The 144,179-nt window shown below is 43.7% G+C and overlaps 1 protein-coding gene across 3 annotated transcripts; it reads left to right on the plus strand.

Moving 5' to 3' along the window:
• The first annotated feature begins 18,325 nt into the window (after nt 1–18,325).
• LOC136576960 (uncharacterized) lies at nt 18,326–98,793 on the plus strand. Of its 3 annotated transcripts, XM_066576629.1 has the most exons (48): nt 18,326–18,446; nt 20,574–20,678; nt 22,974–23,008; nt 27,477–28,034; nt 29,758–30,110; nt 30,206–30,309; nt 31,390–31,505; nt 35,981–36,154; nt 36,266–36,477; nt 37,756–37,853; nt 39,236–39,333; nt 42,336–42,518; nt 42,887–42,940; nt 46,153–46,343; nt 47,088–47,176; nt 47,295–47,407; nt 49,149–49,316; nt 49,967–50,169; nt 52,542–52,642; nt 52,849–52,961; nt 56,107–56,286; nt 56,376–56,575; nt 57,680–57,786; nt 57,867–57,979; nt 58,169–58,333; nt 58,858–59,051; nt 59,471–59,574; nt 59,952–60,070; nt 60,257–60,415; nt 60,844–61,046; nt 61,505–61,608; nt 61,693–61,811; nt 61,904–62,062; nt 62,198–62,403; nt 64,795–64,898; nt 65,146–65,267; nt 70,188–70,355; nt 71,746–71,951; nt 73,665–73,768; nt 73,868–73,986; nt 75,077–75,235; nt 75,393–75,583; nt 75,665–75,756; nt 79,959–80,077; nt 80,733–80,900; nt 84,427–84,626; nt 91,747–91,850; nt 96,496–98,793. In XM_066576629.1, the coding sequence occupies exons 2-48, from the start codon at nt 20,621–20,623 to the stop codon at nt 96,687–96,689; spliced, it is 7,203 nt and encodes a 2,400-aa protein (XP_066432726.1). In that variant the 5' UTR covers nt 18,326–18,446; nt 20,574–20,620; the 3' UTR covers nt 96,690–98,793. The 3 variants fall into 3 exon arrangements, with proteins under 3 accessions (XP_066432726.1, XP_066432727.1, XP_066432728.1); XM_066576630.1 differs by lacking the exon at nt 42,887–42,940; XM_066576631.1 differs by lacking the exon at nt 27,477–28,034.
• The last annotated feature ends 45,386 nt before the right edge of the window (nt 98,794–144,179 follow it).

The following is a 144,179-nucleotide window of genomic DNA, read 5'->3' on the forward strand; positions in this document are numbered from 1 at the left end:
AAACTGCTACCAGCAGCCACAACAGTAATGCACACAGTCAGATGTGGCCCTAAGAAGGACCGTTGGGGTTCTTGTACACAGGATCCTACACTACCACTGTCCCTATCTCAGCAGGACTTTCCCTATACTCTGTATTACAGACTGCAGCCTGAGAACGCTAAAGCTGTAATGGCCTGCAGAGCCCGATATAAAAAAAAAATTGTGCAAAACTGCCACCAGCAGCCACAACAGTAATGCACACGGTTAGATGTGGCCCTAAGAAGGACCGCTGGGGTTCTTGTACACAGGATCCTACACTACCACTGTCCCTGTCTCAGCAGCATTGTCCCCATACTATGCAGTACAGACTGCAGCCTGAGAATGCTACAGCTGTAATGGCCTGCACGCCCGATATAAAAAAAAAAAAAAAATGTGCAAAACTGCCACCAGCAGCCACAACAGTAATGCACACGGTCAGATGTGGCCCTAAGAAGGACCGCTGGGGTTCTTGTACACAGGATCCTACACTACCACTGTTCCTATCTCAGCAGGACTTTCCCTATACTCTGCATTACAGACTGCAGCCTGAGAACGCTATAGCTGTAATGGCCTGCAGAGCCCGATATAAAAAAAAAAAAATTGTGCAAAACTGCTACCAGCAGCCACAACAGTAATGCACACGGTTAGATGTGGCCCTAAGAAGGACCGTTGGGGTTCTTGTACACAGGATCCTACACTACCACTGTCCCTGTATCAGCAGCACTGTCCCCATACTATGTAGTACAGACTGCAGCCTGAGAATGCTATAGCTGTAATGGCCTGCACGCCCGATATAAAAAAAAAAAATGGCAAAACTGCCACCAGCAGCCACAACAGTAATGCACACGGTCAGATGTGGCCCTAAGAAGGACCGTTGGGGTTCTTGTACACAGGATCCTACACTAACACGATCCCTTAATAAGCAGCAGCACTGTCCCTGATCTCTACCCAGTGTGTGTCTGTGGCGAGCCGCGGGCGGCCCCACTTCAAATACTCGACGGTCACTTGATCTCGCCAGCCACTCACTGCAGGGGGGTGGGATAGGGCTGGAACATCACAGGAGGAAGTTGTAATGCCTTCTCTGCATGTCTATTGGCCAGAAAATGACGCAAAACATTCAGGGAAGGAAATGGAATTGACTCGGATATCGCGTGGTGCTCGCCTCGAGTAAAGAGCATCTCAAGTACCCTAATACTCGAACGAGCATCAAGCTCAGACGAGTACGTTCGCTCATCTCTAGTATCAAGCCATACTAGAATCATCCTGCCAAAATTAGCTAGATAGACAAACAGATTGACAGATAGAGAGAGAGATAGATAGATAAACTATATATGAGATATATATTAGATGGGTAGATTACATTTGACATAGATAAATAGATAGATATAATACATTATAAATATATATATATATTTGATATAGATAGATAAATGAATGGATATGAGATAGATAAATAGTAAGGATGAGCGAGTATACTCGCTAAAGCACTACTCATCCGAGTAATGTGCTTTAGCTGAGTATCTCCCTGCTCGTCCTTAAAGATTCAGGGACCGCTGCGGCTGACAGGTGAGTCGCGGCGGGGAGCAGGGGAGAGCGGGAGGGAGAGAGGGAGAGAGAGATCTCCCCTCCGTTCCTCCCCGCAGCTCCCCGCTCCGCGGCGGCCCCCGAATCTTTAAGGACGAGCAGGGAGATACTCGTCTAAAGCACATTACTCGGACGAGTAGTGCTTTAGCGAGTATACTCGCTCATCCTTAATAAATAGATAGATAGATAGACATTGCAGAAACTTATTATTGAGGACTTCCGTTCTCTGTTGGCACAAAGATTAAGTAATCTGAGTCATGTTTCAATTTGTGCTTGATATTGCCGCCACGTCACCCATAATGCTGTGCATTTTAATATAAGATATGACAGATTGATCTTATGAATACACAATTGATTGTATATGATTAACGTTAAATCTCTGTTTGAAATGCAGAATGTAAAGTATTTGCTTCACTCACAAGAACTCTTATCAGCTCGTACTAAGCCCCACCTGCTGGGTCCCCCAATTTAATACTGAGGTGTCTGTATATGCAATGATAGATATTACAATTGAAAATGATGATTTCCAATTATTATGCACATTACTAAAATGTTTGCGTACAGTCATGGGTTAAAATGATGGTTAGTCTCAATTTTTGTTAAAGCACAACATGAGATTTTTAGATTTTTTTCACTGAGGACAATAGACCCAATGTCTATTATTAAATCAATTGAAAAGCAGCCATAAGAGCATTATTCTGTTCAGATTCTCCTAGGGTATGTTCACACTGTGGACTCTAATGCAGAATCTTACACTAAATACCTACACCCGCAGATCCTGCCATGTGAACAGACCCTTAAAGGGATACTACAGCTCCCGTCCAGCTTTGAAGGGTTGCTAACAGAGAACAAAAGTTTGCAGTCACCTACAGAGTAGATGGAGATAACGGCCTGTTCATATCACAATTCAGACTTTCTTAAATGGACACTAGTTCCCTTTTATACGAGGCAATTATTGGGCAGAGGAGCAAATGACAGTTGTCCCAGCAATAATCACTCCTGTGCTTTTACACAGTAGCGATCATTGCTCAGTGAATGCAGGCGGAGCGGACCAGAGATCGTTCCGGCCACCCAACTACATTCCAAGTAAATAGGCAGTCGTTCATAGATGTGTAGTGTCCCAGTACATACTTTCCTGGCCCCCTCCATAATGTCATACATGTCATGTCTTGTGTTGATGCACTGTTCAAATCTGTCTAGTCATTCTGTTATATGTATTGCACAGCTGCAGCGTTTTATGGGTTAAGTGTTTGCAAAATCCTGAAGCTTGCCTGTAAATGTATCAATTTATGTCCTGTCATGTGGTATGAGTGAGGCTATAAATAGGAGTCTGTGAGAGCGGAGAGTTGGTCAGGCAATTCTAGAGGTGGTCGATTCTACAGAGTCGATTCTTCAAAGTGCCCGCCAACCCTCATGGGGTGAAGATGGAAGAGGAAGACAGGTTCCCTAGAGTGCATCAACCAGTGATGAGACAAGAGTGAGCTCCAAGTGAGTGAGCCAGAAGTAAGTGCAATTTCCAAGGCCTAGTGCAGAGGTACTTTCTGACCTCTTTCCCTACACGGCAGTTCGTAGTAATTGGATCACCGCGTAGAGGTACTCTACTTAATTCGTTACACCAGGCTGTCCTGAAGTCTGTGATCACCGGGTGGAAGTACTCCTAAGTCTGTTGTTCACATACGGCTGTCCTGAAGTCTGGCATCACCGTGTGGAGGTACTCTTACTCACGTCTGTTTAATACCTGTACTTCAAGAACTGTCAATTGTGCCTTGTGTTATTCTGAAGTTATTCAAGTAAATTTCCTCCAGACCCTGACCGTTCCCAGGGACCCGAGGTACACTAATTCTGTCTGCAGCTCTATTTGTTTAATGGAATGGTGGCATCACCAGTGACAACCTCCTATCCCTGTTCGCATCTTATTGGGCATTCCTCTCCGAGGGGTGTCCAGAATAGGCCCAGCGTTGCTCCATAACAAGCCAGCATCTTATCCTCCCTGCTCCTTAATGAACACCCTGCAGATGAATTTCTGCCTGTTTACACGGGCTGATCGCCATTCAGCTTTATGCCTGAAGTAACTGAATGGCGAACAAAAAGCAAACAAATTATTGTCATTCGGTCGTTACAAGTATTTACACTGAATAATTATTGTCCCATGTAAAAGGGTCATTAACTTAATACAGGTCATACATTTTAGGAAGCTGTTGGGCAAATACTCATTTTGTTTGCTGGGAGCTATCTTTTCAGAAATGCCCCCCCCCCCCCTTCCCTTTTACACATGCACACTTGGCTCGATTTATTATTGCACTGATAAACAGAAAACGATGCAAGATGAAGTAAGACCCAATGTCCACTTGCACGCACGGATTCCACTGCTGAATCCCGCAGTGGAATTCAGCTGTGCCCGCAGGCATGGGAAGGAAAAACCATTTTCTTACCTCTCCACCTGCAGCCTGTATCTCCTTTGTGCCGACCGGATCTTTTATTTTCAGCACGGCGAATGCGTACAGACGTGCAGGTGACATGCCAGTGCTATTTTTTTTTTTTAAATCTCTTGCTTTCCCACAGATCTGTGGTACCTCCACAGTGACAGCTGTGGCTGTGCCGCGGATAGAACGGCTTCCACTGACTTCAATGGAAGCCGTCCCTGCCGAATCCGCAGAAAAATGGAGCATGTTGCGATTTCTTCCCATGTGTGCGATCTGTGCGCCGGGAAAAAAATCTCCTCCACATGTTTTAAATTGCCTTGCGGATGCTAATGCATATCTATGGGCGGCTAGAGCTGTGGATCTCCTGCGCATGAGACACGTGCGGATTTTATAATTAAAATCCGTCTGTGGACATTGGGCCTTAGTGAATCCTCTGATTGACATGGATTTCTGCATTGATTTATTTACTAACACATAGTTGAACTGTTCATGTATTTTATTTTGCACATTGCGTAACATTTACAGTGCAGGGAGAAAAAGTAAGTGAACCTTAGAATTTAATCACCTGTAAATCTCTCTTTAGCAGCAATCCCCTCCAAGAAATGTTTTCTTCAGTTGCAAATAAAATATGTGCAACGTTAAAGAGGAATTTTCCTACATTTCTCCTTGCAAATATATTTCAGGTCATCAATATTGCTGGGATGTCTTACATGCACAGCCATCTTCAGGACATGCCACGGTATCTCCATAGGCCATTTCAAAGTACACTGTTCTTCTTTTTCAACCATGCTTTAGTCGATTTATTTGTGTGTTTTTGGCCATTGTCTTGTTCGATCACCGAACAGCTGGAGATCATGGACAGCGGCCCTTACATTCTCCTGTAAACTGTTTGGCCAACCTTAGAATTCATTGTTTCATTGATCAGAAGATATCCAGGTCCTGAGGAGAAAAGCAGTCTCTAACCATGATGTCCCTCCAATCCCTTGACAGAACAGACTTCCCAGTTGGATGACGTTTTGGTGTTGGTGAGTACTGTTTTTTGTCTCTACAGATAGAATTATTCTTTTGTGCTTAAAAACATCCACTATCTATAGTGCATTTTCACAGAAGCATTGTGGAACATCAGGTGGTCTCAGGAAAACTTGAGATGGGTGGAAATTATTTAGGAATAGCATCAGCTTCCTACGTGGTAAGCTTTCATGATCACCATTTGTGGTCAGTGTTCCCCTGAAAGTGGACACATGAACAGAGGTTTCTGCAGTTTTTAGAGACTTCTGCAGACTGTTCCCCGGGAGAGTTTCTTTCACCTCTTTCAAGATTGCCCATTGTTCTCTTGGAGTGATCTTAGCAGAGCACCAACTTTTAGAGATAGTAGAACAGTCCTGCACCACAAAGCTCTGCTACATGCATATCACACACAGCTCTGCTACATGTACATCACACATAGCTATGGTACATGATGCACATCACACACACAGCTCTGGTACATGCACATCACCCACGCAGCTCTGCAACATGTTCATCACAACAGAGTCCTTCACACATAGTACCAGTGTCTCTGGTGGTGCAATGATGCAGTGCACCACACAGCTGTACTACATGCACATCACACGCACACAGCTGTTACATGCATGTCAAGCACACAAAGCTCTGCTATATGTACATCACATACAGCTCTACTACATACATTCTTCATCCCATACAACAGGGATCACAAGCAGCACAGTAGAGTCCAGCACACAGGGATCCCCCTGGTCATGTGACCCCAGACTTCTCCCACACAGGTGACTGATCACATGATGGTGACATCATCACAGATCCTGTAAGCACATGGCTGCTGTCCGGCTAGGTGGTCATTAGTATTCCATAGCAACTTAGGCCATGGGGATTTGTAGGGGATGTAGTCCGCTCATAAACTGTACAGGGATGAAGGACCTGTAATGATGTCACCGTCATGTGATCAGGGGTGGAGCATGTAACTCACTCACAGACAGGTGGTGGTTAGTATCTGTACAGGGATGAAGGACCTGTGATGATGTCACCGTCATGTGATATGGGGCGGAGCATGTAACTCACGTACATACGGACAGGTGGTCGTTAGTATTTTGATGTGTTGCCTCTCAGTTTCTGATGCCAAACTTCATCTGTCTGTCTTTGCCCACTATAGACACCTCAGATAGTTTTGCCTGACCCAGAAAGTAGGTAATAAACAAGCTGGGTTTGTCATAAACAGGAATCAATCTGGAAGGGGGGTCAAAGGTAAATGGTGTGAAATATTACAGACACCTGCACTCAATGCTATGCATAGAAAATATTTTACTCATCTTAGTGATAGTGCATGTCAAAGAATTTTCTGTAAGATGTCAAATACGAAACACTACAAATGTGTCACAAGAAATGTCTAAGAAAAATATTACTTTATGAATCCAATGTTTAGCAAAAGGCATTAATGTTTTGTATATGTTTTCACTTTAGACAGAATCACTGGAAACGACGGCGCAAGGAGGAACACTTTGGGGCATATCTATGTTTTGTACACCAGTTTTCCTTTCTGGGTGAAGTGCCTTTTTCAAAAAGTGGGTTAGGCCTGGTTTTAGGATGTGTGACAATCATATTTACTATGATTTATGCCAGCAAATCATAGTAAAATAGTAAATAAACTAACATTGATACCATCAGTAGTACATACCAAAATATCTCCAAGTATGGAGGGATGACAATCACCACTGCTGCAGTAAGACGGGTTGGGTGATTAGTAGAGAGGATTTCTGTTTCCTATTCATCTAATGGTAAATAATTTTTTGGAACCATCTTCAATCCACACTTCCAAAAAGTTTGAATTATAGCATTAATTAAAACTGTGCAGTCAAATACAGAAACCCAAAGGTTGGCATGTCCTGGTATGAATAATATGGATCTGCCAAAGGAACTTGTTCCCAATGCCAGTGCCAGGGTAAATTGTCACACACAATGACTACTGTCGTCAGAAGAAAATTTTCTTTCAATACCATCTATAAATCACAGAAAGAAACAGAAGAAAGCCAACAGGAAGAAGATCAGGTAAACGTAGTGCACGTACTCAACGGGTCCTGAGAATTGAGGCATTGTCATATGTTGTCCACTGTGATAAGTTGTAGACCCCAAGGTCAAAAAAACTAAAGAAAAACTCCCAACTGTGCTGAATATTGGCAATATAGTCAGTAAATGAAGACTTTAAATGAAGAAAATCATATTGCTGACTGGAAATGGTCAACAAGTGAAAGATGGTGGAGATTGTATTTGTATCATGTGGCTGGATAGTTAGCAAATGTTTTTGTGATATGCAGTACTTTCTGTATTTTTGCTGATTTTCCTTTAGGTCTAAGAGACAAATATTCTTTGATACTTCAAAAAGCTTTTGTCGATTGAAGGTTTATCTTTATCACATCAATTATATTCAATGAGCCTGTGGAGAGCTCAGTTGTCACATGAATATCCATTGCAAGGTATGCATATATTAGGCTATTCTGTCTTGTATTAATGAGGTGTTAAGGTGGAGATGAATTAGGAAGCTATAGATTTAGAAGACTTGTTAGAATAATTAGAAACCTGAGATCAGTCGGAGGCCTGTTTCACACAACTGTATGCGTTTTTACGTTCGCTCGTATGCGCTGTAAAATCTCATGAATGAATAATTGCTGCAATCAAGTCCACAACTTTAGCTGCGTATTTTGTACCGCTCACACGGACGGTTGCTGCGTATCGGCAAAAAAATACATTGCAGCACGGCAATCCATCGATTGCCAGAAATCCTCAGAATGACTGCCAAGGCTTAAATAGAGCCAGCTGACTTCTTTTCCCAGGGTTGGGCGCAGGTAAACTCCCTCCCCCTCCCTTTTTTCCCTTCCATTGAAGTTAATGGGAGCTTTTAGCATTTCTTGACAAAGATAAGGCAAGACCTATCTTTTGAGGCCACATATAAAATGCAAATTTTATATATTAAATTTTTCCCGGTACGATTTTTTTAAGCGCCCAAAAATCGTTCATCTGAATGAATACATTGGAATCCAATGCTTCAGATGGTCACGATTTTTTGGGCAATTTTTTGATGCCGCTTAATAGCTGCATATATATGGTCATATGAATAAGGCCCAATAGAGTAAGAAAAAGTAGTCCAGAGAAAAAGGGGTCATCTCAAGGGAAGTCTTTTAGTAGGACTTTAGCCCATACATGGAGGTAGATAACAGGGAAGAACAATACTAGGTAGAGATGTCTACATCTGTATATATTGTCTTCTCCAATTATTTTTAAAACTGTAAATAAGAGGATTACAGTCTTGGGTTCCAATTGAATCCCTGAAAATGGGATTCAGACAGAGCCCCTGAACAGAACCCTTCACTTTTGTGCCAGAAAGAAAAATTTGTTTGACCAAATGTTGGAAATGACTGGAAAGCACATGAAAGACAGATCTTTGGTCTCCATTTCAGCACCAGAAATTGATGGTCCTGTCTAGGACCCCAGGACATAATCTAAGATCTCATTTGAATGCCCCCTGACTTGTAAATAGTGACTAGAGATGAGCGAGCATGCTTGGATAAAGCAGTTACTTGAGCGAGCATCGCTCTTTTCGAGTAACTGCTTACTGGTCCGAGCAGGCTCGGGGGGAGGGGGTAAGCAGGGGGTCGCGGGGGTGTAGAGTGAGAGATCTCTTTCTCTCTCTACCCCCCGCCAACACCCGCTGCCCCCCGCTCACCCCCGTCTTCCCCCCCTACCAGCCTGCTTGGACTAGTAAGAGGTTACTCTAGAACAGTGATGCTCGCTCGAGTAACTGCTGTATCCGAGCGTGCTCGCTCATCTTTATTACTGACTCAATTCTACAATTTCTAGTAGTCAGTTAGAGGAAGATCAAGGAGCTCAGTTACTATTTACATTAATCAGTGGGTAAATCTACCTGAAATCAAAATTCTTAAGGTACTATTTAATTTACTTGATAAAAGTAAGTGTTATATGAAAATGTAATAAACAATATCATTAAAAGTATCACAAAGGCATAAATACGTGTAAATCATATAATTAATAAGCGATTTACTGCATTTGTCAATGACAACACCATAAAATAAAATGTTTTTAAGGATTGGGTCACAGCTTAAGTCATAAAAAACTTTGTAGCCAATAGCTGTATTACACCACAGTAAAACAATGCGCTTAGTGGCCCAGATTGATCTTATGATTTTGGTTTTATTTAAAAAAAACTTGTAAAGCTAATACAAAAATAATACAAAAACGAATTAAAGCTTTTTTAAATCCATATATAAATAAATCTGATTATTTGGATGCCTCTCTGCCAGGAAGAGAGAGGTTTCTTAAGTTGGATGAAAACTTTCCCCAAAGGCCTGGGAGTGGTTTCCACAACTTAATTTGGAAAATTCAATACTACACCTGTGCAAGAGGCACGTTCTGACTGGCGTAGACATCTACTAATGAACATAAGCTTTCTCAAGAGAGTTGTTTGCTTTTTGACAATTGCTTTTTGGTAGAGGTAAAGGTAAAGTCCTCTGGTGCAAATACCAAGTCATGACTGACTCCTAGGGTGACATCACATCATGATGTTTTCTTGGCAGACTGAGGAGACACTCACCCCTGGAGACTTAGCAGATTATTTTTGCGGGGTGGTTTGCCATTGCCTTCCCCCATTTTACCAACCTCGGAAGGATGGAAGGCTGAGTCAACCTTGAGCTGGCTACATGAACCAAACGGGTATTGAACCCACAACCTTCAGGTCGTGAGCGAGAGCTTAGGACTGCATCTGCTGCCTTAAGGCCCAATGTCCACGGGCAGATCTGATTTGTGGAATCAGCGCGAGTCACCCATGCAGAAGATCCGCAAATAAAGCCACCCATAGAAATACATGGTCATCTGCACCCATAGAAATAAATGCTCTATTTTGCTGCGGATCCTGCACGGACGGCTTCCATTGAAATTAATGTAAGCTGTCCGATCCGTAGTTCACCTGTAGCTGACACTGCAGACGGGCCACAGATACCACGGGAAAGCATGAGTTCATAAAGAAAAGTACTGTTCATTGGGATGTCCATGTAACAAATGAACATGCTGGGTCTTCCAGAGATAGAGACGCTCTGTGAATTAACTGACTGATGGCTGTCCTGAAAGAGGAATAGTTTTGAGGGATGAATGTTTCTAAACCAAATAATGCCTTGAAAAGGGGTTACCCAATTAGTAAATATTAACTGGAAAATAGAGATGAGCGAACACGTTCGGCTCCGCCCCTTTTTCGCCCGAACACCGAACTTTGCGAACACTTCAGTGTTCGGGCGAAAAAGTTCGGGGGCCGCCGTGGCAGCGCGGGGGGGTGCGGCGGGGAGTGGGGGGGAGAGGGAGAGAGAGAGGGCTCCCCCCTGTTCCCCGCTACTGCCGCCCGCGCCGCCGCGCATCTCCCCGCCCCCCGGCGGCACCCGGACACTTACGCGCGAACACTGCAGTGTTCGGCAAAGCCGGTGTCCGGGTGCGGATGTGTCCGTAACGGACACGTTCGCTCATCCCTACTGGAAAACAAAAAAAGTATTCCATTGGAATAAAAAAAATTTCTCCTGTGTTTAGATATTACTGTCCTATACTTGTTATAGTGCCCCCTGCTGTTTTTTTAATTTCCTCTCAGAATGACGACCTATTGTGTCCAATGTAGTGGGGTTTGAATACAGAAATCCCTAAGGGTGGTTCAACAACCTGCCCCAAAGGTTCCGCTTTCATACACCATTCAGGGACCTGGAAAGGGAAAGCCCCATGTTTGAGCGGCTCCGTCTCAGGGCGGAAAACAACAGCCTTGAATGGACCCTATTGACTATAATGGGGTCCGTTCAGTTTCCACTCAGCTGCTCGTCTTTTAGACCGAAGAAAAGAAGGTGCATGGTGGGCTTTTTCTTCTGGTATTTTGAGCCACATCTGCAGCAGAACCTTCGACCAGTGGTTCCAATGCAGATGTGAAACCACCCTAAAACTGTACCCCCTTGGTGTGATAATAGGCTGGGCTGTTAATGAGGCTTATTGAAACTGCAATTCTTACTAATTTAGTGATAACAATTAGAGATGAGCGAGCACCAAAATGCTCGGGTGCTCGTTACTCGGGACGAAAATTTCACGATGCTCGAGGGTTCGTTTCGAATAACGAACCCCATTGAAGTCAATGGGCGACCCGAGCATTTTTGTATATCGCCGATGCTCGCTAAGGTTTCCATTTGTGAAAATCTGGGCAATTCAAGAAAGTGATGGGAACGACACAGCAACGGATAGGGCAGGCGAGGGGCTACATTTTGGGCTGCATCTCAAGTTCCCAGGTCCCACTATTAAGCCACAATAGCGGCAAGAGTGGGCCCCCCCCCCTCCCAACAATTTTTACTTCTAAAAAACCCTCATTAGCAATGCATACCTTAGCTAAGCACCACACTACCTCCAACAAAGCACAATCACTGCCTGCATGACACTCCGCTGCCACTTCTCCTGGGTTACATGCTGCCCAACCCCCCCCCCCCCCCCCCCGCACGACCCAGTGTCCACAGCACACACCAAAGTGTCCCTGCGCAGCCTTCAGCTGCCCTCATGCCACACCACCCTCATGTCTATTTATAAGTGCGTCTGCCATGAGGAGGAACCGCAGGCACACACTGCAGAGGGTTGGCACGGCTAGGCAGCGACCCTCTTTAAAAGGGGCGGGGCGATAGCCCACAATGCTGTACAGAAGCAATGAGAAATCCAATCCTGTGCCACCTCCATCAGGAGCTGCACACGTGGGCATAGCAACCTATGTGCCACACACTATTCATTCTGTCAAGGTGTCTGCATGCCCCAGTCAGACCGTGGTTTTTTATAGATAGTCACAGGCAGGTACAACTCCGCAATGGGAATTCCGTGTGCACCCACAGCATGGGTGGCTCCCTGGAACCCACCGGCGGTACATAAATATATCCCATTGCATTGCCCATCACAGCTGAGGTAATGTCATGTTTAATGCAGGTGGGCTTCGGCCCACACTGCATGCCCCAGTCAGACTGGGGTTCTTTAGAAGTGGACACATGGAGTTACAACTCCGTGTGGACCGACAGCATGGGTGGGTGCCAGGAAGCCACCGGAGGTACATAAATATATCCTATTGCATTGCCCTGCACAGCTGAGGTAACGCCAGATAAAATACAGGTGGGCTTCGGCCCACACTGCATGCCCCAGTCAGACTACGGTTCTTTAGAAGTGGACACATGCAGTTACAACTCCGTGTGGACCGACAGCATGGGTGGGTGCCAGGAAGCCACCGGCGGTACATAAATATATCCCATTGCATTGCCCTGCACAGCTGAGGTAACGTCAGATAAAATACAGGTGGGCTTCGGCCCACACTGCATGCCCCAGTCAAACCAGGGTTTTTAATACATAGACACAGGCAGGTACAACTCCCTAATGTGAGGTCCGTGTGGACCGACAGCATGGGTGGCTCTCTGGAACCCACTGGCGGTACAAAAATATATCCCATTGCAGTGCCTTGGACAGCAGAGCTAACGTCTGATTAAATACAGGTGGGCTTCGGCCCAAACTGCATGCCCCAGTCAGGCTCGAGTTTTTTATAAGTATACACAGGCACGTACATCTCCCCAATGGGAAGTCCATGTGGACCGACAGCATGGGTAGGTCCCAGTAAGCCACCGGCGGTACATAAATATATCCCACTGCAGTGCCCAGCACAGCTGATGTAACGTCAGGTTTAATGCAGGTGGGCAAAAAATTAATTGGATTACACTGTAGGCGAGGGCCCCAAAAAATTGGTGTACCAACAGTACTAATGTACCTCAGAAAAATTGCCCATGCCCAACCAAGAGGGCAGGTGAAACCCATTAATCGCTTTGGTTAATGTGGCTTAATTTGTAACTAGGCCTGGAGGCAGCCCAGTTAAAATAAAAATTGGTTCAGGTGCAAGTTTCAACGCTTTAATGAGCATTGAAACGTATAAAAATTGTTTACAAAAATTATATGACTGAGCCTTGTGGGCCTAAGAAAAATTGCCCGTTCGGCGTGATTACGTGAGGTTTCAGGAGGAGGAGCAGGATGAATATAATACACAGATTGATGAAGCTAAAAGGTCCCCTTGTTTGATGGTGATAGAGAACGATGCTTCCATCCACGGGTGCAGCCTACGTATTGTTTAGGTATCGCTGCTGTCCACTGGTGGAGAAGAGAAGTCTGGGGAAATCCAGGCTTTGTTCATCTTTATGAGTGTAAGCCTGTCGGCACTGTTGGTTGACAGGCGGGTACGCTTATCCGTGATGATTCCCCCAGCCGCACTAAACACCCTCTTTGACAAGACGCTAGCCGCAGGACAAGCAAGCACCTCCAGGGCATACAGCGCGAGTTCAGGCCACGTGTCCAGCTTTGACACCCAGTAGTTGTAAGGGGCAGAGGCGTCACGGAGGACGGTCATGCGATCGGCTACGTACTCCCTCACCATCCTTTTACAGTGCTCCCGCCGACTCAGCCTTGACTGGGGAGCGGTGACACAGTCTTGCTGGGGAGCCAGAAAGCTGTCAAAGACCTTAGCGAGTATTCCCCTGCCTGTGCTGTACATGCTGCCTGATCTCCGCGCCTCCCCTGCTACCTGGCCCTCGGAACTGCGCCTTCGGCCACTAGCGCTGTCGGATGGGAATTTTACCATCAGTTTGTCCGCCAGGGTCCTGTGGTATAGCATCACTCTCGAACCCCTTTCCTCTTCGGGTATGAGAGTGGAAAGGTTCTCCTTATACCGTGGGTTGAGCAGTGTGTACACCGAGTAATCCGTATTGGCCAGAATGCGTGTAACGCGAGGGTCACGAGAAAGGCATCCTAACATGAAGTCAGCCATGTGTGCCAGGGTACCTGTACGCAACACATGGCTGTCCTCACTAGGAAGATCACTTTCAGGATCCTCCTCCTCCTGCTCCTCCTCCTCCTCAGGCCATACACGCTGAAAGGATGACAGGCAAGCAGCATGGGTACCCTCAGCAGTGGGCCAAGCTGTCTCTTCCCCCTCCTCCTCCTCCTCCTCAACGCGCTGAGATATAGACAGGAGGGTGCTCTGACTATCCAGCGACATACTGTCTTCCCCCGCCTCCGTTTCCGAGCGCAAAGCATCTGCCTTTATGCTTTGCAGGGAACTTCTCAAGAGGCATAGCAGAGGAATGGTGACGCTAATGATTGCAGCATCGCCGCTCACCATCTGGGTAGACTCCTCAAAGTTTCCAAGGACCTGGAAGATGTCTGCCAACCAGGCCCACTCTTCTGTAAAGAATTGAGGAGGCTGACTCCCACTGCGCCGCCCATGTTGGAGTTGGTATTCCACTATAGCTCTACGCTGCTCATAGAGCCTGGCCAACATGTGGAGCGTAGAGTTCCACCGTGTGGGCACGTCGCACAGCAGTCGGTGCACTGGCAGATTAAACCGATGTTGCAGGGTGCGCAGGGTGGCAGCGTCCGTGTGGGACTTGCGGAAATGTGCGCAGAGCCGGCGCACCTTTCCGAGCAGGTCTGACAAGCGTGGGTAGCTTTTCAGAAACCGCTGAACCACCAAATTAAAGACGTGGGCCAGGCATGGCACGTGCGTGAGGCTGCCGAGCTGCAGAGCCGCCACCAGCTTACGGCCGTTGTCACACACGACCATGCCCGGTTGAAGGCTCAGCGGCGCAAGCCAGCGGTCGGTCTGCTCTGTCAGACCCTGCAGCAGTTCGTGGGCCGTGTGCCTCTTCTCTCCTAAGCTGAGTAGTTTCAGCACGGCCTGCTGACACTGGCCCACCGCTGTGCTGCCGTGCCGCGCGACACCGACTGCTGGCGACGTGCTGCTGCTGACACATCTTGATTGCGAGACAGAGGTTGCGTAGGAGGAGGAGGGTGGTTTAGTGGAGGAAGCATACACCGCCGCAGATACCACCACCGAGCTGGGGCCCGCAATTCTGGGGGTGGGTAGGACGTGAGCGGTCCCAGGCTCTGACTCTGTCCCAGCCTCCACTAAATTCACCCAATGTGCCGTCAGGCAGGTATAGTGGCCCTGCCCGCCTGTGCTTGTCCACGTGTCCGTTGTTAAGTGGACCTTGGCAGTAACCGCGTTGGTGAGGGCGCGTACAATGTTGCGGGAGACGTGGTCGTGCAGGGCTGGGACGGCACATCAGGAAAAGTAGTGGCGACTGGGAACTGAGTAGCGCGGGGCCACCGCCGCCATCATATCTTTGAAAGCCTCCGTTTCCACAACCCTATACTGCAGCATCTCTAGGCAGATAAATTTAGGTATGTGCACGTTTAACGCTTGAGCGTGCGGGTGCGTGGCGGCGTACTTGCGCTTGCGCTAGCGACGGCTGGACGGTGCGCTGAGAGACATTGGTGGATGGGGCCGAGGACAGCGGAGGTGAGAGTGTGGGTGCAGGCTAGGAGACGGTAGTGCCTGTGTCCTGAGAGGGGGGTTGGATCTCAGTGGCAGGTTGGGGCACAGGGGGAGAGGCAGCGGTGCAAACCGGAGGCGGTGAACGGCCTTCGTCCTACCTTGTGGGGTGCTTGGCCATCATATGTCTGAGCATGCTGGTGGTGGTGGCTCCCCGGTTGATCTTGTCGCGACAAAGGTTGCACACCACTGTTCGTCAGTCGTCTGCACTCTCAGTGAAAAACTGCCAGACCTTTGAGCACCTCGGCCTCTGCAGGGTGGCATGGCGCGAGGGGGCGCTTTGGGAAACAGTTGGTGGATTATTCGGTCTGGCCCTGCCTCTACCCCTGGCCACCGCACTGCCTCTTCCAACCTGCCCTGCTGCTGCACTTGCCTCCCCCTCTGAAGATCTGTCCAGGTGGGTTCAGTCACCTCATCGTCCTGCTGCTCTTCCTCCGAATCCTCTGTGCGCTCCTCCCTCGGACTTACTCCAATTACTATTACCTGAGTGATAGACAACTGTGTCTCATCGTCATCGTCCTCCTCACCCACTGAAAGCTCTTGAGATAGTTGCCGGAAGTCCCCAGCCTCATCCCCCGGACCCCGGGAACTTTCCAAAGGTTGGGCATCGGTCACGACAAACTCCTCCAGTGGGAGAGGATTCGGAACCATTGCTGCCCATTCTGGGCAGGGGCCCGAGAACAGTTCCTGGGAGTCTGCCTGCTCCTCAGAATGTGTCATTGTAATGGAGTGAGGAGGCTGGGAGGAAGGAGGAGCAGCAGCCAGAGGATTCAGAGTTGCAGCAGTGGACGGCGCAGAACTCTGGGTGGTCGATAGATTGCTGGATGCACTTTCTGCCATCCACGACAGGACCTGCTCACACTGTTCATTTTCTAATAAAGGTCTACCGCGTGGACCCATTAATTGTGAGATGAATGTGGGGACGCCAGAAACGTGCCTCTCTCCTAATCCCGCAGCAGTCGGCTGCGATACACCTGGATCAGGAGCTCGGCCTGTGCCCACACCCTGACTTGGGCCTCCGCGTCCTCGCCCGCGTCCACGTCCACGTCCTCTAGGCCTACCCCTACCCCTCAGCATGGTGTATTATCAGTAGTGCAGAAACAGAACGCTGTAATTAAATGTGCCGCTTATTGGCCTGTGGTTGGAGGCTGACTTCGCTTACGGAACGCACAGCAGAGCCAGGAAAGAATTTTGCGCAAGCCTGCTGTAACACTTAGCTGGCTGCGTATTAATTAGGACTACTACCCCCAGCACAGACGCAGTACACTGAGGACTGTCACAGGCAGCCCAAATGGAATGATTTTTCCCAAATTTTTTTGGAAAAGCCCACTGCCTATATAGACAGTATATCTCTTTCACTGTCCCTGCCTCACCACTACTGGCCCTGGACTATGTAAAATTACTGCAGACTGTTTCCTTCTGGACAGGATGACAGCGGTGATGTAACGGCCAACGCAGAGCCACGAAATAATTTTGCGCAAGCCTGCTGTAACACTTAGCTGGCGGCGTATTAATTAGGACAACTACCCCCAGCAGAGACGCAGTACACTCAGGACGGTCACAGGCAGCCCAAATAGAATGTTTTTTCCCAAATTTTTTTGGAAAAGCCCACTGCCTATATAGACAGTATATGTCTTTCACCTATTTCACTGTCCCTGCCTCAGCACTACTGGCCCTATACTATGTAAAATTACTGCAGACTGAGGACGCAATGCTCTGCACGGCTGATATACAAAAAAAAAAAAAAAATGTGCAACACTGCAAAAAGCAGCCTCAACAGCACTGCACACGGTCAGATGTGGCCCTAAGAAGGACCGTTGGGGTTCTTGAAGCCTAAAATAACTCCTAACACTCTCCCTATAGCAGCTCCAGCAAGACAGCACTTTCCCTGAACTATGTCAGAATGCATCTGTGGCGAGCCGCGGGAGGGGCCGATTTATATACTCGGGTGACACCTGATCTCGCCAGCCACTCACTGCAGGGGGGTGGTATAGGGCTTGAACGTCGCAGGGGGAAGTTGTAATGCCTTCCCTGTCTTTCTATTGGCCAGAAAAGCGCGCTAACGTCTCAGAGATGAAAGTGAAAGTAACTCGAACATCACGTGGTGCTCGCCTCTAGTAACGAGCATCTCGAACACGCTAATACTCGAACGAGTATCAAGCTCGGACGAGTACGTTCGCTCATCTCTAATAACAATGTTTCATTGTGTAATATTTGTACGTAAAATATTTCTATTCAAATGACAACACAGGTGCCTGGAAATTCACCCTCTCTATCCAGATTTAGTCCTCATGTGTGCGGCTGTATTATGATCTGTATGTACTGAAATGTAATGACCATTTACTTCTATGGGAGTTACGTAAATTGCGTAGGATAGCCTGCTCAACTGTTTCCGTAACTTTCAATTATCCTCGGCCACAGCTTACAGATTGAGGTTAGAGAGGTCGGAACTAGAGATAGATTGGGCCCCAGAGATGGGACATCTATCACATGTTTATCCTCTGTGCAGATGTGAAGATGCCTTTAATAATAATGGATATGAATGAATTAATAAATAGATATTAATAATCTTAATAAAACACAAATTTTAATTATACAGTATATTTTACACATGGTTCAAAATATTATAGCAAACAATATAACTAAAAATTGTTTCCTTTTGTTCAAAATGCAATGCTCCACTTTCATCAAGTGACCTTTCATTTTAACCCCCCAGGTACTGGGTAGGGATAGAGAAATGTACCTTAGGCCAGAGAATGTCTTCTGATGTGTCTTATGGACACATGCATGGAATGCAGTGACACATAGAACAGCCTCCATATGGGTTGGGTACTTTGACTGCTGTCCAAATAGCTGGCAGCATAACTCACCTGTAAATCTGACACCTATGACAGCCTATAAGTACTGCTTACCTCCAAGCCTTTCACCAGTGACCAACTTATGGTTCCAAGAACAGGTGCATAGAAGTAACACCAACTGTAAGTGATCTGGAATTGATTGTTTGCTTTCATGTATTTGCGCCTCTGCCTAAATACATAGTCAGATGGATCCTATAAGAGACAGATGTGTTTGGATATCATGAGGCAATTGTATTTACAATTGAAATCTAAAAAGGATAGATTTGAAATTTGTAATGAATACATTTAAATTGTGATAATATTTAAAGAATAATCCATTTGCTGCTCTCTGCAATTAGATAATGAAACATTATTTTGTCATTTCTATTAATAGGCCTTGTATGCAAAGTGATGCTTTATTGTAATCATAAGATGTATTCATTGGAGAAGCTTTAAATGTAATTAATGTGCTATATTTTGAGATATAGAGCCTGCGCAGTAGAGGATCTTAGTCTTACAGTATCTTAATAAGACATGATGGTATTTTTGAAAGAGGTCATTAACAGTATTACTTTTCATATTATTTGGTCACCATTATGGATTAGTTTATCACCTTATCCAAATTCTTACTAGGAATTACCATAGGCCCAGTCTGAAATCTGAAAGTTCAAACCAAGAGTGGCAACTACTGCCCAGAATATGTTTTTTTAAGGTCTCCTAATTTTCATATAAATATTATATTTGCTTGGATTTATAGTTAACGGCCTTGGAAACTTCTGCCCCTTCCTTAAAGGAGTTGTCTGAGATATATCTCTCTATATGTTGCTGTACTCTCTATCTATCAATAGAGCATAGATAGATAGATAGATAGATAGATAGATAGATAGATATTTTTTTACAAAAATAGTAACAGATTGCATATTCATGTCTACCAAGTTCTCACAGCTCTAACACTGCGGCTCCGATCTCCCTTGTAGTGCTGTGTTTGCAGGATGTAACAGGCTTCTGCAGGCAATCACAGGGCTCACCGATTGGCTCTGTGATTGGCTACAGCAGCCTGTGACGTCCCGTACACAGAGTGCTTGCAGATTGTAAAAATAGTGGAGATCCGCGCTATGGCACTGGAGCAGCAGGGACCCAGGAGAGGTGAGTATACAATCCTTTGATATTTTTGGACATGGGTTGTCTATTAAAAAAAAACATATATATATGCGACAACCCCTTAAGATTGAAAAAAAACTTTTATGAACTTATACATAATGTTCTAAAGCAATTGCTTTATGGAAATAATCCATTGGGATTAGGAGAATTGACGCTGGTTGATTCCTTAAAGGTCTGTTACTTACAGTCGTAATTTTAAATTTTTCTGAATTTCTTTTTCACTAATTAAAATAATGGCAAAAACATCAACTTTAAAAAAGTAGCTATTTTTTGTTTTCAGATGCCACCTTTGAAAGGCGAAAATGTAAATGTATCTGCTGGGTTTACTGTAGTTCCTTGGTCAGATTCGCTTTACATGATAATTTCTGCATATCTTTCCCAGAGTCAGGCTTCTTTCACACGAGCGCATAACGGCCGGCCGATAGACGCTACATTGGGGGTGAAAAAACTGGTGAGCGGGCGCACAAATCAAACGTTTGTGCACTCGTTCATATGGCCTGGTGAGGCCGGCGCAAATGCACCAACCTCACCAGGCCATCGCCCTTTACCCTCGCTCCCCATCGCAGGCTTACCTATCTTCCTCCCAGCTCTGTCTGTGCAGTGGGAGGGGTGGGGGGCAGAGCTATGTGCTGGTCAGTCGCGCCTCTTCCCATTGATGGCTATGAACAAGGGGCGTGGACAAGGCGGGCACTTAGCTCTACCCATGCCCCTTATCCATGGCCATCAATGGGTGGATTGGCATTTAGCTACGCCCCCGCCCCCTACCATTGCAGAGACCGAGTGAGGAGGAGAGGTAAGCCTGCACGGGGAAGGGGAGGAGAACAGAGGGATGTAGTTAAGCAGCCATGCTGCTAAACTCCCTCCCACCTACAGCCGCTGCCATGGGCTCCCAGAACTATGTTTTGGGCTTTACGTAAAAACGCACGGCGCTATATTGGCCGTCCGGGAGTTTTTACGTCTCGCAAATACGCCCATGTGATCTGATGCATTGGAATCCAATGCATCAGATCACAGCGCATATCGGCCGGCCTAAATGCGCTCATGTGATAGAAGCCTCATTGAGTTAATTATAAAGATTAATGGATTATGATTATATTTAATCTACAGGAGGAAGGGAACCAGAGCTGTCACCGGACAGTCAGTTGTCTGGAATCATGGGGAGGAAAGGGGTGATATTCATCTGGGCATTAATAGCAGCCCTCCTGCTTTCGGGTAAGTATTCACAATTTTTTGTTAGAAAAAATATATTTGGTCTTTGGGAATTTTAAATGGAGAATACCATAGATAACGTGTTAGAGAAAGTGAAAAAAGTGTTAGAGACACAGCAGATATCAAGTTGTTAGTCCGGTTCTGCTCAGATGCGTCCCGGCATATCCTCTGTTATTGATTCCACTTTGATTTTAGGTCATCTAGTGTCACCAACGGCGCCCACATCGAACATCTGTAAGGTGCATTAACCCTTTGCAATCCAATTTTGGATTCAGGGTTTCCTAGGGGCTTTCCTCTTTCTGCCATTATACAATAGCACCACCTGCTGGCTAGAGCCAGTACTGTAGTATTGGACATGCTGGAGAGGCCCCCGACAACATAGCGGCCAGTAATATACAGTAAGAATACCTTGCCGGATGTCTTCCGACATTGGAGCTGTACAGACTTCAATCAGAATGTCTTTAGACGTCAGACAGTGGATTGAAAAGGGTTAAACACTTGAAGATTTACTTTATCTTGTCATGTCATTCTGACTATTGTATGTGAATTTACGTATAAAAAATTTGACTTTACTTTTACCACTCTATTTGAATAATTATAAGACATAGAGTGTATAATGGCTCTTTAACCCCTTGATGAAGCAGCCCCCTTTTTTTTTTGCCTTTCTGTTTTTTTCTCCTCCCCCCTTAAAAAAAATCATAACTCCTTTATTTATCCATCGACGTCGCTGTCTGAGGGCTTGTTTTTTGCGGGACGAGTTGTAGTTTTCAAAGGAGCTATTTAATGAACCATATAATGTACTGAAAATTGTAAGTGGAGTAAATAAAAAAAACTGACATTTCGCCATCTTTCAGTGCGTATTATTTCTATGGTGCACAAACTGCAACAAAAACGGCATGATAACTTTATTTTATGGCTCGGTACGATTACTGCGATACCAAACTTGTATAGCCTTTTTTTAACTGTACTACTCAAGTTTTTCTGACATTTAATTTTTTTACGTTTTTTTCTCCCGCCATTTTGTGTGCGCAATAACTTTTTTACTTTTCCGTTGACATAGTTGTGCGAGGGCTCTTTTTTTGCGGGATACCCTGTAGTTTACGTTAGTATCAATTCAGAATACATACGACTTTTTGATTGCTTTTTATTGCGTTTTTTCTGGGAGACAGGGTGACTGAAAATGCATTTCTGGTGTTCTTTTTTTTTTTGGACAACGTTCACCATGCGGCGTAAATAATGTACTACTTTAATAGTTTGGACTTTTACGTACTTGGCGATACCAAATATGTATTTTTCTTTTAGGATTTAGATTTTTTAATTATAGATCTGGCAAAAGGGGGGTGATTTAAACTTTTATTACTTTTTTTTTACAATTAATAAAACTTTATTGATCTCACTTTCACTTTTCTTTTAAGCCCCCTAGGGGACTACAACATGCGATGATTTGATCCCTCCTGCAGTATGATGTAATGCTATAGCTACCCCGCCGCTCAAGGATGTAAATGTACGTCCTGGAGCAGGAAGGGGTTAAAGAAGAGTAAAAACCATAAGTACAAGTGCATAAATGTAAGGGCTTATTCAAATGAGCGTATATCGGTCGGGTTTTCACACCAGACTGATATACGTTGCCCTTCTCTGGAAGGAGAGGAGGCAGGTCGGGCTAGAAGCTAGTACATTGAGCTCCCAAGGTCACTGTTTGCAATGAGAGGGAGGGGGCGGAACTTAACTCCGCCACCCGTCCCGCCCTCATTTCAAACAGTGGCGAGGGGCGAAAAGGGGGAGGGAGCTGAATGCACTAGCACCTGGCCCGGACAGACTAATATATGTTCATCTGAATAAGGGCTAAAGGGTATATATATAAGGTGTATGCATAAGGTGGTACAGTAAGGCTGCCTGTCAACGGCCGTGATGGAAGAACGTTAGCAATGTTACACCGTGGGGGAGGAGTGGGGAGCACTGACAGGTCTCTGCGATGAGCCTAACAGATACACTCACCACGGAAAATCACAGCATACCGCGATTTCAATCCCACGAGTGGAGAATCGCTATAATTCTCCACTTGTGGATTTTGGGCTGCGCTTTCCATAGTTAGCCCATGAAAAGCGTGTCATGCAAGGTGTGCGGGCAATTTATCTCGCAATGAAAACTTGCCCGTGGACAGGCAGCCTTAGAATGATTTCAAATGAAAGCTTTTTAGACAATATGTAAAATGCTCGTAGTAAATTATGCTACTGCATAGAGAGAAGTAAAAAAAATTAAACAACAAAAATGTAATATCTTTGTTTCCATTATATTTAGAACATGGGGCAAAAGGACAAACCACAACCGAACCTGTAAGTATCAAATATAATCCTGTTTTCTAAAAAGGCTTATTGATTCACTGACTTGTGATTCTCATCCTCGTGTCCATATGTGCTTAATGAATAGACAAAAATATAGTAAATGTTACAATTTAAACATATTATGAAATCAAAGTTGGAAAAAGTCAACAAAAACATACTGTAAAGACATGAGGGACACCATTCCTTAAGGAGGTTGTCTGTGATAAGAAAATTATGGCTGATTTCTTCCAAAAACCAGTACCACACCTATCTACAGGTTGTGTCTGGTATTGCAGCTCAGTTCCATTAAAATGAATCAGACAGATGGGGTGCTGGTTTTGGTTTCAAGCAACCATGAAATTCCATTGACAACACTGAAAACCCTGAAATGATTAATTAAGGGTTGCACAAGATTAGACAAATATGGCTGCTGTCTTCCAAAAACAGCACCACATTGTCCACAGGTTGTGGGGTATTACACTCAATTCACTTTTCTTTCAAAAATGTATTTACTATCATTATTTTCATAGAATAACAAGCATACATTAGAAGATAGCTGTAACAGGCTACAAAATTGGAAATATAACCTTTCTAGAACTTAAGAGTGAGGGATCTCCTTCCCTCCGCCCCAAGCCTATGGGCCCTCCTCCAAGATTGTATGAGAATCCCCTCTCTCCTAAGGTGAACCAGAGGAAGAGGGACAGATGTAGAAGAAGAAGAGGAGAGGATCGCCTAGGAGCTACGGCTAAGTTTGGGGAGGTCTAGTGGATTGGGGAGGCGCTCTCTGGGTGTTGTAGCTGTTTTAACTGTTATTAACAGAACAAAGAATTTGGGAGAAGGCGGGGTTTAGGGGTAAAGTATAAAAAAAGGAAGAGAGAAGAAATTAGGGAGAGTACAGGTAGGTCATGTGTAGGGGAAGGGTGAGAGGAGGTTGGGGAGAGTTCTTTCCTGCCTTTGACGGGTGAGATCTTAGTAGTGCGGGATGTTCAGGGACTCCTAGTTCTGATCAGAGCTGGCCCTTCTCCAGCCGTCTAAGAAAGGCCGGAGAGCTTCTGAAGTTGTTCCATAACGCCCAAGTTTCGTAGAAGCCTGAGTTACCCTTTTCAGAGTCAGAGCTCCTGAGCTCCTCCATGTATTCAATGTGGTCCAGGGTCTCGACCCAGGCTGATCTTGGGATTGCTCCCCCCGCCTCCAGAATTTGGGAATGGTGAGGCGCGTGGCCATTATAAAATGGCTCAGTAGGCTCTTCTTGACCCTTGAGACGGGACCCGGGAATACAGAGAGGAGGGCCATCTCTGGTGTCAAGCTCAGGGAGGTTCTGCTCACCTCCTCGTACAGACAGAACACGTCGTCCCATAGGGAAGCAATGAGAGGGCAGGTCCACCATATGTGGTGCATAGTGCCTACCTTGGATCCGCACCTCCAACAGATGTTTGTCACCTCCGTGAAGATTCTATGTATCCTGTCTGGAGTCCTGTACCACTGCGTCACTATCTTGTAGTTCAGTTCTTGGGATTTAGCTGATATCGATAGCTTATGGGACAAGACATAGGATTTGGTCCAGAGCTCCCCAGAGATACTTCTCCCGAAAGCCTCCTCCCATCGTGTCTCCCATTTTGGTCTCTCGACCTGTACCGTCTAGCGGAGCAACAACCCATACAGCAGAGAGATTTTGTGGGTAGGGGGCTCTAGTGTTACACATAGACGCTCGAAGGGGGTGAGGTCTGCCGTTAGTCTGTCCTGAGATCCAAATGAATTAATGTAGTCCCTGACTTGTAGATATTGCATCCAGGCCCCTGGTTTAGGGTTGGAGCCCTCCCCCAGCTCGACCAAAGAGCGTACGCCACCCGGGCTCATCACCTCCTTGACCCGTGGGGAAACCGAATTTGGCATGAAAGAAAGGAGTGTTAATGCAGCTGTAGTTGGAATCTGCGGGTTCCCCACTAGTGGGGTCATTGGTCCAGGAATCAACACCACCCGTCCCCCCGAGCTAGGCGTCTCCAGGCCCGCATCAGGTTTTGCGTAAGAGGAGTTACATCTGTCTCCTTCCAGTCCGTCCCGTCTGGTACCCAGGTCGAACCGGTTTTGGTCTCTCTCTAGTGCCACCCAAGCCTTAGTGGTTGCATGATGGAAGATGTCCAAAATGCAGCTGCCGATTACCGCCCTGTGGTATAATTCTATATTTGGTAGGCCGGCTCCTCCTCCGTCTTTGGAATGTGTCAGGGTCTTATAGGCTAGCCTGGGGACAGACCCCTTCCATACAAATCTTATCATTGATCTCCTGAAGCGAGTGAAGAAATGTCTGGGTAGGTCCCAGAGTAAGGTCTGGAAAGTGTATAATATTCTAGGCAGAATGTTCATTTTCAGGGCGTTTGCCAAAGGCTCCATTGCTAGGATGTAGAGCAACGGAGATAGGGGGCACCCCTGTCTGGTGCCGTTTTTGATCCTGAAGGGCTCCGATAGGAGTCCATTTACCCTAATCCGAGCCGAGGGTGAACTGTATAGTGCCATGATCCAGGAAAGGAGTCTAGAGCCCAGACCCACCTTACACTCAATTCACTTTTAAATATACATTTGGAGAGTAACAAAAAAATACAAATATTAATTAGGAAAGGTAAAAAAAATTTAAATATAAATAAGAAAATGGAAAATATTTTTTAAAATTGCAGTAAAATAAAGATATTTAAGTGTTTTTATCCCCAAATGACACTGTAAGTGGCCACAGAGCTCATATCAGGATGTTTTGGTAAAAAGAATTAATTGAAAAAATGGAACTCATTTCACCTTAGAGGAACAAAGCAAATCTGGAAGAGTTTACCACACCCTCTATATAAATACTGCACAGTCTTCAGATGCTTTCAATGTCTTCACATGATTGCTTAATTAACAAGCAATGGAAGAATAAACATTGTACTAACTTTCCTTTGTTCACCACATTGCATGTTGGGGTGTACTAAACTAGCGACAGTTATTAAAGGCAATGACACATTTTTATGAAAACCCTTTCTGTAAATTATAATTGAGAACACAATACACACTGTAGACTTATTGTGTAATAAAGCTGTAGTATATGCTAATCCTGACCAGTATAATGGACAAACCGTACTTTAACATAAGATTTAAAAAGGACATTTTTTGTCACCGTCTAATTGCCAATAGTGTTACTACACAATATTCCAATGTTACTTGAAAACACAGAAGTGTAAGGCCGATTTCTTATATGCAGCGCTTTTTCTTTCGTCCAAAATTCTTGCGCCTGAGCGGGAACCGAATTGACCTCATCTGTGACGTTAAAGCTCGTGAACAGGCACACAAATCTAGCATTTGTGTGCCCATTCACACGACATGGGCCCCGATGCATATACGCTGAGGTCACCATGCTGTCACCCCTTTCCCCTCGCAGGCTCACCTCCGCTCTCCTCCCCACTCGCTCTTTGCAATGGGAGGGGGCGGGACAGGGGTGGAGCTAAGTGCTGTCCTGTCCCGCTTCCTCCCATTGCTGGCTATGGACAAGGGGCGGGGAGGGGGCAAGAACATAGCCCTGCTCCTTGTCTGCAGCCAGCAATGGGAGGAGGCGGGATGGGGCGACGCTTAGCTCCACCCTATACCACCCCCTCCCACTGCAAAGAGCAAGCGGAGAGAAGAGCAGAGGAAGGGAGTTTAGCAGCCACGCTGTTACACTCCCTCCCATAGGAGCCCATGCAGCTGCTGACGTATTCTTGGGCCCGACATAAAAACGACCAGTGCTATATTGGCTGGGTAGGTGTTTTTACGCCACGGTAATACGGCCATGTGATCTGATGCATCGGCTGCCCAATATAGCGCTGGCCGTTTTTACATTGGGCCCAAAAGATAGTCCAGGGACTATCTTTTGGGCCGGAATACATCGGTCAATGCATGGGCTCCTATGCGAGCCCATGACAGCGTCCGTAGGTGGGAGGGAGTTCTTAAAAATGAGAGGGGGCGGGATGGGGGGTCCCACCCCTTGTCGGCTAGCTGCGGGCAAGTGGTGGGACAGGCAGTAGAGCTATGTTCCCGCCCCCTCCAGCTCCTTGTACAAAGCCAGCAATGGGCAGCGCTTAGCTCCGCTCCCATCCCGCCACCTCCCATTGCAAAGAGCAAACGGGGAGGAGAGCAGAGGTGAGCTTGCGAGGGGGAGGGAGGGGAAAGAGGTGACAGCAAAGTGACCTCGGCGTATATGCACTGGGGCCCATGCTGTGTAAATGAGCGCACAAACGTTGTATTTCTGCACACGTTCACGAGCTTTAACGTCACAGATTGTAGCGTATATCGGCCGACCGTGAAAATGGCGGCCGATATATGCTCGTGGGAAAGAAGCCTCATACTACTATTGCTACTACTAGTAATAATGAAATTAAATGTATAATAATATTATTAAATGCAATTAATAATAATATATTTAAAGAAGCTGCCTCTTTGTCATTGCTCATTTCTTTTTATTTCATCTTTTACAACTGAGGCACCTCAGACGACACTTGAGACAACACCTCAGGTACTTCAAACAACACTTCAGGCAGCTACGACAACAACCGGGGCAGCTACGACAACAACCGGGGCAGCTACGACAACAACTGGGGCAGCTACGACAACAACCGGGGCACCTATGACAACAACTGGGGCACCTACGACAACAACTGGGGCACCTACGACAACAACTGGGGCACCTCAGACAACAACTGGGGCACCTCAGACAACAACTGGGGCACCTCAGACAACAACTGGGGCACCTCAGACAACAACTGGGGCACCTCAGACAACAACTGGGGCACCTACGACAACAACTGGAGCACCTCAGACAACAACTGGAGCACCTCAGACAACAACTGTGGCACCTCAGACAACAACTGGGGCACCTCAGACAACAACTGGGGCACCTCAGACAACAACTGGGGCATCTACGACAACAACTGGGGCACCTACGACAACAGCTGAGGCAGCTACGGCAACAGTTGTAGCAACTGCAGCTTTAGTATTTGCATCAACAACAGAAGTAAAAGTTACATCAAGTAATAATGTTGTAAGGAAGTTCATTTATTTATATCTAATTTGTCAATAACATTTAGGGCCATACAAAATCGGACATTGTCTAAGCTTTGTTCATATACATCTCTAAGAATGTTAGATCATTTAAATGGGAGATACGTAGACAGATATGAGATAGACAGTCAGGCTTCCTGTTCACGGCCGTTGCGGAATATCGCTAGCGGTATTCCACAGCGGAGGAGGGGGGAGAGCGGTCAGTGTTCTGCGGTGAGCCTATCTGACAGATTTGAATCCGGCAAGCAGAGAATCGCTATGATTCTTCGCTTGTGGACAGGGGGAAAGCGTGCACTGCGTTATCCGCCATTATCGTGGTGTATAACGCAATGCAAAAACGCCCGTGGACAGGTAGCCATAGATAGATAGATATGAGATAGATAGATAGATATGAGATAGATAGATAGATATGAGATAGATAGATAGATATGAGATAGATAGATATAAGATATATGCCGTATTTTTCGCTTTATAAGACGCACTTTTTCCGCCTCCAAAGCGGGGGGGGGGGGGGAGTTCCTGCGTCTTATAAAGCGAATGTACCGAAAATTCGTTCCGATCGCCATTTTTACCGCGATCGCGAATTTAACGCGCGGACGCGATTTATTTAGCGCGATTGCGCGTTAAATTCGTGATCGCACGAACAAATGTGCGATCAGTTAGAAGATTTCTCTCCTGTCAAAAAAAAAAGGAGTACTCACCTCCCCCGGCCTTCTGCGGCGCTGCTGCAGGCTGTCGCTCCCTCCTGGTCCCCGGCAGAGCATTGCTTTCTGGACGCGGGGCTTGAAATCCCCACCCCCAGAAACCTAATACTGTGAAGTAATATCATTGAATGGCTGTGATTGGCTAACACACGTGCGCCTTCAGCCAATCACAGCCATTCAATGATGTCATTGAATGGCTGTGATTGGCTGACGGCGTGTGTTAGCCAATCACAATATTAGCTTTCTGGAGGCGGGGATTTCAAGCCCTGCGTCCAGAAAGCAATGCTCTGCCGGGGACCAGGAGGGAGTGACAGCCTGCAGCAGCTCCGCAGAACGCCGGAGGAGGTGAGTAATTATTTTTTTCCCCTTTTTTCCCGCTCTAAAACGGGGGTGCGTCTTATAGACCGGTGCGTCTTATAAGGCGAAAAATACGCTAGATAGATAGATAGATAGATATGAGATATATAGATAGATATGCGATAGATAGATATGAGATAGATAGATAGATAGATAGATATGAGATATATAGATAGATATGAGATAGATAGATAGATAGTTAGATAGATATGAGATAGATAGATATGAGATAGATAGATATGAGATAGATAGATATGAGATAGATAGATATGAGATAGATAGATAGATAGATAGATATGAGATAGATAGATATGAGATAGATAGATAGATAGATAGATAGATAGATAGATAGATTCCATTCTCTCCTGGGACATACATTACATAATCTGAGTCATGTTCCCATTTGTGCGTGATATCTGGGCCATGTCACTCATAATGCTGTGCATTTTATTATAAGATATGATAAGATTGATCTTATGAATACATAATTAATTGCACATAATTAACATTGAATCTTCTCTATTTGAAATGCAGAATGTAAAGTATTTGCTTCACTCACAATAACTCTTATCAGCTTGTGAACTCCCTTTCAGTTGCCTATAGATAGTAACATAACATATGATTGGTTTGTTCACTTCACAGGGGTCTGAACTAGCAAACATGAATATCGAACAACTCGGCGATTATATTAAAGACACCAATGCCTTACAGAGCCCTGTTACAGCTGGTCCTGTTATACAAGCAATGCAGGATAAAACAATTCAATTCATCTACCCTGTCCTAACTAACATGGAAGGGCTGTCCGACTGTCCTAAAGAAGTCTTGACCCCCCTATTGCTCCTTATACTGGGAAAGATCCAGTCTCCCACTGATCCTCTTTGTTCAGTAAGATATAGGGGAGTTTTCGAAGGGAAGCTCAAGGTCCTCCTTAAAGGCATGACTTCTGAGACCCTCAACATGATTGCCCCCAAGGATTGCGCAGATTACCAGGACATGTAAGTAAAAATGAGATCTACAGTTCCCTTTTTTTGACCCTATTCGGTGCACAATATTGTAACCTGGATCTTGGCTGTATTGTGTTTTCCTACAGTTGCCAATATATGGGTGAGTCCAACTCAGACTACCTAGAAGATCTAAAGATGCAAATCGCTGAATGGAAAACCAAGTACTTAACTGCACAAAAAGCTGAGTCAGGTACGGATAACATTTTCTGTATATAATCAGGTCACATTAGGTTTGTACAAGTCATCCTGTTCAGGAGCCTCACCTATTAGCCAAAGCAGAGAATACTTTTCAAAAACGGTATCTTTATCTGCTGGACCCTACATGTCCCTGCATTATACGGACAGCCATTGATTTCCATAGGCACTACATAATGTTCAATGATCCCAATGCCGAAGGAAAATTGAACACTTCCTTCCTGCATGCAGATTATACCTGGCTAATGAAGGTCCCAGCAGAGGGACGCCTTGTTATCAGCTTATCATTGGACAACTCTTCTAAAGGCCCATTTACACTGGACCATTATCGCTAAAACTTCGCTCATCAACGATCGTTTTAGCGATAATCGGTGCGTGTAAATGGGCGCGGGGCACCTGCATTTCGGGCTCTTTTCGCTGATCTTTAAAATCAAGTGAGCTTAATTTTAGCGATCAGTTTTATCAGTCGTTCTCCACGGGGGACTGCTGATAGCATTGTTTCTCCCGTGGAGAACAAAGGATCAGAGCCCAGCTAATAGCCTGAGCTCAGGGAAGTCTTCATTCTAAAGATGGGAAGCTACTTAAATGCCAATTATTTTTTATGCAAAATAATCGCTCAAAGCTGTCGCTCAAACTGTCCTTTGAGCGATCTTTGAGCAATTATCTGCTCGTGTAAATGGGCCTTAACAAAAAAGGGATTGTACAAAGTGGATCCACTTCCTTCACAACATCTCAAGAGGATCCCTTCCCATGTTATGCTGCATACTGAGCACCGTTTATTTCATTTCAGCTCAGTGCTATAGTTGTAGTAGAGGTTGCTGGCTCCTCTCCCCCTTGTTGGGGTGTGATGAAGAATAAAAGGTCTTGTGCAGGTTCTTGCTTTGACAGATGGGTTTAGTGCTAAGCTAAGCTCAGCTCACTCTATAGCAATAGAGGTGACTATCTGTATGGAGGACAAAAAAGAAGAAGTTTGAGGCTGAACATTGTTTTATTTTTCATATAGGACTTGATGAAATTAAGTCTGGTACTGATAATATGCTTCTAATAGATGATAATTGACTTCCTATTTCTACAGGATCTGCTTGCGCATATGGTCTTTCGGGTGAAATGTGGCTAGAGAAGTGCTTTGGAGAGTCTTCAACGTTCATACCTTATATTACTATCGTCACTTTGTATCCCGGCATTGACCTAGTAAGTTATTTTTTTTTGCCATATTCAGTCAAACGTTTTTCAGAAAAATACATTGGATCATTTCTTATTGCCACCCCAACCTCCTTTATGGCGTATTGCCATAAAATACTGTAACTAGACCATATCACACAGTGTCTAATTACAAGCATCATACAGTATGGTGCCCAAGTAAATAAAATAACACAGCAATATTAACCCCTTAGTGACCAAGCCTGTTTGCGCCTTAATGACCAGGCCAAATTTTGCAAATCTGACATGTGTCACTTTAACATGGAAAAACACCAGAAAGGTTTTGCATATCCAAGCGATTCTGACATTGTTTTTTCGCCACATGTTGTACTTCATTTAGGCGGAAAAAAAAGACCGATAGAATTTGTGTTTATTTATTAAAAGCGCCAAAATTGGGAAAATCGTCATTTTTCCCCATTTCCAACTGCAATATCTCACATATGTGCAAACATAATATAGAAATTTTTGCTAAGATATATATTTCCATCCGTTTACTTTATTTTGGGCGCACATTGGAAAAACTTTCGTTTTTTTTTTACCATTTAGGAGACGTACAAATTTAACATTACTTTTCAGCATTTTGAGGAACACTTTGTTTTCCTACACCAAGCCAACATTGGAAAGGCTCATAGTAGTCAAAATGATAGATACCCCATTTTAAAAACTACACCCCTTAACGTATTCACTGAGGGGTGTCATGAGTATTTTAACCCCACAGTTTTTTTTCAGGAGTAAATGCAATTTAGAAGAGGAAAACGAAAATTTCATATTTTTGCAAGTATGTAATTTTAAGGACAGGACTTTTTTCTATAATACTCATGAAAATGAGGATTTGCACCCCAGAATGGATACCCCTGTTTGTCCCGTACTCAGAAACATACCCATTGTGGCCCTGGTATTACGTCTGTATGCACAATGGGGCCCAAAATGAAAGGAGCAACCGGTGGCTTTCGGAACAGAAATTTTGCTTGAAGGAGATTTAATCCCCATTGCCCACTTGTAGAGCCATTAAGTGACCAAAACGATGGAGAACCCCCACAAGTGACCCCATTTTGAAAAGTAGACCCCTTAACGAATTTATCTAGGGGTACGATGACTTTTTTGACTTCACAGTTTTTGAATGAATCTAAGCCAAGCAGAAGGAAAAAATTATGATTTTCATTTTTTTGGCAATTAAAACTGTTTTTTTTTGTACAGTGTACATAGGAATGAAGACGTTCACCCCAAAATGGATCTCCCCGTTTGTCCCGTGTTCAGAAACATACCCATTGTGGCCCTAATCTACTTAAAGCAAACATGGTTAGGCCTATAATGGAAGGAGCACCCGTTGGATTTCAGGGTACAACGGAATAAATTCCAGGCCCCATTGCCCACTTTCAGAGCCATTTAGCGGCCAAAACGATAGAGAACCCCCACAAATGACCCCATTTTGAAAACTAGACCCCTTAACAATTTCATCTAGGGGTGTACTGCGTATTTTGATCCCACAGTATTTGAATAAATCTAAGCAAAGCAGAAGGGAAAAATTACGATTTTCATTTTTTTTGCAATTTTGTCAATTTAAAAACTGTTTTTTTTGTACAGTGTACATAGGAATGAAGACATTCGCCCCAAAATGGATACCCCAGTTTGTCCCGTGTTCAGAAACATACCCATTGTGGCCCTAATCTACTTACAGGACACATGGATAGGCCCATAATGGAGGGAATGCCCGCTGGATTTCAGGGTACAACTGAATAAATTCCAGGCCCCATTGCCCACTTATACGGAAAAAAAAATTGACTTCCTAAAAATACCCCACCCCCCACCCCCCGTTATCCCCATTTTTTGGCATTCCCTAAATATTAGATAAAAGTAATAATATAAACTGCGTTTTATGTCCAAAGACAGGGGTAATTACGGAGGCTGGTTGGGATGGGCACATGGGGCAAGAAAACCGGGTATCCCCCCTCCTCTCTCGCTTGGGGGTATTTTGTGACCTCAGCGGTGGGGATGGGGTGTAAAAAGTGGCGTTGTGAGGCTTTGCAATCTTGCTGCGGTGTGGTGGTCTCACACAGAAGGCGCTCAACAAGCTGCTCCTGGAACTGCATGAAGGCGAGCGTTCCCGGGGCTTCTTGTAAATTATGGATTACTGGTAGCAATCTAAATAACGCCAGGCTCTCACGGCCGTATGCAGAATCCGCTTACGGAGGCCCGCAGCGAATTCCAGCTGTGAGCCCGGCTGTGTCCCTGCGTACGGCCGCGTAATGTACTGCGCATAACTGCCTACTCAAACAGACGATCATGCGCAGTACACCGTTTTTTGTTTATATTTCCCGCGCCGTCGCTTAGAGATGACCTGGGTACCTGCAGCCCGTACACAATGTGTTTGCATATGGGCTGCGAGTATATTCGCGGTCATAGAGCACAATGGGCTCTAGGTCGCGGATATCCGCGGTAAAATATAGCATGCCGTGTTCTGTTTCTGCGAGTGGATTATGTAATTCCGACCCGCTAATTAGGGGGAATTGTGTAATCCAATGCATGCGATTGATCTGTGGATTACCGCTGATCAAGCGCATGCAGAACCCATAATTCCTCTCTAGTCATACGTGACCGGCCTAATGTTATATGGCTAATTTATCACGTGACCGGGGACCGCTCAACGAGGCCTCTGGTCACTGCTCCAAGCACTCAGCGACCGTTGGTCGCTGAGAGCAGGGAGATTTAAAATTTCCTGGGCTTCCCGGCTCCTGCGAATGTGTCTGGCATTTTGCCGGCGGGCGCATGCGCAGCAGCCGGAAGGGTCCATGGAGGATAATCGCATCTGGATTCAAATGCGGAAGCCTCTGAGAAGATGTTGCATCTCCCCTCACCGATTGCATTGGTGAGGGGAGATGAAACTGCCACTTTTTTTAAGAACTTTTACGTGATCGCCATTATGCATTGGATAACGGCGATCACGTGACCAGTAACCGCATACCGCGGCTCCCTGTGACATCTCCAGGCTCTTGGCTACCTTTGGTAGTCAGCTGCAGGGAGATTTTAAATTTCTTGGGCAATCTTTCACTTTTGCGCATGCGTCCGCCATCATGCTGACGGGCGCATGCGCAGAAGCTGGGGTAAGGTCCACGGATCAACATCCCACCAGGGAACAAATCCGGGACCTTGGGTACGTAATTTCATCCCCCCTTACGGATACGATCCGTAAGGGGAGATGAAACTTTATCTTTTGAAACTTTTTTTTAACTTTTTAGTTTTTTTTGTTTTTTTTACTTTTTAACTTTATATGATCACCGTTATCCGATGGATAACGGTGATCATATGACTGGAAACCGCATACAGCAGTCCCCAGTCATATCTCCCTGCACTCGGCTATCTGTGACAGCCGGGTGCAGGGAGATTTTGAATTTGCCGGGCTCGCCGGCCTTCTGCGCATACGCGCCACATCGGCGCATGCGCAGAAGCCAGCGGAGGGTCCCGACACCGGCCGGAGGACATGGAGGAAAGAGGGTGAGTATTTTCACCTCCCCTCATGGATCCGATCCATGAGGGAAGGTGAAGCTTTTCTTTCTTTTACTTTTTTCTTCACTTTTCCGCGATCGCCATTATCCATTGGATAACGGTGATCGCGGTACCGGGGACCGCTCACCGTGGTCCCCACTGACGTCTCCTGCCTGCCGGCTACCTACAGGAGCCGGGAGCCAGGAGATTCTAAATTTCCCGGGCCGCTGACGTAATGCCGCCTGGCGCGCATGCGCAGAACGCCGGCTTCGGGGCCCAGAGGACCAGGCGAGCGGGGAGCAGTGCGGCTGACCCGGGTGAGTAATTTCAACTGCCCTGATGGATCCGATCCATCAGGGCAGCTGAATCTTTAACTTTTTTTGCACTTTTTAAAACTTTTATGCGATCGGCGCTATTGGATAGCGCCAATCGCATTGCCGGGGGGGGGGGGTGTCCCCGCAGCCCGTGATGACAGCTCCATGCTGTCGGCTACCTGTGGGCACCGACAGCATGGAGCTGTCACGTCCAGAGCCCGAGGGGCTTTATTCTCTGCAAGACACATGTTTTTACGTCCTCAGAGAATAAAGCCCACTTCGGGAGGACGTAGAAACACTATGGGCTGGTCGTTAAGGGGTTAATATACAGTATAGTGTTTAAATAACAGTGCCGCAAAATGTAAATATCCACATACAGTTCTCAACTAATACCAACCCACAGAGACCATATAAAAGCTCCATACACAGAGGAGTGTGATACAAATGCTATACAATTTATGGTGGTAGCAAGCTTAGGGTGCAAAATCATTTGCCACACCCCTTTTGGGGTAGTTATTGTGCAGGTCGCACACCCCTGAGGCTGGCACTGCCTCCAGGAATGACGGATGATTGCATGGGGATTCTCAGGCTGCAGTCTCAAAAGGAGTTTACTTCATAGGACACCCCTATAACGCCAAGTGCATTGACCATCCTTTTTTTGTTCCCTAGTTTGGATCTTTGTATAAACTTAACATAGACCAGATTATGGGTGTTATCAAAGACTGCAGATTATTCGATTCTGCATCTCCCGAAAACTATATGGAACGCACTGAGCTTCTGATCGCTGACATAAGAAGTAAAGGATTTGTCTACTGTGGAGAATTTTTGCAGCAAGCAAACATGGTAAGTGATGTTTTGTAGGACAACACAATGAATTCTACCCACGTGAAATCTTGCTATGTTCATCCATTTTGAATATTACGCTATAATGTGTCTCTTTTTCTTCCTTCACAGTATTATGGCCCTATACCCAACGAGGACGTCCAATACGCCCTATTAACTGTGTCTATGGACCTGCTTTTAAATCAGTATAAAGTGTTTGAAGCTCCCATCCTCACTGAATGGTTCACGCAAAAGATGCAAATTTGTCTGCCTTCGATGACTGCTGATCTGCTTACACGGCTGACCTATGTTTTGGTGGGAGGCTGCGCCAACATGAGAATCATGTAGGTAACATTTGACTTGACGTAGAAAGGTTGTAGAACATAACATGAGGTGTCAAACACATCAGGCATAGTTTCCTCTTAAGCCACTTACAGGTTTTGTGCAAGGAAATTATTAGTTTTAAGCCTTCCTGGTTGATAGAAGACAAAGGTCCAGCAAGCTTTACTTCTGACTTCTTGACCCTAAGAAACACAAACCCCAAACCCATAAGGCAGTTCACATTAATGGCATGCACTGGGCGCAATGACTTTTAGCCTCATAATATGGACACCATACCAGAGCTTTAATAAAAAGTGAAGAGAACACATCCATATGGAGACTTTCAAGGGAGCATTAAAGGGGTTGCATCGAACCAGAAATAAAAAGTCCCTGGGTCCAGCACCGCTCCTGTCCAAGGGTTGTCTGGTGTTGTAGTTCAGTTCCATTTAAGGCTGACTTCACATGGGTGTATCTGTGGATGCAAAACTTGTGCATGCAGTGAATAGAACCTATTGATTTCAATGGGTATTTGCATATTTTTAATGCGTGTTTTTTTTCAAACTTACGAAAATCACGTTTTTTCAGTAGTAAAGATAGAAAAATCAAACTTGCGCAAAACTCGCATTTTCATGCCAGAGCGATGTTTTATTTTTAATACAGCTGATGAAGGCCAATTTGACTTTCAATTGGGCGGTTTCATACAGGTGCCATGTGGAGGCATCCGGTAAAAAAGTGTTATTTTTGCAATGGCAATGTATTGGTGACAAATACCAATAAGTGAAGTAGCCATCAGCTTTGAAAAGGGCTCACCATGTTTTGGCCTACCAACAATGGGCTTGGTTTTATGCATCGCACTTATAGCTCATCAATTCAATATAACATCCGGGCTGAGATACAATTTGCCAACAGGGGGATTAAAAAAGTTAATTGCAGAGTCTTCTGGAGCATCGGGCAATTCTTGTGCTGACACCAGACACCGGGTCCCTTTGGGTGGCCATGCACACCTTGGCAATCTCAGGGGGCCTCCAAAAAAGACCCTATATAATAATCTGCCACTAAAGTGAAGTTGGAAGATTTTTAGAGTGGCGAAGCTCTAAGTGAAATCTAAAAAGTGGTTAAAGTAACAGCATGTTAAAGGGGTATTTCAGCTTCAGCAAAAAAAAAGTTCTACAATTTTCCAAGATCTCTGCTTGCTGTTATTAAAAATGTCATTGTTTACTTCCGTGGGATACATGTCTGTCCACGGTCATGTGCTTAACACACCTATTATAAAACAAATGTTTCTTGTGTTTCCCCTTTAGTGTTGATGGATTTGACGAGGTCTTTAGGTTCATGGATGATAAAGCAAAGACTGCTGTTGCAAACTGGATCACAAATATGTTTTCAAATTATGCAGATCGTAAGTGACCTTACTTAAAGAAGATGTCCCATTTATTTCATCTCACTATTGTGTATTTGATCTCAGGCGGAGATAACGGTTTTATAAGTTTTTTTTACAATGTTGTGTCTGTTTTGCTTTTCTTAAGCCTTCTAGAGGGCAGCCATAGTGGACGCACATTCTTCCCTCCTGTTTTGTCTGCATAGGCAGTACAGCGGGTGTGTTTGCTTTATGACTACTGCCATGAATAGCTGTTAATGGACAGAAGAGTATTGGCAGATTGATACAGCCTCCAGGAAATGATAAAGTATAGCTCCTCCCTCAGAGACGAGAGAGTAACAGGGAATCTACATGCAGGCTCTTATATGTGTTTATAGAGTACAGTATTACTATAGTGCCTTCTTCAGTCTTCCAGCAATACAACAGAGCTATCATTAAAGGAGTGTTCCCATCTCAGCTAAACATGGCCGTGATAGGAACACCACGAGACGTCCGGGCTGAGCTATGCAGTTTCTGTAACTCCCATAGAAGTCAGTGGGAGTTATGCAAACAGTGTAGCACACAGTATACTGCGCTGTATCTGCAGCTCCTGAGTTATGAAAATAGTGTAGCTTGCTGTGCTACGCTGTTTGCTTAACTTTCATTGCGTTCTCTGGGAGTTACAGAAACAGCATAGCGTTGGGTATTTGGCTATTTCCATCCACCAGACCACCCCCAGCCACCACATTCAAGAAAGCCACGGGCTGTGGGGGCCCTAACGTATAATGGTTGTGGGTTCCAAATGGGGGACCCGAAACTATTTGACTTTTATGGCATAGCTTGTGGATATGCCATAAATCTGAGTTGGGAACATCCCTTTAACTCTCACCCCCTAATGATAACGTGCTGACCCTGCCTTCTAATGATTTTAATGACTCTGCTGACCATGTCCTCTATTAATGAGATGTCTCTACTGACCTTGTACTCTAATGATGCAATGACTCTGTTGACCCTATCCTCTAATGATGAGTTGCCTCTGCTGACCCTGCCCTCTCATGATGAGATATCTCTGCTGACCCTGCCCTCTAATGATGAGATATCTCTGCTGACCCTGCCCTCTAATGATGCGATGACTCTGCTGACCCTTTCCTCTAATGATGAGATATCTCTGCTGACCCTGCCCTCTAATGATGAGTTGCCTCTGCTGACCATACCCTCTAATGATGAGATAACTCTGCTGACCCTTTCCTCTAATGATGAGATATCTCTGCTGACCATGCCCTCTAATGATGCGATGACTCTGCTGACCCTTTCCTCTAATAATGAGAGGTCTCTGCTGACCCTGTTCTCTAATTATAATGAGATGGCTGATGGCCCTGTGTCTTTACTAAATAATGTAAGTTTCCATACTTCTCTTTTTACAGAATGTATGACCGATAAATCGCTAACTGACAACTGCCAACAGTTTGTGGGATATGTCAACATGTCTAGGATATACGAACTAAGGCCTACATTCAGTGTGGTAAGAACTTCAGATAGATAAAATGTCTCCATGCAATGACGACTAATTCAGTACCGAAACATTTATAGGATGCCTAAGCTTTTATAGAATACTATCAACAGTCAATGTTTGGTCCAATGGTCTGAAAATGTAGTTTCAACTGAAAATTTTCAAGGCATCCTACACTTACCATCAAATTAATTGAGCCTCTTTCCTATTGCATAAAGGAAATCCATGACTGTGATAACGTCATAGATTAGGTATGCTTTACTGTACAAGCAGTGAGACCATAAAATTTACTGCTCCACAATCTTGTCATGGGTGCTTTGAACAAGTTCAAAGGGGGTTTAGATGCCTTTTGTGAAAGTTATAATATTACAAATCAGGGTACTCACACCTATACTGCACAAACAATCGTGTGAAATGGCAATTTTTCATGTGCAGAAGACCTGAGCTTCATGCGCGTGTAAATCACCTATTTACTGGATCAGCTGCTCCAGGAGGAGAGAGAAGAATCCCACAGGGCTTTGGGATTTCCCTGTAGCAGCAAGAGAGAGACAGAGAACGGGGCTATGGGGGATTAACACATAGCCCCGCTTTCTCTCTTCCTGCTATGGGTTAGTCCCCCATAGCCCCGCTCTCCCTGCTCTAGGGGATTAACCCATAGCCCCACTCTGTCTCTCCCTGCTATGGGTTAATCTCCCGTAGCAGCACTCTGTCTCTCCCTGCTTAGGGGGGATTAACCCATAGCCCCGCTCTCTCTTCCTATTCTGGGGATCCCTGAGGGATATCCCCATAGTGCAGAGAGAGGGGGCGGGACTAGAGACAGGGGAAGGGGCTATAGGGCTTCTAACAGAAATTCCCCATATCAAAGATAAACGGGGGAGGGCTAGAGGGTGGATCCCTCTAGCGCTACCCCTCCTCCCACGACCTGTAATCTAGCCCCCCTCTCGCTCCCTGCTATAGGGAAATCCCTTGGAAAGAGAGGTGGAGGGTGTCCCCTACTGCCCCTCACTGCTGGGGAATTGCCCAGCAGCAGGGCTGGAGGAATATTTTGCTGCTTACATGCTGCCAAGAAGCTCATTTAAATGTCCTTTTGTTAATTCCTGTTAGTCCCCGCAGGGATTAAGGGAATCCTTGTGGGGCATCCCCTCATCCCCGCAGGGACTAATAGGATTTTACAGCTGAACATTTAAAATGTGCTTCTGGGCAGCAGGTTATAAATATCCTGCTGTAAGCAGTGGGGAATCTTCTTTTCCTGCGCAGCTCAGGTCCTATCTTTTCACGCAGTATGGACCTTAGGCTGCATTCCCACAAACGTATATCGGCTCGGTTTTCACGCCGAGCTGATATACGTCGTTCTCCTCTGCAGGGGTGGGAGGATGGAAGAGCCAGGAAAAGGCACTGAGCTCCCGCCCCCTCTCTGCCTCCTCTCCGCCCCTCTGCACTATTTGCAATGGGGAGAGGCGGGACAGTGCGGAGCTAATTCGGGAAATTTAGCCCCGTCCCACCTCCTTTCATTGCAAATAGTGCAGAGGGGCAGAGAGGGGGCGGGAGCTCAGTTCCTGCTCCTGGCTCTTCCATCCTCCCCCCCACCCATCCCTGCAGAGGAGAACGACGTATATCGGCTCGGCGTGAAAGCCGAGCCGATATACGTTCGTGGGAATGCAGCCTTAGATGTGGGTATTGTAGCCACACATGTCCTATCTTTAGCAGGTGTGAGCATTTTACGCTTCTAAAATTCTTTCATGTGAACACTTCTATAGGAAACAATTGTTTCCTATAGGAGCACTTTCTGTGCGCACCTCTCATACGCTTAGATAGCGCTCGTGTGAAAGAGGCCTAATTGTCATATTTGGAGACTAGAAGGAATTTGTCCCCTGATATGGGGCAATTTGCTTTCCTTTAGAGAAACACTGCATGGTTGTCTGTTGGACCTGATGGAACTGTGTCTTTTAACTGGTGTTGGTCTTAGTTTCATTAGGCCCAACAAATGAAATAATTCTGATGGTTCTCTGCCCATCTATGCAGAACATGCGCACATCCACTTGTATTTACATTGTAAGGCTATAACACAGGATGCATCTTAAGGTCTAATAGGTTATTTGCGCATCATCTTGTAGACACTAGTGGCTTTTTAAGGACTCCATAACTAGTTCCAAATGGGGTTGAATTCAGCTGGACATTTGAGGTCCATTGTTGTGCCCGAGACGGGGTCCATCATAGGATCTTCTGATACTCTGATTGGCTCAGCTTTGTAACAAAGTTAATGACCTTATGTTTTCAGATTGTCCTTTTATAAAATGTACCCAAATTTTCAACAAGTTTTCTAAAACATACCAGGTTCTCATTACCCTCTCATTTTCTGCTGTTTGCACTCTGCCTCTTGTTTTTAAGTTCTAATTTTCAGGTAATCTTCCCCATGTTTCTGCTACCCTGCTGTTTGCAATCCACTTTCAGGCAGGGAGTATGTCACAGGTATGCCATTCTGCTACTAGTTCACTGTCCTGTACTCCTTTCCCCTTACTTCCAATGCTGTATTGCGCGGTCTCTGGTCCAATAAGCAGGCAAGCAGTATCTGCTGTCCCAGAATGATTATAGGAGTATGACATCAGAGACATTCCGGCCAAATGATTAGTAAACCCAGAGTAATATGCATGCACATGCTATAACATTAGGAGAAGCAGAAAATGTGGAGATTGCTTACACTGTGTATGTCAGCCTGTGAGTGCAGGGAAGTGAGCCTGTGACAGTAGCCTCTCCCCAAAAGCTAAGAAAATGTCCCAATGTCCCAGTTACCACAGAAGGTTAATACTTAACAACAGGCATTGGATTGCAGATGATCTGGAAGGGATATTCCTAGTGGCAGCCATTTCAGCCTTGATTTACAGTAATGAAACAAAAACATGTAATAAACGTATATTATAAGATTGATAACACACACAGGCTAATAAATGAGCATAAGTTGTCTGAAAAGTTAGTGCCCCTTTAATGATCTTTCTATTTTGTTTCCTTTTTTACAGATAGGGATGAGCTTGGATGGATTTAATGGTGGGCAGTTTGCTGCAATAGTGATGAATGAAAAAGGCGCACTTAGCAATATAGAAACCTGTAGACCAATGTTTACAAGCATGAAGCAGAGACGGAATGCTGGGGAAGAGTTGGAAAGGTTCTGGTTTGGGCTTAATATGATGATGAAATTACAGGTAATAATTGGAAGTCATTGTGTTGTGTCATTTAATTGTACAAATGCCATTTCAGCCTTACTGGGCAATCCTTTCTCTGTCTAAAACATTGGTGGTAACTGACAGCTAATACAAAAACAGAGATGAGTGTGCAAAGGATTGTGGGCGATTTCACCCTTTGCATCAACAAACAAAAAAAATAATAGAAAAATATTACAGTAAACACCCATATGATTATAACCAAGAAAACAGAGCAATAGGGTAGAATGCTGCTCTACCATTGTAGCATATGAGGGTTGCAGCAGGCTTACTGCAGTTTGCCATTGAGCACAATAATAAGCACGTTTATAGTTGAAAAAAAAAAACCTCCAAATACTGCCTTTTGATAGGAAAGAAGAAATCAAACACCTCCCACAGGGAGACGAAGGAGGTCTCTTTCCCAGGTAAGATGTGGTCTCATCAGCTGTTTATCATCAGGTTCTACATGGGGCCCTATGTTTCTCTATTAGTTCTTTTGTATTGTATCTATATTGGAGTTACAGTAATACAAAAGAATGCGTTTATGACTGTCTTACCTTGTAAAGAGATTTCCTTCCAGCAAGAGGGTAGCAGGGAAAAGGTTTCTTAATACCCTTTGAGCTGATGAAGGCCCCATTGCGGTTCCTAAAAATCAGATTATCTATATTTTGTGTATTGGTCATTGGATTAATATTCATATTATAAACTGTCTTAATAGTAGCAACAATTATGATTGATATAAGGGTAAGGTATCTAGAGCTTCAACCAGCCCTGCACCTTCTTGATGCCAAGGAATGTTCTCCACATCTCAGAACGATGCCATGCAATTACTCCAAATGTTTGATCTCACAATAATTATTGGTCAACTTTTGATCAGTTATTGTTGACAAACATGGTTTGGGATTGTGCCTTCATCATAAACAAAGCAATTATCCCAAGGAGAGACTCGTTTGCAATAATTACAATCAACCTCTGAAAATTAATGCATGCATTATTTATAAGGAGTAATCACATCATCCTGATAGTCTAATTGGCTCTTACTGTTTAACCTGTTTGACTGGGTCCATTGTTATGGTTAACTTTACAACTAACTGGTATCATGGGCTTGACTGGGGTTTCACTGGTGAAAAATGTTTATACAAGTACTTAAGACATCTAAACGACATATTATACAAAATAAACATTACAACAGATATAGATAACAAGTAAGCCCCTAACACCAATCTCTGCTTCTAAGCATTGGCTTAACGTTTAACACAAACCTGTTCTGTATTAATTAGGAGCTGTATAACAAATATGTAAAGTTTAACAAAGCCAGTAAAATAGGTGGCTAAACCTAATGGCCATAATGAGTTTGTGGCCCAAGAGGTCACGTAGAAATCAGCATTTTATCCAATATACTTCTGTATTGGTCCTTAATATTCACACTACTCTCCACATGGTAATGTCTCTTTGGTTTCCATACCACATTGACTTCACAGCAGACTGAGGCTTTATATACAGCTATCTGACCTTTTTTAGGCTGCCTGTCCACGGGCGTTTTTGCATTGCGTTCCCCACAGCGATAATCCGGCCACGGGGAACGCAGTGCATACTTTCCATAGCGTTACTATGAAAAGCGCAGCCTCCCTGCCCACGAGCGGAGAATCATAGTGATTCTTCGCTCGCAGGCGGCAAAAAGGGGTTACAAGAGATCAGCCAAAAAGGTCCTACCAAAAACTTCTTGATGTCATATTTTTATGGGGCTCCAAACCCAGGTTTTGAAGCGTAGCTTGCTGTTACCGTCAGCTTCATTTTTCGAGTATTTTAGTCAATGGAAAAGAAGCCAGTAATGCAACACCTGATAGACTGCAGGCCAGGCACAATAGACCCTAGTAGACCCTAGTAAAATGCAGGGGGTCATACGATAATTTGGAGGAGCTACTTGTTCAATGCAGACTAAGGCTAGGGTCACACAGGGCGGATTTGTTGCGGTTTTGCTGCAGTTTTTCCGTTGCAGTTTTGACGCAAAAGAACTGCTTCTGCGGCAAAACCGCTTCAAAGCTTAATTTGGGCTTGCGGAGTTTGCTGCGGATTTTCGTGCGGCAAAATCCGCAAGCGGTTTTTTCAGCAGCGCTTTTTTACTTTTGTCGCGTATTTGGTGCAGTTTTGGCTGCGTCCATAGAGGTCTATGGACAAAAAAGCGCTGCGGAAACGACCAAAGAATGAACATGCTGCATCTTTTAAAACCGCGACGCAGTTGCATTTCCGCACTGCGGCTGTGCGGAAAAAATCCGTCCTGTGAGAACAGCTTTTTGGCAAATCTCATTTGTGCTGCATTGCACTGCAAACGCAGCGGTTTTGCCGCAGTGCGGATATGCAACGCAATCCGCGGCAAATCCGCCCTGTGTGACCCCAGCCTAATAATGCAAGACCCTCACTTAACCCAGCCGAGATTGGGGAGGAGTGACTGCAAACAAACATTCTGCACATGTGAACGGATACCAAAGACACCATCCACTGATAGGTGTGCCACACCATACAGGAGTGCGCCACCTACTGGCAAAGCAGCGGATCGCCCTGTATCTCCACAGTGGGTCACACTGGCTGACATCATTTTACTAGAGTCCACGGTGATTGTGCCCGGCCTGCAGTCTATCAGGTGTTGCATGACTGGCTTCTTTTTCAGTGAATAATGTCCTTATTTTTTCTCTCACCTGTTATTTTTTTTTCCATTTTTCGAGTAGATTTGACCTGCTTTTTTAGTTTTTGTTTTTTTTTAATAATCAGAACATCTAAAGATATAAAATGAACCGGTTAAGTGTTACACAAACTGTCCACTTTGCATGCGGTGCTATCTATGGGCTCTTGCTAGAACTGGCTATTCTGACTTCAGTATTGGTACATATGGATTTTGGAGCAAACATAATTCTTATTGCCTGGTGAGAAAGGATTGTCTGAGTAACTATGAAAAGGCAGAATGAAGAGTCGGCACAAGAATCCCCAAAGCGAATTCTCTTAGGGAATTTTTGTTGCATTGTCCCTAATAGGAAAATGTTTATAACTGAAGGTACTTGTGTTATGGTGGGTAATCCAATGCTTGATGCAAGCTGGTGAGGGTACAGTCCCCTTTATGATTTGGATTTTAATGCTAACACATACTGTATTGCAATAGATTTGTTAAAGTGTATTGAGAGATGCTGTTCATTTACGTGTTTACGGCAACTTAACAGCAATGCTCCAGCGTGACGTTAGTGTGTGTGTCAATGCAGACACAGATACATGCCTAATACATTACTACACACACTCACGCTGTACATGTAAACATATATACAACACTTGTACGCTAACACACGCACACTCTCATGCATACGTACACCCATATGCACCCACACTCATACGTACTCACACATTCTGAAGGCGCTCACAAACTTTCTAGACATCCCAGAGGATAATGGCTCCCAACCTATTTTCTCTGGAGTCGGATGATTGCACTTCAGTAAATCCACATTTGTGTGTGGTATATAGTTTAACACGTATCTCGGTGAGACCCCAACTAGCTCTTTTATTACATGACCAGTAAAAAAAATTCACATATCTTCAGGTTTGTAGAAAAAAATGTGTATTTTCATCAAACACATTTCTCTCTTCCGTGTAGTTCTCCGTATGGACTATGGAGGTGAAATACTTTATGCTGAAGGAAACAATGGATGTGATCGGATCCACACTTATCACAGCAGATCAATGCACTATTTGGGTTGACAGATTCACCTATGTGTTATATTTGTTTGACGAAGGAATCTTTGCCCAATTTCCACTGAACATGGATTGTGGCAGCAGAAAAGTTTTGTAAGTGATGCTTATTATAATAAGTTATTGCTTATAAGGTTTTTTGTTATCGTTTACTTATCCACATATCTCAGATTTATATTAGAAATCATAGGGCATCATCCATCTAATTAGATATAATCAGAAACAAAATGCCAGGAGAGGCCTGTATAATCTGTGCCCCCCACCCGCACCCCTCTTACCAGGTCTAGCCTCAGCTTCTTGCTAGTATTGTAGTGACTTGCAGAAGACGACTCCCATCTATGAAGAAGAGGAATTTCTCCACCATGAGTTGGACCCCATAGCAACAGCAGGGATATTTATATTGTTCGAAAAGCAGAAGGTTTCTTCCAGCACTCATATGTAATTAAAAACAAACTTTTTATTATAGAACCTTTAAAAGCATCTCCATGGAAGCAGAAAAGTAAAAAGGGGAACGCTTTTCCATGTTTCAAGCCTCACAAACTGGGCTCTTGCTCATAATTGACTATTTATATGGTTTATATATACACTCTATGGAGCTTTATAGGGTATCTTCTCAGGATTTAAGGAAAAGAAAGTGCTGCAATACAAGGATGTAGCATTGGGGGTCAAGAAGTAGTAGTTACCCCTGGGCTTTAGAGCCTGGGATGGCCCAAGGGCCCATCCACCACATGGTAGGTAGGGGCCCCGTTACAGACCTTGCTTTAGCACAGATGTGACTGACCTGTTTAGTGTGAGTTGGTACATAAACCTTGAAGTAAAATGCTTCTTGTCCTTTTACAGCGTAAACGCTCTGAGAGATAAGTTTCCCGAAGCTACTCTAGAAAGCAAGCAAGCTGTCTTTATGTTCATATCCACGTCTGTGGAAAACAGTAAGTCAACCGTACCAGCTGATGGTATAAAAATACAAGTATTGACCCCATTTTCAATCATCCCCCGTGCCGTGATACTCTAGGATTAATATTTGTTTTTGTTGTATTCTTCATGCAGAATGCTACGAGTCAGAGAGCAGCACTGGGCGCTATATGCAGAATGCCTGGGGAAGTTACAGCGGTATGGCAGCTTATGCACAGCTAAGCTATGGCTATCCTCTATTTGATCCCGTAAGTGTTGATGTATATGGCCAGCATGGTGAGATGCAAAAAGTTCATGAGAATTCCACAAATATTCTCCAAATTAACCCCTTGGGGACGAAGGCTGTTTGCACCTTAATGTCCAACTAATTTTTCAGTTTTTTTTCATCGTCGCATTCCAGGCGCTATAACTGTTTAATTTTTCTGTCCACGTGGCCATGTGAGGGCTTGTTTTCAGTGGGACAAGTTGTATTTTTAATGGCATCACTTTTGGGTACATATAATGTATTGTATAACTTTTATTTATTTATTTTTATAGGGGGAAAAAAGAAATTCTACCATTTGTTTTTTGTATTTCATTTTTACGGCGTTCAGTGCACAAAATAAATAATGCGATGACCTTATTCTCCGGGTCAGCACGGTTCTGGCGATACCAAGTTTATACAGTTTTTTTGTTTTGCTATTTTTGTACACAAAAAAACACTTAAAAAAAAAAATTTGCTTTAGCGTTGCTGCATTCAAGCAGCCATCGCATTTTAATTTTTCCATTAACGGAGCTCTATGAGGGCTTGGTTTTTGCAGGATGAACTATAGTTTCCTTTTATCCAATTTTTGGTAACATGTAACATTTTGATTGCTTTTTATTTTTTTTTAGAGGCAAGATTAACAAAATATGCAATTCTGGCATGGTTTTCTACTTTTAACGGCGTTCACCGTGCAGTAGAAATAATATGTTACATTAATTCTGCAGACTCATACAATAATGTCAATAACAAATTTATGTAGGAGTTTTTTGCAACTTTTTCACATTTAAAAAAAAAAAAAAAAAAGATTTTTGTTTATCACTGCTTTCAAAGTCCTCTAACATTTTTCTTTCTATTTGCTGTGAAAGGGTTTTTGTTTTTTTTTTGGATCAGTTGTACTTTTTAAGGGCACCATTTGTTGATCCATGCACCGTTTTGATCACTTTCTATTCCGTTTTTTGTAAATTAGTTATTTTCAGCATGTTTTTTGTATTTTTTTTTCATGACATGCGCTGTACGGGTTAAATAATGTACTAACCTTTATCTTGGGGTGATTATGAACACAGCGATACAACATGTGATCTTTATTTCTTTTTACATAGTAAGGGCTCATGCTTATGACCGTGTTTTTACCGAGTATTACATGTACGTTGCACTGCCTCATGATACGCGATGAATGGAGTCAATGAAAGCTAATGGACTTTCATTGATGCATGCACATCTGCGTGAAGACACTGCGTATCGATATACATGAGAAATAGATCGCAGCATGCTCTATTTCTCTGTGGACCACGCCATATACCTTGGTATAAGCAGCATATGAAATGCTGTACATACGCAATACAAAAAAAGTCACATTGCATTTGTCTGTACGCTGTGGTAGGAGACCCAATGTTTAAAAAATTGGTAAAATGTGTTGTAAAGGGTTAAACACCAGCGATCCAAAGTTTCTTCGGTCCCCAGTGTTAGAACAAGTGCCCAGCTGTCATCCAACAACCGAGCACCCGCTCCCCCTAACACGGGAGTCCCGCCCCAAGCTTCTAATGCAGCCACCGTCAAAAGACATATGGGAGGTCGTGAAGGGGTTAAATAAGATTTAGACTTTTTTTGACCTAGAGCTTTGCTTATTTTAATTTGTGATTAAACTGTCTGACTGAAGGAGTGAACACATTGTATGCAAGTCATTATAGTTCTTCCTTTTAATGGACTTATGGAGTATTGTTTCCAAATTTCTGTTTTTCTTGTAGATGGTGATTCTCCCTATATTTACCGATGTTCAGCTGGGATACATGATGTTTGTTTACAAAGTGTATCAGAATGTAGAGTACGCTAAAAATGTTATAGAAGACTTGAAGACCCGTTCATTTGAGAGTGTGCTAATGTGTTTTGGAACCTTCACAAAAACAGCCGAGTCGGTAGGTTACACAGCAATACTCTTTATGACTTTAAAGGGCAGCAGAACTGGGCATCATTAAAGGGAACCTGTCATCAGTTTTTTGGCCCTAAAGCCGCTGACATTTTGCTTTTCCACTTGTTCAATGCTTGACTGAAATGTTTCTGAAAAAACAACGGAGTTAGATTTAGCCTGAAAACTTACTGTTAACACATTGCGCCCTGTATGCGCCTGTTTTGAGCACTTGGGCGGTGCTGCTGGCTCTCTAAGTCATTGCGTCACGGCTGTATCCATGCCCAGTCTGCTTCTTTGAGACCTCTCAAAGCTCCTGATGTCAGCAATTAAAGATGTTATACGAAAGCTTAGCTAGCCATTGTGGCCATTAAATTGCTCCCCAAAGTAGCAATTAATGATTCAGACGAAAACCCCGCCAGAAATAGCATTCTACAGTCAGGGTCCAAGGAAATGTGTCACAGGATCTCTTTTGACGCTGCTAAATGGCATCAAAGTGCAAAGGGGCAAGTGGACAGATATTTTATAGTTCCATGCCACTTATAGTAGGTACAATAGTGTCTTCTAGTCTTGCATTACTATGGTATCGCTATATTGTCCTAATGGGGTCTTGAATATCAAGAATGAATTTAACAGATGTTTTTGTTCGGTTTTCTTCAGCAAGGTGGAATCAGTATCGACCAAACTGCAGGACGGGAACTACTTGGCAGTTTCTTAACCGTGGCAAACGGCAGCTTATCAACATACAATGCAACTCAAAAAAGAGACTTGATAGAATCCAACCTTTTCTACCTCATACCTTGCTTCACTATGGAGACTTTGGAGATGCTTGATATCTCTGACTGTGACGCACTGGAGGAGATGTAAGTGATGTGAAGGCTGTATGTTTAGAACTGTTACACAGAAACGAGAAACTGAGGGTATAGTCTAATGCAAGCATAGAATTTACTCATACATGGTACATAAAGTCATGTGACCATACTATATATGTGGCCCTATTAACAGACATATATATCATTGAAGGGCCATGTCTCATTACTTTCAGTCATTTTTTTTAGTTCAACTTTACTCAAGAACCCTATTGAGGCAGAAATCCTCAAAACTGCATCTGCTATAGGGCTAATATAAATCGGAGGGAGATTAGAACCAATAAAGTGGATACAATGCAGGGCTATAATCTGAAAAAAAACATAGCTGCTTTCTTCCAAAAATGCTGTCATACCCGTCGACTGGTTGTGTTTGGTATTGCAGCTCAGATAGAGAAAGAACTGATCCAGGGTGATAAACAAATTTCTAAACACAAATAGCAACAATATTAGTCCAAAATGCTCAATTTGCCATAAAATTGACTTCTTATTGGTCCTTAATTAGATACAATGCTGTTGTTTACAAAATGTGATTTAAAACCACTAGGTGGCAGCAAAGTGCATTAGATACATATTGGAGACTCCTCCCTCATCAGTAGTGTCTCAGTTACAAGCTAGTATAATGTAACTTCATAAACCCAGGGAATCTGCCCCGTCTGCCCCAGTCCCCTGAAGATGCAGTGAAACATGTTGGGGTTGGGGTGGTTTAATATTTGGTTTTTAAAGGGGTTGTACCAAGATTACAAATTCTCTAATTGGATAACTTGCTGATCAGCTGGGGTCTCACAGTTGAGATCCTAGTCGATCTCAAGAACGAGGGTCTAGTGCCCCCCTCTACTTGTTACTGTGGGGTCGCTTCTCCACCAACAGTGACGGCACTGGCCAAGCATGTGCGGGCGGCGCTCCATTCACTTAAATGGGGAAGTATCCGAGCTTGCTTGTGGTGCCATTAAAAGTGAAGGGAGTTTTAGTGTGCTTGTGCAACCAACACTCCCTTCAGTTTCCTTCTCACTACTGGGGATGCAGAAACCCTGTAGTAAAAAGGATGGGGGGGGGTGCACAGGATCTCCGTTGTCCAGATCGGTAGGGGTCTCAGTGGAATACCTTGTAATCTTGGTCCAACCCCTTTAATTAGCTAGATAGGGCAGAGCTCAGCTATGCTATTAGAATCATGCTTACTAGGCAGCGATTCCCTGGGCTTATGAAGTTACATTATACAGTAAGGCTGGGTTCCCACATGCCGGATTCCCGATGGAAAACCGCGAGATTTCCACCAGTAGAAGCGCTGATTCAAAACCCGTAGCACTTAGCCATGGGTTTTGAAGTGGCCTGGCCGCTCGCTCTTCTGCTGCGGCCAGCGCTCCCATAGAGGAGAGCTCGACCGCAGCGGAAGAAGAAGAAAGATAAACATGTTGCGGCCAGCGAATCCGCGCGGCAGTGCCGGTTTCTGCCAGCTTTGTCGCAGCGGATTCGTCGTCCTCTGTGGACGAGATTTCTGAGAAATCTTGTCCACATGGCTGGCTAATTCCGAAATTAGCGTCCGCAGGTGGATCTGCCGCAGCGAAATTCTGGACGGAATTTCTGCAGCAAATCCGCCCCATGTGAACCCAGCCTAATAGCTTGCATCTCAGAAACTACTGATGAGTCTTACTAATATTTATCTAATGCACTTTGCTGCCACCTAGTGGTTTTAAATCTCATCAGGGCGGCAGAGATGGCTTCATCTGATTGATTCACACTGGGAGTTTGTCATCTTAGTACAGAATAGTACTGCTAACTGGACTGCGGCTGTAATCACTATCATCAACTACAGTGGAATCGGCGTGGGAAACAAGATAATCATGTGTGTAGTCGGCGAGGTTTAGCAGTCAGAAGATGTGAGAGGAGAATACTACGCTGTCTGAGATGCATCTGCCGGGGATTATGGGAAATGTAGCTGAAGCAGTATACAGGAAGGTTGCAAATAGGATGTAAACTGTGCACAGGGGATTCCTCAGAATGAAGAGCAGAAAGTCAGGAGGAAAGATCATGGATGGACTTACTATAGTACAGTGTGATGATTTATGGTTATTTGGAAATTCGACTTTGGTCTTGGACAGCCCTTTAATTCTGAAATAGTAGTGAGTTATGTCTTAGAGTGAATGGTAAATTATGGATTTATCTTGTTGCTTATTGCTATTGTAGCTCATTGACTTCAATGGAGCTGAGGTGCAATACCTAACACAACCCATGAACAGGAGTGGCGCTATTTCTGAAAGAAAACAGCTATGGTTTTCTATTTCTGTACAACCCTTTTAATTTAGGTGGCTGCCTTGCTTTCGTGGAACACTGTTCTTTGACCTTCATGTCTTTTCTTTTGTTCTTTTCAGGGTAATACCATTAAACGAACAATTCTCTAGCATTAGTGATGAAACCAGAAGCATGATGGCAAACTGGATTCTTCAACGTCTCCAAGATAAAAACCTCCAAGGTAAATGTTGTGGTGAATTACTATCTCCAAACGGCATGTTGTGTTAGTGGAACATTCACATATCAGCTATAGCGCACCTTCCAGACTCTTGGGCTAAACATTTTGGTTGGGATATCTTTGTGGTTGCGATCATTTGGAAGAGCTAAATGCTAAATAATTCTAACTGTTTATATAAGTTGCTCACTGTTGGGTTTGATATCTTTCAGGATGTGTCAGAAGTTCAGATACAGCAGAAGAATGGAAGAACCGTGTGTGCATGCAATTCTTTAATGATATGAAAATGGAGACTGTGTTTCAGGTTTATCCAACTTTTAACGCAGTAAGTCATTCTGCTGTAATAATAATGAATTACAGACGGGGCAAATTTTACCTTGATTGTGATAGCATGGCTCAGAAAGTTCTCTTATCGTAACCCAATGAAAGCCAAAAGCGATTCAAAGTGTAAATAAACCTCCCTGATAGCACGGAACACTGTGATATCACATCGCACTAGGGGTCAAGCTAAAGAGTAATCTATCTGTTAAGGGTGGGTTCACACGAGCGTGTATTTACAACATTGCATTCCCTATGGTGTGTGCACATGTCCGTACTTTGCAGGCGTGTGCCTGTAAAGATAGGACATGCGTCCACCATTGGGAATGCATGCATTGTTTTCAATGGAGCCGCGGCGGCTCCATTGAAAATAATGGTCTGCCGGCACCCTGCATTCTTTTTCAGGGAAGGGCTTTACATATAAGCCCTTCCCTGAAAAAGAAACATTTTAGTGTAAAAAAGCAAACAAAAAAAACCTTGCCTCTCTGCCGCTGCCGTGACCCGCACGGGCATGAAAAACAGATCCTGCTGTGGCACCCCGTCAATGGATTTCAGGGAAGGGCTTTAAACATAAGCCCTTCCCTGAAAATCCAAGAAAAGAAGTGTAAAAAAAAAAAAACCATACTCCCCTCACTTCAGCTGCCGGGGCTCAGCCGCGACTTCTGCCGCTGTCCTTGGCTCTGTAGTTCTCAGCTATCAGCAGCCGGGAATTTAAAATCCCCGCCTGCTGGTAGCTCTGATTGTGATTGGCTGAGCGCTTCGTAAGCCCTTCCCTGAAAAGCCATTTAAAATAATGTAAAAAAAAAAACAATACTCACCTGCCTGGGCTCAGCCACAGATGTGTCAGATGTAGCAGCAGGGAATTCTTTTAACTAGCGGGGGTGAAGGAAACATCTGTCACATGCAGATGTCCTCCTCATGCCGGGGTCACGGCAGCTGCGGAGAGGTAAGGTTTTTTTGTTTTTTGTTTTTTTTTTTACACTAAAATGTTTCTTTTTCAGGGAAGAGCTTATATGTAAAGCCCTTCCCTGAAAAAGAATGCAGGGGGCCGGCAGAGCATTGTTTTCAATGGAGCTGCCGGCAGCAGCCGCGGCTCCATTGACAACAAGCACGCAGCTGTGTTCATGCGTGTTTTTGCTCGTACCTAGGTGCGGACGTATGTACGCACCTAAGTACGCACAAAAACACGCTCGTGTGAACCCACCCTAAGATGAATATTAAAGGGGCAGTCTGCTTTGGACACCATCTATTTCGTAAGAGGGTCTTCAATTGATAAGCTGATCACAAATCCCTCATGGCTGGGTCAGACGAGTGGAGATCCGCGTGTTTTTCCGCGCGGAAAAAAAAACGCACCGCGTGTGTGGGCAAAAATCAGCACCTACCGAAGACAGAACATTTAGGCCCCCTGCACACGGGCGGAAATTCTGCGGCGGGATTTTCCGCAAAATTGCCGCCCGTGGAAGCTCCCATACGATTGCGTTAGAAAGCGCAATCCAAGGCAGACGGCCGGAATTTCTCACGCAGAAAACAAATCACGGCATGCTCTATTTCTCACTCCCCCGGCCTCCGACTGCGGTCTACGCATGCGCCGGCTGCCCGGCAGCCAGCACAAAAAAGATCTGGAGCCGTGGGAGAAGGTGAGTGCCGTGCTGGTCTCTGCAGGGGTTCGGGTTGGGTCCCGCTTTGATAATTCTCGCAGCCGGATCTGACCCAGCCCTCTGCAGGCGGCCATAGGTGGCAATGGACGTGGTCATGCAGATTTTTTCCCGCACACAGTGCGTTTTTTTTTTTTCCATGCGGATCTCAGCTCGTTTGACTGAGGCCTCAGTGATCAGCTGTAATCTTTGAAAAGGTTGTTCCCATCTTAGTAAAACATGGCCGTGATGGCAACACTGCTTCATTTGAGGGGGCTGGATGGTTGAGATTACAGAAACAACCAAGTGGGGGCTGGGCTATACTGTCTGCATTACTCCCAAAGAAGTCAAGGTGAGTTACACATACAGTATAACACAGCAAGCTACTTTGTTTCTATAACTTGGGAGTTAAAGGAACAGCATAGCTTGCTGTGCTATGCTGCTTGCATAACTCTCATTGACTTCTATGGGAGCTGTGAAAACAGCAATCTCCAGCCACTTGGCTGTTTCTGTGATCCCAGCCAACCCCGACCATCTCGTACAGCTGGGCCAGGGGTGGTGAGGACTAGAATAGAAGACATACCTTTCTGACTTTTATGGCATATCCATAGGGTCCTGAATATGGAATCACTCTCTATTAGGGCTGTGATTTCAGGCCCTATGCTGTCTATGTATTCCATGGACAGCAGATGGCCCCATTATAGCCTATGGGGCTACGTGCATAAGCAGTTTTTTACACAGAGTGATGGTCCGTGTAAAAAAAATAAAAATTGTTGCATGTCCTATTCTCGTCTGCTTTTATGGATGCGATTGGAACATGCAATGGGCACTGTCCATGTAGATCAGACAGTACACAGATGAGTGTCTGTTTGCTGTCTGATGCAAGTTTTGCCTGAGATTCTCGCAACTTACAATATGGCCGTGTGAATCCAGCCTTAGGGTGGTTTCACACGGTCATATGCGGTTTTCCGTGTGACTCAGCGCAACTTATTTGCGCTGTGAACCAGGCCTGGCGTATTTTGCAGTCCTTTTTGCGCTCGCAGGACATGTTCATCTGTGCACGCGCCCCCATTTAAATGGCCATTTAGCCTAATAAGTTCCAGATGTGTTCTTTATCTCATGGAATTGCACAGCGTATTACGCACCTCACATAGACTTCTGTGGGGAACCTTGACAACAAACAAAAATAGAGCGCGTTCTACTTGTTTGTGCACGCGATAAAGGTGCAAGCAAAAAATGGAAATGTGCACGAATCCATTGAAATCAATGGGTTCTATTCTCTGCGTATTGCACACGTACATTTTTGCACGCCCAAATTCAGCTGTGTGAAGGAGCCTTTAATGTGGAATAAAAATGCATTTAAATTGAATGAGTTAATTGAGAATATGACCGTTGAGTGCATTATTATACTTATAAGTGGGTCAGTGGGGTGGATATACATACATTTAGATCTGATGGATATCCGCACAAAGGTTAAAAAACAATTAACTGCAAATATGATGTATCTTCACCTACCAGCTTTCAGTCATCAATGCACTGAGCACCATGCAGAAGGCGGATTATTTTGTCAGCTCAGACGTCATGCAAAATCTTACTAAAACAAATATTGTGTTGGATTCTCTGCGAGGACCGAACAACATGGTATCTATCAGAGAGATGTTCGAATTTATGATGCAGGCTAATGCACGTTATACAGAGGTAACAGTTCTACTCTCATGTAATAATGGATCCTTAGAAACTTCATAATAAACGGCATCCGGAATAATGCTAAGATCTTTCCATTGTAGGGGAGCTCAAGAATGACATCCGAAGTGAGGGAGAAATGCATGATCACCTTCTTTACAATGTTTGTGTCAAATTTAAACTTAATGACCCAAGAACAGATTGCACAGTTCGGGTCTATATTTAAAATGTTCCTTCCCGGTACTAATGAGGATTGCGTGGATTTAATCCCCAATGACATGTCCTGCGATCTATATGCTACAATGTGAGTATTAGTCCATGTATATATATACACACACATACTATGGTTCTTTAGTTTCAGATACACTCTTGCAATATGAGTACCACCAGGGTACACCATAAGGTGGATGATGCTATTTGTGATTCCTTCTCTTGGTGCCACTCTCTATGCTGCGCTATCAGACATTGTGCAAATAACCATATAAAACTGTACAAATATATCATATGGTGCCGAAATAACAATTACACGCTGTTGTCTAAATAATAACGCTATACGGTACTGCCACCACCATCCATTGCAAAGATAATGTACTGCATAGTGCACAAGTGGCATCATAGAGTGCTTAAACAATACTGACTTAGGCCCAATGTCCACGGGTGGATTTGACTTGTGGATCCGCAATTCAATGCGCCCATAGGGAAGCAGTGACGCCTGTAACTGAATTTAAGCATGCGGATTTAATTTGCGGACCGTTTGCTGCAGAAAACAGATCGTAGCACGCTCCATTTCAGTGCGGATTCCGTGCAGACGGGCTCAATAAAAGTCAATGGGTGCGGACCATCCACAGTGCACTGCGGATTTAAAGGTTAAAATCAATTGGGGAGATGGGGAAAAGGCTGGGAGGTGGAGTTGTGGATTTTTTTCCCATGTGGATGATCTGCAGTGCATCTGCGCGGAAAAACCATTACTCCCGCAAATGGTTTCTGTAGGTCTCCCTCTGCGGAAATCCGCATGCGAAATCTGATCTGCCCGTGGACATGAGGCCATACAGTGACTAAATAGCGGCTCCATTCATACAGTAATGTAATAACTATGCTATACGATGTCATACGAAAACAACATACAGTTACGATTAATAGCACTTACGTCACAGATGTCATAACTTCCGGAGGTGCTCCCCACAAGAGTGGTTGATGAACTCTATGCAACCAATACAGGTAGTCTTGGAGGAAAAGAGCCAAGATTGGGGTAGAGGCAGCTGAATGTTGTTGGCCTAGTGTCCCAATACCTGACCTGTATAATTCAGGCTTGACGTGCGAGTCCAAATAAGTGAATGAAACCAAAACGCATGAAAGATGTAAAATAGTAAATAAAATTGTACAGCTCATTGTTTATCTTGTTCCTCAGGTTTCCGGCATTCGGCAGTGTCATTTCAGACTTACCTGATAAAATTTGCAGTTCTATCGCACAAAAAATGTATACTATTCGCTTAGACAAAAAAAGTGGCTCCTCAGGTGACCTGATATAACTACTTATACTATAAGCTAAAATAGAAGAAAACGTGATATTAACCATTTGCTTCATGGTCCTGTAGATACCTGTGGAAGCTTGTACACCGACAGCATGTCCTTTATGGAAGGATTCTATGGATTTGACAACTATATGTCATTCTATGATTTGCGAATGATTTACGGTGAATTGAATCCGGTAGGTTTACTGTCTAGCTTTACATATACAGAACATGCCTGAGGTCGTGGCCATTAGATTCTAACATTGGCCCTAAAATTGCTGCCAGCCTTGAATTGTAGCCTGCGAATAACTCAATGCTTTGAGAATCTAATTAAGTGTCTTAATATGAGTTGTAAGATGTTATTTTCTGATTCTCCTGTCCAATAGTTTGACATCCTCGGAATGTGCAATGGAAAACAATTGGCTGAAATATTAATCGGATTCACTGCAGATAATCTAATTCAAACATCCCAGGTTATGATACAACTTAATGAACTTGACATGAAAGAAGTCCGTGGTTTCATTGCTGAGTGTACAACACTGACAAAACAGGTATGATTGAATACATGTATACAATGGTCATAAGAGAAACGGCAGGGACATAGAGTCTTCTGGAAGAGCGGTCTTCTCAAAGGAGTAGCTGATATACATAGAAAGTAATGGAACTACAAACTTGTCACAGCAAACTCTGACCTTAGCGGGGTTGGTCTTCACAAAGAGGTGGTCTGTTGAGGAGGTTTAATGCATCGTATTGCCATTACTCCCCAGACTGGGGAATACCTGTTCCTCCCTTCCTTTGGAAGCTATATCATAGCATACGGCAAAAGAAAAAGGAGAAATCCAGCATTCAGTGGTCTAAACGTTAAAACTTGTGTTTTTTCTTAAAGGTTTCCATAAAATCCATCCTATGATCCAGACACACGTTTTAGAGCAGCCTTAGTTATTGCATACAGTTGGGCTCTTATCACTCCTGTGTATATTGTACTGTCTAGCACTTGCACACACTAATTGGATAAGCTGGACTGAACATCTTTTGTATAGAATGTATCATATTATCTTTCTGTTTTCATCCCTAGCAAAACATGAAACTAAATCCCACAAGCACACTTCTATTAGCTGACGTTCTCACAAGTAGGCTACCTGGTGATCTGAGAACTGCTGACGACTACAAGTTCTGGTTTGACGATAACGCTCCAGTATATATATCCGGTATTTCTCCGGAATTTTTTAACGGCCTGTCAGTCGGTGACTGCGAGTCTCAAAAATACCTGTAAGTTTTTGTCCCTATTTACTAAGTCCGTTCTGTTGTAAAGAATAGCCCAAAGCAGGGCTCATCCATGCTAAGGCTACATGCACACGGCTGAATAGTACGTTGTGCCCAAGATTCTCAGGTGTAACTTGCATCAGTCTGCACACGGACATCCCGCCCGTGTGCTGTCCGATGTGCTGAACGCCGCACATTGCCATGTACTATTCTTGACCGAAAATCAGACTAGAATTCGGCATGTTGTGATTTATTCATTTTTTTACTCAAGCTATTCATCCGAGTAAAAAAAAATGAGCAAACATCAATTCAAATGAATGGGTGCTATTTCCATCCAATTGTCAGGCCGAAATATCGGTTCAAAAGTGGACTGAAAAACCGTTTGTGTGCAAAGAGACTAAGGATACGCACTTTTCCTTGTGTAGGGTTGCAGGTGGCTCTAACAGCTTCAACATACTGAGTGAGGAGCTAAAGACGGCCATAAGTCAAGAAATCAGAAAGTTTAACTTGGATCAGAAAAACACTAAAGGTAATATATTAACATCACACCAATCTTAAGTATTATGCCATTGGAACTGGCTGTTTCCCCTGAATCCCATTGGTTTTTGACCAGGTGTTACAAAACTACAACTCCCGGCCGGCCCTGAGACGCTACGGATGTCCGGTATGCTGGGAGTTGTAGTTTTGCAACAGCCACTGATTGGAGACCACTGGTTTAGGCCAATGTACCCACAAATGTAATAAGAAGTCAAAGAATTGTCAACTCCATCTATATTTGACCTAAAATCAGCTATTTTCCAATACTCCAGGGGGCAGGGCATTGGATTTGGATCGATGGCATGCCATCTATGTTATGATTTATACATTTCCTGCCACTTAGAGTTTTTTTGAAATGACATTTTCCAGGATCTGCTTGTGGCATGGAATCTGGAAACAGCAGTGAATTCTTGAACTATTGGTATGGAGCATTTAGACCGTTTGCATCACTTGCCGAATATATGGAAGTAAATCCTGAATTCAATGCGGTAAATACCCTTCCATTTATGTAATGTATAAAATATAAAGATGACTGTGGTCCATCACAGAGCTCCCCTCTACTGTACAGAGAGCTGTACTCTGGATACTAGACCGCTTTGCATGCGGCTATAAAGAATTTCAATGAAGCTCAATGTCAGATTACAATCCTGTATTTTGCATGATTTGTTCTCTAGACTCAGGCTATCGATTCCCTCACTGGTGCCCAATGTGCACAACTTGTTCTTCAAACGGGAGCGCTGGCGGACAGCGCGAAAATGGAGGACATCTGTATGCGCATTACTACAACAGACAAAATGGGAGACTTTTTGGGCCAACTAAAAGGATTCATTACGGTAGGTTTTCCTGAAACATAAGAAATCTGTTAAAGAAGTGACCGATAAATACTGCAGAACTAACCATAGAAAGTTGATTAAAGTGTTCTGATTACGTGATAGGTTTCAATGGGAATTTAGAATTAAAGGGGTTGCTCACATTGCACTATCCTTTTTTGTTAATGGGGCCACTTGACAATAAAGTGATCACAATGTGTCTGAAGGGAGAACCTAGCAGCAAATGTTCAATTTCCTTGCAGCGCCACCACAGGGCATCTAAAGGACTACATGATACCCATTGAAATCAGTGTAATTTCCGTGGGCTACTGACTATAGTAGAGGAAGGTTATGAAGCTCCATAGTGACCCACATGTGAGAGCAGGTGAGAGGACAACACTGTCATATTTTTTATTAGTTTATTCACTATATGCACTTTTATTGTATTGCAGGCCCAAGGGGTTATCATTTCGGAGGAATCTTTGAAAGTGGTGTTACGTTATGCATTGAAGGTGTACTCTGCATTCTTCAATACTTTATCACTAGAGCAATGGAGTCTTTTTATGGGCAACGTGGAGTTCTGCTTACCTTTTATTACTAGAGAGGAACTATTTGGTATTCCTTTCCCACTGTCCTGTGACATTTATCAGACCATGTAAGTTAATATAACGTAATTACATGTTGATTGTATGAGGACAACTGACACAGACTTGATATCAAACGAGTGTCATTGTGCTGGTTCTCTACTACTTTCCACCTAGAAACAGCGCCACTCTTCCCCAAAGTCCGTATCAGGTATCGAAAATGAACCTCATTTAAGGGAATGGAGTTGAGCTGAAATACTGGACACATCCTGTTGAGAAAGGTGGCGCTGTTTCTGAAAAGAAAAAATTATTTCTTATTTCACACAGCCCCTTTAAGGATAACATGGCTGCTGTAGCTTCATTTGACTTCATATGTCTGGAAATCGCCATTAAAAACGTCCGATATAGAGTCAAACGGAACAATTTTGAAATTAAGCCTTTGGAAAAATAGCCAACTTAAGACGCCAAACTTGACTAGCTGCTTTGTAACAAGTATTGACGCCCATCGGGTAATGTTTTTTTTTTGCAGAGTAAAGTCCTTAGGCGCTGCATATAATAAAATGACAGAAGAAACCAGAATGGATTCATTTGCATTTATGGAACGTCAGTTAGATAATACTCCTGCGCAAAATGGTAAGTCTGCGGTGGGCAGACGGGAGAGAGAGAGGGAGAGGGTCCTACATGACATACATAACTGATTGAAGTGATATTTTTCAGGTGTACGTTGCGGGCTGCCAACAGACGGCACTGCAGAGTGGTTACAAGAAAACCTTAATGCGTTTGCAGACTTTGCAGCAGCAACTAAAATAGCATTATGGTACATAAGATTTGTACCTGTAAGTACATTCTGTCAGCTCCCAGTCCACCTACCTCTCCTTCTCACAGGTTCATTCTCTAGATGTTCCAAGTGTCTTTTGTATTATTTTAGCTTCAACTCGCTGAAAGTCTCAGCCCCATCCAACTAGGAACATTCACTGCACAGAACACTATGGACAATGAAGCTATGTGTCAAGTGGCGGCCAGAATGAAGGATTTCAACTCTGAAGACATGGCGAAATTCATGAAAGCTTTCAATAAAGCCCTCCAGGTAAAGTAGATCTTTATTATACCTGAAAACTTTGAGGAACCATTCCTGGTCAATTTTTTTCAGTTGAGCCAACCTATGTCCTTGCAGTGTTTTACAAGGCGATGTATCTTCTCACACTATTCTGTTGTCTTGTAGACCAATAAAATGTCTATGGAGAAAGTAACTGCTGCCACTATGCTGAGCGCGATCATCGATAAGACAATGTCTGACACCACCAAATACAGCACCTCAAGTGAATGGGATATGTATTTCCAGCAGCTGCAGTATTTCATGTACTGCTTCAAACCTGAGATGCTTAAGATGATTTTGGCTTCTGCTGATTGCAATTGCTACGTTGCGGCGTAAGTACTGTAATACCTGCTCATGGGGGACAAGGAATGATATATCTTGGTGGTTGGAGCGTGAATTGACATTCTATTAACCGATAAACCCAATGACACTATTGGGCAGCTAAAGAGTAAAGAATTTGTAGTGTAGACCTAGCCCAAGGAGAATAGGGGAAGCCATAGGGGCAACTTACATAAGCATGGCTATATTTCCCCCAAACTGTATAAATCAATATTAATTAGATTTCTCATTCTAGACTGGTATAAAATGGTGGACTACTGGGCTGATTGAACAAGCTTTCCAATGATAGATAGATACTGGCGTAAGGCCGCCTGCAGACGAGCAGGTCGGATCCGGCAGCGAGAATTCTCGCCGCGCGATCCGACCCGAGCGCCTGCAGGGACGAGCGCGTACTCACCCGCGCCTGGCGGCCCCGGCTCTGTCATGTGCCGGCTGCCGCGCAGCCGGCGCATGCGCAGACCGGAGCCGGCGGCCGGGTGAGTGCGTGCCCCGCAGAAAATTAGGACATGCCGCGGTTTGTTTGCCGCGCGAAATTTCGCGTGGCCAAACCGCGGCCGTCTGCATAGGAGTGCGTATTTTAATGCACTCCTATGCAAACTTTCAGCGGCGGAAATCCCGCGGGAAATCCCGCGGCGAGATTTCCGCTCGTGTGCAGGCGGCCTAACTATAGGGGTCGCAAGTGTGAGCGGGCCCCCAAGCCAACAGGGCCACAGACCCCTCTGACCAAGCTGTGCTCACTGACCACACAGCTGTGATCCGGTCCTCCACATGGCGTGGGTAGTATATCCTGCTTGGTTATACATAGCGCTTCCTCCTCGTCCCGGCTGAGACTCCTCCCCTCTGATGGGGAGTAAGCGCTGTGTTATGAGGCAGGAGATGCCGCCCGCCCCGTGCGGAGGACCGGATGATTGTATGAACTGTGCGGTCAGTAAAATATAATTGTTTATATTGTGCCCAGCAGTCACCATGGTCTGACCTGTGAGCGCCGCACTGCAGGACCCCCGGCGGAGCTCACATGCAATGTAACAGACAGTGTGGCATGAGAGGTGGCAGGGGGACTGGAGAATCAGGGAGGGGCAACCTGTGTGATAGAGGGGGGAATTGTAAGGGGCGTTCTGTGTGATGGGGGAGGGGAAGTACTATAAGGCCGCTCTAACGCAGAGCACTTTTTACAGCGTTTACCGCAACGTTTCCAATGCCACGCTAAACGCCGTAAAACTCTCCCATTGATTGCGAGGGGGCCTCACAGACTAGTTTTTTAATGCAACGCTTTTTTAACGCCACGCTTTTCAAGCGCTGTCGGCTCTATTTACACGGGTTGTAGTGCTTTTAAACGCACCTCATCATCTGTATTTGAAACGCGTGTTTTACCGCCGCGGTGTGTGGGAGTGGCCTCAGGGCGCATTCCTGTTTTTCTGCATTAAAAAATCCATGCCAAAATCCGTGTCATTTTCATGTCAAACGCCGTACCGTTTAGACGCAATTTAACCTGAATTTTGGTGCAGATCCGCAGCTGTTTTAACCCTTTCAGTAGACGTCTGCTGGGGATCCCCACCAAAATGTTCATTAATTTCACGCAGAAAACATGCCCCTTTTCTGCTACTTGTGAACGCCCCCCCCCCCCCTTCCCCTTGCCAGTTTCACACGGGCGATTGCGATATTGCTGCGAGCATTCAGGTCACCTGTGACTTTTCTTACTGCCATCATTTAGTGTATCAGTGTTAGGCCACTCTCACACATCCGTTTTTTAACGCGACTACCACGGTGTTTTGAACGCCGTGGTAATCGCGGTATAACACTCCCATTGATTTCAATAGGGCCTCGCAGTCTTGCGCTGGAATACGGGGTACCTCGATTTTTGAGTGCTGTCTGCTCTATTTTACCGCGATTAACGCACCTCATCACCCATCGCAATGATGAAATGCATTAAAAACCGCTGTCGGATGCAGTAACCTGCGTCCGAGAACAACAGTAAAATCGTGGCAAAATGACGCAATTCAAATCACGGCGTTTTGCTGGCCTTGTGTGTGAGACTGGCTTAACGGTACAGGCACAAGTCACAGAATGTGCCGAATGTGCACATCATGGAGAGGATTTTGTCGGGGATTTTGGTATGGAAAGGCTGCCGATTTTCTGCAGATTTGATCGTTTGCACTGAAAAGGGCAAAATGCGTACGGAGCATCCACACCCTAAATCCGCACTGCGTGTGGATGAGACTTTATGGAAGCTCATCCACACAACTCGTACTATGATATCTGTGCACTTCCGCTACCTATGAACATACTGCTGTAGTACTCATGGTGGGTATGGATCGTTTTACTAATTACTGTGTCTGCAATTTTTTCTTTGCTTTATAATTCCTGTTTTTATTTGTCATCCTTAGTGTAAAAGCCCTCAGTGACGCATATAATACATTTACTGATGAAACCAGAGCAGGCCTTACCACAGAGTTACTAGACTTCCTCAACAGACAGCCATCAGATGCAGGTAAGGTCTGTGTAGACTGTAATATAGCAGCTAGGCTTTCGTTCATCGGATTTAATATGCCGCCTTAGCCCTGTACCAAAATCTTCTATCCAAGGTGAGGAGGCTAGTTGTTGCCCCTGTACCCCACACACATGCCCCCCGGCCTCCACACCCTACAGCGATGCATTAAACTTCACGTATAGAATATATCCATCTACTGATACCAATGTGTAAAAACATAAAATAACAAAGTATCCCACATTTACAGCTCCCTGCCCCGTGAGTGGAGAAAACAGCCTGGAATCCTCTGAAAGGCTTTTTGGAAAATTCACGTACCAAATACCTTTTGAAATGATGGATTTAGTATTACGTTTACGTGATGGCGAAGCGGTAAGTGTACTTTTTAGTAATTTTTATTTTGTAGTAAGTATAGAAATTGTTTCTAGTATCCATTTAGAGAGGAAATATTCAGGTTTAGATGTCTGCAGCGCCACACCTGTCCATGGGTTGTGTCTGGTATTGCAGCTCCGCTTTATGTAAGTGAATAGTGTTGAGCTGAAGTAGCGCATACAACTGTATGTGGCGCTGTTTTTGGAGGAAGGAGCGATGTTTTAGTAATCTTGGACCACCACTTTAAAAGTGCACAGTTTTGGCGCACAAACAATGCAGCGATGGAGTTTAATCTAGTCTCCTATTGAGATAGAGCAGTAGGGGGAGGCTCCTGCTGCAGCCAGTTGAGAACAGGAGGAGGGGAACAGGGCTGAACTTCTGAAGAATTTCTAAAGCTGTTTTTTGACGGATTCATTAGCGCTCAAAAAATCATTCAACAAATGAAAGTGGATGATAATCGTTCAGTTTACACGTGAGCCACCGGCCGAACGACAATTGTGAGGGTCTCTCTTATTGTCCACTTCAGCCGGCACAAAAATGTGAGATAGGGAGCGATTAGGGTGTTTCACACTGGTGAGAAAATTGCGCAATTTTTGCCTGATGCGAGAGCCAGTAAAAAACAGATTAGGAAACCGATGATTTACAACGATTTCCTTCCCATTATTGGTGTTTTCACTGATGCGATGTTGAGAGAAAATCGCAGTATGCTCTTTCTTTCTGAGGCGTGCGCTTTTTTTTTTTTGTCTCCCATGTTTCCCTATAGAGGCGTCTTTTTTTATCGCATTGTAACGCAGCGAACGCACGTTGCGATGCAATTTTAACACTAAAAAGTCACACTGACTTTTGCCATAACAAATATTTGAAATGTTATCGGGGGCGGCAGCGATGCGAGATTATTCTAAAGGAAAGCACCGCTGATGCTCAAAAATCATGGGAACAAAGACGCGATTTTGCAGCAATTTTCTTGCGGCAAAAGTGTGATTGCCTGTGTGAAAGTGAATGAGAACTGCGCGGTTCTCAATAAGCATCATGCAGTCTGAACAGGCTGCCCGGGCACAAACGAGCTGGTGATGATGTCACCAGCTCGCACGCTCGGGTAAACGAAAATCTTGAGATTCTTGTTCTCTCTAAATAGGCCATGAGGGTATATTCACACGGGGCAAAATGCTGCGCCACTTCCGATCACCTGACCTTGGCACTGCACTCACTGCATGCTGACGGGTACTAGGAGAAAGGCTGCGCTGATAGTATGAAAAAATGCGAGTTAAGAGGAGCGCTGTGTCTGCCGATTCTGACTCTGCTGTGGATGCAGAACTGCTGCAGAATTTGCCACTGCAGTAATTCCGCAGTAGTTCTGCCCCGTGCGAATGTACCCTTTTTTTCCCCTCATAGTTTAATTGAAAAATGATCCGTATAGAAGGAAGAAAAAAAGAGAGCAGAGGTAGTACTACATGTGCATTACCAGTTTCTAGCACTAGGTGGTAGCAAATTGCCAATTGCTCACCTTTGCTAGTTGTGCTTCCAATGAGAAGCAGCAGAGTGAATGCAGGAAACCTGATGCCTTGCTAAAGCCCTTCCAACTTACACGATGGGATCCTCAAGTAGACTTGCTAAAAAAGAAGCAAAAAAATAGGGATTTGGTAGCGTTACTCCGATGCGCTATGCTAAAACACACACTGACTTTATTTACATTGACCAAATTGACGCCTTTCGCCCCCAACCCGGAGCTTCCTCAGATTCAACTGCCATACAGAAAACTCAGTCCTCAGGGCCCCCAACAGGTCATGTTTTCAGGATATCCTAGACCATAAACACCTGTGGCAATGTCTGAGGCACTGACAAATAATTCCATCACCTATTGGGGGGGGGAGGTGGGCGTAAGAACTAGAGTTTTGGGAACACTTTTGAGGCCGATGTCACATGGGCGAATTTGCGCAGCGTATTGTGCACGCAATAACGCAGTGAATAGAAGCCATTGGTTTCAATGGGTTAGTTCACATGAGAGTATTTTGTGCGCAGTTTTTGTTCACACAAAATCCCACGCAGCCTATTCTGATTTCGTACGTCTTGCGCACGAACATAGCACGTATTTAACTAATTCAAGCATTGGATTCCAATGTATTCATTCAGATGAGTGATTTTTATGCACGTGAAAAAAAATCGTGACTATAGGACATCGGCGACCGATTTTATACGGTGAAAATATAGGTCTTCCCCTATCTTTCGACAAGATACGCTGGAGACTCCCGTAGGCTTCTATGGGAGCTGGAAAAAAAAAGGAGGGGGAGGGAGTTTAGCTGCGTCCAGCGTTGGGACAAGAAGTCAGCTGCCTCTATTTAAGCATCCGCAGTCATTCCGAGAATTTCTGCGCTGCAGAATACCTTTTTACCGACAGGCTGCTGCGGCCCGTGTGAATGGATGAGAAAACACTAATTTAGTTTGGGACTTGATTGCGTCTTTCTTCCTTTCATGCGATTTTAAATTTTTTTCAGCTATCGGTCGAGCGTAAAAACAGATATGGTCGTGTGAAAGAGGCCTAAGTCTGCGGCATGTCAATTAGTTGCAGCAAATTCTGCCCCGTGGGGAGATCGGCTAAATGCTGACATTTTACGAAACGCCCACTTCCGCCATGAAACATATAGTTCCCCTGTCAGTTTGTGTCATGTTAATGAAGCCATTTCACTACAGTGCGCTGCTTTCTTATCAGGAATAGGCCGTCTGCTCTCTACCTTTTTGTCCCTATAGGTCTACTGCTTTTTCTTGGGAACATGTGTCATTGCGTCGCTGATGCCGGGGATTTTCTCACGCTATAAAGTCGCGTAATTTTATAGCAAGAAAGTTAATAGGACTTTTTAATGTTAAAATCGCACGAAAATCGCAAGTTCGTGCTGTGCGGTGCGATAAACGAGGACGCTCCATAGGGAAACACGGGCTACAAAACATAGCAAGTATGCATAAAGCATACCGTGATTTGGTTTTCTCGCAATGTAGCAGCTTACAAAATATCGCTCATGTGAAAAAAACATTTGGAAAACATGCACTTTGTAGCGATGTCGCCTGTGTGAAACTGGCCTAATGGCTCCTTCACACTGGCGATCGCGATATCACCGCGACAAAACTGCAACAAAAATGCAGCTTTTTTCCCATGATTTTTGAGCATCAGCGCTGCTTTTTCTCGCAAAAATATTACGGCCACTTCTGATTTTCTCGTGTGTTTTTTCCCGCGATTTTCCCGCGATTTTTAATGCAAACGTTAACAGGACTTTCTAATGTTAAAAACACATCACATCGCGCAAAAAATGCAAGTTTGTGCTTTGCGATGCGATAAAAAAGAGGCTCCATAGGGAAACATGGGAGATAAAAAAAACCGCAAAATGTAGAAAAATAGGACATGCCACGATTTTTTTTTATTTCAACGTCGCATGAGTGAAAACATCGCAAATGTGAAGGAAACCATTGAAAATCCTTGGTTTCATAATTCTGCGTTTTCACTCGCCCCTGCGGGTGATTTTATCACCAGTGTGAAGGCGCCCTAAGGCCCCCTTCACACATGGCAGAGTTGTTGTGGGCACTCTGCAACGGAATACCCACAGCAATTCCACAAGAATTCTGCGGTGGGAAAATCCACATGTAAATGGTGCGGAGTTGGTTCTGTTTTTACTTGTAGAAAAGCTATGGCGTCCCACACTCGTATTTCAAGGGCTGAATTGCGCAGAGCGATTCTGCAGCGTGTGTATTTATGTCTCTTTAAGGCAGGTAGTAACTACTAGTAGACGGAGGTCTCATCTATGATTGATTAATAATCCTTTCTGCATAGGTAGAGGGAAGGCTTAAAAGGACAGGGGTCTTCTCTCCTATAAGGCTGCCTGTCCACGGGCGAGTTTGCATTGCGTTCCCCGCGGCGATAATCCAGCCGCGGGGAATGCGGTGAAAGCTCTCCATAGCAACGCTATGGAGAGTGCAGCCGCCCCGTCCACGAGCGGAGAATCATTGCGATTCTCTGCTTGTGGCAAGCAAATCGCAGCATGTGGTTCCCCGCGGTCAGCCTATCTTTCAGATCCGTGTGCCGGCTCCTGCATCTCCGCCGTGGGATACCGCTACGCCCGTGGACACGTAGCCTAAAGGATGGGGACAGATGGGGGGAGGGGTAGACAATGCCAGATTTTCCATTGGTGACATGAAATATTTAGAACTTTATCTTTTTTGGATAACTCAACCTTTTTCTAAAAAGGGTTGTTCAAGCTTATTGGTAAAACCCCTTCTGCAAGCAGAACGCTTATCTTATATTCACCTCTCCCTGCTCCCATTGTGTCCCACGGTGCTCCCCTCATTGTCAGCCAGCCACAGTCTTATTACCAGATGTCACAGGCACCGCAGCCAATAACAGAGCCCGGTGCTCGATCGCTGAGCTGTTATTGGCTACAGCGCCTGTGACGTCCAGTAAACAGACTGCGGCAGATGTGATGCCGGAGGGGAAACCCTGTTGCAGCACTGCAGGACACAGCGGGGAGAGGTGAGTATAAGCCTATTTATTAGGGCTCCTGTCCACGGGTGATAGTTCATTGCGTTATCCGGCTGCGGGTTATGCAGTGAACGCTTTCCATAGTGTTGCTATAGAACGTGCAGCCCGAGGTCCATGAGGAGAGAATCATAGCGATTCTCGCTCGCGGGATTCACAATACAGCTAGCGATATTCTGTCCCGGCCGTGGAGAGGGAGCCTTATGCCACTGCTTGCAGAAGGGGTTTTACCGATCAGCTACACCTCTTTAACTGAGATATTTCAAGACCTTTTCTTTACTTTGCCGTCTTCATTTCTGGATTCAAGATATTCTTTCTTAACTTAAGTTTCCATTACATATTGTAAAATGTTCTAAAGCATAAAAAAGTCTTCAATGCTGTGAATTTTCATCTGTTCACAGATGCAATTATTAGGCGTAACGTCGCCTGAGCAGACAGCTGACTTGATTTTAGCGGAAGGTGTGCTCAACGATAAAAGCAAAACAGAGATGCTCATCAGTAGTATGGGGACAAAGGATTCTGAGCAGACATTCATGATACTGAGTAATTTGAACAAAAAGATGCAAGAGGTAAAGGCTAATCAATATCGTTTATCTATCTATCTATCCATCAATCTCATATCTATCTATCTATCTCATATCTATCCATCTCATATCTATCTATCTATCTATCTATCTATCTCATATCTATCTCATATCTATCTATCCATCTATCTCATATCTATCTCATATCTATCTATCTATCTCATATCTATCTATCTCATATCTATCTATCTCATATCTATCATCTATCTATCTCATATCTATCTATCTATCTATCTATCTATCTCATATCTATCTATCTCATATCTATCTATCTCATATCTATCTATCTCATATCTATCTATCTATCTATCTATCTATCTATCTATCTCATATCTATCTATCTATCTATCTATCTATCTATCTATCTATCTATCTATCTATCTATCTATCTCATATCTATCTATCTCATATCTATCTATCTCATATCTATCTATCTCATATCTATCTATCTATCTATCTATCTATCCATTTATCTATCCATTTAGCTATCCTTTTATCTATCTCATATCTAGTACCTGTACCCATGCATACACCACGCAACATACGTCTGCAAAACAAATTTACATACATGATCTTCCGCTTGGCATAAGTTTTCCAAAGAAGACTTATTTCCTGGACCATGTGAAGATTTCTTTGTAGCCCCATAGGCCAGGCTCACACAAGTGTATGATTACCACGTTATTATGCATGTGATACACAGTAATTTGCATGCTCCATATCACTATATACAGGAGATGTCTACGTTATACCAGCAGTACATATATAATTATATACAGGAGATATCAGGTTATACCAGCATGCTCCATATCACTGTATATAGCAGTTATACATCCCCTGTATATAGTGATGCTGATGTAACCTGGATATAACTATAACCTGTATATAATTATATGTATAGCTGGTATAACTTATACCACCTATACATACAAGATTACATGCAGTACATACCTTGTTGTACCACATGTACTGCTCTTTCGCTCTCCACCTCAGGTCCCGACACTGTCACTGCACGGTCGGCCGGACCAATCATGCTGCCGGCAGTGCAGTGACAGACTGCAGTTGTGACTAATCACAACTGCAGTCTATCAGTGCAAGGGAGGAGCGCACGCCCGGGGGAGTCTGCAGCCTGCAATTGGCTGCCGGCTATCAGCATCTCCCCTTCCTGAGTGCCGAGGCCGCGGCGGTGAAAAGGCATGTGGCGGGGGTCTCTGTTCACTAAGGGGCCCGGTCGCAATTGTGACCCCTAGCGCTATGCCAGTCTATCTAGCTATCTCATGTATATTCATCTATTTATCTCTCTTCTAACTATCTATCTTATACCCTAAATGTTCTACACATAGAATTCTCAATAGTTTTTTTTCCTCTTTTTTTACAGAAAGGCATGACCTCCTTACCAGACTCTGAAGTCCGGAAACGTTTGTGTGAATCTTTTTTTACGAAACTCTTACCACAGTTCCCTGTATATGATGATGAGAAATGGGGCACTTTCTGGATGAGTTTCGGTCCCTTCATACCCGGCTTCACTGCAGAACTAATTCAGCAGATACCTGATAACCTTTCCTGTAGTTTCCTCCAAGTCCTGTAAGTAAAAAAAAAATTCTCTAAAACATCCTCCACAGTTCAACCTCAACAAAATACCACCTGATCAAAACGAAATGTTTCTGGGACCAATAATTCCCTTATGCTACCTGTATAGTGACCTCTTGTTTGAGAAGCATGTCCCACTAAAAGACCATCTAGAACCCTGCGGGTTGGAGGCGTCTCAGAGAAGTTTCACAAATAAACATTTTTTTAATATTCATTATATGGACAAAAGTATTTGGACACTGCAGGATTTTATGAAAAAGTGCTTTATTCTTCTACCTCCCTCACACAGGGTGTTTTCAGCAGCGCTTTCAGCCCTGTGCTAAACGCTGTACAAGGCTCCCATTCATTTCAATGGGGCTGCTCACACGGGGCTGAAAACGCTGCTTTGAAAAGCGCTGCATGTTCTATCTTTGGGCATTTTCAGATGAGTCTCCCATTGAAATGAATGGGCAGCGGTTTCAGCTGTGCTGAAAAGGCAGCGTTTTGCAAACGGCCTGTGTGAGGGAGGTCTTTAGTAAGGTGTGGGGCCTCATTTTGCTTATATTACAGTGGCAGCACGCCCAGGCATGCTTTCCACAAGTTATCTGTACGTCTGGGCAGGAATATCTCGCCATTCCTCGTGCAAGCCTGTGAGAAGAGATTGTTGGGAGGATGGACGTTGGCGAGGGTGTCGGCCGTCGCTCCAGTCCGTCCCACAAGCGCTCGATCAGATGAATGAATAGTTATTACAAAATGAGCAGCTTTTTATTTTACCCATATAATTTTACCCAATATTTGCAGATTTGCTGATTTTCTGCAATGTCCAAATACATTTGTCCAATATGGAGTGTCCATCAGTAGGAAAGGAAGGAGGGTATGGCTTGTGGGTATCGGTATGGTCTCCTCAGTTTTGCCAATGAAGATGGAAATAATAAAGTCCCACAAGTCAGTTCCCGAAATAATTTTCCATATTGAACCTTGCTGTTTGCTGCAGGTGATGAAAGGGGGGAAGCAAAAATGAGGAAGAGGATATAGTGGAGGGTAGGATGGGGGCAGGAGCTAGCGATATTTTGCAGCGGGGGATGAGGAGGGGCACCTGTCTGACAGATAGGCTCACCTCGGCAAATCGCGGCATGCGATTTGAATACCGCAAGCGGAGAATCGCTATGATTTTTCGCTCGTGGACAGTGGGCTGCGCTTTCCATAGCAACGCTATGGAAAGCTCGCACTGCGTTACCCGCGGCTGGATTATCAACGCGAGTAATGCAATGCAAGAACACCCATGGACAGGCGGCCTAAAGGTTCTTCCATTTAAACAATTTAACATCCTGTTAGATAGAACAGTAGCCAATGAATTGGAATATACAATATCTCTATGGCTTATAGCTTCCCTGTAGGCAAGCTGGTCTCATATCCAGGTGATTTGTTTTAGCATATACCTCAATATGTATTTGTTGAACATAAATGTACCTGAAAGATGCATTTACAAATAGCGCCACTCTTGTTCAAGGGTTGTGGCTGGTATTGCGACCTAGTCAAGAGATTGGGACTGAGCTGCAATACTAGATATAGCCTATGGACAAGGTTGGAGCTGTTTGTGGCAAAAAAAATGTAGACCCTATGGAAAACCATAGGTCAAATGCATTGTTGTATATATAGAATGGTATTTGGGGATTTCCTGGCAATTGATATGACTTTTCCTTCCTGTTTTCCTCTTGCCTTATGCAGTTCAAAGGCCTGTAGCAAGTATTACGGGATCCTATCAGACTCTGTGCAAATGGCGATCACAGAGAAAATAGAGTCCAACGTCAGAGATAAAAGTGCAGCCAGTGGTACGAAGCAAAATATTCTCCTGTCTGTTTACACAATGTCTGTTCACTTTGGGGATTTATTAAAACTTATTTTATTATATGTCTGTATTATTTTTTTAGGACTGCCATGTCCTGCAAGTTCAGGAAACGTGGGTGAATCATATTATTCATTGTGGGGGACATTTGGTGAACTGCTCAGCCTTACACAAATGAAGGAGTTTTACCAAGGCAGTGATCTTGTAAGTATCTTTTAAGGTATATGAGATAGATACATTTATAGATTTAAATATATAGAAGATATCTATCTATCTCATATCTATCTATCTATCTCATATCTATCTATCCATCTATCTATCTCATATCTATCTCATATCTATCTATCTATCTATCTCATATCTATCTATCTATCTATCTCATATCTATCCATCTATCTATCTCATATCTATCCATCTATCTATCTCATATCTATCCATCTATCTATCTTTCTATCTTCTATCTATCTATCATCTATCTATCTATCTATCTATCTATCTATCTATCTATCCATCTATCCATCTCATATCTATCTATCTCATATCTATCTATCTATCTATCTATCTCATATCTATCTATCTATCTATCTATCTCATATCTATCTATCTATCTATCTATATACAGCGGTCCCTCAGCATATAATAGTAATTGTTTCTGGGACCACCATTGTATGTTGAAAACATTTCCATCTTGATACTATAACTCTATGAAAAACTAGTAATTGATTCTAAAGCCTTTAAAATATCAACCGAAAGTAATACAAAATGAAGATGAAAAAAAAATGACGCAGATAAAAAGACCGATAAAGCAAGTCTTTACATATCAAAGAGAGATTCTGGAGGCTGGAAATGATATTCTATATAGAGGACAGAAGCCTCTTCAGGCTCCTGTACAGCATATACACAGTGTACCAGAGATATAACATGGACCCGTCTCACCTGGTACCCAAAGGAGCCGCTTATCCTGACACAAGTAGAGAGCAGTCCAGGACATGTAGTACCGCACTGTACTGTAAAGAGGCGCTACTACAACCAGTCAGTGCAGGAACTTCAGTAATACAGGGGTCATACCAGTGAAATGTCCCTGATGACTGGCTGGCTTTTCCAGACAATCACACATGCTGTATATCTGGACTGTCAGTGATATTGTATGTTGAATGTCGTTTCACATTACGGTGACCGGTGAAAGACCGTTTTATGATGAAAATACTGTATCCTGAAGCCGTTGTGTCTAGGGGGATCACTGTGCAGGGTTGCTTTTACAGTAATGTAACTATTGACTTCCTTTTCTATTTAGATGGCTCTCGTCCCTTACTTTACTGTTGAACAGTGTGCTGCTCATATAGCCGATCCTGCTATCATGTCAGACAACAACAAGGTGGAAACAATTATGCAGAGAATAGATTATGTTAATCTTGGAGATTTCCTGGACGAATTCAATACTCAATGTGAACAGGTAAATGAGAGATGATTTTGATGTATTTTTGGATGGTATACTGTATCTTCTTACTGTAGATTCTTCTAGTGGTGCTTGTTTGTTATTCTATTAAGTATAACGCTATGGAGTAATGCCTGAAGGTTGATAGTATTGTGTCCTTTGGTTTACTTTACAGGCGGGCATCAAAACTATAACCAACAAATTTTTCCTTCAACAAGCCCTCTGTAAATTTGAGTCCGTCAGCACATTCATGTCTATTGATTATTCCATCTGGATGCCAAGATTCGGACTAGTTCTCCCCCTATTTGATGCAAAATGCCTTGCATCCCTTGGAAAGATTGAAAGCTGTGAATCTCTTGCGGTCGTGTAAGTAGAAAATTCCCTTTTATTCTAACTATGTACTTTGCATAGCATGCAGCAAGCTGACTCGTCTTCTGTACCCAACAGGATGAAGGCTTTGATTGCAGTCGAGAACCCTCAGAACCCCAGTGATATGAGCAATTTTGCCATAAACAATCTAATGAATCTAAAATCTTTAGGTGAGTCAAAAAGTCCCATAACCGGCATAGGACAGTATGCCTCCACTAATGGTCTCCAACCTATAGCTCTCCAGCCATTGCAAGACTACAACTGCCAATGAGCCTTGACAGCCTCCGTGGGTTGTCATTAACCCCTAATGATGCGGCCCCCTCTTTTTTTTCATTTTCGTCTTTTCCTCCCTCCTTTGAAAAAATCGTAACTCCTTTATTTATCCATCGATGTCGCTGTATGAAGGCTTGTTTTTTGCGGGACGAGTTGTATTTTTCAATGATGCTATTTTATCTATATATATAAAGATGAAAGCCCTCACTCACTGACTGACTGACTCACTCACTCACTCACCACTAATTCTCCAACTTCCCGATGTCGTAGAAACATGAAATTTGGTAAGAGCATAGATTATGTCCAAAATAGGAAAAGTAAAGAGGTCCCAACTCGATTATTTAATTCTAGCGCAAAAGAATTAGCGTCAAACTTTTACGTACATAATCTAAATCTCTCACTTCCCAATTTCATAGAAACTTAAAATTTGGCACGAGCATTGATTATGTCAGAAATAGGAAAAGTTATTGGGTCCCAACTCGATTATTCAATTCTATGCGCAAAAGAATTAGCGTCCAAATTTTACATACGGAACCCAATTCTCTCACTTCCTGGTGTCATGGCAACTCGAAATTTGGCAGGAACATTGATTATGTCATATATAGGAAAAGCTACTAGGTCCCAACTCGATTATTCAATTCTATGCACAAAAGAATTAGCGTCCAAATTTAACGTACGGAATCTAATTCTCTCACTTTCCCGTGTCCTAGAAACGTGAAATTTTGCACGGCCATTGATTATGTCATAAATTGAAAAAGTTAATGGCACCCAACTCGATTATTCAATTCTAAGCACAAAATAATTAGCGTCCAAATTTTACGTACGGAATCTAATTCTCTCACTTCCCGGTGTCATAGAAATGTGAAATTTTGTATGGGCATTGATTATGTCATAAATAGTTAATGGGTCCCAACTCGATTATTCAATTCTAAGTGCAAAAGAATTAGTGTCCAAATTTTACGTACAAAATCTAATTCTCTCACTTCTTGGTGTAATAGAAACTTGAAATTTGGCACGGGCATTGATTGTGTCATAAATATGAAAAGCTAATGGGTCCCAGCTCGATTGTTCAATTCTAAGCGCAAAAGAATTAGCGTCCAAATTTTACGTACAGAATCTAATTCTCTCACTTCCTGGTGTCATAGAAACGTGAAATTTTGCATGGGCATTGATTATATTATAAAAAAAAAAAGCTAATGGGTCCCAACTCGATTATTCAGTTCTAAGCGCAAAGCAATTAGTGTCAAAACTTTATGTACGGAATCTAATTCACTTCTTGGTGTAATAGAAATTTGAAATTTGGCACAGGCATTGATTGTGTCATAAATATGAAAAGCTAATGGGTCCCAACTCGATTATTCAATTCTATGCGCAGAAGAATTAGCGTCCAAATTTTACGTACGGAATGTAATTCTCTCACTTCCCGGTGTTATAGAAACGTGAAATTTGGCAGGAGCATTGATTATGTCATAAATAGGAAAAGCTAATGGGTCCCAACTCAATTATTCAATTCTATGCGCAAAAGAATTAGCGTCCAAATTGTACGTACGAAATCTAATTCTCTCACTTCTTGGTGTAATAGAACCTTGAGATTTGGCACGGGCATTGACTGTGTCATAAATATGAAAAGCTAATGGGTCCCAACTCGATTGTTCAATTCTAAGCGCAAAAGAATTAGCGTCCAAATTTTACGTACGGAATCTAATTCTCTCACTTCCTGGTGTCATAGAAACGTGAAATTCTGCACGGGCATTGATTATATCATAAATATGAAAAGCTAATGGGTCCCAACTCGATTATTCAATTCTAAGCGAAAAGCAATAAGCGTCCAAATTTTACTTACGGAATCTAATTCTCTCACTTTCCCTTGTCATAGAAACGTGAAATTTGGCACGAGCATTGATTATGTCATAAATATGAAAGCTAATGGGTCCCAACTCGATTATTCAATTTGAAGCGCAAAAGAATTAGCGTCCACATTTTACGTACAGATTGTAATTCTCTCACATTCCCGTGTCATAGAAACGTGAAATTTGGCACGGGCATTGATTGTGTCATAAATATGAAAAGCTAATGAGTCCCAACTCGATTATTCAATTCTATGCGCAAAAGAATTAGCGTCCAACTTTTACATACGGAATGTAATTCTCTCACTTCCCGGTGTCATAGAAACGTGAAATTTGGCACAGGCATTGATTATATCATAAATAGGAAAAGCTAATGGGTCCCAACTCGATTATTGAGTTCTAAGCGCAAAGCAATTAGCATCCAAATTTTATGTACGGAATCTAATTCTCTCACTTCCTGGTGTAATAGAAACTTGAGATTTGGCACGGGCATTGGTTGTGTCATAAATATGAAAAGCTAATGGGTCCCAACTCGATTATTCAATTCTAAGCGCAAAAGAATTAGCGTCCAAAGTTTACGTACGGAATCTTATTCTCTCACTTCCTGATGTCACAGAAACGGGAAATTTTGCACGAGCATTGATTATGTCATAAATATGAAAAGCTAATAGGTCCTAACTCGATTATTCAATTCTAAGCGCAAAAGAATTATCATCCAAATTTCATGTTCGTAATCTAATTCTCTCACTTCCTGATGTCATTTTATATAAAGGATATGTAGCATGGTTGCCTCCACGTGGTGTTTCCTGGGTAACGCAAAGAACCATGCAAAATGGTGAACATATTTTTTTCCCGGTATCTCTAAAGTAACGACGACTACATAAGATTTTCCGTGTGAACACCAGATAAACACCAGTAGCAAATTAACTCGAGCGAAGCCGGATATATCAGCTAGTACATATAATGTACTAAAAAACTTTTTAAAAATTCTAAGTGGAGTAAAATGAAAAAAACTGACATTCCACCATCTTTCAGTGCGTCTTGTTTCTACGGCGCACAAACTGCAACAAATACGACATGATAATGTTATTGTATGGGTCAGTACGATTAGTACCATACCAAACTTGTATATATATTTTTTTATTGTACTTCTCTTTTTTTTCATAGACATTTAATTTTTTTAAGTTATTTTCTGCGGTCATCTTCTGCGTGCAATAACTTTTTAATTTTTCCGTCGACGTAGTTCTGCAAGGGCTCCTTTTTTGCAGGATGTCCTCTAGTTCACGTGAGTTTCAATTCGGAATACATACGACTTTTTGATCGCTTTTTATTGTGTTTTTTCCAGGAGACAGGGTGAGTGAAAAAGTGCATTTCTGGCATTCTTTATCTTTTTTTTTTCAGACAACGTTCACCATGCGGGGTAAACAATGCACTACTTTGATAGATTGGACTTTTATGAACGTGGCGATACCAAATATGTATTTTTCTTTTATGATTTACATTTTTTAATTATAGATATGGGAAAAGGAGGGTGATTTAAACTTTATTCTTCTTTTTTTTTTAATTAATAAAACTTTATTGATCTCACTTTCACTTTCCTTTTAAGCCCCCCTAGGGGACTACAACATGCGATGCTTTGATCACTCCTGCAGTATGACGTAATGGTATAGCATTACGTCATACTGCGATTTGACAGGCAGTCTATCAAGCCACCCCACAGGGATTGCTTGATAGGCAGTCTCCTAAGGCAGCCTTGGGGCTTTTCAGAAGGCCCCCGGCTGCCATGACACCTGCACGGCTTCCCTGATCTCAGCACGGGGGGGCTGTACAGGACCCCCGAACATCGTTTGGGAGATTTAAATGCCCCTGTCAGGATTGACAGCAGCATTTAAAGGGCTAATAGTCGCAGTCGGCCGCACAGCCGATTGCAGTTATTGCCCGAGGGTGTCAGCTCTAATAAACAGCTGACGCCCGTGCTGTATGAAGAGAGGTCACCCCCGACCTTTTTCTTTATACATACCCCTACACTCTAGGATGTAAATGTACGTCCTGGAGCGGGAAGGGGTTAAAGAGCCACAGGCTGGAAATGACTGTTCGCTATAACAAGTCAATGAAGCTTCAGTTTTGAAATTCTCTTCAGCCAATTTTTGATATTATTATCATTATTATTATTATTTCCCATTTCTTTAGACCTGTTCTTGATCTGCTATATAAAGCATAACTGATAAGAAATGATTAATTATTGTGACTAGGTTATGACTGCAGCGCTGGGATGGACTCGAGAACATGGTCTCTAACATTCCTTGGGAAAAGAGGTTTAAGGTTAACAAAATACAGTAATATAGTTGCTCTGGTTTCAGACTTTGACGTGGTGAGTAATGGCTTCATTGTCTTGAATACGTTACAATACTTTGCAACAGCGCCCCTGCATGTGTTTTTTTTCTGTCCACTCTCATGGTTTTACTAGTTGGTCTTCTCTTTCAATCTCTCCCTCCCCGCTACTTGCTCCACACATTCTTATCTATTTGCATAAGCCAGCCAGCCATACTTTGTGAAATTCCAGAAAATCTAACAAAAATTCTATATCTGAAATTTCTAGATCAGAGAACGGGCCTAAACCTGTATGATTTCTACAGTGAATTGATACTTTTGGCTTGAGTTTCTGAATCTTAATGTTGGCCTCCTGCCAGTGTCTTTCTGCACTTCAAGCTCACGGTCCCTCCAACCGTCTCTGATAAGTCTTTCACTCATCTTCAATCTCTCCATCTCTAGTACTTACTCCTTACCTTTTCAGCTCTCTGATCTTTCCTATAAGTTACACATGATTTGACTTTGTAAAACAAAAATTGTACAAAAATGTTATAACAATCAGAGTCACGGGTCGGAGATGATTGCTCTCTAATTAGCTTCTTGTTGTGTTGTCAAGTATAATAGAAACATTCAAATCAACCACAAAGCTTTGGGAAGATGTTCCCTAAATAAACCAATTCCTTTAAATCATTTTTCTTTTCATGTCCTTTTTCTAGTGGCAGTGCTTAGACTTGATGAGTGACGAACAAAAGGCCAGTGCCACTGCCAGTAACACCGTCCTTAGCAATGCTACACAAACGGGCACTATAGTGTCATCATTCGAAGGAGACAGCTTGGATCCCTTGTATACCCTTACTGAAACAGTTACAGCATACTTTATGACGGTAAGATTAAAAAGGAACAATAATATAATTAACAAAATTGTGACTTGATACTTGATTCACCTAAGTAACAATTTCAAGTTTTAAAAAGGGAATCATGAGAGCCACAGCCCTTGCAGTGCATTAAGAAATACCCCAACTACCAGTGGTGACAACTACCTAACGGGAAGCTGTCAGAGTTCTGTCCTTTTACTGACACCATTAACATAATAAGATGGTAACATAGAGATGCCCGAAACATTATAGGTCGTGCTTTAAAAAATGTGTAGTACGTGTGATTATATTAAAATTTATGACATATGCTATTAACCCCTTAATGACGCGGCGCCTTTTTCTTTTTCCATTTTCGTTTTTCCTCCCCCCTTCAAAAAAATCGTAATGCCTTTATTTATCGACATCGCTGTATGCGGGCTTGTTTTTTGCAGGACGAGTTGTATTTTTCAATGGTGCTATTTAAAGTACCATATAATGTACTGAAAAACTCTTAAAAAATTCTAAGTGCAGTAAAATGAAATAAAAAACGACATTTCGACATCTTTTAGTGCGTCTTGTTTCTACGGCGCAAAAAACTGCAACAAAAGGGACATGATAACTTTATTCTATGGGTCGTACGATTACTAGGATACCAAACTTGTAGAGGTTTTTTCTTACTATACTACTCTTTTTTTTCTTTTTCAAAGACATTTAATTTTTTCAATTATTTTCTGCAGTCATTTTGCGCGCGCAATAACTTTTTTATTTTTCAGTCGACGTAGTTGAGCAAGGGTTCATTTTTTGCGGGATGTCCTGTAGTTTCTGATAGTACCAATTTGGAATACATACGATCACTCTTTATTGCGTTTTTTTCTGGGAGACAGGGTAACTAAAAAAGGGCATTTCTGGCGTTCTTTATTTTTTTTTCGGACAACGTTCACTGTGCTGGAAAAATAATGCATTACTTTGATCGATCAGACTTTTACGGACGCAGCGATACCAAATACATATTTTTATTTTATGATTTAGATCTTTTTAATAATAGATATGGCAAAAAGGGGGTGATTTAAACTTTTATAACTTCTATCACTGCGGGAAGAGACCATCCACTTAGCAAGTGTGAAGGACGAAAACGTACATTTATAGAAACCAACAGAAAAAAAGATCTACAGATTACACATATTTCAGTCTGAACTACATCTAAGGCCTTAGTCAGACGGGCGATTTTTCGCGCGATTTGCGGATCGCATGACGGATGCGCATCCGCAAATCGCGTGACCGGTGCACGCAAGTCGCCCGCAAATCGCCCGAAAATCTGCTCCTAGCCGCGTTTCATTAGAAACGGGCCGGAGCTGTCCAGCGCATTGCATTCAATGGAGACGGCAATACAGCCGTCTCCATTGAAAGCAATGCGCTGCGGGCGAGCCCGGGATGAATTGTCGGTAAGGGCTTAAATATATAAGCCCTTCCCTGCAATCCATCCTAAAATGTGTTAAAATTAAAAAAAATTGTATACCCACCTTCTCCCGGCAGCCGGAGCTCCGCGTGGCAGTCCTGCAGTGGGTGTGAAGGGGGTGTGAGTCAGACCTGCCCTCTGATTGGCTCAGCGCTGAGCCAATCAGAGGCATGCCTCACTCACACCCATTCATGAATTCATGAATGGATGTGAGTCAGACCTGCCCCTGATTGGCTCAGCGCTGAGAGGCAGCAGTCACTCACCCATTCATGAATTCATGAATGGGTGTGTGAGTGTTTTCAGCCTCTGATTGGTCAGGGCTGTGACCAATCAGAGGCAGATCATTCAGCAGGCGGGGATTTTAAAGCCCCGCCGGCTGAATAGTGCCAAGAAGCAGTTCAGGAGAACTGACAGCGGCCGCGGCTGGACTCCGGCTGCAGCGGAAAGGTGAGTATACAATTTTTTTTTTATTTTAACACATTTTAGAATGTGTTAAGGAAGGGTTTATATATTTAACCCCTTCCCGACAATTCACCCCGCGCACGCCAGCAGCCCATTGCTTTCAATGGAGCGGCTGTATTGCCGCTCCATTGAATTCAATGGGAAAACATCGTTCTTCTCTGCCACAGCTGTTACAGCTGTGGCAGAGAAGAATGATTTGTCTTCTATATGTTCTCAATGGGGTCGGCGCTGCTGCCGCCGGCCCCATTGAGCGCATATAGAGAAGAGAACAGGAATCGCAGATCGCAGATAGGTGCGATCTGCGATTTTTTGTTCTATAATTTATCGGACGAGCGCATAAAAAACGCTCATGTGTCCGATACCATTGCAAAGCAATGGTTTTATAAAATCGCCGGACGCATGCGCAAATCGTGCGAAAAATCGCCCGTCTGACTAAGGCCTAATACACATCTACTGTTGCTTAAGGAGGGATTGGTACTTTTAGGCCCCCTTTTAACCCCTTCCCGCTCCATGATGTACCGGTACGTCATGGGAGCCTGGTACTTCCCGCAACATGACGTACCGGTACATCATCGGGATAGCGCGAGAACATGACTGATCTCGCGCTATCCCACAGCGGGAGCCGACTGTCAGTCACAGCCGGCATCCCGCTGCAACAGCGGGGGAGCATCGGAGATGCGCCCCCCCCCCCCCCCCCCCGCTGTTAACCCCTTCCCTGCCACGAACTAAGTAGATTGCGGCAGGGAAAGAGTTCACAGAGGGAGCGCGCTTTTTTGTGCTTTTTTTAATATTAGCATAAAAAAAGGTTAAAAAAAATTAAAACCCCACATATTTTGTATTGACGCGTCCGTAACAACATGTACAAAAAGTTGAACATGCTTTTTATTTTGTACGGCAAAAAGCGTAAAAAAACCCGCTAGAAAACAGAAGCAAAATGCTAATTTTTAGCATTTTGCCTCCCCAAAAATGCAATAAAAGTGATCAAAAAGGCCGTACATTCCTCAAAATGGTATCAATAAAAACTACAGCTCGTCTCGCAAAAAATAAGCCCTCATAGAGCTCCGTACATAGAAACATTAAAAAGTTACAGGACTTTGAATGCAGAGAGAAAAAAAAAGATTTAAAAAAAAAGGGGTTTTATTGCAAAAAAGTGTAAAAACCTAAAAAAAATAAGAATTTTGGGATCGTTGTAACCGTACCGACCCGCAGAAAAAATGTAGTGTGTCATTTATGCTGCATGATTAATGCTGTAAAAAAAATCTATGGCAGAATTGATGCGTTTTCTCACCCTGTTATCATAAAAAAATAATAAAAGTTTTACGATATAGTCTATGTACCCAAAAGTGGCACCGATAAAAACTAGAGTTCGCGACGCCAAAAACATGTCCTTATACATCCGCGTCGACGGAAAAATAAAAAAGTTATGGCTTTTGAAAAATGGAGATGGAAAAATACCAAAAATCGCTTGGTCCTCAATGCCAAAATGGGCCATGTCCTTAAGGGGTTAATGAGATTCAACAGAAATGAAGATGAGGATAGAGGAAGAGCCTTCTGCCCCTTCCCCACACCATATTTTGTTTTAATATGAGCATTAGTTTACCTTCAATACTCTTTTTTTGTTTTCAAACATCTTTTCAGAATCAAATGTCAACGTCACGGGCCATGCAAGAAAACTTCATGGAACCAGTTACAAGAATTGTATTCCCTCAATTTATTAATATGGGCACAGACGAGATTCAGAAGTGGTGCGGGGTACTCCGTACTTTGATTCGTGCAATAAATGGAAACATGCTGAACAGGATTCCACTTAGCCTCACATGTGGACAGTGTGAAATTGTGTAAGTAGACCATATAATGTATAGCTTCTTGTGCTCTATACATGTCCAACATTATATTTGTATTTCCAAGTCAGGGCTTGTCAACGACTGAAAAGACCTGGCTACTTTCTTCGAGAAACAGTGCCACAATTGTCTTTGTGGTTGTGTTTGGTACTGCAGCTCAGCTCTATTGAAATGAACAGGAAAGAGATACAGTACCAGGCACAACTTATCGGCGCTTCTGGCACTGGTTTTGGAAGAAGGGTGATCACTGTAATGAAGACTTTTTTCATTTGGACAATGGGGGTTGCAGTTCTCATCCATACAGATATGCTAACTCCTGTGAGACATAATCTTGCCTTCTGTAGCCATGCCCATCTAGTGCAACGTATTTTCTTACAGTGTTGATCCAGAAGAAGGAAAAACAACTCCCATTAGGCAGTACATAATTGTTCTCCATCCCAATGTTAATTTCCCAGTATCAGTGGAGTATTTGCAGTAGATCAGTACTCAGTCCTGGGCTGAGTCCAGCTCAGTGTGAAATCTGTCAGACGGGCTCTCTGATGATGGAGAGCAGAGAGAGGGGCTGCAGACTGAGCTCACATTATGGAGTTCACACTGAGTGAGACTGAGCAGCCTGCAGTGTTTTAGAATACATGCAAGTTACAGAAGACAAAACTGTTGAAAATGTGTAATAAAATCATTATAAACCTGATTTTCAGACTAAAATATATCAATTTGATTAAAATTGCCCCCCAAAAGGTGTCCAAAGCCTTTAGGGGGAGCTATAAAACTCTCTATGCTGTAAAATCCCCTAAAGGTGGCTGCCACAGAAAGCAAAGCAAGCAGTTCAGACCCTTCACACTATGGGCTTAATAGACAGTAGCAAGCCTACTCTTTAGTAGTTGTATCATTCTATCTAGACCCAAATGAATCAACCATAAGAACATTTATAACCGGGGTAATATTTATTAAATGGGTCTCCATGATGTATAGTTTTCCGGTCCCTACGGTCTTGGTAAATATGACTTCTATCCCTTTTCAACTAACCAGGGGGACTTGCTAGGGCTGCCCTCTCTCCCCTCTCTTGTTTGCACTGGCCATAGAGCCATTGGCATTACTCTTTCGTCAAGATCCAATCTAAGTCATAGTAATAGGCTCAAGGGAAAACAGGGTTGGATTATATGCAGATGACTTGATTCTGTTTATGTCAAACCAAATTTTAAATACCTTGGAATCCATATATCTAGAGATTTTGCTTATAGCTTCAATTTGAATGTGGCTCCTCTTTTCCCTTTTCTTCAGAATAAATTTAAGATTTGGAGTTCCCTGCCCCTATTGGTAGCGGGTCGTATCAATCTTATTAAAATGATAATTCTCCCCAAATTTCTCTACTGCTTGGAACACGCAGATACAATAGTAACACTAAAGTTTTTTAATAAAACTAACTCTCTATTAACCTCCTTCATCTGGGGTAAGGCCAGAGTGAAACTCCGTTTGGAAACTTTACAGCACCCTAAAGATATGGCAGGCACGACACTGTCCGACTTTAAACTATATTATTTGGCGGACCAAATTAGATACATTCGCCACTGGCTTTCTGATTCAGACCTCCCAAACTCGGAACATCATTTGATGCACTTCTTGTCTGAGACCTCCCTCTGGATTGTACTGGAAAAAACTGACCCACATACTAGACTGCTGCTCCCAACACATAGATTGGCTGCTAGAGTCTGGCAGATGTGTAAACAGATCACTAGGTATGAGGGCACTCCCCTGGAAACCCCCCTATGGGGTAACAGAGCACTCCCACACTTGTTGAATCTTCCAGATACGCAATTCTGGATAGATCTTGGAATCACCTCCTTGGAACACTTGTACATAAACAGTGTTTTGGTCTCCTTTGAGCAGCTGCAGCAGCTTTACCAGATCCCTAGAACCAGTTTCTACAGATACCTTCAATTAAGACATGTTCTCAGCGCCCAATTCCCTAGGGGACCTAGGGGGTTAATCTCACAGATATATACGCACCTCAACCAAGCTGAAATTTCACACATGGAGCTGAGGGTCTTGGACAAATGGCAAGAAATAATTCCCTCACCAGGGGCGTACCTAAAGGCTAAGGGGCCCGGGTGCAAAAGTTCAGCTGCCCCCCCCCCCCTACATATGTACCCGTACGTATACCTAAACCGTGCTAATTTACAAACATGATGTAGCCCCTTGGTGTAAGCCTTCTCATCAGGACTCCTTTCCTTGACTACATAAAAACCTGTTGGTTATGTCTTAGGCTGCTTTCACACGGCCGCAAAAATTGTACAAGATTTGTGCATTGTAAGATGCACAAATCGCACATGAATATGAACCCCATTCTTTTGAATGCGATCATACACAGGAGCAATTTTTTTTGTTTTTTCTCTACATCGCATGACAATATGATGATGTGATGCGAGCTGGTTTTAACACAAAACCCCTCACATTAGCGAGTGTGATATGGGGCATAGTTTCACGCCCCAATATCAGACTTAATCGTGTGAAATTAGCCTAAGACCGGCTGCACACCGCTGGATTTGCATTGCGGAATATGGAGCGGGCATCCGCCCACGGATTCCGCAGAATGTACCGCCCATAGCATGCTATGGAAAAGCGTTTTTTCCTCTATTTTAGTGCAGATTCTGCACGGACGGCCTCCATTGAACTCAATGCAAGCCGTGCGACCCGCTGCCCTGACATTGCCGAAACGTGGCAGGCACCCGCGTCATCTCCTAGCGACGGCGCTGGAAAGTCAGTGATTAAAAGAAAAAAAACTGTACAGCGCGGGTCCGACAGCTCGCCTTGCGGACCATTCGCAGTACAGAAAAAAAGAAATTACAGTTATGCACGGATGCCAGCGGGGCACAGGGTTGGATTCCGTCGCTGGGCTCACACACGCAGAATCCGACCCAGTTGTGTGCAGCCGGCCTCAGACTGTGTTCATGGATTTTGCTGCATTTTTGAACCACAATTAAAATCACATCCAAAAACCGCATGCAGTATTATAAACCGCACGTGGATTCAACCAGTACATGCGGTTTTTAAACTGCATGCAGGTTTCTGATACGTTTTTCAGTTGTGTGTAAAGTGTTCAAATATACAGTATATACCCAGGGTATACCAGCTGTACATATACAATTATATACAGGAGAGGTGTAACTTATACTAGCTGTACATATATAATTATATACAGTATATACCCAGGTTATACCAGCTGTACATTAATAACTATATACAGGAGAGGTATAACTTATACCAGCTGTACATGTATAATTATATACAGGAGATACCCAGGTTATACCAGCTGTACATATATAATTATATACAGGAGAGGTATAACCTATACCAGCTGTACATGTATAATTATATACAGTATATATCCAGGCTATACCAGCTGTACATATATTATATACAGGAGAGGTATAACTTATACCAGCTGTACATGTATAATTATATACAGGAGATACCCAGGTTATATCAGCTGTACATATATAATTATATACAGGAGAGGTATAACCTATACCAGCTGTACATATATAATTATATACAGTATATATCCAGGCTATACCAGCTGTACATATAATTATATACAGGAGAGGTATAACTTATACCAGCTGTACATATATAATTATATACAGGAGATCTCCAGGTTACACCAGCATGGTACATATCACTATATACAGGATGTATATCCCCCTATATCCCTGTATATAGTGGTATGTCCCATGCTGGTGTAACCTGTGTATCTCCTGTATATAATTATATATATATACAGCTGGTATAACTTATACCAGCTGCACATATATTATTATATACAGGAGATACACAGATTACACCAGCATGGTGCATATCACTATATACAGGATGTATATACCCCTCTATCCCTGTATATAGTGGTATGTCCCATGCTGGTGTAACCTGTGTATATCCTGTATATATATACCAGCTATACATATATAATTACAATTCCTCCTCTACTCACCTCTGCAGCAGTCTCTGGGCAGCCTGTAATGGAAAGTCCCGTCCTTTGATCACATGACCAGAGCCTGGTCATGTGATCTGCAGCCACAGGTCCTCCTGCAGGTCCTGTGCATCCAGCGCTCCGGAGGTGAGTAGAGCCGCCCTAGCCCCTCCCCCTGGTAATCACTGGCCGGCAGAGACTGATAGACTGCAGCTGTGACCAATCACAGCTGCAGCCTATCAGTGGGAGGGCCGCGCGCCGTGGGAGTCTGCAGCCTGTAATTGGCTGCCGACTCCACATGTAACAGCCCTCCCCTCTGTGAGGGCCGACCTGCGGCGCTGCCTCCCATCTCTCCCCTCTCCCTCCTCCCCTCTCCCTTCTCAGCCATCATGTGGCCGACAGCTATGGGGCCGGGTCGCCGTTGCGACCCCTGCTTCCCCTCACCGTACGCCAGTGCCCCTCATTCTCTGAAGAGGAGTGGAGTACCACAATGTCCTCCTACACCTCAGTCTCGCCAGCAGCTAACAACAAGATGATTCAACTGCACATTATTCATCAATGTTACTTGACACCAAGCAGACTCTTTAGGATGAATAGAACCCCTAACACGCAATGTCATCGCTGTCAGGCACCCAACGCTAATTTTAACCATCTGATGTGGAGTTGCCCGGTGGTACACTCCTTCTTGACAGAAGTTACAGACTTTTTGGAACAACTATTGGGGGTGCCACTTCCACCAAACCCTGCTGTATGTCTGCTAGGTATACTGGATGAAGAGCAGTGGCAATTCCATATCTGTATTATTTTTGGTGAGGTGCTGTTTCTGGCCTGCATGGCTGTAGCATTGTGCTGGATGGATAAGAGACCCCCGACGCTCCCCCAATTGTGCAATCTTGTCAATTCAGTTCTTCCGTATGAAAAAATAGTATATAAAAATAGAAAATGTCCAGATAAATTCTACAAAATCTGGGGGATTTGGTGTGGCTCATCAACCACAACCCACACACAAAATGCATTTCAGCAATTGGTGGACCAAACGAGATCTTTGAATCATCCGCGTGCCATTTAGTACTTATTTTATGAGGTATCTTTTCTAATTTGTTATGTTATACAGTGTATACGATGTTAAGTAATTGTAACAGTTTTGTAGGTTTGAACTGTGCTACACCCAGATTAATATAAGTTGATATGTTTTATATTCTCAATAAAACGAATTTAAAAAAAAAGAACATTCATAACAGTACCCATGGTCGTAGACTATCTGGAATAGTTTCCATGATGTTAACACCACCCAGGCTTTATTTTTTATGCTGTAACTCTTGAACAATTAAAGACAATTTTAAAGGAATTCAAATGTATACAATACAGCATTAGGCCTTAGTCAGACGGGCGTTTTTAGCCGCGATTTGCGCATGCGCATGCGTCTGGCGATTTTATAAAACCATTGCTTTGCAATGGTATTGGACACATGAGCGTTTTTTTATGCGCTCGTCCGGTAAATTATAGAACAAAAAATCGCAGATCGCAGCTATCTGCGATCTGCGATTCCTGTTCTCTTCTCTATATGCGCTCAATGGGGCCGGCGGCAGCAGCGCCGACCCCATTGAGAACATATAGAAGACAAATCATTCTTCTCTGCCACAGCTGTAACAGCTGTGACAGAGAAGAACGATGTTTGCCCATTGAATTCAATGGAGCCGGCAATACAGCCGCTCCATTGAAAGCAATGGGCTGCCGGCGTGCGCGGGGTGAATTGTCGGGAAGGGCTTAAATATATAAGCCTTCCCTGCAATTCATCCTAAAATGTGTTAAAATAAAAAAAAATTGTATACTCACCTTTCCGCTGCAGCCGGAGTCCAGCCGCGGCCGCTGTCAGTTCTCCTGAACTGCTTCTCGGCACTATTCAGCCGGCGGGGCTTTAAAATCCTTAATGCTGAAAGAGCTTCAGAGCAGTGGAGGGAGAAGACAGACTGGACGCGCCTGAGCCCCAGCAGCTGAGGAGAGGTGAGTGTATATATATATATATATATATATATATATATATATATATATTTTTTTTTTTTTTTTTTTTAAACACATTCTAGGGATGATTTTTCAGGGAAGAGCTTATATTTAAAGCCCTTCCCTGAAAATCCCTGCAGGGCTTGCAGCAGCCCATTGCTTTCAATGGGACTGCAGAAGTGCCAGTCGCATTGAAAGCAATAAGAGAACATTGCGATCCTCTGCCACAGTTGTGGTAGGGAATTCTTTATTCCCCTCAGGGATGAAGAATTCTTTTGCTGCATCTATCACAGATGTGGCAGGTGCAGCAGGGAATTCTTTTTCCTTGCAGGGGGGGGAAGGAAACATTTGCTGTATGCGGCAGATATGTTCTTCATCCCCGCGGGAACATGGCAGCTGCGGACAGGTACATTTTTCATTTTTTACACTAAAATTCTTGTTTTTCAGGGAAGAGCTTATATTTAAAGCCCTTCCCTGAAAAACAATTCAGTGATGCCGGAAGACCATTGCCTTCAATGGAGCCGCCGGCAGCAGCTGCAGCTCCATTGAAGGCAATGTACGGACCTTCGTACGCACGTGTTTTTGCGCGTACAGGGGTGCGCACCTATGTACGCACAAAAACATGCTCGTGTCAAGCCACCCTTAGTGAAGATATACAAAAATATATACAACAGAGGGTGGACAAAAATATGAAAACACCGTACGCAATGCATGCCCCAAATTACATGGGATCATAATTCAATAAGACATGTAGTGACCAATTTTAAGTGGTGGTAATATGACACAGATGCTGCTGGGCAGAAATAAACATCTGTTCAAGCAACAAGGTTCCATTGGTCAGGGGTTTGAGCCACTCAGTTGCTGTTACCAGCTAGCTCCCAAAACCATCCAGAGCAGGGCAAGAGGTGAAGTAAACACAAATTTGGCAGGAAAGCTCTCAGTCAGGCAGGGGTCAAAAGGGCAGCTCAGTGCTAATGATTAAATCCCATGCATTTCGTATAGTGTTTCCATATTTTTGTCCACCCCCTGTACTTCTGTAAGCAATTTACGTAAATGGGTCCCATATGGTGATCATTAATTATCAAGCAACTACTCAATTTTTACAGTGTAGCGACTGATATATCTTATGACACCATATTTGTCTTGCAGTAATCAATGGTTTGGCGATTCATTCGCTGTTCTCAACCCTGTACAGAAAAAGGCTATTGCAGAGTTCCAGAAAAGCTATTTGTCGTACCAGCTTAGCAATACTGGTAAGTAAAGCTTGTGTGAAAACGAGCTGTATTCTATAGTGTGGTCTGGAAAATAATCAGCAGAACAAAAAAAGGCACTGGATGCAATATATTTTGCAGTATAAGAGCCACTTCCCAGTTTCCATCTTGTCCAAGGTGTTTGCTGTGTGTGGGAGGGAACTTAAAGGGAACCTGTCACCTCTCTCCAGGACCCTAAACTAAGTTATGGTGCTGTTAACAGATGTGACAGGGAGCCGGGTGCTGTACTTCCTTATACTTACTGACCCCTGCGTTGCTTCTCTGTCAGCCACCGAAGATGGCGTGCCGCACTGCAGTCCGACACTTTTCAGATTGCCTTGCCATGCACATGCTCTCCCATGGACCTGTATAAGAGAGCGCGTGCACAGGACTCTGAAAACAGATTTTCCTGATGCACGGTGACTTCAGAGGAGGAGAGAGGATTAAAAAGTAAATCACCCAGCTCCTTTTCATGCCCCCTAACAGCACCATAACTTAGAATGTGGTGCAGGAGGGAGGTGACAGGTTCCCTTTAACCCCTTCATGACATGGCCTATTTTGGGCTTAAGGACGCAACAATTTTTGGCGGATTTTCTTCTCCGTTTATCAAAAGCCCCATCGACGCGGCCGTATGAGGGCTTGTTTTTTGCGTGGCGAACTGTAGTTTTTATCGATGCCAATTTTGGGTACATAGACTATATTGTAAAATTTTTTTTTTTTTTTAATGATAGCAGAGAGAGAAAACGTATCAATTCTGCCATAGATTTTTTTATTTTTTTTTTACACCGTTAATCATGCAGCATAAATGAGACTTTCCATTTTTTCTGCAGACCGGTACGGTTACAACGATACCAAAATTCTAACATTTTTTTTAGGTTTTCCCACTTTTCTGCAATAAAAACCCTTTTTTTTGGAAATCTTTTTTCTATTCTAAATTGCTGCATTCAAAGTCACGTAACTTTTTTATTTTTTGATGTACAGAGCTCTATGAGGGCTTATTTTTTGCGAGACGAGCTGTAGATTTTATTGGTACCATTTTGGCGTACATACGGCTTTTTTGATCACTTTTATTGCGTTTTTAGTGAGGCAAAATGCTAAAAATGAGCATTTTGCCTCAGTTTTTTAGCTTTTTTTTAAGCGTTTTTTTCCGTGCACAGTCAAAAGCATGTGCAGCTTATTGTACGCATCGTTACGGACGCGACAATACCAAATATGTGGGGTTTTATTTTTTTTTTACCTTTTTTTATGCTAATCTTTGAAAAAGCATAAAAAATGGTTTTTTTACTCTTTTCTTTACATTTTTTTTAATTCATTTTTTAAATCTTTCTTTTTTTTACACTGTTTGTGTCCCTCTGAGGGACTTTAACCACTTCCCTGATGATCGCTGTCATAAGGCATGGCAGAGCTACTGCTCTCCCATGCCTTATTGCTCATACAGCGATCTCAGGCATAGGCAATACAGTGTCTGGCGTCCTGTTGCCATGGTGACAGGCCGGGCTCTCGCGATGACATCGCGAGTTCCGGCCGGAGACACAGAGGGAGCCGCGCTCCCGCTGTGAACTCTTTCCCTGCCGCGATCTACTTAGATCGCGGCAGGGAAGGGGTTAACAGTGGCGGGCGCATCTCTGATGCCCCCCCGCTGTTGCAGCGAGACGCCGGCTGTGACTGACAGCCGGCTCCCGCTGCGGGATAGCGCTGGATCATATGTGATCCCGCGCTATCTCCAGGACGTAAGTTTACGCCCTGTTGCGGGAAGTACCCCGCTCCCAGGACGTAAACTTACGCCCTGCAGCGGGAATGGGTTAAGGGTGTTTTGTCACTGTTTATGACCTATCGTTAGGATAGGTTATCAATAGGAGATCGTTGAGGATTGGCCACTCAGCATCCCTGACGATCAGCTGATTGTCTGACTCTCTGTCAGTACAGAGGGGCCTGACGTTCACATTGGTGGTCAGGGCCAGAAATGTAATAGTCTTCTTCACTCCCATTGAAATCCTTGGGAGTGAAGCCGTCTATTACATTTCTGACCCTGACCACCAATGTGAATGTCCGGCCCTGTTGGTTAGGGTTGAAAGTGTAATAGATGGCTTCACACCCATTGATTTCAATGGGAGTGAAACCTGCTATCATACCCTCTATCTGTGCAGTGGGGACATCCAGCCCCACTGCAAGGATAGAGGGAAGACAATCAGCTGACTGGTGGAGAACTGGAGCAGCAGGTCCTTGCAAATCTGCTATCCCGACAATAGATCATTAATAGTATCAAGTGACAAAACCCCTTTAAGGAGATTTTCCATGACTAGAAGCACATGGCTGGTCTCTTCTAGAAACAGCACCACTCCTGTCTATAGACTGTGTTTGCTGTTGCAGCTCGACTCCATTGATGTGAATGGGGCTGAGCTGCAATACCACAAATAACCTGTGTACAGCTATGGCACTGTTTTTGGAATAAAGCAGCCATGGTTTTCAATTCCGGACAACTGCTTTAACAAAGCTAAGGGTAATTACTGTATTATTCGCTTTATAAGATGCATTTGTCGCATCGGCATTAGTTAGTATGATCACGTGTTTGAACGCGCGATCGCGTGTACTTAATTGCGGTCGCACTAATAAACTCGTGATCGTGCTAACAAATGTGCGATCAGTTACGAGTTTTCTCTCCTCCCCACTGCTGCCCATGCGTACTGCTGATTGGTGGTGAGCACCAGCGGGAACTGCTGCTGCCCCTTTCCCCCCTCTAAAATGGGGTGTGTCTTATCATCCAGTGCGTCTTATAAAGAGAAAAATATGGTAATAACTCAGAATCCTACTAGTGTAAAATATACAATAAATCTTTTTTTCCAGAAGGAATACAGCAGTTTCTATAATGCCACTTATAGATGGCTATCCTGTAGAGATTTGAAATACGACATGTGTAGTAGATAACAGGCTCCGGTACGTCACAATCCAAGGTGGCGTATAACTCCAATGGTCTGGATTCTTTCACCAAGATCCAAATATAGGACTAAGCACTGGTCAGTTGAGACATCCTCAAGAGAGCGTCATGGCAAATTCCAGGGGTAAAAATATAGCCACGGAATAGAAATAAACAACACCAAAGTAAAACAAAAGTTACCAGCGCTCCAGTGCTAGAATAGTGAGGATAAGATGATACAGGAGTATTGCAGGAGGAAAAAGATGACCACTTACTTTACAGGGGTGCCTTGTAATCGGCACCCCCGGATCCCAGAAGGCAGGCAAAATCGTTAGGTGCAGCAAGGAAATGATCTTTTATTAGAATGCGACACGTTTCGGCCTGGTCACGGGCCTTTCTCAAGCATAAAAAATATATAAAAAGACATAGTATTTGTTATGTGTGCTGCTGAGACAAGTTGTACTATTGTGATTCCAGCAGCACAGCACTCTCAGGGTTAATGACTGAGCTGGCTGGGTGTGGTACTTTCTGCTAGCCAATCCCCTGGATCTGTGCTCACATATAAACCCAGCCCCTGGTCAGTCTGTATGGTCCCCCCAGGTGAGCCGTCACGAATGCTTGTCTGGTGAGGTTTGCAGTGTGACTTGGTTCATGTCCGTTTGTACGTTTAAATTCTGTCAGTTTTGTGTTAGCTTGCTGTGTGACCTGCTATCTGTGCCCTGTCCTGTTGCAGCGTGCGGTGTGAACGGTGTCCGGTTCTGCTGGACTCCTGGTTAGTGTAGGGACTAGCAGTATAACCAGGAGCCGTGAAGTGGCCTGCTAGCTTACAACATCTTGTACAAAATGTCAACCAATACCTGGTATTTATATTCAGCTTCCAATCTGTTACTAGTGGTTGCATGTTGTGTGCAGTATATTCTGTCCCTGTCTTGTGGCATGTGAATGCATCCTGTTCTGGTGCGTGGCTCCTAGGATCAGCTAGGGCCCAGATCCGAAGACCGCTGGGCTGGCCTTATTGGGACAATGTCCCCGCTCAGGTAGGGCCACTCTCATTCCTCCTTGTAGCACAGGGTCAGTTGCCTGAAACCGGTGTGAGTCCCATGTGACCCTGGTGATACCCGTGTGCATCCCCTTTGGTCACGATCGTGTGGGTTCCGTGCTTTGCCTGCCCACACGATCATAACAGTATTTATGTATAACACCAACCTCCTATTGGAGCATTCACTCAATTGCCTGTCCACCCAGGGGACGCTATTCAGCCTTTTTTGATGACATCATCTTCTCAGCATGGTCCGTGGAGCGTCAATAATGACGTATTGTGGAAGTGTTATACATAAATACTATGTCTTTTTATATATTTTTTATGCTTGAGAAAGGCCTGTGACCAGGCCGAAACGTGTCGTATTCTAATAAAAGATTATTCCCTTGCTGCACCTAACGATTTTGCCTGCCTTCTGGGATCCAGGGGTGCCGGTTACAAGGCACCCCTGTAAAGTAAGTGGTCATCTTTTTCCTCCTGCAATACTCCTATATCATCTTATCCTCACTATTCTAGCACTGGAGCGCTGCTAACTTTTGTTTTACTTTGGTGTAATTTATAAACAAAGTATACTTGAATATTGCATAGGTCTCATAGGTCCTAAAGACTATACTATGCTTCCTTGCTAACCTAGAACTGCCACTTTTTGGAAGGAAGATCATGACACATTGTGTGCTTCTTTTTTTTGTTACCAGGAGACGCATGTACTATGGGATACTCAAGTCCAGTGGCTTGGGGATTGAATTTCATCGGACAATCATTCTGTGGAACAATCACAAGTGACGAAGCCACGCTTTATAACCCAGCAATGGCACCAAACGTTTATCAGGTGTTGTGCAATGTAAAAACCACCAGCTTTGAGATTATCTCCAATAGCATGACTCCCTAAGCCATCATCCATCACCCATCACTCTGACAAGTCTCCATAGAAATACCTTACCCATCACCCAGGCAATGTATTATTTAATATCAATTTACAACTACCTTCAGTGGTCTGGCAATTCCTAAATTACCCACTTAGAACATCTTAAAGGCCGAGATACTGTTCTTATAAGAGAACTACAAAGAAATTGAAGCCTCGTCAGTATGTTTATTAAAAAAAAGGTCCGATGCCAATAGTTTAGATTAAGGATTCCTGTGACAAGAGATGTTCTTATTTCTGCCCCCAAGACAACACTTCACATTCCTGTGCTGCTGTAGCTTAGTAAAATGCTGGAGACATTGGGCCTCAAAGTAACCAATCAGAATCTTGCTGTCATTTATGTAGGATGGTAATGAAATGAAATAAGGGATCTAATTAGTTGCTGTCTTTCCAATTATATTAATATGTTGACAGATCAGTAAGACAGTAAAGGGCCCTTTACACGGGACGAGGGCCGGGCAAACGATGCCCGACATTTGTCCCCACACATACTAGCTCTCGTGCTGCTGCACAGCAGCTAGTATCACTGGCTCACAGCGGGGCGGCTGGAGGAGATTTCTTTCCTTTCGCTCCCCCGCCCCTCTCCATTGACATAAGACAGCAGTCGTTCAGTACTGAGCGGCTACTATTTACACTGAACAATCAGCGATCAGCTCATCGTCCATCATTTATGCAGCATAAATGATGGACGTTTAAAAAAAAAACAAAAAAAAACATTTTGCCTTCGACAAGGAAGGTAGACGCCATTTTAACAAAGATAAACCATATTTGCTGTACAGTTCAACATTGGATTTATTGTCTTTTGACTGTATAGAAAGTAATTTCTGGATCCTGAAAGAAGCTAAAAGGTCCCTTTGACCCATATATGATGCGGCTGATAATATAAGATATGTGTGATAGTTGGGGGTCCTGTTACAGATTTAGCATCAGGCCACATAACTACAAGTCTTGAATCTGCTTATATTCAAATCTCCGGCCCAGGATGTGATATCAATATTTTAGACTGCCACAACTCTAGTAACTAGGCCAATAGAAGACATTCTAAGAATGAATTAGCAATCAGATGTAAAAGGAACCTGTCATTATGTTTCAGCCCCATAAAGTATGATATAGGTCTCAAAAGTGATGGAACGGTGAGTCCGGGGAGCTGTGTTTCATACTCACTGAGTATCCCGTTCCTGCCACGTGTCCCCGTGAAGTTGCTGTGCGCACATAGCGTGACTCTCTTCACCGTCTGTGTGCATGCACTCTTCCATAGAGATGAATGGGAGAACTTGTGCAAATAGCCAGCTGAATAGAGTCACACTGTGTGTATGCAGCAACTCTGCGGGGACATGTGGCAGGAATCCCTCCCCAAACTTCAAATTCCCTCAGCTTTGCTCCCCATAATGTGGTTTAGGGGACTGAAGCATAATGAAAGGTTCCCTTTAATGAGAATCATCAAGCCAAGCCATTGTCTATCCATTGCTATTTACCTAAGTGGGTATATGGAGATGCTACCGTAGAATCAAGAGTTTTGGACTATCCTGCAGCATCTTTTCTCTCGAATGTTTAGTTTGATCAGTAGCAAAACATTTTCTTGTAAGATCACAACTTTTCCTGTTACCTTCTGAATGTGTAACCTCCAATTTAACCACAATGAAGACCAATGTCCAGCCTCCAATGAAGATGGCGATTATCACCTTAGATGCATATACAGTACTATAGTGACATCCATTACTGCTGCTGGCTCAGACATTATAATTATTTTAATTAATGATCATTGTGGAATAAAGCCATCATTGCACTTATATCAATAAATAAAATCTCAGATTAAAGCTCTGATATATCTCCCTATGAACGGTTATGCAATGAACTGCACTAATGTATCAACCATTGATCTTGCCAAAGCAACAGAAGTATTGTATTACTATATTTGATCATTTCTGTGATTGTAAAGATGAGCCACTCACGGCGTTGATTGTTCATTCACTGTATACCCTATAAGACATTGCCAGCAACTCTCTTCAGCTTTGCTTTGTCTCTGTGGCTATCTGCTTATAATAAATATTCTTTAAAAAAGAAAAAAAAACGCCTTGGTATATCTTTCACAGTGTTTTGTAGTAGAGTGGTGTCATTTGTATGTCTAATCTAAACCTGCTGCTACTGGTTAAACTAAACTGTGAGTTCACATCCAATAACTAAGAGTAAAATGTACCAACTAAAGTTTGTTGGGGAGATGGGTGCTCATGACCTGGTAATCATGGTAGACACAATGGTAGACTATTCTGCACTGTTTATACTGTGGTGGTAGGGTCAACATAGCATGACTTTGTTTATTGTCATTTCTACTTTTGTCCTTCATTTTATCATTTTTTTCTGCTTTGTTATGTATACACAGTGAGGCAAAAGTTCAGACACACCTTTTTAATTGGTGTAATTAGAGGAAAATTGACTTCCAAAGTGTGAAGTCTTAATTGGGGGGAAAGCTGCATTTTTTAATTGAGCAGACATTTTCAGCTGTTTTGAAATTTGCCTCATTGAAATCGGCTCAGGTTTTTCAAGTGGGAAGGGGCTCATGTCATAAATCAGTCTTGCTTAGAATTTACACAGAAAAACAATAGAAGGGTCAGTTTTGCCCTCTCTTTAAGGGTTTTTACCCACTTGTGATAGGTTTTGTAGTAAAGATGAGCATCGCTCTCCTCGAGTAACTGCATTCTCGTCCAAGCAGGCTTGGGTGGGGGGTTGGCGGAGGGGAGCAGGGGAGAGTGAGAGAGATCTTTCTCCCCCTCGCCGCCCCCCCCAAGCCTGCTCAGACAAGAATGCAGTTACTCAAGAAGAGCGAAGCTTGCTCGAGTAACTGCATTATCCGAGCGTGCTCGCTCATCTCTATTTTGTAGCGATGCGAGAGTGAGTGAAAATGCATGATTATGAAACCAATGATTTTCAATGGTTTCATTCTCATTTGTGATGCCTTCATTCAAGGCTCGCAGCACTAAAAAAAAAAATCAACGCTATTGCCCGTTGTCTTTAATGGGGCAGCACCAGGCCCATTGAAAACATAAGGAGTACAGCTGTGGCAGAGGTCTGCAATGATATTCCATTGCCTTCAATGCTGCCGCCTCATTGAGAGGAATAAGATAAGGGCATCCCCTGCAGCGATGATTTTCGGAGGGGTGGGGTGGGTTTGAAATATAAACCCTACCGAGAAAATCATCCCTAACTATGGGAAAAAAAATGAACTCCCCTAGAAGAGCTGTCCGGCTCTTCTCTCCATCCCCAGCAGTCTTCATCTGTCTTCTGGTGGCTGGGGATTGAAAAATCCCCGCCTCCAAAAAGCGCTGCCTCTGTTTGGCTGAATGCTGTGACAAATCACAGGCAGCGCTCAGCTGTCACTTAATGACTGCTGAATGCAGTCTCTGATTGGTCACAGCACTCAGCCAATCAGAGGCAGCACTTTCTGGAGGTGGGCATTTTTCAATCCCCGACCACCACAAGACAGATGAAGACTGCCGGGGACGGAGAGAAGAGTCGGACAACTCTTCTAAGTAAAATTATTTTAACATTTTTTTTATAGCTAGGGATAATTTTCAGGGTAGGGCTTATATTTCAAGCCCTACACCCAAAAATCATGGCTGCAGGGGATGCCTTCATCCCATTGCTTTCAATGGGGCGGCAATAGCGCTGGACCCATTGAAAGCAATGGGATATTATCAGGGACCTCTGCCACAGCTGTGACAGTTGTGGCAGGCGATTCGTGGGGATGAAGGACTCGCCTGCCATAGCTGTCACAGCTGTGGGACGGTGTGCGATGTACTCCCTATGTTTTTAATGGGGCCAGCGCTGCTGCTGCCTACCCCATTGAGAATAATGGGTGATAGTGCAGATTTTTCTTAGCGCTGCAAGCCTTCAATGAAGACATCACAAATGAGAATGAAACCACTGAAAATCATTAGTTTCATAATCATGCGTTTTCACTCACTCTTGCATCGCTAGAAAACCTATTGCAAGTGGGTAAGAGCCATAATTGTTTAGGAGTTAAGCGAGGGTAAAGGGTTTTATGTGACGTGTTTAATGTGTCCATCATTTTACCGGATGTGCACAGAAATGCAGGTGATACTACTATACAGCACTGTAGGATTGACCATTTCAGGCAAACAATGTAAATGGCCCCAGAGATTAAACTTCAAAAGTTTTATGTGCGGTGACCGTGGCGGGTATTGTACTAGACCTCTACTCCCAATTCAGTCTCCAGTCATCTGCGTACAGCAACGTGCACAGGTTCGCCATCCTGTGGGAAGTAATGTGGGAACTCGCTATTCTCATTGAGCGCAGATGGGAATCTGGTGTCCTATAACATCTCACCATTAATGCCTTTGGACTTTTATCTCTGGGACCATTTAAAGTCCCTTGTATATGTGTAAAAAGTATAGCATATGGTTCACCTGAAATGGCAACTTCTACAGTGCTGTGAAGAATTATCACTTGCAGTTCTTCAGCCTGGTTCACAAAGACTATTTAATATTTAACCTTGTGCACCCAGCAGAATGGTGAACACAACAAATACAACATGTAAAGCGCTTTGTTACAATTTTGCCCAAATAAAGACAGGGCAAAACTGAGACTTCTAGTGTGATCTTGAGTAAATTCCATCCTAGATTGATATCTCATATGACCCACTTCCACTTTGAAAAACCCAAACTGAATTCTATATGGCGAATTTTAAAATGGCTGCAAATGTCTTCTCAACCTAAAAAATACAGAATCTCCTCCCAATTAAGGCTTTGACACTTTGGAAGTCAATTCTCTCCTAATTACACCAGTTAAATGGGTGTGTCCAGACTTTTGACTCATCCTGCATTATATGTCACTAATTCATCCTTGTATGATCCATGAAGATGTAGTGGATTGATGGAGATGGGGGAGTTTTGCAATTATATTACGGGCTTCTTAACAATTACTTACAAGATAATTGCAGCAGCACATCTGACCTAAAAGAAATGAAAAGAATAGTCAGATCGTAAACAATTTTCTGGGTGAATCATTAGTGGGGTTTAAAGGGGTCAAAAATAAAAATAAGTTGGTGGTCAATACACTTAAAAATGATAAAGAATAACAAAACAAAGGCCACTTCTACACATTACCTGCTGAATAGGCATTGTAGGTAAATGCAGTGGAGGTATGAGGTAAAATAACCTGCTACAAACATTTTTAAGATGTTTCCTCACTCATTCGAGTGATTTCTTCAATATTAGAGTTACCACAACGGGGTATATCATGACCTATATGAACGAAAAGCTTGATTATAGGTACATAGATAGAAACTCTTAAAGGGGTTTTATTACTCCTAAAAAATAACATTCAAATTTGGGCAAAAATAATAAAATAAACAAAAACATTCAAAAGGACTAGAGCTATGTGCCACCGGGAAAAAATCTATCTAGTCAACAATTCTACTAATCTACCTACTGCCACAAATAGATTACCGTTCAACTTAACCTCTTATCTAAACTTAAAGAGGTTTTCTCAGTTCTAGCTGTTTTGCTGCAGGAAGCAGACAGCTCTGTGCACTACACAGTGGCCTTGGCTGGTATTGCAGACCCATTCAGTTCTATAGGACTCAGCCTGCAGGACTATTCCGGGCCACTATGCAATGTACAGAGCTGTCTGTTTTCTGCAGCAAAACAGCTAGGAGTGGAGCAGACCCATTAAAGGGGTTTTCCGGCACTAAATTACTGATGACCTACAAATGGAACAAATTGTACCTTGATTGTGATAGCACATCACAGAAAGTTATCTTATTAAAAAGCTATTCTTCTCTTAAATTAACGCAAAAAAAACCATTGTAAAGCAAGTCAAACTGTAAATAAACCTCTCTCATAGCAAGGCACACCGTGATATCACATCGCGTTAAGAGTCAAGCTAAAGAGTAACCTATCTGTATCTTCAGAATAGGTCATCAATAGTTGATTGGCGGAGGTCCACCACCTGGGGTCTCCGCTCATCAGCTGACTGAAGTGACAGCAACGCTCAGTTGAATTTAGTCTCAGAACACCCCTTTAAGAATTAACCCTGAATTCTTTTTAGTTTTCACTGTGGCTACTAAGCCTCATAATATTCTGACACGTCTTGTTATGTAGGCATCACTTTACAGCAGTATCTCATTATCATCACAGGCAGGATTACAAGGAAAAGTGACACCTATATATAGATAACACAGGATCCAGAACTCACAATAGGTGATGGTCACAGCACACCTCCTCCCCCTTCCTGCACAGATTACAACACTTTTCCACAGTACTATCCCAATGAACGTCACAGGTTCCTATGGTCCACATGGCTGCTGAATAGCACTCGGATAATCAAACCAGAAACACACATTTGACAAGGTAGCCACCTATAGGTGGCACTAGAGAGACAGTTTTCTTCCTTCTGGAGAAGAGCTATTTTCCCAGGGAGCATTGCTTCAGTATATTTTGCTAGATCTCTGAGTGAAAATCATTATCCCTTGCTACAATTGAAAAACAATCCAGGTGTGTGTAAAGGTTGATTTCAGCAGCTTTATATGCCTTTTAGTATTCACATTATGATCAGAACACCCCAACAGCTTGCACTACCGTACTACTGAAAAAACTTCAATCACCATCACTAAAGGATTAAATTATAATCCATTATTATACCTCACATTTACACAGACATCAATCAAATGCTGAATACATATAGATCCTATCTACTTAGTCATATGGGATCTAAGATTTCATCTCATTTAACCAATCTACACTTAAGAAGAAATGTATGGTATCTATAATCTCTAATTGTATAGCACAATACCATTTCTTTAGGGCCATGTGAGAATCTGCCTACAACCTAGCTCAAAAATCAAACTTCTCATATAGTCATGCACTCCCATTATACATCACCAGAGTACACCCAGGGCAGTGTAGAATGCAGGTACATGCCATTCATCTCAGAACAGAACTCCCTGGAAGTTGTCTTCATCCATCTTTTACTCATCTCTTGTAGGAGAAAAGAGCTGCATTACCCTCCAGCCATTTCCCATTAGTTTTTGGCAATATTGCTGCGATAGTGGAGATGGGAAGGCCTGTATAGCTTTACAAAACCCATAGAAAGTGAGATATGTGTGAGCTTGAGCTGCCTCCTTCTTATAGATTCCAAGGCAACTACATGTACTCTATAGTATGTACACTCTTGGTGCCTTATTATGAGTCGGATACAGCCATAACGAGGAAAAATAATAATAAATGGCATTAAGATATGTACATCAATGTTTCAACTTTATACGTTTTGCCCATTTGCCATCCTATGTCCCTTATTGTGTGATTGTTCTCAGTAAGAGAAACCCGAAATCTTGTAGATATGATGCCTTTTAATGGCTAACAAACATACATGAGGTTAGAGCAAGCTTTTGGCGATATCTCGCCCCATTCATCAGGCTAATGAATGAAACTAGTTTGGATGGCACATCATTATAACCTACAGATGCAGAGAGGAGGAGAACACATTACTCTTGATCTAAATAAATGTTCACACACAACAATTTGAGACTGTTTTGCACTCAAAACCTAAAACAACAAACAGACTAAGCCGGGACATAAATCGTAAATCAGTCCACTGAGCTCAGGACAGTTTTATGATGTGTCTTATCTCTCCTTCAACCTACACATGGAAGGAGATGCAGCACCACCTATTGGATGGCAACATTATTACAAGTAAAGTTTTGAATTTTTATGAAGTTTTAAAGAAAAAAAAAAATTATGATTGGAGAGAGGACATCCCTCCTGACCTCCTTCAGACCTTTCATATTTACAACTTATGCAAGAATTCCGGGCTAAGGTTAATTTCATTCTTGAGGGTATCAAACATGGCCATAAATTTGTATTCCCAAATTATTCTGTGATACTGCGACTTGAAATTACCCTTCAGTATGATAACTCTCATCTGCTCTATGCTGTGTCTCTGACCACAAAAATGTTTTGCCATGGGTAGTTCAGTCTTTCCCTCTCTAATTGAGTCGCAATGAGATCTCATCCTGGCTCTCAGTTTTCGTCTTGTTTCCCCGATATAAAGCCCACCAACAGGAAATTTACTGCACATGATCAAGTACACAACATTGGACGTGGAACATGTGAATGTCCCCGGGATCTTATAGTCCTGTTGTGTGTTGGGGATCCGTATCCTGTCCACATTCAGTATTAGGGTGACTACCCGCTAGCGTTTTTTTTCTGCTGCGAATTTGCTCCTATTTTTTCTTCCAATTGTCAATGGGACTTTCTAATGTTAAAAACACAAAGTTCCGTTGCGTCGCGATGCGGCTTAGGAAGTCCCATTGATAATTGGAAGAAAAAATATGAGCCAATTCACAGCAGAAAAAAAAACGCTACTGGGTAGTCACCCTAAGGGAGCAGGTCTTGCAGCTCCTTACCTTACAGGGATAAGTTTCTTTGTGTGTATCCGAGGGCAATGTACTACTGATTATACAGATCCTCAAATTAGGAGGTTGCCTGTAACACAGAAGGCGAGGGTCCGGGAATATGGTTTTCAGACGGTCATCCTTGTGTAGAGTATAATGGAGTTTCTCTGCAGTCTTCCTTAGTACCTCTAGCTGTGAAATGTAGGTCACTACTAGAGGCACACATCCGTTCTTTTCTTTCTCCTTGTATTGGAGTAGTTGATTCCTGGGTATCCTGGTAGCTCTGGTGATTTCGTCATCAGTTGAGGTGGGATGGTAGCCCTGATTTAAAAAGCTTGCTGTAACATCATGTATTTTTGTTAGCCATTAAAAGGTATCATATCTACAAGATTACTTGGTTTCTGTCACTGAGAACAATCTCACATTGCTTTGCTGGCTAACACAGTGCCAAATCTTTTTTTCATATACTGTATTTAAATGGCAAGTCCGAGTTTAGAAACATTGTTTATGTAATACAGGTAATCTCAGCAAATTATCTTTTCAACACTCTTAGGCCTCCTTCCCACGAACGGATTTACGCCGCGTAAATTCGCGGCAAAAATCCGCTGCGTTGCACCCTGCTATTAGGTTCTATTGAACCTAATAGCACAATGCTCACGATACGTAATTCCACCGCGGAATTACGCATCGCGATTTCTCCCGTCCTCACCCGCAGCATGCTCTATTTGCTGCGGGTGTACGCGCTGACGGCTTCCATTGCAGTCAATGGAAGCCGTCCGTTCACGCTATCTCCCGCTGTAACCAGCGGAAGATAGCGTGAAAAAACGCTTTCCCGCCCACTGCCGCGCGTCATATGACGCGCCCGGCACGTCACGTGACACGGCCGGCGCGTCACGTGACACGGCCGGTGACGCGGCAGCGGTGGGCGGGGAAGCGTTTTCACGCTATCTCCCGCAGGTAAGTATAGGGGCTCTGGGGGGCGCCGTGACGGGCTTCACTGCGTAATATTACGCGGCGGAGCCCGTCACGCTCGTGGGAAGGAGGCCTTAGACATATAAAGACTAAAGATGGCTATACACCTCCAATACATAGAACGTGCATACGGCCAACCACTATTCATTCCAACCCCCATGAACATGTGGAAGAGGAGAAAAAGACCCTGCTAGACACCTCTGGCAATGGCTTATCTCCCTTGAGAGCAAAAGTACTAGGCACATTGAAATCCACCATGCACAACCCGTCTTTCCCTGACGTCAGCTGTCAGAAGAGAGTTGAGACAACATACATGTTGCCTGGTCCAATTGACATCAGCTGGTTCAGCCAACATTCATCTAATTTGTAGTATGGCCAGCTTTAGGTTGATATAGAATCAATACTTCGGAGTCCCAATAATCTGGGCGCACAATAAGAAGAGACAAAGTATAAGTAAATACAAAGTAATCATTAAGTACAAGTAATTTAAAGTGAGAAATGAAAAATAAATAAGCAAGTGATACAAATATGTCATCATGGACATTTTAACTAACAGACAATGACAGAATCTACCCCCCATATCGTGGCAATCGCTATCAAGGAGGCATTCTAGCAAACTGCCAACAAGAACCACCTCACATATCAATTGGCTGATTCTTTGCCACGCATTTATGAACTAATTATTTTAACACATTGTTAGTCCACATTGAATACTTTTAGTTGGAGTTGTTTTAACCAGACATAGTAACACAGTATGTTAGACCCCCCTCCCTCCCCAACCCAGTGTTGATCCAGAGGAAGGCACAAAAACCCCAATGAGGTAGAAGCCAATTTTCCGCATTTAAGGAATTTTCCTGATTCCAACCTGGCAATCAGAATAATCCCCGGATCACCAACCTTTCTGAAGTAATCAGTGACTATAACATATAATATCGTAATGCTCGAGTAAGACGTCCAGGCCCTTCTTAAACTTTTATCAAGTTTGCAATAACCCCGTCCTCAGGCAGGAAGTTCTATAGTTCTATAGTCTCATTGGTCTTACAGTAAAGAACCCCCTTTTATGTCAGTGTGGAAATCTTCTTTCCTCGAAACATAGAGGGCATCCCCTTGTGACAGTCCTGGGTATAAAGAGATGAAAAAGATCTCTGTATTGTCCCCTGATATATTTATGATATATTTATACATATCTGGGTATTGTAGTCCGCCCATTCCATTTATTACTTTAGATACCCAACTTTGTACCCACTCAAGCTCTCATATGTCCTTCTTGAATACCAGTGCCGAAAACTGTACACAATATTCCATGTCTAGGGGCAATGTTTTCATCATGTGCCCTAGACCTCTTTTGATGCTCTCCATGATCCTATTTGCCTTGGCAGCAGCTGCCTGACACTGGTTGCTCCGATTAAGCTTATAGTTAACTAAATCCCCAAGTCCTTCTCCATGTCAGTGTTACTCAGTGGTTTCCCATTTAGTATGTAATGGTGACCTGTATTTCCTGCCCATGTGTAGAACCTTACATTTATCAGTGTTAAATCTCATTTACCACTTTTCTGCCCCCAACTTATCCAAATCCACTTGCAACCACATTATGTCCTCTTGTGTTAATTGCTTTACATAGTTGTGTCATCTGCAAATATAGATATTTTACTGCACAATTCTTTTACCAGGTCATTAATAAATATATTAAAAAGAATAGAGCCTAATACTGCCCCCTGTGGTACCCCACTAGTAACGGTGATTCCTCCAATACTGCCCTCTGTGGTACCCCACTAGTAACAGTGACACCTCCAATACTGCCCCCCGTGGTACCTCATTAGTAACGGTGACCCTTCCAATACTGCCCCCTGTGGTATCCCACTAATAACAGTGACCTCCTCCAATACCGCTCCCTGTGGTACCCCACTAGTAACGGTGACCCAATCAGAATATGTACCATTTATAAACCCCCTCTGCTTTCCATCACTGACCAGTTACTTAACCACTTACACACATTCTCGCCCAGACCAAGCATTCTTATTTTATATACCAACCTCTTATGCGGCACAGTATCAAACACTTTGGAAAATTCCAGATACACAAAATCCAACAACATTCCTTGGTCTAGTTGAGAACTTACCTCCTTGTAGAAGCTGATCAGATTGATATGACAAGAGCGATCTCTCATAAACCCATACTGATACGGAGTTATACAGCTAATTTCCTTGAGGTCCTCCAGGACAGCATCTCTTAAAAACCCTTAAAAACATTTTACCCACAACAGAAGTTAGACTTACCGGGTTCCAAGCTCACTTTTTGACCCCTTTTTGAATATTGGCACAACATTGGCTATGCACTAATCAAGTGAAACAGACCCAGTTACAAAGGCCCAGTTACAGAATATGCCAAACTCGCAATATACTGGCAATTAACAAATGCAAAAACTATTCTGACAATTGGCATCGATTATTCTTTTCATCATCAAGGTCAACTTCATGTTAAGCTCACCAACTTTATTACTGGCTAGTCATTACTAAGTGGATTGAATGTAAGGTCAAGATCTGACCAGCATACATTCGAATATGACCAACCCACAGCCAAAGGATACCGAAATCTAAACTTTGACCCCTTACTGAACTGAAATAGATCATAACATACCATTTCTACATTGTAGGTCCAAACAAAATTAAAAGGGTTGTCCACTTCTGAACTATTGATGACCTATCCTCAGGATAGGTCATCAATAGTTTATTGGCTGGGGTCCAATGCTTGGAACACCTGGTGATCATCTGTTCACTGGGCTTCTATCTGTGTGTACAGAGCTGGAAGCTGACAGCTCTGTATACTTGGCAGTGGCCCATGTTGGTATTGCAGACACTGTTCCCATTGAATATAATAGGAATAATGTCTGCAGTACCAACCCAGGCAACTCTGGTGTGTTAGGAGCTGACAGCTTCTGGCATATAAACTGATAGCAACCTGGCGAACAGGTGATCATCGGGGCTCCTGAGCAGCGGAACACCACCAAATATTGACGACCCATCCTGAGGACAGGTGGACAACATCTTTACATATTACTCTCCTTATGTAGCCATGCCTTCATATACATGAACCCAACTAGACAGATATCCACATGACAATTGTAAGTAAAGTTGAATTACTGTCATACATTCTAAGTGTACAGAGAGCGATACTTCAAAAATGATCTGGTTCACTATCGATTTTATGCAAGAGCAAAACTACAGTTCGTAGCTTCCCGAAATAAGAATTAGCCTTGTTGGGACAGTTGTAATGCAATCAGCAACATAACTACTTAAACTTGAGCAGCAACCAAGACATGGCCATTTTCTATCACATCCCTGATTGTCTGCATGATAACTCACATAGTCAACATGCGGTAGAGAATAACCATCTCCTTTCACCACAAAAACTATTTTCCTTCCCTCAAACTTTGGACCTTCCATTATGACACAAAGTCATAAAAAAAGGCCGGCTGCACATGAGTGGAAATCACTACGTGCCACCTGCATGTAACAGTTGCGTGGCACGCAGCAAGTACGCATTGCATTGTATTCTTTCTGCGGGCCGCCGATTGATATGCACTATCTTGGCATGTATGCACGCATAATACACGCCAAGATAGAACAAGCTGCAATCTTTATTGCGTGCTTATTTTGCGCAATATGTGTAATCGGCAGCATGGGAACCTATGGCAGATTGGTACAGCGTATTTCATGCGCACAACCTGTACAAGGAATATGCTGTACTAATAGAGTCATGTGAAGGAGCCCCAAATAGAATGGAGTTAGAAAGGTTGCATATAACCCATTGGAGTCTATGTGCAATAAAACTCAATAGACACAGTGTGGGAAACAAATCTGATGTCATATTTTGCAAAGTGAACCTAAATTAAAGGGGTATTCCCATCTTAGATTTTCATAGCTGAGATGAGAAATGACTGCTATAGTTACTGACCACTCGACCTGTAACTACGAGGACAGCCGAGCGCTTCATCACAACACAGTCGGCATAACTCACCTTGAAGTGAATGGGAGCCCCAGAAACAGCATTGTACCGCGTACTACGCAGTTTACGTATTTCGGGGAGTTAAAGATACAGCGTAACATGCTGTACTATACTGTTTTCTAGGCTCTCATTCACTTTAATAAGAGCTTTGCAAACAGTACTGTGCTGCGCTCAAGCGCTCAGCTGCTTCCAACAAGTGGTTGGAAACAGGGCCAGGTTTTCCCATCACGGGAATCAAAAAACGGGTTTGTGCTTTTGTGATTTTTGTGCGATGCGATTTTAACATTAGAAAGTCCCATTGAAAAAAAAAGCAGCGATATCGCAGCAATAAAAAAAAAACCAGTGTGTAGAAGCCCTTATGGACTGGAACCTGACCTTATTACTCCAATCTTATCAGTCGATACCTACACTGCAAATCTGGTCTTGTGCTCTTAAAGATGCAGGTCTCTATTTTTCAATAGCCAATCCAAAATAAAATAGCAATCAGATTTAAGCTTTTTCCACATAGGCGAAAGCGATATTGCTGAGAGAAAATCGCAGTGATATTGCAGCTGTGTCTTGTGCAATATTGTTGTGTTTTCTCATGGCGATATCGCGTTTTTGTGGCGCTACAAAGTTGTGCCACTTTGCAGCACTCTTTTCCCAGGATTTTAAAATATAAGCCCTACGCTGAAAATGGCCGGGGGGGGGGGGGGGGGGCTCTAGCTGCATAAAAAAAAAACAATACATCACCCAACAGGCGCTGTCCGTTCCGACGCACTTCTCCCCCGCAGCTCTGGCACTTGTTTGTAGTCTTCAGTCAGCGCTTCCTGGTCGGGGGTTGCAAATGCAATGGCTGTGATTGGTTCATCAAGCGCTGCAGTGATTGCCTGAGCCGCAGCGCTCGAGAACCAATCAGAGCCAGTGCTTCATGGAGGCAAGGCTTTTGAAACCTCCAACCAGGGTGTGCCGGCTGAGGACTACAAACTAGTGCCAGAGCTGCGGAGGAGAAGTGCAGCGGAGCGGACAGCGCTTGTTAGGTGATGTATTGTTTTTTTTCTTTATGCAGCTAGGGTTTATTTTGGAGCTCAAACAGTAGGACTTTCTACTGTAAAAGTTGCATCAAGCCACATTTTTGTCCGATGCAACACAAAGGAAGGCTCCATAGGGAAACATGGACTACAAAACATTGCAAATTGTGGCTGTATCCAGAATGCCACAATTTTTTTTCCTCACAATGTAGCAAAAACATGTACAAAACATGACTAATGTGAAGGAACCGACAGAAAAGCAGAGGCTTCACATACATGCGATTTGTAGCACTGTCGCATCTCAACAAAATTGCAAGATTTTGTCGCCCATGTGAAAGCGGCCTTAATCCTATATAACAAGGGAAGTAACTATATCATGATGTTTATCCTTTTAGTCAAGATGTAGATCATTCCACATGTCTCCAATGCAAAAGGAGGCGATTTTGTTACTACTAATAGGTTACAAGGCTATACATAGCATAAAGAACCCTTCACTATGGATGGTGTAAACCTATGCAAGACTCTCTTTCTTCACGGTCACCCTGGTTTCTGCAAGCAAGGGGGAAGAAACTAGACTACTTTTGTCCTATATGGAATAGAAATTGAGAAGACATAAACACTGGGTCTTGATGTGTTGGCCCTTAGTCAGGGTTGCAACCTGTCTATTAATTCACAGTCCATAAAAACTGGGTACTTTTGGTCAGTGTCCATCATACAAAATAGGGTTATCTGTGATTTTTTTGAAGCCAAGGTACAGACTCTTCAATCTATTGTGATTGCAATAGTCATGGTAGTATATGTGCTATATTTTTGGTTTTCCGAGTTGGCCGTAACACTTTTATCTGTCTGAATTTTAAGTTGTCTAGGAAAAAAACAATGAAGTAGCTGGGCAGCACTGTCAACAGTTGAATTGCCCATTTTAATTTTCCCTGAACTTCTTTGTTTAGAATATGTCTCCTGAAAATAACCCCTTCCCTAAAGTTAGCCACCCCAGCAGTCATCTGAACCCATTGGTCAAGTTCCTGGAACCCCTTTATAACGGGAGGCTCTAGCTACTACATGAGATGGATTACGTCGACCCTTTAAGTAAGCAGCCAATTTTGCAATATATGGATTGGCTGTGTTCAGAATGGAAGTCAATTTTAGCAGTTTTCTGTTCTGGCTCAGATCAGGGGATCCCAAGTATGATACCCCTCATATGATGCCCATGTGCTATAATAAGAACTATAAACACGGGTTGTCTTGACTGGACAACTCTTTTGAGACTTTTGTTATCACTTTCCAGTTTCAAAGGTCAGTCATATCTGTAGTGACCTGGATTAGGGCCACTACAGCACTTCATGGTTAAATGTGTACATTGCTGTAAGTGTTACATAGGTGTTAAAGGTTGTGTTTTTCCATTCATGTTCTACTTCACCACTGTTCCACTGAGTGACAGCTCCTCTATTCTCATTGGGTTTCTATCACCTAGCAACAGCCTCAGGAGTGGTTAGTCAGGTGGTTCAAAGAAAAAGGCCCTGTGATTGGAGGATAAGCCCTCTGCACGGGTTGGGTAAGATGATGGAGATAAAAGGTGAGAGTGGGTGGAGCTTAAGTCAGTCAAGGAGAAAGGATAGCTTGAGAGAGAGAGAAAAAGGAACATCAAGAGAAAGCCTATGCGGTGGGAAGGAGGAAAGCAAAGTGTGAGTACTAAAGCCAGTTTACATGTAATGGACAGAAAGTCAGCAGAAGAGAGAGATAGAATAAGAAAGAAGTTAGAAAGAAGCAATTGCCAGCAAGAACCTAGAGAAAGTAAGAGAGAAAGAGTGAAGGGAATCCTTATAGTCGAGACCAGAAAATAAAGCTGGAGTGTAAAGTAAAGTGGACAAAAGGGGTATTTCAACCCATGACTCCCAAATGTAGGAAAAAGTGATCCCTGTATTTAATTGTAATCATCTCTCTCAAGTAAACGTAATTCAACCTGTACAACTGCCTCAAAGTAAGAATCTCTCTCTCTCTCTGCCAATAAAATATCTAATTGTTTTACCAGTTAATCTTGTCTCCTGGAGTCCCTTCCTATCACCTATAACATCTGCACTGAGGTACCACACTACACTTTAGGAGGAAAAGGACAATTCCCTTTTTATTTTGTGTTTCCAATTTTTATTACTATTTTGTCTGGAGTAGGTCTCGGGCCTACATACGGACTGGCATAACGAACTCAACAAACCACCATCTCTTCCTGCCTAACTTCATGGGTAGCATTGAATGCCAAACTAGAAACACCATTCAGACTAAGCTGTTTTCCCCGCAGTACATGAGAGGAGCGATAGGGCTTATTTTAGGGCTGCTGAAACTGACACCCGGACCCCTCTGCAGACCTGTCAGCTCGTGTGCGCCACATATCCATAATTCAGGCTCCAATACCCTAAGTTAAACTTTATTAGAATGCATGAACAAACAATGCGTTTCAGGGAATAAGGCCCCCTTTTTCACGTTTACAGGATCAGTAACTCTCCAGTTTGGAGTTGTCAGTTACTTCTCATCCAATCTTCAACATGTATGTTAGAAGTTTATAATATATAAGATCATGGGCATCAAGACATTAACAAACTTTGTTATTTTTATAGCTATACTTCATATATTGTCTGGCACCTGAAGAGCTGGCAAAGCTAACAGTGAAGCTGACACTTAATAGCGTGTACAATACTACCCTGATACTGGCAAATATAGAAAAAGCTCCATACAGCAATCTAATTGCCTATGCCAGGCAATTTAATATCGCCGCCCGTGAGGTAAGACATAATTTTAGATTATTTATCAAACTAATTCTGGTTATAAATTCATACTGTAAATAACATTGGCTGACCAGTGAACTCATAACCAATCACACAGAACTAGAGATGAGCGAGCGTACTCGTTAAGGAAAATTACTCGAGCGAGTATCACCATTTTCGAGTACATGCCTGCTTACCCGAAAAGATTCGGAGACCGCCGGGGGGAAAGTCGGCAGGGAGAGCGGGGGGAGAAACGGAGGGAGATATCTCTCTCTCTACCCCATGCTCACCCCCGCAACTCACCGCTCACCCCCGCCGGCCCCAAAATCTTTTTGGACGAGCAGGCTTGAAAATGGCGATACTTGCTTGAGTAATTTGCCTTAACGAGTACGCTTGCTCATCTCTACCCAGAACCATTAGCGAAATGGGCTCTGGAAAAAGAATGTATTGACTTTTTGTTTGTTTGTTTTAGGCCAACCTAACAGTCTTGCCCAACCCTAAGGTCCGAGATGCCATTTTAGCAATGTTTCTCAGCAGGCTGAAGCCTTATTACAAATACTTTTCACAGCAACTATGGGGTGAATGGTTTAATGGGTATTTAGAATTGTTTCTGCCGGGAATAAATGAAATAGACATTGCATTACTTCCTACAGATGTTTCTTGTGTTTCCTACCATTCACTGTAAGTATACCTAGATATTTTTTTCTCTTCTTGCATATTTTGACAAACAGTTTTATATTCTAATAGCCAACTATATAAATGCAAGTCAGTTATAAGGTCCTTAATGCGATAATATTCTGTAACAGACCCACAGAGGGAGGGGAATATATTCCCCGCAGTTGTAGTTCTTTGCTGTCCCTCCAATCCACTGGTCCAGGGTCCTGTGTTTGGGCATCCAAGATGGCCGATGCAATTTTTGGACTATTTAATCCCCACAGTGCATTGGTAGTGTTAGACTACCAATGCACTATACATGTTCTCTGATTGTTTTAATACATCAATTTAATTAAATTGGTCCATGTGCTGTTCGTATTCAATCAGTAAAAAATACAGACTAAATACGGACAGAAAATGTGCCAGTGTGAATGAGCCGTAAGAGAGATAAGGCCAGCGACTATTTTTCTTGGAAGCTGAAACAAAATGACTGGCGACTTATCACTCGTCAACTTGTCGGTGGCCATGTTTATACTGAAAAACTATGGTTTGCATTCCCTCTTTTGGGTGATTATTCAGCAAACAGTCATTCTATTTCCTATTTTAGAAACTGGGGGAAACAAAAATGACATGAAAGCAATATAGGTCTGTTTTGCATTACATCTATGTTACACAGAACTCTGAGTATAGGCAAATAAAATAATGCTAAATATTAATGCAAAGAGAATTTTTTTTAAACAGAATAAGTGGATTTAACCAAGTCTATGAATATTTACCACATCTTTCAAGACTTAGTTTTTACAACGTCTACATTAAGTCATTCTGGAATAACAAAGCTCTCACTCATGGTAATCATATTATACCGTAAACAGCATATCATTTATCAATATTCAGTATAGGGTCATGTATGAATTCCTTACATTTTATCTCATAGATGGATGTAACTATACTGATCCCTTACAGTGGGTGAGAAACAATCTGGGAAGTTTCACAAATCAGGCCACATTCCAGGATTTACTGGCCATCAATGGGAACCTCACCAAGGTCAGTACTTACCCGACAGTTAAAATACTATAGGGGGCTACTCTGTATAAATGTATAGGGCCTGATATTTGCAATAGTTAATTTTGTCAGTTGCTGTATATTTATCTGTATAAGCAAGGTCGTAGTGTATCAGTAGCCATAGAGTGCAAAAAGGTATTCTAAAAAGTCCTTGAGTTCATCTGCTCATTAGGTAAATACCAAATAATTATTGTTTTCCGTCTGCAGGTGGTTGGCAGCACCTTTCTAACCACAAAAGAACTGGCGGACTTCACAGTAATATTGGACAGTGTGTGCAATGCTACACTATTAAACTCTGTCTTATTTCAAATCACTGCTCTGGAGTCCTTTGAAGATATCCAGGGATATCTAGAATATCTACAAGAGAGCCTAGTGCTGGTAAGATGAAAGATTAGGATCAGATACAAATTTTTGACCTTTCTTTGAGTTATAGGAAAACAAATCTTATAAGATGTAGTCCGGTATAGGAATTGTTATATTGATTATAATGGAGTTATAATTAGAGATGAGCGAACCTACTCGGCCACGCCCCTTTTCAGCCCGAGTACCGCGATTTTCGAGTACTTCCGTATTCGGGCGAAAAGATTCGGGGGGGCATGGGTGAGTGGGGGGTTGCAGCGGGGAGTCGGGGGCAGAGGGAGAGAGAGAGGGCTCCCCCCTCTTCCCCGCTGCTACCCCCCGCGCCGCCACGCCGCCCCCCGAATCTTTTCACCCGAGTACTGAAGTACTCGAAAATCGCGGTGCTCGATCGAGTAATTACTCGAAACGAGTAGGTTCTCTCATAGAAGACGAAAGCATGTGGTCAATGTAATCTGTATTTAACTTTTTCAATCCCTTCTATACCCTATCGATGTATGTTTATGTAGCATACATTTGTTAATCCATTGTAGATACAGACCTCAGATCTGGCTTGGTGTAGTGACCAGAAACTTCTAGGTCAACTAAGTGGCGAAACCCAGCAAGAAGTCATCACAAGTGTCCTCAAAGTTCTGGAGAAGGAATGGACGCTGAGAGATATGTCGCAGTGGATGATAACATTTAGTTATCTTCTTGAGAACTTTCCTGAGGCCTTCAATGAGGCTCATTTTGCCAGCATCACCCTCAATATGTCCTGTGAAAGCTACCAAACATTGTAAGTACTTTCTAAATGCAATGAACCCACAAAACATCTGATGAGCTGCAAGTCATTTCTGAATGTTTTTGTATTTACTAGAATAAAGGCACTGGATCAAGTTTATCCGAGGTTTGGCAAAACCCAGAGGAACTATGTCTATCACTATGCAAAATCATACCTTACTCAACAATTGCTCTTCACGGGTATGTCTGGTCGTAACTGTGTAGTAAGCTAATTGTAAAAGTATTTGTAGACTTAGCTTTGAAGAATAAGAGTCGTCAGTTCTATATGAACTTTGTAGTTGGCTTATGATTACTTTATGATATCTTTGCAGTTGGTTTATGATTTCCCATCGTTCACCAATTTGTTAAACTGCTATTGCAATTGCTACATGATACAATTTGCATTATTAAAGTGTCGCTTACTATTTATATGTTTTTCTTGAAGGATTCGCGTGTGCTCAGGAAACAAATGGTACCATAAAGTGGATTACTTTGAATTTAGGAAGATATTATTCTGAAGCCAAGATCACTGAACTCATTGACTTGTATTCCAATCTTGAGATAGTGAGTAGGACTGTGGCATCACTATACATGTTTTTAGTCTGTTCTTAAAAACTGTGCTTACTAAAGGTTTCTAACTTTACAAATGTTTTTATACATAATGCAAATTATAGGGCATAAGCCATCTTAGCCAATCCTGGCTTTGTAGTGTCACATGGTGTATGACATGATCCCTGTCATTCAGTTAGCTCTCTGAAAATAACCACGTGACACACGCTTTACAACTGTACGGACAAGTGGAGTCACAGATAGCCTTGCATGTACCTGATTGAATAATTCAATTAAGGCATCACATGCATATCTTTATTGTAGGAGGTCTGTCATAATGATTGGGTTATCTTTAATAGGTTGTCTAGTTTAGATAAAAAATGTTTTTCAGGTATTATATAATGAAATGCTGGGTTAATAGAGAGTGGCTACAAAGAGTGTTTCCTACTCTGGAGGATACTTATTCACAATTCATTGCTGACAATTCATTGATTTCAATGGAAATGGTGCAATGCTTCTATTCCCCTGTGGTGGCGCTACAGAGAAACTGAACACCTATTGCCAGGCTTCCACACAGATTACAGAGGTTCACTGCAAGTCCCTGCAATCAGTTTATTTTCAGTGGAATCTTTTAACAAAAGGGACTATCCAATGTGGACAACTCCTTAAGGCCGCCTGCAGACGAGCGGGTCGGATCCGGCGGCGAGAATTCTCGCCGCGGGACCCGACCCGAGCGCCTGCAGGGATGAGCGCGTACTCACCCGCGCCCGGCGGCCCCGGCTCTTTCATGTGCCGGCTGCCGGGCAGCCGGCGCATTCGCAGACCGGAGCCGCCGGCTGCGTGAGTGACGTTTCTGTGCGAGGCTCTGCGAGCCCCGTACAAAAATAGGACATGCCGCGGTTTGTTTACCGCGGCCGTCTGCATAGGATTGCATTTGTTAACGCAATCCTATGCAGGCTTTGAGCGGCGGAAATCCCGCGGGATTTCCGCTCGTCTGCAGGCGGCCTTAGGCCGAAAGCACATGGGCGGAAATTCCGTGGCGAGATTCCGCACAGAATTCCCACGGTTGCACGCTGCCGTAGGATTGCATTGGTTTATGCAATCTTATGTAGACAGCCGCGATTTTAATCGCGGAAAACTCGTGCAATAACAAAATCGCGGCATGTCCTATTTCAGTGCGAGCCTCGGAAAGGCTTGCACTACCGCGCTGGGTCTGCACTGCACAAGTGTGGCTGTGTCCCAGCCAGGACATCCATAGAGCAGAGCGAAGACACTGGACAGGTAAGCCGCAGGTCACTGCAGGGCAGAGGTCGCATCCCGCTGTGAGAATCTCGCAGTCGGAATCCTACCCGGCCGTCTGCATTCGGCCTTAAGCATACATGTAGCTATAAATGGCAGCCTAATTTTTATGATATTTTGTTATATGTGATGAATAACAACCTTAGGAGCTGTCACTCATTAACAACCTTGTCACATTTTACAGGCCGTTCTTTTTAGAATGTTAAACCCTGAAGAGCTGGCAGAAATATTACTTAAGCAGGATGTCCTGGATAATTACATCCTCCTGAACATGATTTTGAAACTTATAGAGCTGAAAGACGTTACTGAATACGTGTTTGCTATTACAGCGAGAGCATACGAGGTATTACATTGTATACTCACAAGTACAAACTATCCTTTCACAGTCTCCTGAGCGTTGATCTTAAAGACTGTGCATATGAAGGGGTTCTATGAGTCCAAACCCCTCCCATCATTTCACAGTCTTTGCTTCTGGGAGCTTCCACTAGGAGGAGTTCAGTATATTAGTATTTATACAAGAAGCCATTGAGCTTTATAAATTTATTTGCAGTGAGCTCCCCCTAGTGATGGCTGTAGGTAGACATAATTTCATCATTAATCTGTGTGAAGGGAACCATTCCAAAGAGATTGAGTTCAGACCTTTTAGACCTTGTGAAGGGATTGAGTTTAGACCTTATAAAATAATGTTTTTAAATTACTCAGCACAGAATTATGGCTCTATGTAAATAAATTAAATGTCAGAGCTAATAACCCCTTCACTTCCCTAGACCACCAGCGATTGATGTACCCTATAACCCATTTACTGCCACAGACCACTACAGATACACCCTGTTGGCCCTATTCTTTATGGGTAAAAATCAGCTGCCACCATGTCTAGGCTGCACTGCATTAGAACTGATAATGGTGGCTGTTTGGCTAATCATTTTCCCCACATTTATTGTACTCTACAGGCAAATATATCAGTGTTGGAAATAACATCAGTAAAGCAGGACCTACTGGCTATGAAGCTTTTTGAGCAGCAACAGAATTTCTCTACTTATACCACACAAAACTGGACTATCTTGTTTGAGAATTACTTGTATTCGTTGCTTCTGTATTTTAACCAAACTCTCCTCCAACTTATTCCAGTTGACATCACCTGTTCTTCCTACCAGGCAATGTAAGTGCTTTATAGGCTTTTCAGATAATATCAGGATCTCAGCAGTCACTATAAGCTTTTATCACATAAATTATCATTGGTAAAATGTAACTATTTCCTATGTTCTTGGAAAGAATTAACAAACTGTCATCAACTTAACCTGCAAGTTATCTTGGTCCTCTTGGATTTTACTACAAACAGTTGCAGAAATGGGTGTTGCTAGCTACAACTCATTTCTTTGGATTGGCTTGAAGTGTATTTACAACAAAATTGTTGGGCTTCTCCTTCCTGTTCTGTGCTGAGTGGGTGGTCTCTGTCTGGTATAGAGCTGTGCTGTTAACTCTGATCAAATCAGATGTCTCCCACTGTGGCTCCCTCTTCCCCTCTCACAACAATATCGTAAATTTGGAGGAGGAGGGTATTACTATTTTCATTACTTGATGTTGCGTCCAATCGGACATGCAATATCCAAAACAAACGAAAAGGCACACCTGTGCAAAAGAAACATAAAACTACGGGAAAACCTCTCCCTATAAACCCCTAACCCGGGAGGGGGGCCCTGCCTACTCGGCGGGCCGATAGGTGCGGACCCGCACGCGTGCCTGGGCCACTGACAAGTCCCTATCAGGGAGCCCTAGAACCAAAAGAAAGGGAAACAGAAAACCAAACAAAACAGATATAGGAACTTAGCTAGCACGAAGGAGCTTCAAGCAGGATGTGTTCCTCAGCAGCTATCCAGCGGCAACTGAAGCATTGACCAGCACTGGGGTCAATACTAGCACTGCTTAAATAGGAGCAGAGCTACTCAGCACCAGGTGATGACTGACATCGCTCTTGCAGCCACCACACCCCTCAGCTCCTGCAGAGGTAGGAATACTTCTAAACCATGGTCTGGCCTGAAAGCAAGGTGGGAACCTCCGAACGGCTGCAACAGTACCTCCCCTTCAAGGAGGGGCCCCAGGACCTTTAGGACCAGGACGACCAGGGTTTGATCTGTGAAAATTTTTTATCAGACGAACCGCATGAATATCCACTGCAGGAAGCCATGACCTCTCTTCTGTGCCATAACCGCGCCAATGTACAAGGTACTGCAAGGAATTCCTGACTTGCCGGGAGTCCAAAATGCGACTTATTACAAACTGCTCCTCCCCATCCACTAGCCCAGGAGCCGGGGGTGGTGGGTCAGTCCCAGAATCGATGACTCTTTTAAGCAAAGATTTGTGGAAAACATTGTTAATCTTCATCGCACTGGGAATTTCTAATCGAAAAGCAACCACGTTAATCTTCTCAATTATTCTAAATGGACCTATAAATCGCGAGCCAAGTTTAGCGGACGGTTGTTTGAGTTTTATATCTCTGGTAGACAACCAAACCAAGTCTCCAACACAGAATACTACCCCCTCTGAGCGATGACTGTCTGCAACTCGCTTTCTCCGCCGAACTGCTCGCAGTAACTCTCTCTGGACTTCAGCAATAATAGGCTCAGAAGAAACTGGCTGCACCAGTACCCGAGCCGTAGCAACAAACTTCTTCAATCTCTGAAATGACTGCATTGCTTCCGCCGACCATTTAGTAGAAAAGCACCCCTTTTTTGTCATATCAGTAAGAGGTTTCACAATCACCGAAAAATTCCTAATGAATCTACGGAAGTAGTTGGCACATCCCAAGAACCTTCGCAGGGCTTTCACATTCTCTGGTAAGACCCAGTCCTGCACCGCTTGGACCCTCTCAGGATCCATCTCAAAACCCTCTTGGGTATAATCTTTGAGCGCCACTCTCTCAGGGGCAGATATGCGGCTCCTAGGGAACTTGTAGTCAGGGAGAAGTTCATTTGAACAATCCCCCCGTCTGTGCAGTGGTAATTTGTCTGCCCCCTCCGGGGGAAACACATCAGAGAGGTCGGCGATGACTTCCGGCAACTCTTCTGCCTGAATAGAAGCTATATCAACAGAAATGCAACCAGACAGACAACCAGGGCTCCATTTAGCAATGTTCCCCTTCTCCCAGTTTACTACCGGGTTGTGTAAACGTAGCCAAGGCAGCCCCAAGACTACTTGCGAAGGGAGGGATTCTATGACATATAAAGTTATAATCTCCATGTGGAACAGCCCAATTTTTAAATGGACGGTAGGCACACAAAACCTCAGACTTCTCTGTGATAGTGGAGCAGCATCAATGGCGGATACCGGGATGGGAGACTCCAAAGCCCTCATCTCTAAGCCCAAACGTTTGACCGTCTCCCGATGAATTAAGTTAATACTAGCTCCACAATCCAAAAGGACTCTTATGGGACTGCCCACACTGTCACAAAGGATCTCAGCAGGAAGCACCAGTCTGGAGGGTGATACCCAAGCAATTTGATGGCCTAGAGGGGCTCTCTCACTATTCTCCAGGCCATCCAGTTCTGGCTGGCAATTATGACGGAGACAACACTGAGCCATACGACCAATGCGGTTACAGGAAAAGCATCGACCTTTACACTGCACTTTGTTCTCACTCCTAACCCTGCCAGCCAGTGACCCCAACTGCATGGGCTCCTCCACATCCGCAGATAAGAAGCCAGAATCTATGGAGAGTTCCTGATGCCTCTCCCTGATCCGTCTCCCAGCTTTGATAGCCAGAGACATGGCCTCATCTAGATTGCGGGGTACTGGATAACCTACCAGTACGTTCTTGATCTTATTGGACAGACCACAATGGAACTATCTCTTTAAAGCAGGGTCATTCCACTGAGTTTCTGCTGCCCAACGTTGAAAATTAGCACAATGATCCTCAACAGAGGAGTCTCCCTGTCGTAAACGTCTGATTTTCCCCTCAGCCACCGTTATCTTATCTGGGTCGTCATAGATAAGACCCAATGCAGCAAAAAAATTATCCACTGAGTTTAAGACCTCAGACGTCGGGGGCAATGAAAAAGCCCATGCCTGTGGCGCCCCCTGCAGTCTGGACATGACAACGCCCACCCTCTGGGCGTCGTCCCCTGAAGACACTGGACGCAGTCTAAAATACAGCTTGCAGGCACCCCGAAAAGATCCGAATTTCTGCCTATCACCAGAAAAACAATCAGGTAGCTCAATCTTGGGTTCCTTGCAGGGAACTTGTAGAGCAAGTTGTCGCTGTTTTACCTCTGCGACCTCTGCAGCCAGCGTTCCAAGCTGGTGCGACAAAACCTCAAGGGGATTCATACTATACACACAGAATTTAAGTACGGGCTGGTCAATCTGTTGCGTCCAACCGGACATGCAATATCCGAATCAAACGAAAAGGCACACCTGTTCAAAAGAAACACAAAACTACGGGAAAATCTCTCCCTATAAACCCCTAACCCGGGAGGGGGGCCCTGCCTACCCGGCGGGCCGATCGCTCCGATAGGTGCGGACCCGCACTCATGCCTGGGCCACTGACAAGTCCCTATCAGGGAGCCCTAGAACCAAAAGAAAAGGAAACAGAAAACCAAACAAAACAGATATAGGAACTTAGCTAGCACGGAGGAGCTTCAAGCAGGATGTGTTCCTCAGCAGCTATCCAGCGGCAAATAAAGCATTGACCAGCACTAGGGTCAATGCTAGCACTGCTTAAATAGGAGCAGAGCTACTCAGCACCAGGTGATGACTGACATCGCTCTTGCAGCCACCACACCCCTCAGCTCCAGGAGAGGTAGGAATACTGCTAAACCGTGGTCTGGCCTGAAAGCAAGGTGGGAACCTCCGAACGGCTGCAACACTTGAACTATGGAATTCGGATCAATTACCCTGCCACTCTAAATTACACTTTTTTCATTTAATTAAACAGACTGAAAGAATTTTCATCGCCATATATCTATTCATCATTGACAAGTTTGTTAAAGAATGACGTCTACACAGCTTTCATTAAGCGATACATGGTTCAACAATCATCTACTACAAGTGAGTTCCACAGCAAATTGATTTCCTAATTTTAACTGTGATTCGATTGAGCTTCCACAGGGCACCATAGAAAGATGCCTAATGCCCTGTAGGCTGCAGAAATAGAAGGATATAAACATAGCCACCTTAGGCATTGGTGTAGACATATATACCGAAATCTTAAACTTGTATGCCTTTTTCTTAACAGATATTATGTGTGATTCGGGAGATCTCCGAAGTTGGGTGAAACTCAACTTTTACAACTTTATTAGAGAATCAACATTCGAAGATCTTTCATTGTTCAATAAGAACCTTACAGAGGTAAAAAAATAATCGGGGTCGTTATAACACCCAACAGATCTAGATCTCTAGGTTTTTATTGAACTGAACTTAGATCTTGTAGAGTGCTACGATGATCTAAGTTCAGCAGAACCAAGAGGGTTTCTAAGTGTTACTTCTGTAACACAAATACTACAGTGGAGTAGACAGCTGAAACTGGTCTTATTCGTTTTTGAAATATATATATAACATTCACATATCCAGTTAATGTGTTTTGTTCGACAGCTGGAGCATCCTAGCAACCTTTCCGCAAGAGAACTCGCAGACTTCACATTTTTGGCTGAGGACTTACAAAACTCAACATTATCTTCTATGATCCTAAGTCGAATTCAAACATTTACAAGTTATAAGATGCTTCTGGAATATCTTACAAATATCACAAGTAATATGTGCCCGGTAAGAGATTCAGTATATCTTCCCAGACATCCTATAATGTACTGGACTATCAAATGTAATTATAGTCTTTTGTAAGTCAAAGGGTTTGTTAGAAACTAGAAACAGCGCCACTCCAGTCCATAGACTGTGTCCGGCATTACAGCTCAGCACCATTTAAGTGAATGTAATACAAGCTGCAAAACCAAACTCAGTCTAGAGATAAGTGTGGCGCTATTGTTAATATAAAAACTAAGCCTTTTTTGGTTTGTTTGAGCAGCATAGCATTTTCCATACATAATGGTTCATATTGCACATATCCTTTCCATTAGAATAATATAATGATTAGTCCGTACACTATGCTTGTATTGATTATACCTGTTGTAATAATAATTCTTTTTTCTCTTTAGATCAGAGACATATATTTTGAAAACACTTCCTGTGAATTGTATCAGCCGCTAACGCAGCTGAGTGTCCGAACCCAACAGGAGCTTCTAACGAATATGTTCTTAGAACTCAACAAAGAGTGGACTCTACATTCAATGCCTCATTGGTTCCAAGTTTTCAATATCATCATTAATGACTTCTCTGATGCCTTGAATGAAACCCATCTAACCAATCTGCCTCTGAACATTTCTTGTGGAGACTACCAGACAATGTGAGTTCTTGTCTTCTATTATATTGCAATATATACAAAGTGATATCCAAACTGCAAAAACATTTTAGACAAAGAATAATATAACCTCAAGTACCCATTAAGTCCATGGCTGGTGGACTGTAAAGGGGAAAACCAATGTAAATGGCATCATAGTATATCATAGATCCCTCTGAGACCTTGTCAAAAGCTAATTTCCAGAATTAAAGGGGTTTATAAAAAAAACTGGCAAGTAGAGGGGCAACTGGCAAGTAGAGGGAGAAAACGTGGAGGCAGTGACAGACTTCATATTTCTAGGTGCAAAGATTACTGCAGATGTGGACTGCAGCCAGGGAATATGAAGACATTTACTTCTTGGGAGGAGAGCAATGACCAATCTCAATAAAATAGTTAAGAGCAGAGACATCACACTGACAACGAAGGTCTGCACACTTAAAACAATGGTATTCCCCATAGTAACCTATGGATGTGAGAGCTGGACCATAAGGAAGGCTGAGTGAAAGAAAATAGATGCTTTTGAACTGTGGTGTTGGAGGGGAATGCTGGGAGTGCCTTGGACCGCAAGAAGATCAAACCAGTCCATACTCCAGGAAATAAAGCCAGACTGCTCACTGGAAGGAATGATAATAAAGGCAAAACTGAAGTACTTTGGCTACATAATGAGAAGACAGGATACCTTGGAGAAGATGCTGAAGTTGGGAAAGTGGAAGGCAAAAACAAGAGGGGCTGACCAAGGGCAAGATGGATGGACGATATCCTCCAGGTACCGGACTGGACCTTGGTGGAGTAGGGAATGGCGACAGCCGACAGGAAGCTCTGGCGTGGGCTGGTGCACGAGCTCACGAAGAGTCGGAAGCGAGTGAATGAATAAACAACAAAACATGGGAAAAAAAACTTTTGTCACTGCTCAGAGGTTTCTCTTACTGATAAACTGAATGATTCATTATGAAAAACTGTTCCAGTAACAGAAATCTCAAAAAAGTGCCAATGGACTTTCAATTTATCATTGAAGACCTATATGTCTCTAATTCTACATCTTTCTCATCCTTTTGTTTTAAATAGCATACAAATACTGAGCGGTGTCTATGTCAAGCTAAGCAGGATTGAAATTGGAATTATTTACACCTACTGCAAGTCATACTTAACTCAGCAGCAACAGATCAGAGGTAAAACTTTACATTTAGTTCTTCTTAACTTTTTATCGGGCAGAAACCTAGTGGCCTACTAGAGCTGCGCAGCAATGGAAAAAAAGTTGCTAAACTTCTTTTTAACTTTCTAATCTCTTATTATCTAGGTTTTCCTTGTGCCAATGCGACCACTGACACTGTGGAGTGGGTTACCAAGAATCTTAGAGCTTTTGTCTCCAGTACCACCATCTTTGAGATTTTGAAACTATATCCAAGCCTTGATTTAGTATGTACATCCCAGAACACATATCTTTGTCACTTGATTATTGTTTCTATTTACTGTAGCCACATTCACTATCTTTTGTTTAACAGGAGGTTTTCCTGCATATCATAAAGCCAAGTGATGCTGCTGCCCTCATTACCAAACCAGACATTCTAATCAATAACACTTTACTGAGACAAATCTTGAGCATAATGAGTCAACAGGATATCCCACAATATGTGTCGGCGATCATAACAGCAGTCGTGCAGGTAATAGGATTCTGTGTGCCATATCGGAGCACCAAGTTAGGTTGTCAATGCTCTTCCTCCCATATAAAAGTTAATGTAGACCATCCTAGGCCATGCTGGGCTGTTTTCATCATTCCCGCATCTATAGGAACCTTCAGGCCGTTCACACCAAAATTTTTGCCGAGTCTCTACAGTCTTCTCTGTCCCCTATCTCTCTCCTCTCCTGCCCCAACCTGGCTGCTGCACATTACAACACCACTCTCAAACATGCCCTCGATGAAGCAGCACCCTCCGTAACCCAAGCCATCCGATATAGACCGCGGCAACCCTGGCTCACGCCTCAAACGCGATTCATCCAGGGGTGCTCTAGGGGTGCTGAGTGTCTGTGGAGGAAGTCTCAAAAGTCTGCAGACTTTCTCCACTTTAAATTCATGCTCAGAACATACAGCCTTGCCATCCACCATGCCAAACAAGTCTACTTCACCTCTGTCATCTCACTATTCCATAACCCTAAAAGACTCTTTGACACTTTCCACTCCCTTCTCAGTGCAAAACCGCAGCCCCCTATGACAGATCTCAGTGCTGAAGAGCTGGCTGTTTACTTCAAAAAGAAAATTGACGACATCCGGCAGGAAATAACCTCCCAATCCCAGACTAGCCCCGACCCTAGTCTTGTCAGTACTGCATCTAGCTCCTGTTCACTCTCTGTACTTAGACCAACGACAGAGGAAGAAGTCTCCAGACTGCTCTCCTCCACTTGCCCCACCACCTGCGCTAGCGACCCTATTCCCTTACACCTCCTGCGGTCCCTTTCCCCAGTGGTCATCTCCCACCTCACCACTATATTCAATCTTTCTCTGACCTCAGGCATTTTCCCCTCCTCATTTAAACACGCTATCATATCCCTGCTGCTAAAGAAACTGACTCTTGATTCGACCGATGCTGCCAACTACCGACCCATCTTAAACCTCCCCTTCATCTTCCAACTACTAGAACACCTGGTTTACTCTCGTCTTATAAGGTATCAGTCAGAAAACTCTTTTCTTGTCCCTCTACAGTCCAGCTTCCGCCCCCTACACTTGACAGAAACCGCCCTGACTGAAGTGTCAAATGACCTCCTGATGGCCAAATCGTGGGGCGACTACTCTCTACTGATCCTCTTCGACTTCTCTGCAGCATTCGACACTGTCGACCACAAACGCCTCCTCAGTATGCTTCGCTCCATTGGACTAAAGGACACCTCCCTCTCCTGGTTCTCCTCCTACCTTTCTGACCGCTCCTTCAGTGTCTCCTTTGCTGGCTCTACCTCCCCTCCTCTTTCCCTTGCTGTTGAGATCCCCCAGGGCTCGGTCCTCGGTCCCCGTTGCTTTTCCATCTACACAACTCCCATTGGACAGACCATCAGGAGATTTGGTTTTCAGTACCATCTCTATGCTGATGATATCCAGCTATACACCTCCTCCTGGGACATCACAGCAACATTCCTCCAGAACGCCACCGACTGTCTGTCTGCTGTCTTTAACACTATGTCCTCTCTGTACCTAAAACTGAACCTCTCAAAAACTGACCTTCTCCTGTTTTCGCCCTCTACTAACCGACCTCATCCTGACATCTCTGTCTCAGTGTGTGGCACCACCATAACTCCCAGACAGCATGCCCGCTGCCTTGGGGTCATATTCGATTACGATATCTCCTTCACCCCCTACATCCAATCTCTCGCTCGAACATGTCAGCTGAACCTCAAAAACATTGCTAGAATAGGCCCTTTTCTCATTGTGGACACGCTAAAAATGCTCACTTTTGCCCTCATCCACTCTCGGCTCAATAATTGCAACTCGCTGCTGATAGGCCTCCCCTGCTCCAGACTCTACCCCCTCCAATCCATCCTGAATGCAGCAGCCAGGGTCATCTTCCTGTTCAGCCGCTACTCGGACGCCTCTGCCCTGTGCCAGGCACTGCACTGGCTGTCCATCAAATACAGACTACAATTTATACTCACTACCCTCATACACAAAGCGCTCCGCAGCACCGCCCCACCCTACATTGCTTCCCTCATCTCAATTCACCACCCAGCCCACGGCCTCCGCTCTGATAACGAAATCAGACTAAGTGCCCCTATAATTCGAACCTCTCATTCCCGCCTCTAAGACTTCTCCAGAGCAGAACCAGTCCTCTGGAACGAGCTACCAAAAAATATCCGAGCAATCACTGTCACACTAAACTTCCGGCATGCTCTAAAAACGCATCTCTTCATGGAGGCATACCATATCCCCTAAGCCAAGCCCCTCTGAACTCCGCCTGATAACATGCTCCCTGTCCAACCAACTGCAGCTCCTGCTAGCGATAATTAACCGGCATCTGCAGTCATACCGACTCTGCCACTATACGGCCTGACCATTGTCTGTGTGTATAGCATCCCTCACTCTCCACCTCGCCATACCATGCACATCTCCAGCCCCTTCAACTTCTGCATCACCCCATTACTTGTAATACCTAAGCTTGTTGGAGCCGGACTCTCACCCCTACTGTTTCCATCAATTGATTACTTAATGTAACTGTGGTTTTGTTTTATTTCCCTTGTATTGTAAGCGCTGCGGAATATGTTGGCGCTATATAAATAAAGATTATTATTATTATCATTACTATAGATTTTCAATGCAATGACAGCAGGAATGCTTGACCGCCACTTCATTCAAACTGTTCCTTGCAGTGATTACGCTTGTGGCATTGAAGTTTGGGGTCTCCTGTTCTAGTGATAGCAGTTGAACCCCACAAAAGTGGAAAAAAGTGAAAATAGAAGTAAGAGATGAGTTGGTAAACAGGAAAACAGTAAGGTACAGGGTATGAAGAAGTATAATTAGTACTACACAGAGGCCACAATTAGATTGATTGATGAGGCACGGCTGCAGACATTGCTGGAGTGTGAAGTTCTTTACAGTATAATAAGCTATCATGTGGGCCTTGAAAGCATTATACAAATATGGCTGCTTTCTTGAGTTGTGTTTGGTGTTGGAGCTCAGCAACTTTGAAGTCAATGAGGCTAAGCTGTAATACTACACCCAACCTGTAGACAGTTTTTTTGTAAGTTTTTGTGTAAGAAAGCAGCCATGCTTTTCTAATCACCGACAACCCCGTTAATTTAAAGTATTTTATTTTGTTTCTTTAGGCTAATCTGTCACAATCTGAGAGTGATATGGTGAAAGACATTTTCTTGGAGACCATGCTCACTAAACTGCGTTCCAGATTTTCTACCTATAAAGACTATGAATGGGGAAGCTTGTTCCAGTTCGACCTTCTTCTCCTTCTACCATCTTTCACCCCATCACTCCTCCAGCTTCTGCCCACAAACATCAGCTGCTCCTCCTACCATGCAATGTGAGCTTCTAGTAATTTATTTAGTTGTATATGTTTTAGGTCATAGTCCAGTTTCTTACATCTTTATATTTTTTGCATGTCTTGTGTTATTTACAGATTGAAGGGGTTCGCTATGTCATATGCATCTAGCACAAATGAGACGCGGGGCTTTATCTATGGTGAATTCATCAAGAAATATCTACAGTCACAATCCACTGCTGCAGGTATCACATCCAAAAAGGTTATATTTCATGTTGCTTCTCCATAAATAATGCTGGTATTATTAATGAAACACTGCCTGGATGTCCATAGGAGTTGCATGCGATACAGGTAACATTAGAAAATGGATTGAGGAAAACTTGAGCTCATATCTTCAGATGTCGTCCTTCACAGATCTCCTTCACATCAATATCAATTTTCAGAAGGTAACTTGACACAACAGTAGAGAAAGACCTATTAGGCTTTTAAGGGGGTCATGCCATCAAATACAATTCCTTTCAGAATATGTGGGCTGGGGCGAACAGCTGACCACCACAAGTCTTGGCATCCCTGGACAACAGTTTATTTTGTCTGGGGAAGCTGCAACCAGCCAGACGCTTCCCTTACAGTGGCCGCTGCAAGAGAATGAATGGCCATCCTTTAATACATGGAAGGCACAAACTCTGTCAGAATGGACTTTTGCTCTAGCCAAAGAGGGCGGTCCCAAGTGGGGGATCTGCTCTATAGCATTCATATGCCCCAGAGGCGTAACTTAAAGGTCCTGGGCCCCAATGCAAAACCTGTAACGGGGCCCCCAACTATAATGCTTTATAGTACTGAGCCCCCTAAGGCTCCTGGGCCCGGGTGCAACTGCATCCCCTGCATCCCCTATAGTTACGCCAGTGATATGCCCTAAAAGGCCATATGAACAGAGGTTGTTTACTTGGCATAACCCCTTGAACTAATCTTCACAAGGACAAAACCAACCACAACCTTTTTTTTTTTAGAAACTTTTTGTTAAATGTTTTTTTAAATCCATTGACAGTTTAACCCCTTAATGACACAGCCTATTTTGGGCTTAAGGACGCAACGATTTTTGGTGGATTTTCATCTCCATTTTTCAAAAGCCATAGCTTTACTCTTTTCTGTTGACGCAGCCGCATAAGGGCTTGTTTTTTGCGTGGCGAACTGCAGTTTTTGATGGTGCCATTTTTGGGTACATAGACTTTATTGTAAAACTTTTATTTACTTTTTAATGATAATAGGAAGAGAAAACGCATCAATTCTGCCATAGATTTTAGTTTGTTTTTTTTACAGTGTTAATTATGCAGCATAAAGGATACAATATATTTTTTCTGCGGGCCGGTACGATTACAGCGATACCAAAATTCTTGTATTTTTTTTAGGTTTTTCCACTGTTCTGCAATAAAACCCCTTTTTTTAAAATCTTTTTTTTCTAAATCGCTGCATTCAAAGTCCTGTAACTTTTTCATTTTTCTATGTAAACAGCTCTGTGGGTTTTTTTTTTTTGCCTCAGTTTTTTACCGTTTTTTTACGCTTTTTGCTGTGCAGGATAAAAAGCATGTGCAACTTATTTTACGTGTCGCTACGGACACGACGATACCAAATATGTGGGATTTTAATTTCTTTTTACATTTTTTATCGAAAGAGCCCGACAATGTCAGAGGGAGTGAGCTCCCTCTGTGAACCCTTCCCATGCTGCAATCTACATATAAATTAAATATTTTTGAAAAAAATACATACGTATTGACCCATAGAATAAAGTTATCAACAAGATGCACTGAAAGATGGCAGAATTTCATTTTTTTTCCCATTTCTCTTCAGTTTTTCAGTACATTATATGGTATATTAAATAGTACCATTGAAAAATACAACTCGTCCCCGCAAAAAACAAGCCCTCATACAGCTGTGTCAATGGACAAATAAAGGAGTTACAATTTTTTAAAAGGAGGGAGGAAAAACGAAAATAGAAAAACGAAAAAAGTTGGTCACTAAGGGGTTAATGAGCTCTTACCTATTTCTTACGGTAGAGAGTTCACTCCGCCTTTCCAGAGATGTTGAACCTGCAATATAGAGAAAAAAACTTAAACCTTTTATTTTTTTGGTTCAATAAGTTTTTATTAGGACATATAGTATTTTAGTATGAACAGGGCATATGCAATCATTACACATCAATTTCAGTGCATTTTGAAATAGGAACTTTTGCTTAAATCGCCCCTCTCTCACCTGTTTGGTGAGGTAAGTCGATTTGTCCTTAGTTTTGAAATAACAATAATTTTCTAAATTCAAGCTTATGTTCTGGTACAACAACAACATGAACTTCAAGGAAGGGGGGACAACAGTCAGAGAGAAAGAGAGAGAGGAGAAGGATAGGGGGGGGGTGGAGGGGGGGGGGGGTAGGGCGGGTCACCATACCTTTCTTGTTTGGCTATCTTGTTATTTGGGTTTGTTGGCGTTGGGGGGTCTCGGTGTGCTGGCCTCCCTGTTTCTTCGCTTGGTGCAACAGACCCTCTTTCTCTGGTGTCGGCCAGGTGGCTCCCCGTTCTAGGAATCAAGTGAGAGAAGGGGCGAGCCCTCTGGGGGTCTGGGGAGGCAGCGAGCCTCGGGTTACCCACTCTGTGGCCTCAGTGGTGGATCTAAACTCCAGCCAGGGGCGCCAGAGCGCGAAATAAGCTTCTATTTTCATTATTTCGCTTGCTCTCATCTCCTCATATCTGGCTAGTTCGTCGATGGCTTCAACCCAATGTGTCCTGGAGGGAGCGGCATCGTACCGCCAGAACCTCGGTATAATCTGTCTGACCGCTTGTACAAAAAAGCGCAAGAGGCTTTTCTTTGCTCTGGATATGGAGCCCGGGAGTATAGACAGTACCCCCATCTCAATATTGGGTTGCACGTCTTCGCCACTCAGTTTGTTGTAAAGACTAACCACGTCTTTCCACAAGGAAGCTATCGGCGGGCAGTTCCACCAAATGTGGGACATGTTTCCGATAGAGTTTGGGCATCTCCAGCACGCTGGGTTGAGTTGTGGGAGCATTTTGTGCAGCCTGGCTGGGGTTCTGTACCAGCGAGAGATTATTTTAAAATTTAGTTCTTGGAGTCTGGAGTATACCGACCCCTTGTGTGTCAGAGCAAAAGCTTTGACCCATTCGGTCGGCTGCAATTGCCTTTGCAATTCCTCTTCCCACGCGCGGGCGAAGTCTGGGGGACCGTCCCCCATCTCCCTGTCCAGCATCATCTTGTAAAGCACTGAAATTGGGTGGCTGATGGGGGCTGTGGACATGCACAGTTTCTCAAAGTCAGTGGGGTCTTCTGCTCCCCGGGGCTCGGGACTCAGGGTATCTATTGCGCTCCTTAGCTGGAAGTATTCCAGCCACGTCCCTGGGGGAACGATGCGTCCCTCAAATAGTTCCGTCAGCGGTTTCAGTTTGTCTCCTGTCATCACGTCTCTCAGTCGTGGCGCGGGGTTTATTGACGTGGTCGCTAGGGTTTTTCGGTGTAGGAAGGCCTCAAATTGGGGGTTAGCTAGTAGAGGTGTGAGGGGGCCTGGAACTGAGATCAGTTCTGTATCCCTTGCAAAGCCCGACCAGGCTCTTGTTAGCTGGTTCAGCAGTGGGGACACTGCTGGAAGGCGCCTGGTTAAGGTCTGCGGGATCCAGAATATTCCCTGAGTCTGCTTGGCATCTAGGTCGTATTCCAGTTCGACCCAGAGCTTGGAGCTCCGGTTCCTGAGCAGGTTTAGCACGCAATTCGCTATGTTAGCTTTATAATACAGTGAAAAGTCTGGGAGGCCCAGGCCTCCCTTGGGTTTGTCTCTAGTCAGGGTTCTGTATTTAAGTCTGGGACTGCGGCCTCGCCAAATGAATTTTGTTATCAGGGAGCGGATATGCTTAAAATAGGGTCTGTGCAATTTTATGGGGAATGCTTGGCATATGTAAAGGAACCTTGGTAGGACATCCATTTTGACTGCGTTCACCCTTCCCGCCCAGGATAGGAAGAGGGGACTCCATTTCCCCAGGTCTCTCTCTAAATTTGTTAAGAAGGGTTTAAAGTTTAGGTCGTACACGTTTGCGGGGTCTTCTGGCAGTTGTATTCCCAAGTATTTGAGGGATTTCGATTGCCATTTGAGTGGGAAAAGTTCCTGTAGGGAGTGTGCTTCCTCTCTTGGGAGGGAGATATTTAGCATTTCGGTTTTTTGCAGGTTAATTTTGAAGTTACTAATCGCACTAAATTTGTCAAATTCTTGCAGTAGGACCGGAATCCCTATTCTCGGGCACGATAGATATAGCAGGAGATCGTCCGCGAATAAAGAGAGTTTAAGCTCCCTCTGGCCTAGTTTTACCCCTCTTATGGCATCGTTTTTTCTTATGGAGTTAGCCAGGGACTCCATCGTCAATATGTATAAAAAAGGGGACAGCGGGCAGCCCTGTCGCGTTCCATTTCGTATGAGGATACTATCTGAGAGGGCGCCATTGATTCTGATCCTCGCCGAGGGGTTCCCGTATAACGCCATTATCCACTCCCTCATGCGGGGCCCCAGTCCCACTTTCCTCAATGTGCCCTCTAAGAACCTCCATCCGACCCTGTCGAAGGCCTTTTCGGCATCGACCGCCATGAGTCCCAATGGGGACCTCTCTTGTCGGGCCCGTGAGATCAGTGACATGGTTTTTATTATATTGTCCCTCCCCTCTCTTCCCGGGACAAACCCCACCTGGTCTCTATGTATTAGTTTCGGGATGTATGGCTGAAGTCGGGTGGCGATTGACTTGGCGAAGAGTTTAACGTCTACGTTTAGGAGTGAGATAGGCCTGTAATTACCACACTCCGTAGCGTCTTTCCCCGGTTTGGGTATTACGACCAGGTGTGCCTGCAGGGCCTGAGTCGGGAAGGGGCAGCCTCTGTTTATTGCGTTGAAGGAGTTGGTCAGCAACGGGGCTAATTCGTTTTTGAATAGTTTATAGAATTTTGGGGTCAGTCCGTCCGGGCCCGGGCTCTTGCCTACTTTTAGTTCTTTGATGAGGGCTGAGACCTCTGTGGGAGAGAAGTCCTCCTCCATTTCCGCGGTCGCTTCTGGATCTACAGGTCCAGGAGCGTGGCTATCTAGGTATTCCTCGACTTCACTGTCCCTCGGGGTCTGAGCGGAGTCTCTCTCTATGTTATATAGGCTGCTGTAATATTCGCGAAAGGTCTCGAGAATTTCGGTGGTTGAGTGGGCTATTCCTCCCTGTCGCTTTTGTATTTTTGGGATATAGGTTAGGGGGGCCTTAGGGTGTAGAGTCTTTGAAAGCCATTTCCCACATTTGTCTCCATACTCGAACGCACATCTGCGCATCCTGTCTCTAAATCCTAGTGTCTTTTGGTCGAGTATCGAGAGGATTTGTTGACGTATTGTGGAGATTTCCACTTTCGTGTTCTCTGTGGGTCTACCTTTGTTTAGTCTCTCTTTTGTCTGTAATTCTTCTAAGAGTCTTTTCAATTTTGCTGACCTGTCTTTTTTTAAGCGGGATCCATGGGAGATAAAGACGCCTCGTAGGACGCACTTCAGGGCCTCCCATTTAATGGGGTGGCCTGTGTGGTCTTCCCTGTGTGTCTCCGCGAACGTCTCTATTGTTTTTTTGATGTCTCCGGCACAGACAGCGTCGTTAAGCAAGTTGTCATTGAGTTTCCACTGAAATGTTTTGGGAGGTCCTCCCATTCTAGAGAGACCCCCGTAGATAGGGGCGTGGTCTGACCATAGGAAGGGGCCTATGGAGCACGAGGGGCTATGGTCCAGCAGTCTGTGGGATATAAAAAGATGGTCTATTCGGCTGTAGCTGTTATGCACCGCCGAGTGGAAGCTATAGTCCCTGACCCCGGGGTGCAAAATCCTCCACAGGTCCACCAGCCTCAGCCTATCTAGTTCTTTTTTGAATGTACGACGTGCTGTGTGAGAGATGGGGGACTTACCGACCGACGAGTCCACTCCCGGGTCCATTACTAGATTGAGGTCGCCACCCAGGATCACGTCAGAGCCATCGGCGAAGTCAGCCAGTTTTCTCAGAGTTGTCCGCCCGAAGGAGACCTGGTCCTGATTGGGAAAATAGATGTTAGCAAATGAGATTATTGAATTCATGACCTCTAGTTTTAAGAAGATATAGCGGCCCTGTGGGTCGACCAGTTGATCGATCATTACATGTTGGAAGGACTTATGTAGTGCCACCGAGACCCCCCTTGCCTTTTTTGTTGGGTGCGGGCTGTGGACCCACGTGGTGTAGAATTTAGAGGAAAAGCGTGGAATGTTGTCAGCTTTAAAGTGGGTCTCCTGCAGCATGGCTACCATTATTTTTTTCTTGTGTAAGTGATACAGGACTTGGCTTCTTTTCCCTGGGGTGTTCAGGCCTTTAACATTGTAGGTGCAGACTGTTATGTTGGCCATTTCTTTGGTAATTGAGTGAGCGTGTTTTGGGGTGCTAGGTGACCAATCTTGGGGTGTGGGGGGGGGGGGAGGCGCAAGTGGGAAGGGTGGGAAGAGGGAGTGAAAGGACAGCACAGAAACAGACAGGAGAAAGATAACATATATGGGGTGAGTCCCCATCAAACTTTCCTCAGTGCAGTTTAAGGAAAACACCTTACGTGGCAGCGCCCGGGCTGCACCCTCTGCTGGGGAACGAACGAAACCTGGCACCGGAGCTGCGCCCCGTTACGGCCGCGGCTAGAACAAATAAAACAGTTAAACAGCATAACATTTTAAGGCTATAGCTTAGTAGCACCACTCTCGGGTGCGTTAGTGATGTCTCAGCGGATCTCTGGAGCGGGTGGGCAAGCGGGAACATCTGCTTGCGTTTGCGTTAGTCTCATGACATTTGGTCGGCATATCAGGAGAGAGGGTCTGGATCGTCAGCGTTTGGTTTTGTCGCCGGCTCTTTGCCATGGGGAGCCCACAGCGGGTGCCAGCGTCCCCACGCTTCTGGACCAGTCCGGTAAGTCAATCATCGGAAGTTCGAATGTATGCAGGAAGTTGGGCAGATCCCCCAGGGACCTGAAGGTTGCTCTTTTGTTCCCTTTGCGTGCCTGCAGTTGGAAGGGGTAGCCCCATTGATATAGAATGTCTTTGTCTTTCAGCGCTGTCAGTAGTGGTTTTAGTGCTCTTCTTTGTTGAAGTGTACGGCGGGAAAGATCTTGTAAGATGAGAATGGGGGACCCTTTGTAGCATAGGTTTCCGGCTTCTCTAGCGCATCTCATTATCTGCTCTTTCTCCTGAAAGAAGTGCACTCTGCACACTACATCTCGCGGCCTTGCGGGGTCTGCGGAGCGCGGGCCCAGGGTGCGGTGAATTCTGTCTATCTCTATAAGGTCTTCTGGTGGGCGATTCAGCAAGTCGTTGAAGAATTTTTGTGCCCAGGTGGCGAGTTGGTTTTGTTCGACCCTTTCGTCTAGGCCTCTTATGCGCAAATTGTTCCGCCTATGGCGGTTTTCAAGGTCGTCTACGTGAAGAAACAACTCTGCAATTTGGGCCGACTGTGCTTGGATGACCTTTCTGTGCGAGTCGACAGTGTCTATTAGCTTTTCCTGTATTTCCTCCACTTCCCCTAGGCGTTGGCCTACATGTAGGATATCTTTTTGCAGACCTGTAATGTCTCTTTTGTGGGATTGTTCTAGCTTATATAGAGATTCGTCCAGATCTCTTTTGGTGGGGAGTGCACGCAGGTGTGCGCGCCAATCCCATTGCTCCTCTTCGCGGTGCGGGTCTGTTGGAGGGTACTGGCGTGGGCCCCTTATGTTTGCCCCTGGGGGTGGTGAATAGGGGGAGCCTGGGGGGCTGCAGGGGTCTTGAGATGCTGCTGGTTCTTCTGTGTCTTTTATGGGCCGCCCCTCCCCCGCTGCTGTTTGTGTGCCTGGTGGGGAGTACTGTGACCCGGCCTGTGGTGTTGCTGTGTCAGGGTGATTTTTGTCTGACCTGCTTTGCGATCCTCCTGGAGACTGTGAGCAGTCTGTGGGTCTGAGGTCCCTGAACTGGCCGCTTGTGCTGTCCTCCGGGTCGTCCGTCTCTGCGGCTCTCTCCCTCTGCCCGCTGCTGCTGCTGGGACGCGCCGGACCCCCCGTCGGCGCCATCTTGGTTTTTCCCCGTGCGCCGGCCGCCTCTGCTTGCGGTCTCAGGAACGGCTCCAAACTGCCTGAGTTATGTTCCGGGGCTCGCCCCGAGGTGCTCTGGGCTCTCCTGCGCCCCATGGTGTCTTTCTGTGCCGCTGGATCTGCCTGTGAAGCCTTGAGGAAGCCGCGGTCGCCGGAGCGCGTCTCAGAGGCGACTTACTCCCGCATCAGGTAGCTCCGCCCCCCCAAACCTTTTATTTTTTTAAAAATAAATCTACCCTGATGAACAACTGGGTCCAGATTCTGCAACACATCCCCAGTGGTCAGTTAAAATCACTGGAGGAAACCCGTGTTCTTGCCCAATCCGTATATTTTTCCTGCAGCAGCTGTTACATAAGGAAAAGAGTATTACATAGCTACTAATCAAATGGATGGGTGATCATATACTATTACTGTAATAAACGGTTGAGCTCAGTCCACCAAAGTGGTCTTTCTGAGCTCTTCTCCAATCTTGTCAATAGAAGAAGGTCTCAGGTGGAGTAACCCCTCTAAATATCCATATGACCACTGGGATATTGGGCAGGATACAATATATTTTGTAGACTGAAATTCATTGGTCATGTTGATAATGCTAATTGTTTAATATTCATTAATATATGTTCAGAGGATGATTATTTAAGACAATTAGTATGGAATCCAATGGTTGCCTTATAAACATGCCGGTTATATGAACCTGGTTTCCTTTGTGAGGGCAGTAAACATGCAATGTAATCCAAGTACATATACACTGGTTAAAAGGGAAGATAGTATCAATTAGTGAACAATAATCTTGAATCCCACATGGTTCCTCTAAGATGTATTACTTTTTCCCACTTCCATCTTGTCTCCAGATACAAACACCAGCTCTTCTTAGTGGAACAGAACTAGCAGACTTTACATTGTTGGCAGATTATTTCCAAGAGTCCAATATTACAGCAATGCTCCTCAAGCAAATCAAAAATATCAGTAATTGTGGATCACTCCTGGAATATCTCAATGAAATCAAGACCTCATTATGTCCGGTAAGGATATGACCTTCATCTTCACTAGTGTTGTAGACCCATATAACATGAAAACGGTTTGCTAGACGGTGATCCAATTTTGCATACAAGCAGTGAGGGAAGGGAGACACCTGTTAGGTCAGGTCCCCAACATGATGGCCATTCTGAATGCCACCACCTTGGATTCAACTCTAATTTTTCCAATGGGAAGGTAGGTTTTATATATATTAAAGTGGCCGAGAATTTCACCAAAAAAACAATGGTGTGCTTCATTTTAACATAACTTAATTCATTCTCATGTTAACACAGAGATTTCCCTTCATTGTAGGCAATGTAAATGATAGCGTTATCTCGAGCAAAACAAACACCCCCCCCCCCAAACAGATTTCCCATTGTGTAGATTTTGCTGTGGTATTGCCTTAGATCCGCAGTAGACTTCACCCCTTCAATTGAAAGGATGAGATTTGCCACAGATTCACAGTAAATCACATAAAAATCCACCTAATTATGTGGATTTTGGTGCGGATTTGCACCAAAATACACTGCATGTGAATGCGCTCCCATCTATGATATTTATAGAAAATCCACAGGATATGCTTTGAATATCTGTTAAATGCATTAGCCACCTCTGTGGCACGCATCTATTTCTAGATCTGGCCCTCACTGTCCATGGAATATGGTGGTTGCGGTTGGTTAGGACTTACAGAAACAACTAAACAGCATGTGCTATGCAGTTTCTGCAACTCCCATAGAAATTAATAGGAGTTACATATAGAAACAGCGTGGCAAAGCGAGGTACAGCGAGGTACACTGCTCCATTGCTCTGAGTTACAGAAACAATGTAGCTATCTGCTACTCTTTTTCCGTAACTCCCATTGACTTCTATGGGAGTTACAAAAACAGCATAGCCCACTTGGCTGTTTCTGTAAGACTCGACCACCACCAAGTACTCAATTCAGCCAGGCCACGGTCAGTGGGCGCCAGAACTAGAAATAGGTGAGGTTCCTTAACGTGGGATCCACATCTTAAAGACTTTCATGAAGGTTTCAGTTGAGAATATCCCTTTAAAGGTTATTTTCTAGCATTACCAGATGTTTGTTGCAATTAATTGTCATTTGGCACCATTTACTCAAGGCTCAGACCACTATTTTAGAGATTGGACAGTAAACTTCTAGACAAACTGGTGCTTTAAAAAGAGAAAACCCAATACAATATGTTATGATCACATCAGATCTTCAGGCTCTTTTACTTGTTAATTTTCCCGAGGTCACACCCCTGCCCCTAGCACTACCGATGGCATAACTGAAATGTGACATGATATTATTCACAGTTCTGACTTGTAACAATATGTGTAAAATAAAAAGTGGTTAAATAATTATCTGAATTTTTTGCATCTTCAGGTCATAAATCCCAATCAAAACAAGTCCTCCTGTATTGGATCCCAAGATCTATCCCATCTTCGCATCCCAACTCAGCAAGAAATTTTTAACAATGTTTTTGAAATACTCGGTGAAAGGAAATTGTGCCTGGACCTCTTGACCGAGTTGAAAATTTTCATCATCCTCCTTAATGATTTTTCAGTCCCTCCCAATGATCTCCAGCTTTCACAGTTACCAATGAATGTTCCCTGTGAAGCCTATCAAGCCATGTGAGTAGCCAGTCAAAATAGTGGTTATTAAAGGGGTTGCATAGGGTTAGAAAAACATGGCTGCGTTCTCCGAGAAACAGCACCCCACATGTTCACAGGTTGTATATGATATTACAGCTCAGCTTCATTGAACTGAATCAGGCTAAACTGTAAGGGCTCAGTCAGACAGGCATTTGTTTGCTGTGCATTTTTTTGCGCAAAACGCATGCGCACAGAAATTCGTATGACCGAAGCGGGGGCTACGCTGAAACTAACAAACTTGGCTGAGTGTAAAATTCGCACATAAAGTGCGATGCCCGCTATCCCCTTCTGCGGCTGTGACAGCTGCAGCAGCGGATTGCTTGGATGTGAAACCCCTGAATGCTGTCACATCCAGGGGTTTCACTATGTGGTCACTGAGGCTGGTGGCAGCAGCGCCGACCACATTGAGAACATATAGTGAAGATCGCAATCCTCTGGCACAGCTGTGGCAGAGGATTTCTTCATCTCCGTGGGGAGTCCCCGCATCACTGAACATTGTGACAGCACTGTCACAGTGTCGAGTGACAAGGGTTCTCCCCACGGGGATGAAGAATTCCCCTGCCACAGCTGTCACAGCTGTGCCACAAGAGCGCGATGTTCTCCCATTGCTTTTAATGGGACCAGCATCTATTGCATCCCCATTGAAAGCATAGGGCTTCGGGCAACCCCTGTAGTGATTTTTGGGAAAGGGGTTTAAATATAAGCCCTTCCCTGAAAATCATCCATAGAATGTGTAAAAAATATATACTCACCTCTCCGCCGCTGCCAGGGCTCAGGCGCATCCAGCCACTTGTCCTCCTGAACTGCTCTGAAGTGCTTTCAGCAAACGGGGATTTAAAACCCCCACCTGCTGAAAGGGCTGTCTCTGATTGGCTGAGCACTGTGACCAATCAGAGGCAGTGCTCAGCCATTGAATGACAGCTGAGCGCTGGCTGTGATTGGTCCCTGCGCTCAGCCAAACAGAGGCAGTGTTCAGCCATTCGCTGAATTCAATTTTCTTATACTAATTTTCTCTAAATTAAGATAATGTGAAAAACAATAGTAAGAAAATGTTATTAAAAATGTCCACGTTTATCATGGCTTGAAGCGCACAGACAACCAGAGAAAACAGTCTGCTCCAACTTTGAAAAAAAGAGTCATGGTCAGTATCAACAGGCAAACCAAGACAGATATTGGGACCCAATGGGCTTTGTTGGGTGGGGGAAACACATGGTGCTCTGGGTACAGATTTTCTATACAGATAGCAAAGATTGACTTTTCAGGTCAAAAACCTACTTAGACCCAGAGCTGGTCCTGCGCACAGTGTTACGTCTTCCTAAAAGACTATTTTCACATTATGTTTCCCCTATCCAGCATTAGTTCCATCATAGATTCTGTCCTCCTAGCAGAAAACTGCATGGGAACGAAACCCAGGATGGCACCATAGAGAAAAATACGTATGTGAGACAGATCATTTTTGTCTTCACCTCCCAAAGTTTTCATCCCTGATAGCCTTCCGCACTAGACAGAAAAGCACCAAGCATAGTGCTTTTCTGCCCAGTGTAGAAGACTGACAGGGATGGAAACTATGTGAGATGGAGACCAAAATGGTCCCTGTTTCACATATTCTTCCCTATGGTGCTGACCAGGTTCCAATCTAGATCCCAATCCCATGCAGTTTTCTGCATGGAGAACAGAACCCAGGATGTGAGAAGAGCCTGAAAAATAACCCTGTATATTTATACAACTTCCATTATTCCTAATTGAAAAATCATTCCTTAAAAATAGATATATTATTACTGCTAACAATGTAATCGTAGAAGTAATGAGGTGATCCACAGCACAAACCAAGGAGTTTACTAAGGTTTTCATTTCCTGATGCAAAGATAAGACATATTATTTACCGCAGATGTTTTCCACTAACCTTTATACTATATTCCACAGAATAAAAGAGTTGAACTCAGTTTACTACAGGTTTAATAACAACTTGGTGAAAGAAGCTGTTTATGCCTATAGCAAGAAATACCTTACACAGCAAAAACAATTAACAGGTACAAGAAAAACCTGGAAATGTTACCTAAGATTATGAAAGTACAGTGACAACATTGTCTGTTTCATTAGTTTATGCACCATTCCAACTTTTCAAGCAATTGGTACAGCTTGCCATTAACAGTATTCATATCTTTACTTGTGCTACCATTCCTGACCACATGGTGCGCTGTCCAATCCAGCTCAGCATAAAACTATGATTTGTAGTCATTTACTTCCTATATTCTGCTAAATTAAATTAATAAGTTGTGTTTTGTTTCTCAGTGTTATATGGCAGTGACACGTTTGTATACTATACTGCCTTTTTGTTGAATCTTTTTATCCATTACCTTTATTAGGTTCAGCATGTCATGTCAATGTTAAAGACAGTGAAGATTGGCTTAGTAAAAGCTTTGGCTTATTCTATACGTATGGCACAGTAACTGACTTTATACAGCTGTTTCCCAGATTGGATATAGTAAGTACTGTATTTCAAGAAACCCCATCTCTGAGATCACTGCTGTTCTCGATAACAGGGCTCCCTTGTGAGGTTGCGTCTCCACCCGCAGTGACTTCACCTCTGAGTGGTGTCCGCACATGCGCGATAAGCACTCAATTAATTTCAATATGGCGGCAGAAAATTCCGAGCTGATGCCACTCGGGTATTTGGGCAGTCCCATTGAAAGTGAATTAGAGTGCTTGCACGACCAGTGCTTCACTCAATCTCCTCATCACTGTAGGGGGGTGCAGTAACCCCGCAGTGAGGAGGATGGAGAATACTGGAGCCCCTGTGGAGAGAGGATAACTTAAAATCTTGCAACAACCCCTTTAAATATTTTACAGCTTCATAAACTGTAATAAAATAGAACGCCATACCATAGTTAAAGATAACATATATGATGACTTTAGACAATGACATTAGCAAGTGACCCATTACTATTTAACTGGCACATGCAGCTGCCCCAATCTGGTCCCAGGGGCCTCTAAGCCATTCAATAACGAGGTGGCTTCTTGGTAATGTTTCATGATATGATTAGGTGTGCTGAGTGAAAAATGTGACCAGGGCTACAAATGTTCCCACAAAGTACCAATTGCTAGCACACAGAATGCTAGCACACAAGGCATTTTACTACTGCAATTTTTGGTTGACGAATCTTATGTTTTTGAACCAGGAAGCAAGAGTTTGTTGATCAATTTTTACGGGTTGCGATATATCAAAATTACCTGCAAATTGGTTAAAGGAGAGCTCTCCTACTGTATTATGTTCTTGCAAGGGCTGATTGGTCATTACAAAGACAACACCCTATGTACTGCTCCTTAGACATGTCATATCACATTATTATCACTTTCAGTTTTTCCTGTTTGTGTTAAGTGGCTAACCTTCTATAATGCTTCCTTTTAGGGGATTGTCCTAGACATCTTACAAGAAGACGACATTAATCTTCTTCTCACAAAACCCAAC

The sequence above is a fragment of the Eleutherodactylus coqui genome, chromosome 8 (genome assembly GCF_035609145.1).
Source record: "Eleutherodactylus coqui strain aEleCoq1 chromosome 8, aEleCoq1.hap1, whole genome shotgun sequence".
In the NCBI taxonomy this organism is placed as follows: domain Eukaryota; kingdom Metazoa; phylum Chordata; class Amphibia; order Anura; family Eleutherodactylidae; genus Eleutherodactylus; species Eleutherodactylus coqui.

What these genes read in the sequence shown, in the direction of transcription:
- LOC136576960 (XM_066576629.1), top strand. Translation starts at nt 20,621, where the DNA reads ATGGGGAGGAAAGGGGTGATATTCATCTGGGCATTAATAGCAGCCCTC. An exon ending in TGCACAAAAAGCTGAGTCAG is followed by an intron (nt 30,310 to 31,389) that starts GTACGGATAACA and finishes CTATTTCTACAG; the next exon opens with GATCTGCTTGCGCATATGGT. An exon ending in CAAAAAAAGTGGCTCCTCAG is followed by an intron (nt 57,787 to 57,866) that starts GTGACCTGATAT and finishes ATGGTCCTGTAG; the next exon opens with ATACCTGTGGAAGCTTGTAC.